The sequence below is a fragment of the Pteronotus mesoamericanus genome, unplaced genomic scaffold (genome assembly GCF_021234165.1).
Source record: "Pteronotus mesoamericanus isolate MK-2021 breed Mesoamerican mustached bat unplaced genomic scaffold, CSHL_Meso_final contig_1018, whole genome shotgun sequence".
Taxonomy (NCBI): Eukaryota; Metazoa; Chordata; class Mammalia; order Chiroptera; family Mormoopidae; genus Pteronotus; species Pteronotus mesoamericanus.
Genome location: NW_026555002.1, coordinates 2573120 through 2716014, shown reverse-complemented (window position 1 = coordinate 2716014; position 142895 = coordinate 2573120).

The window sequence follows — 142895 nt, the reverse complement described above, 5'->3', positions numbered from 1 at the left end:
GTGGTTATCTCTGGACAATGGAACTGAGTATGCAGGATGGAGAAGAGACCTGTTTCATTGTAAACCCCCTGTACTGTTTGAATTTGCTTTTCCTGTGCATGAAAATATCATTTTCATAATAACAAAGAAAGCCCCAAAACCCCGCTTAGCTAATGAATGCATGCAAGGAAAGAAAAAATGCCTCCATACATATGCAGATTGAATAAGCCCGACATTCTGCGCTGAGTTCTCAAAAGCATTGAAATGAGTATCACAAATGTCCAGAGAGTAAATTACCACACGGCAAATGTCAGACATCCATAAATAAGAGACTCCTGTCCAGACGTGCTCAGGCAGCCTTCACGCGTGACTGGCGCTGGCGGGGAAGCGCTTCCCCGGCCCAGCAGATGGATGGACAGACGGACGGACGTGAGCGCCGTTTTCCTCCGGCCGCCCTTCGGCTCTCTCAAGGTCAGGCTGCGAGGTCAGCCGGATGGGGAACACGCAGAAGCGCTTTCCTGCGGAGGGGGTGGTGGGGAGAGGCACAGCCCTGCGGAGACCTTTCACCTTTGCGGAAGGGAAGGCGGTGCAACAATGTCCCCAGTTCTTCGCGGGTTGGCAAGCAATGCTCTCCAGGTCGCCCCTGCAGGTGAAACAGGGGACCGGCATGTGCCCCTGACACGGAAGACATTGTGTGCTGTCACTTAAAAATTTTAAATTCTTCTGCTGGGAGTGCATGCAAATTGTCTCTCATAATGACATTTCGTCTACATACCATTAACACCTTATCACAGGAAAGTGGTGGGAAACTAGCTTTCTGGCGGAATTTGAATTTGCGTAGGTCTGAAGAATCTGACATTGCTCCAGGCTTCTTCGCCCTGTCCCTGTTTGCTGGGGCAAGAGGAAGCCCAGCAAGGCTAGAAGAGGGGCCAGCCTGGGGAGAGAGGCGGGTCTTTCCTGGTTGGTGCCTGGCTCGTGGATGTCCAGGCAGTTTCCTGGGGGGGGGAAAAGGACTCCTTTCGTTTTTAAAGGATGTATGTTACTTGTTTATCAGTGCTTATTGCCTAAGTCATAGGTGTCCTCCATGTTGCTAAATGTGTGTAGTACCAACGATGCTCTTCTCCCCTTCAAACCTCAATGCCTCTGGTTGAAGTAACATTTTCCTGAAAAAAAAAAAATCATCCTTCCAGACTATTTTTAATTTTGACATCTTAACAGAATTGTATGAGGAACTGGAACATGTAGAATAAAACATTGTCCTTCAGGGAGCAATTGAGTCTGGCCAGGGTCATCCACCATGTCACTGCGCCTGGTATTGATCATGTGTGCTCATGTCAGTTTGCCCTTTGCCCTCGCCACAATAATTTACTTTTAAATTATTTACTTTTAAAAAGTAAACTTATTACTTTTTATTCCTTTTCAGGGCACTGTAAAGACTCAACCTGAAGAACTTAGCCAGCAAGTCTGATTTATCCAGGATCTGAATATAGTTCTTTGCCTCCATTCCCCATTCTAGAAACTTCTCTCATAGCCAACAATACATAGAGTTGGAAATGATGTGAACAAAGTCAGGGGAATCTCTAAGCCCCCTGCATCTCATGTGATCTTGTAATCAAATTGCTGAACTCATCATTGCCTTTTTATTTTTAGGTTTTTTCCCCCTTTTTCGTTGAAGCCACTCTCTTGATACACACCCTCTGCAACAAAGAATTCATCTTCTAAGGCCCTGTGTTCAGAGTGCTGGAAACAGACCTGGGCGTCCGTGTGAGCGCTGTGAAGTCAGCGTGGAGGCAAACGCCTGTCAGGCATCAACATAGCAGCACAAGGAGCCAAACAGTATTATTTTCATAGTTAGTGCTGTTGCTTTAAAAGCTCTGCACCTTTATCTTTTTACTCTTCGAGTCATTTCTAGTGAAGAAAGCTCCCTGCCTTGTTACGTGACTTACTGAGCATAAACTGTTTTCCTCATACAGGGCATGGGAGAAGGCGGTCCCACATGTTAATCTGCAGTGGGTGAACCATCATTCGCTTGTTCATTGTAGCCATTGAGACTTTAATATGCCCGAACCATCTGAGCATGTGGGTATGGGTGACAAAGAGGGGAAGTGTATTTACAGCGTGTCCAAGACATGACCCCCCGACTCAGGAAGCTGCCTCCATGGTCCAGGAGTTCAAGGGTCACCCATTTTCAGGGGACGGAGCTTTCATGTCTCTTCTTATTGTTTTCCTTTCTTCTCATTTCTTCACTCCACTCTCAGGCTCCCCCATTTCCAGATTTCCAATGTCCTCTTCCTCTTCCTGCCCTGTCCTTTCTGTTGCCCCACCCTGTCGCGGAGCCAAGGCCCCGGTTCCCAGCCCGGACCCACCTCCACGCCCAAGTCAACGAGCACGAGAAAGGCCTTCAGACAGGTGAGCGGGAAAACTGCCTGCACCACAGGCCAGGGTCATGAGCCGCTGGGCCCTGGGTCCTGGCCGCTGTGTGGGCTGTAAGGTCACCGACGGACACACAGGAGGACCATCCGCTCAAGTTGCCAAGGACTAGCATGTTTTTGCAACGTGGGACGGGGTCCAAGTGAAATACAGGAAGTGAACAGACCCTCATTTAAAACAGAAATACATTCTTTGAGGAAATAATTCAATATTCATTCACCTAAGACAGTTTGTGAATATACATTTTGTGTCCAGCGATGAAATCATGGGCCATCATGCTGATTCCCAGAGCTCACAGACCAGGGACAAATGCAGGCAAGCCATCAAGCAAGGGTGGCAGCGGAGCCATGACCCGTGTGCCTCCCTGGGCTGGGCATCGCCCTGCAAAGTGGAAGGTCGCAGTTCAGTGCCCGGTCAGGGCACGCAGCTCGGTTGCAGGTTTGGTCCCCAGGGTTGGGGCAACCGATCAATGTTTCTCTCTCTCTCCCTTCCTTCTCCTCTCTAAAAACAAAACAAAACAAAACAAAATGCCTTAAAAAAAATAGGTCTAAGGGCAAGGTGAGGCCAGAGGCGAGCGCTCAGTGGGGTGGGGTGGACTGGGGGAAGGGAAGGAGGGGGTGGGGAGGAAAAGCGAGGAGAACACCGCCTGGGGAAGCTCCCAAGCAGGCGACATCTAGGCAAGGAGCATGATCGAGAGATACCGTGTGCCGTCAGCTCCGGTGTCTGTGATTCTGTCCCCACATGCTCCTGAAAGCACTGCGGGCCCCGATGGCCTTGGGGCGACATGGTCACGGGCCAACAAAGAAGACAAAGGAGTGTGTTACGAAGGGCCCTGCACAGCGTCCCGGGGACAGCAGGCCACCGGGTAACAGCACGGATGTGACCTGAGAGCAGAGCGGAGGACAACACTCCTGACTCTGCGGCCTAGGTGACAACCACATCAGGAGTTTCCTCGCGGAACCCCAAGGGCCTCCGCCCCCTGAGGTCACGTGGGTAACAGGAGATTGCATGGGCAGTCACACGAGCAGTCCTGCGCGCATGCCGCCCAGGGACAGGCCAGCCGCGGAGACCCGCCGCCGAGCGGGGAGCCAGGACGACGGCAGCGACAGAAGCAGCTTCCGGGAACTGCGGGAAGGGGCTGTGCCGGCTCCTCGGCGCCGCCTCTCCCTGTGCTGTGACCTCAAGGGTGTGGTGCTTTCTGTTTCAAGGATTTATTTCAATAACACCATTTTCCTGTTAAGGAGGCTTCGTTTAAAAGGGAGGTGAATTTTAAAAGGCGAGTCAGGAGAATTTTGAGAAGGAAACTCGCTCGAGTCTCGTTGTCCCAAGAGGGGCTGCGTGGGACCCAGAGGCTGTGGCGGTCGCTCCGTGCCCACCCCCGGGCCGACGGAGGGACGGGCCGGGAAATGCCCGGCCTCATCCCCTCCCCACCGCATCCTAGGCGCGCACCGTCTCCGCCTTCTCCTCAGCCGCGCGTCGCGCTTCCTCTGTGCGTCCAGGACTCCCTTGGCCATGTGAGCCCAAAGGCGCACAAATCCCCCCTTCCTTCTCTCTCTCGGTCTCGGTCTCGCTCTCTCCGCCCCTCTTCCTCTGCCCGCCCCGCCGCGCCCTGCAGCCGTGCCTGGGCAGCTCCCGGCCTCCCGAGTCCTCGCTGTGCCCGCTGGGCGGCCCTCCGCCTGCTAGACTCCGCTGTGCCCTCTCCGCGCCCTCAGAACCTCTCCTGCAAAGGTCGCCTCCTGACTGCTGCACCGGCTGGATAGCTTTCAGTCCTTATCTTTCTCGTCCCTGCGGCATCTGGCACTTCTGACCACATTCCTCTTTTTTCTTTTTTTTAATTTTTTTTTGCTGAAACCCTCAGCTGTGGCTTGCACCGTGCGCAATCCCCCTGCAGCCCCTGCCCAGCTCTTCTCTGCCCACAGGGTTCCCCGACAGATGCTTTCTTCCGTCTGCCCCTCAACGGGGAGTATTTCCTGGGGCCTCTGCTCGCCCCTCTCCGCGCACCACGCGCACCTTCAAAGGACAGTTTCGCTGCGCCGGCGAATCCTTCCGCCCCAGGGCCCGGGGCCGCTGCCCCACAGCCGCCCGCAGCCCCACTCCGCGTCTCCTGCGCCCCACACCGTGCTCACGCCCCTCTCCGCCGGGCACCTCCCCTGGGAGGTCCCGCGGACACCGCTCCGGGTCCCCACGGACCGCCCCGTCACCCCGCCCATGCTCCTCGTCCTCTGTGACTGCAGTCGGCTTGTCTCATAGTCAGCAGACTGGGGGACGCCGGCAAAGCTGTCACGCAGCTTTGGGCGGACCATCCAAGGACGAGCCGTGCTGCGTCAGGAGGAGATGAGCCTGTGGTCTCTCCCGTCGGGTTGGGAGCGAGCCTGAGGGCACCGGCCCAGCCCACGGGTGGGGGCGCGCGGCCCTCGGCCAAGGAGGTAACTTCCGGCCTGCCCTCTGTCCTCTCCCTGCGGCAGCTGGGATGGCGGCGGGCTGAGGGGGGGGCGGGCAGCCCGGTGTGCGGGTCGCCCTCGGACCCGGGGCCTGCAGGCATGAGGAGCCCAGCAGAGGCCCCGCTTGGGGCCCACGAGACCCCACAGTGACACCCCGGCTTAGAAGAGCTGCGCATGGCCGATTTGAAGATCGCTGAGAGAGCACGAAATTGGAAATTATTTGTTATTTAGTAGACCCTTGCAAGGTAACAAAAGCAGTTGAAGAGAAAGCCCAGGCTGGGGATGAAGACAGAACCCTCAGAAAATGATCTGAAATAGTCCATGAGAATTGTCTCGTGAAGCAAAAGAAAAAAATCAGGGTCTGGGCAGATAAGGTGCAATAAAAAGATTTCCTCCGTTCTACTTTACCCTTACGACTATGTCGTCCTAGCTCTCAGGAAAATTTGGTTGGTTTTTATGTAGAAAGTATTTTCCCTGAGGGGGAACATGGAGCGATCAGGAGAGAAAGTGGGGTGAAGGCAGACGGGCCGCGAAGCCGCCGGGGGCCGCGAGCACCCAGCGGACCCATTTGTCTACCAGTTTAATATAGAACAAATACTACTGTTTATGTTGAGATCTAAAACCCCCCAAACATTCTTATGATAACAGCTTATGACATTTATAACAAAAACACGCAAAGGTGGAAAGTTGAAGCCATCAATGTGGCAGCCTCATTGTTCGAGGCTGTGCGGTTGGAAATAGCATAAAACCGCTCCCCACCAGCCCAGCACTATCGTCGAGACACAGCAGCAATCGGAACACTGGAAGAAAAGGCGCGGGCTGGCTGTCTTTTTTCTCTCTTGGGGATTAAACCTGGCAGGCGAGCGGTGCGGACGGATGGTCGAACGCAGGGAGCGCTGCTGCTGCGATCAGCAAGGTGGGGGGGAGCCCCGTGTGTCCCCAGATGCACACCGTGCGGGCCCCAGGTCGTTGGCGGGTGGACGCGGCACGGGCTCGTAGCACAGTCCTATCGTAACAGACGTGCCCGTGCCCGTGTGAGCGCGTGCCCGCGCAGACGCGCAGACGCGCCGACGCGCCGACGCGCCGACGGGCTCCGGAGGCACACACGTTCCCGAGTTGAAATCCTGGGTTTTCCTCCTACCTGTTGCTCTGTGATGAGGGTGGAGGTTCTGCGGCTGCAGGGGCGGGGCAGGCTGCCGAGCGGCCTGGCGGGGGCCAGCAAGGGCTCCGCTGGGACACCGTCGCCCCCCACCTCGGCCCTGGATGGTACGAGCGCCTTACCTGCTTTCTCAGCTGCAGCACCGGCACGGCCCTCAAGCCCACCTCCCGTGGCCTCCGGGAGCCCCGTGATGAACCCGTGCGCGGCGCCTGGAATAGCGTCTGGCCGAGCTCGGGGCTCGGTGAATGCGCCGCCCTCAGCACCGAACCCAGAATCGCCCAGCGCTCCACTCCCCCAGCGTCCTGCTTTCGACGGTTCCTTGCAGCCAACCTGTTTCCCTCCTACCAAACAGATGGCAGTTTTTTTTTTCCCGAAAAATAATAACAAGAGACGATAGTAGTGCAGAGAAGAAGGGAGAGAAGGTGAGTTCTAGCTGACGCAGAGAAGTTTGGAGCAGCGCGGTGAGAGGACGCAGGTCGGGGAGAAGAGAGTGCGGCGGGCGGGGAGAGAAACATCGCGGTGGGCGGAGAAGTCTCATCCCTAACACGCCCACCGGCAGACGGAGGACAGAGCGCTTCTGCTGTGCTCTGCACAAGCTGCTGTCCTAAAATCATCCTGTGGTCTTTGTTAAAGGGGGCACCCCTACGAGGTAGGGATCCTGTATCATCTTCCTTTAGAATCCTCCCCACCCCCAGAGTGCCTGTCCAGTGAGTGACTGCAAATTGCTCATCCAGTATCAAAAAGAACCTACAGGTGAATGGTATCGCTGTTTTCCTTCATGGCAGCCAGCAGTGCCCCAGACAAAAGGCCTCAGGAATCCACCCAACTGGAAACATCATTTGTGAATGGATCACCCCGGCGTTTAGCATCAACAGCGCCCTGGTGTGTAAAAAGAGGTCACCTTCCGTGGAAATCGATCACATCCGTGAAGAGCACAGTCTCTCAGTGACAGCACTGCTAATGGGTTCCGCAGCTGAGCCTCTCCAGCGGTCACCGTGAGAGGGAGCGGGAGAAGGTGGCTGTTCGCGCCGTGGATGGAACGCAGTGGACCCGGAGCCAGGAAGAGCCGGGGCCTCCCTGAGCAAGGCCGTCGTTGACGCGGCGTCTAGAGTCTCTTCAAACGAAGGCTCTTGAGCCAGGCTGGGTTTGAGGGTGCCTGTGAGTCAGCACCCAAAGGGTTTGAAAGTGAATTGGCAATTCGTGTGTTTGCTTTGTTATCCACCCAACAGGACGTACCGGGCGCTGACCACGTGCTGGGCTCTGGTCTCAGAGCCGGGGCTGCCCGGAGAACAGAGGTCGCGAGTCCTGCCTGCTTGGGCGTGCTCTGCCGAGACCATGGCGAATAGGGGCTGCTGTGTCGGGCTGTTGCTCCGGCCGGAATTTGGCTGGAAGTTAAATACAACAGTGAATGGGTATGGAGGATGGGTAGAGAGAAAATGTATTTTAAAATGTACATCAATATAATGGATTCAAGGGCTGAATTCTTAAATTGGAACCTGAGCAGTGTGCTTAGAAGTGGGTCAAGTCTGAGTAAATGGGGAACAGCTTCATGGAGCATCGACTGTGCTTGGGAATGTGAGGGGGAAACCCACGAATTCCGAATATACGCGGACTGGCACAAATAACGCCCCTTTTTATTCCATAAAAATCTTTTATTATAAAACCATAAGTATGTAATTCTGTGACATAACAACATCACATGCAAGCACGCCCTAGGACATTTTAGGTGAAATGCGCAAATTGCTGTCCATCTCATGAGAGACATTGACGTCCTCTGCCAACTACTCTCAAAGGCATTACTTCTGCCGGGCCCTGTAGATAAGTTACAATGAAGAATGCAAAATTTTCAGTAGTTTTTATGGTGAAACACAAAACTTGAAAGTCATTCTCCACTCGTAGCAGCACCTTCGGATTCCAGTCGTCGGTGTGTGTGCGGCTTGTCCCTGCTGCCAGGTGGTCCCCTGGGAAAGTTCCAAGGGTCCTGTTCCAGTACTTTCTCTTTTCCTAGGTATTCTGGTTAAATATTCTATATCAAGTGAGCTCCAAATGCTACCCGTTACAACAGGACAAGTGTGGTTTAGAAGGTGACAGCATTTGGTGCTGATGAAACGGTAGCTCCCCGCGCACAGATGGGAGCTTAATTTCCCTTTTTTTTTATTTTAATATGAAAGCTGCTCCCAGGAAAACTGTGCAAATGGCATGTTTCAAGAGCAAAACCTCATCAGTAAGAGATGACATTAACGTAGATCAACGTAACTGACTTGGAGAATAATGAAGACAAAATGTCGGGGGGTCCAGCTTCTCTATCTGGAGATGAGGTCATGAGTGTATGGCCTGAGAAGACGCGGTCGGGCTTGTAGAGTTCGGCTGAGAGGGTTTTGAATACTTTTGGAAATAATCAGATTCGTTCAGGGGTTGGGAGTAGAGGGCTTGCTAGAAAGCTTCTTAAAGCTCGTTGTGAATAGAGATCAGCCAGAAGCTCGGGGAAACAGCCGGGTTCTGGCATCCGCCCCAAAGACCCTCATTCCACCAGCCCCTCAGGGGATGCGGATCAAGTCACTACCTTGGCACAGACGTGGGTGGTCCACGGAAGGCTTCCTCCTCGTTCCATGAGCCCCTGGGATGGAATGGCAAGTCAGTTCTGTGAGTTCACGTTCCTGGAGAGGGGACCCAGTCCTACCTTCAGACCCCCAAAGAGGCTCCGACACGAGAGCGTTTTGGGGATGTAGGACGGAGACCCTCAGGCTGGACGCTGCCATTAGCAGGGTACGGAAGGGAGGTAGAAAAAAAGCTATAGAAATTGGTGTGACTGTTTAACTCATGGGTATAAAGAAGTGTTTGCCTTTAAAAATAAAGTCAAACATGAGATTTAAAAAAGGAGAGGAGAAGATATTTTGTAGACAGCTCAGGGTGCGGGCAATCTATGTCTTCGGGACCCTCTCTCGGTCTCCTTGTCAACAGATGTACCGTTGTTATGAAGGCAGAGGAGGGAGGGGGTGGCAGCTGCTGGAACGGTTACAGACAAGTAAAATGTGCCTGAGACTTGCACATTGTCTTTCACCTTCCTGGAAGCCCGACCAAGAGGTCCGGAGCGCCGGGCCGGTTCTAACGACGGGAAAAGAGATCTGGGCGTCTGAGTTCCAGGTGTTTCTTCCAGCCATCAGCACTCTCGGGGGCTTCACAAATAGATGTCAAAGAGAGGTCAGAGGATTGAAGGTGACAAAATTTAATCAGAATGAAAAAGCAAATCGAGAAACGAAAGGAGGAGAAAGGGGAGGGGAAGCACATGCGCTCCCACAAAGTGGGTTTCTCATACAAAGAAATTGTTTTATCTACGAGATCAGACGCTGGGAACTGAGCTTCCCGTCAATGTTGCTATGAGGTTGCTAAGCGCAGAGAAGAATCCTGGGGACAATCCCTAGACGAGGAGTCCAGACGTGCTCCCTCCCGCCCTGCAAGGGCTCTGAGTTTTGTGTTAAAGGGGCCTCCTCTGTCCCCCAGCCCCTGGCCCGAGCCCTGCACCTGGGACCGCCCCTTTGCTGGGCTCCCTGCCTGTGGGCGGCTCAGGCCAGGCTGCCCGCTTGGCGCGGGCATTTCTGTTCTCTTGGTACCTCCCCACAGAGAGGGACCACAGAGCTCCCTCCCACCACGGCCCGGCTCCTGAAGAGGAGCCTCGGACCCTCAGCGACTTGAGATGTGGATCCGATGGGAGGGCTTTGACGTCCCCTCCCCGTGGCCGTCCTGGTGCCTGAGCCCTGAGGGGGACTCTGCGTGTGCTCCGCAGGGAGCAGGTGCAGGCTGCAGGCCTGGGGACGGGGGCGGGGCATGAAACTCTGACATCGCCTTGCCCAGCGCCGGGCGCCCGCCGCTGACCAGCTACAGCTTCCAGCCGCCGGGCCCCAAGAGGGAGGGCAAGGAGCAGAGGAGCCCCCAGAGGCGCAGCCCCTCCGAAGGCGAGCGCCCTCCAAGGACCTCGCCGGCGGCTCGGAGCCTCTCTCTCAGGCCCTCTGACCTGGGGCCTGTGTTTGAAACAGCGTTAACATTCATGGTGGCTTGGTAATAATGGCAGGTTTCTTCTGACCCACAGTCACCGGGATGTCTTGTTTTTACCTCTGTTTCAGTTACTCTGGAGAGAACAGCTATTTTCTTTTTTTTTTTCCCAATATTAAAATTATGTGTGACATACAACATTGCCTTAGTTGCAGGTGTACGACATAGTGATTAGATATTTATACACTCAGAAGCGGCCCCCCCGGTGAGCCCAGTGCCCGCCTGGCGCCGTACGTGTTCCTTGCAGTATTCCCGCCCAGATTCCCTGAGCTGGACTTTACAGCTCCTGACCGTTCCCATGACTGGCAATTTCTGCTTCTTACTCCCTTCACCTTTCTCCCCCGCAGCCCAGAACTGTCTTTTCTTGAAACGTCGCCAGGTAACCCAGAGTTAATCAAGCCTGTGCCCCGTGACCAGGTATTCCAATACGGCCTCTGAATTTAAGGAAAAAGAAAAAAAAGACAACTCTTGCCTCATGATGCATTAACAAAGGGGGCTACTAACTGTACTCATATAAATTCCGTGTGGTGACTTCCCCATGGTAAATTCTGTCGGGTTTGGATGTGCTGTTGTTTTTAATACACCACTTAATTCTTTTTGCTGCGTTTTATTTAGGGCTTTTGTTTCTATATTTGTGAACATGATGAATGCAGTGTTCTCCCTTCCTGCATCGTCTTAGTAAGCAGTTTGTAGTAGAATTATGCTGGCTTTGTGCAATGCGGCGACCTCCGTGAGGAACGCTGTGAGGCCTTACGGAGACGTGAAAGGAAAGTTTTTAAAAATAGACAAGAGATCCTATACTGGATGGGAGGGAAAAAATCGTTGATGCCAATTGTGTCCTGATTAATTTTTAGATTTCACACTGTCTTCACCACCTCATTGGAATTATGTATTTGAGTTTGAAAAAATAACTGTAAAGCTCATCTGGAAGACGGAATATAGATAATAATTTTGTTATCTAAGGCTTTAAAGTGTATTTTCTCAATAGTGCAGGGTATGGATTTAATTTTTATTTTTTTTAGTAAATGATCTTTCTGTTTAACCATTGTTACTGATCTCAACTTATATTTAACAAACTGTCCCTGTGGCCGGGAAACGTGGCCTAGGAGGTTTCCGAGTCGGGGAATTCAGTAGTGTTCTCTTTGTAGCCAGCACATGGGCTCGTTGTATACAGGCTCCTTCGTACATTCTTGGTAGGGAAAGAGTTTGAGAGGCAGCCACACAGGTAGTCCACTTTATCATTTAAAATTTTAAACCGACCATATTCCGATACATGCTTTTTTCTACCTGTGGCACCACAAAACCACAGCGGTGTGTGTAAAGCTTCCCCACATGCGTGGCTTCCATCAAATTTCCCGTTTCGTTTTAAAACCTTCGCCGCAGGATTCATGGCTCACTCCGGAGGAAAGATCCGTTGTCCACCACCACAGCAGAGGCTCCAGAAGTGGGCCGGGATCGCTCCGGACGGCAGCGCCCGGGAGGCGGCCCTGCCAGCCAGGTAGTCAGCGGGGCGGGGCGCGGCCGGCTGCCCTGTGGCCCGGGAAAGGGGTGTCTTCACTCTTCACACCGAAACGAATCCCAGATGCATCAAAGATGCAAGTGTAGGATATTACAGCCCAGAATTATTGGAAGAAAGCAAGGTTTTTACAAGGGGAGGGCCCAAACACCCTGGAATTTATTTATAAAAATTGTGTATGTTTTCCTTCCTTGTTTAAACTTCAGTCGCCTTCAAGGTACCTGCCATTTAATGCAATACACGTATCAAGATGGTTTTCCCACTGCTCAAAACAGTTTTTAATGGTCGATTTTGATGCCTTCTAGTGCTTCTGCTGTTTTTTGTTTCACTTCTCCCATGTCAGCAAACAGTTTCCCTCAGAGGCCTTTTTTATCTGGGTAAACAAAAAAGTTGCTTGGGGCCAGATTGGGTGAACAGGGAGGGTGGGGTAGGGGGTCCAGCTGTTTTTGGCCAAAAACCGCCGAACACTCAGTGCGGTGCGGGCAGGTGCGCTTGTAAATCACCCGTCATGAAATGGGCAAATGCACTGGAAGAGTCTTGGGAAAAAAAAAAAAAATCACTGAAGCCAAATGCAACCTCTCACAACAACGCCAGCTGGTGCACTGATGCAGGTGGGTTCCCAGAACACTCGCCTAGTGGGGGAAGCCTGTGCTACAAGGGGCCCGCCCTCCAGAGGATAATCCGGGCCATTTTGGGGCACCCCCTCTTATCTTGGTAATCCCCTAACCACTGGACAAGAAGAGTTCGGCAGGGGGCACAAAAGTCCCCTGCAGCTCAGGGACAGTGCAGAGGGAGGGGCGACAGCTTGATCGCAGACCAGAGTCCCCGCCCCAAGAGAGACGCACGGGGCCCTTTAGTCACCCCAGGGGGATGGCGTTTGCCAACTGGACGAAGACACTGTGTCCTCAGCAGTTCTCTGCTCTCCTGACGTGTCGCCCGACGTGACAAATGGTCCGGGGCGAGCTGTTGGAGGCTCGTCCAACAGACACGACTCCTCGGGGGCTGTCTGTTCAGGAGCTGACCCTGTGTGGCCTCTCAGTCCTGGGCGGGAGCCTGGGGCGTGGAGTGGACAGCCAGCTGCTGAGTGGGAGGGCCGCGCGGGCTGTGTGGCGCGGACGGAGTGCCGTGTGGGGCGGGGCACGTCGCGAGCACGTCTATGCCCCCGGGTGCTGAACTTGCGTTTATAAACTCTGTCCCCTTGTGTTCCTACAGGCAGCCTGCAGGGGCCCCGCCCACCACAGCTGGGGTGTGACCGTGCATGAGGTCACCCTGAAGGTCCCCTCCGCCCAGAGGCTGGCCTGCTGGCCGTGCGCAGGGCCATTATGGGGTGCAGGCAGGCAGCAGGGCCACGGGCCCCCTCACAGGCATAAAGGGCTTCACCCTCAGACTCTTGTCCCTCCTGCCGGTTATAATCCAGCCAAGGAGGGGACGACGTTGGGCATCGTGCCACCTGAGGCCGGCAGCCTGTCCCCGGCTCGCGCTGCCTTGTGAGCAGGGTGCTTCGCATTTTTAAATAATTCGGAATTTACGGTGAGAATGATGTAATTGATTTTTGTTGTTGTTAAAAGCATTGATTGGCCCAACGTAAGCTTTCGAAATACACCGCACGTGTGGCGGCCCTCCTTGGGCATTTCCACCCGCCCTCGCCTCGCCAGGGCCCGGACGCGGGAAGGGCCTGGACCTGGGCCTCTGGCCTCCGCAGGCCCCAGCTCGGCGGGAAGGACGGCTGCGGGAGCGCTTAGCCTTCCCTGCCGTTGGCCAGGTCAACACATCCCTGGCAACTGGGGACACTTAGGCCCCCAGGGTTCCTGGGAATTTCAAGGGCGAGGCTGGTGGGTCTCAGATGCTGTGGCCGCTCAGGAGGAAACTGCCTTAGATTCTGAGTGTATTTGATGGGGTCTTTGAAAAGAGCAGGTTGGCATCGCGGAGGTGGGGGAGGAACGGCAGTGGGGACACGCGGAGCCGGCCGGGAGCAGACGCCCCCACGGCACAGGCCTCCGACCTCCCGACACGTCCGTCGCGCTCCTGCACCTTCCTGGGAGGAGGGGCTCTGCGTGACCCGGCGTCTCCCGATGGCGCCTGTCCAGTGGGACGTGCGTCCAGCCCTGCTCGTCTGGACTCCAACTGCTGAGCCTGGGCTGGGGGCGACAGGTCGCCTGGATCGGGGACACACAGGGGACGGGCTGTGTGTTTGAGGAGTTCGCGGCACAGCGAGCAGCCCCGGGGGTGCGCCACGCCCAGACGCCAGCTCTACTGTGTTAGGGCTTGTGGCTTCGGGGCTGGGGAAGAGCAGGCTCAGTCATGAAGACACCTGGGTTCCGTGAAGGGCCGCAGGGGAGGTGAGCCAGGCTTTTCTCCTCTGAAAGACAGGAGAGAGAGAGGGAGAGAGAAAGAGAGGGAGGGAGAGAGAGGGAGGGAGAGAGAGGGAGGGAGAGGGGCAGAGAGAGAGAGAAGGGAGAAGGAAGGGAGGGAAGGAAGGGAGGGAAGGAAGGAAGGATGGAAGGAAGGGAGGGAGGAAGCCACTAACACAAGACAAAGGCAGGTGCAAAATGAACCCACAGCCTCAGAAGCGTGTGGATGAAGCGGAAAAGCACGATTTAGTGTGTTGTAGGGCTTGGTTCAGCCCCGGGAGAAGTCTGTGTCTGGGTGGTGAAGGAAGGGGCGCAGGAGCATCTTCATGGCTCAGCCACCTAACCTCCCGGGCGCTCTCATGGAGACGGCTCACCCCGTTCCCAGCCCAGCGTTGCCATGACAACGGAGCAGGCAGGCTTGGAGGGCGAGGAAGGAAAGATGGTCCCTGCTGCCACAGGGCGCTCTGGTGAGATTCGTCCCGGGGCCAGGCTTAGGCGGGCGGGAGCGTGGCTGGCACGTCCCCCTGCTGAGGGCAGCCGGGCCGGCCAGTGGGGGGTGCGGGCCAGTGCAGCCTCAGGGCGGGGTTTGGAAGGAAGTCTCCCGAAGGGAACATCCCCACGGCACCCTTCACCGAAGGGCCGGCTTTCTCCATATGTCAGACTGTCATGTGTCTGCTTCCTACATGTGTAGCCAGGTAACAAATGCTCATGGAGAGGAAATGGCTCTAAACACACTAACACATGCTAGTTGTGGAAAAGAACCAAAAGACCATGAGCCCATCGGCTATAAACATAAAAGCTTCCCCAGGTGCCCTCTGCCAGCCGCCCAATGACACTGTGGCCCCTCTGTCTCCGGCCCCTTTCCCACGCTCCCACGCACGTCACATGCGTGTGTGGCTCCAGCTCTGCCCCTGCACCCCCCCCCCCCGCCCCCAGCCCTGTACCTGCTCTGCAGAGCTGAGCTTGGAGCTCGGACACTGTCCCTCGGGGGTCCTCGTGGGAGACGGGACAGGGCTGCCGTCACCCCGTTGACTTTCTGCGGCGGGCACGGCCCCTCCCCTGAGCAGCTGCTGGCCTCCATTTTCGGCCTTGCCTGCACCACCAGAGACACCTGCGCCAGCCAGCCAGAGTCCCTGGCCCGCAGGGGCCGCGTCGCAGCTCCAGGAGACCCCCCCTGAGCCCCTGGGTCTGACTGCAGCCTGGTGCCTGCGTGCTCAAGGCTGGGGCCCTAGTGGGGGCTGGGGGCTCCCCCAAACATCTGGCTTCTTCTGCTAACCCCTCTTCTCCCTTCGTTTCTGCAGCCCGAGGGGCAGGCGCTATCTTCCCTGTCGCCTGTTTTCCCTTTTGTCACCTTAGTTCTCCAGTGACTTTTAAACTAGTTCCCTTTATTAAATTCTCTCCATGCAGCTTCTGTGTGAGCGAAGATCCCCGCGATTCCCTGATTCTCTGTGTGCCCCTGGCCATGCGCAGGGCACTGCTCCGTGTCAATGCACATGCCCCTCCTCGCTCACACGCACACCTGCCTGCCCCTCCGCGACCAAGATCCTCTCCTTCCCCATCGGGCGTCGGGGAGCCCGCAGGCTTGCGCCCCCACAGCCAGGACGGCGGGGAGCCGCCTGAGCAAGGACTTCGGTGGAGGCGGGTTTCTGCAGGAGGAAGCGGCTCCATCCATCACCTCTGCCCTGTGCACAGGGGCCTGTAGGAACAGCACGGTCCTCGGTGTCCGAGCCCACGGGTCCCCTCTCCCCTGGCCACACTCAGCTAGACTACCCTCACCTCCTGCTCTCTGCTGAGTTTGGTCTGTTTGTCTCTATTCCTATTGCCAGCTTCTAGATCAGGGGTCCCCAAGCACTGGGCCATGGACTGGTCCCGGCCCGTGGCCTGTTGGGAACCGGGCCACCAGCAGGAGGTGAGCGACGGGCGAGGGAGCAAAGCTTCCTCTGCAATGGCAGCCGCTCCCCTTGCTGCATCACCGCCCGAGCTCCGCCTCCCGTCTGATCAGCTGCAGCTGGGGAGTCTCACTGGAGCGCGGACCCTGCTGTGAGCTGTGAGTGCGAGGGACCCGGGTCGCTGCTCCTTACGGAAGCTGCTGCCTGAGGACCGGAGGCGGAGCCGAGGTGGGGATGTGGGCGCTGGGAGTGGCGGCAGATACAGACTCTCATCAGCAGGGAGGCTGGGCTGCGCAGAGGCCATGGTGAACCTCTGCAGACTCATATCAAAACCCTATCCGTGAGCGGCCGGTGACAGTTAAGCTGCACCTGGTGGCCGGCTTTAAGTCAGAATCTGACGCTTATTTTAGTCAGCGCGGGGCCTGCCCATCATTTTATTTACCAGTTCCGTCCGCACCTCTTTCCCGCACGGTGCACTTGTCTCAGTTACAGTTTTGGTAGACCCGTAGCTAACCCTGCCCAACATGAGTAAACAGACAGACGTCGTCGGAGGGCTTCTTTGAAAAGGGGGAAAGACTCAACGATGAGCCAGCAGAAGACGCTAAGGCTGCCAGCAGAGAGAAAGCTGCATTTAATAGGAAATACCAAGCGTCCTTCTTCACTCGCAGGCTCACTGCAGCAGGTGGCTCGCACTCTCCAAGCCCGCTTTGGGTAATGTGTGGCGACGGGCTCTCCAACGAAGCCACAGCGCCTTGAAAACTGCCTCGCCACATGGACACCAAGCACCCTGCATTCCAAGACAAGCCTTTGGAGTTTTTCAAAAGAAAATAACACGAACACAAAGAACAGAAGCAATTATTGAAGGCCACCTCCTCATCATATGTGTCTGCACTGAGAGCATCATTCTTAGCGGCTCGCCACTTTGCTAAAGCTAAGAAGCTCTTTCCTGTTGATGAAGAGTTGATCCTGCCTGCTGCTAAGGACATTGGTCATGAACTTCTAGGAGAGGCTGCAGTTCAAAAGGTGGCATGTGTTCCTCTTTTGGTTGGCACCGTCACAAGATGAACCGATAAAACAGCAGCAGGTCCTGAGGCACAACTGTTAGAGAAGGTTAATGAGTCACTGTGGTACGCAATCCAGGCTGCCGAGCCCACCGATGTTGACAATGAGGCACCAATGCTAGTTTTTGTGCAATGTGTTTTTCAGGAGGAGGTACACGAGGTGAATGTGGGTCTGCGCACTGTGTCATCCATAGAGAAATGCTGGCTAGCTGAAAAACGTCACCCGAGCTTAACAACGTTTTGCAGGATGTGATTAAAATTATCAACCGCATTAAAGTGCATGTCCTTAATGCACGTCCGTTCGTGCAGCTCTGTGAGGAGAGGGATGCAGCGCACACACGCCTTCTCTCGTACGAGAGAACTGGGTAAGAACAGAGGTAGGAACTCAGTTTGGGCACTGGAAGGAAGTAGCCGGGGTTCCAGGAAACTCTCCGAGCTTCTGACTGCCATTAGATACCCTATGGCAAACACGACTTAACCCCGGGGCCCCGAGCCTGGGGCAAACAGCCGGCTGCGGCCAGGCCTGGGTCCGGGGCCAGCTTGCACCCAGCCGCGCCGGAGCTGAGAGAGACTCTGGAAAGTTCTGTCCTGCCCCCTCCCCACCAGCCCTCCCTCTCCACCTGCCTCTCAGGCCTCCCTCCCTGCAGCCGTCTTCCTCTATTTGGGCAGTTCTTACAGAACCAGGTCCTAGCTTCTGTTTCTCAATGGTAAACTCCTTCACCCAAGAACAAGGCCCTCCCTCCTTCGCCCTTGGCTCTACAAACATGTACAGGCCTGCTGGGGATAAGAACATGAAGTCGTGGGCCCTGCTGGGCCCGGGGTCATCCGCTGACGGTAGCTCGCACGGCCGCAGGACTAAGGGGCTTTCGCTGACTGACCTCTAAAGGGTAACATTCTGAGGGCACCTCCAAAAGATCCCTCCCTGTTGGAAATGGTCACAGATCTCTTCTGGCTTCAGCCACCTTCCCTCATCCAGACAACAGAGGCCCCATCAGGGTGGGGTCTGCTGGGACGTGACCCGCCTCTGCCCTGGGGACCTGTGCCTCGCACCCTCTCGCATTCGGAGCCCCAAGCAGAGACGCCCTGCAGGTTTATCAGATGTCTGGGCCCTGGTGGTGTCCCTGGGTCCCCCCATTCCCCACCTATCGTCCTGCATCAGCAGAGGAAACAAGCATTCAAATTACGTGAGCTCGCCGGAACCGCTAGGGGGACGTGCGGGCTCAGCTTACCAGGACAGGGAGGATTCCAGGCCCGTGCGGAGTGGTTCCACAGAGCAGATAACAAAATAGAGGGTGACAGAGCCCGTCACTCCCGTGACATGGGGTGGCAGACAACAGGGACGCTGCTTAACCCACAAAGAGCTCTGACTGGAGGCGGCTGCCCGGGAGGCCCATCCCGCAGTGGATGGGAGCCAACCGCAACGCGGTGTCTTATCCATTTTGTTCTCCACCCAGGAAGCCTCCGCGACCTTCAGGTTAGAGTGACTGTGCTGTCCCCAGTCCATCGATCACTTTTAACCCCCACACACTGTCAGGCCTCCCAGCACGGGGACAGCCAGGGATGGTCGCCACAGCGGAGGGTTTTCAGGGCTGTGAGTCGGGTCCGCAGATAATTGGCAAGAAATGCAAACGAGGCGCCAATTCATAACTGTTTAGAAAATTTCCATTTAAATTGCTAATCAAGCTGAATCCCCTTGCAAATGGAGAAATCAACATGTACATAAATCATTAGGAAAGCTGCAAAGCTCCGTAGATGACACAGCATCTAGTAGTTGGTGTTCCCAGGACAAAGAAGCAGCAATGTCTTGATACAGATGACCTCCGCCGAGTCACCCACGCCTGTCACCGCGGAGCTCTTTAAACAGCCTCTGGGCCGGGGCTTCCATACATGTTTCTCAGAACAAAAATGTTCCCTGAGATGGGTTTTGATACGTGCTACACAAAGGGAAACAGACGTGGCAGAAATAGCATCTTGTACCTCTTCTAGGAAAATCAAAATACGCATGGGCACACGCCAGTTGCAGAGAAGTCAGGGAGCAGGAGCGTGCCTGCCGCCGTCGATTCCGCCGCCGATGAGAGGCGGCTCCCGCTCGCCAGCGGCCCCTGTGCGGCCTGGGGGGCGCATCGTCCGGAAGCGCTGCCTCGCCAGCTGTGCGCTCGCTGCGCCCCATCTAATTGCTTACTTTTTCATGGGGAGAGACTCCCACACCCCCGCAAGTGAGGAAACAAATCCCAGCTGCTTCTCTCTCAGCCGACACCTCGCTCCAAATAAGCAACTGCGTGACGAGCTTCCCATCTGTTCTGTCTGTTTATGTCTAATCAAACCACCCCCCGCCCCGCCCCACAGATAAATGGAAAAACTGAGGATCAGTGTTAAACGCTTCGAATACTTGCAAGGAGTTGAGAGCAAACCTCATCTCCTCCCTGCCCCACAGCCTGCAATGGCTCCCCATTGCCTCACGTTCTGGACCTCAAAGCTTCCTCGGCCTTGAGCCCACCGGGCCTGTCCTGTCCCTTCTCCTGTCCCTTCTCCTGTCCCACCCTGGCCCCTGTCCATGTTCAGGGTGACTGCCCTTCTTAGTGTCACCTCAACGCTGTGTCCTCCCGCCCGGCAGCACGCTCCCCTCCTCCTCTCACCTGGAACAGGTGTTGGCAGACTCTCTCCAGAAAGACCGGATGGTAACTATTGGAGGCTGTGAGAGCCATACAGCCTCTGTCACAACTCAGCTCTGCCACCGTAGCACAGCAGCGGCCAGTGACCAAGGTGTGCGCTTGGCTGAGTTCCAATAAAACTTTATTTACAAAAGCAGACAGTGGGCCGGATTTGGTCCGTGGGCTGCAGTTTGCCAAGCCTGAGCTGTGTGACTGTCCATTTCTTAAGGAAAATCTCGTCTCTTATTCCCTGCATCTTTCATCCATCACTTTGGCAAACACCCTTCATTTCAGTCCCTCACTGGTTTTGAGGAAGCGCCAGGCACTTCACGTGAAGCCCCTGCTTGTGTCCTAGGTTTTACATATAATATTTCATTGATTCAACAGTTACTACTTCTGCTAAGTGCGTCTTGCACCTACAGTGAGGCAGCGAGTGGGGACCAGACTGGGGCTCCACAGATTCTGCATAATTCCACGCCCCAGAGGGGTCCCCTCCCCGTCCTGAGTGCCGTACACGGTGCAGGGCCCACGCGCATTCCCAGGCACCGGCTTGTCTGAGCCGCACAGCCGCCCCGGGGTGTAGAGAGCGCCTCCATCCCCATCTGCAGGTGTGTAAACTGGGGCTTGGACAATCCTCAGCAGTGTACGCCGGCCACACAGCTGGTCGCCCACGAGGCCGAGACCCAGGCTCCCGTCTTCAGTCTCCAAAGCCTGCTTTCTACTCCGCGAGCTGTCATTGAGTCGATGACGTCCCTCCCAGTGGAGCGCAGAGGACGGCGGAGCTTCCTGAAGCGGCTCCGGACGTTCCGGCCCGTGGACTCACAGCTTCGCTCGGATGCGAAGGGAGGTCGTATCAGTATATGCAAATAAAATCTAGATAAAATTATATAAGTAAAACTCAGAAGAAGTTTATTGGCATTTTGACCCCTCACTCAGGAAGACCACAAAGAGCACTTTTGAAAAAATTAAACCTGGGCTTTTGTGCTTCAGGAAACTGTGGGAGGAGGCTGATTTCTTGACAAACATCCTTCTCTCCAGCTTTGGGACCGGTGGAGAACAGACACAAGGAAGCCGGCTATTGTGTTGATGTTATTGGTACAGCTGCATCCGAGGATTCCAGTAGCACGTGTTCAATTTGGAGCTCGAGACCGCCTTATCCAGGCCAAGCCCAGGCACAAAAGCTGGACTGAGGACAGAGGGGACCAGACGGAGCTGGACAGAGAAAGGACCTGGCTGGTCTGCTAACCGGGGCGCCCTTGGTCCTATGTGGCGTCTCGGTGCCACGGCCAACACTCCTGAGGGGTGTTGGCTTCCCCTGGCTCATCCCCAGACTTGTCACAGGGGAAGATGCAAAGTGTGTGTGTGTGTGTGAGAGAGAGAGAGAGAGCGCACCAGTGTGTGCACCCTCTGTGAACCAGCAGAGGGATGTTCCCTCGCAGACATAGAGCGCTAGGAGCATAAGCGTTTCCCTTGTATTAGTTAGCTCTTCCTTTGTAACCAACAACCCCTCTTGCTGTAAGACTTCTAACTCCAAGGGTTTGTTTCTCATGTGGTTACGTGTTGGTTATATTTGGTTACATGTCTTGGCAGAAGGACAAGAGTCAAGAGGTCTGGCAGAAAGCAAGCATATGTCATGTCGCACATGCCCTTGATCAAAGCAAGTCCCGCGGCCAAGCCCAGCATCCGTGGGGGCGGGGGACTTCTCCCGGGAAGCTACCCACTGGGGCACTTAGTGTTCACCCCGCTGCCTCGAGGGGCAAGCCCACACCGGCAGGCGGAGAGAGCGCCCTTCCTCTGCGGAGAGGCAGACAGAGCTGCGCGGCTTTCACTTACCCGAGTGGATGAATCAGTGACCCTCTTCCGACATTTCAGAAACAGATGATGTAAGCTGTGTATGTTATAAATTCAAGATGACTTCTAAAGTGCTCTGAGGACTGTCTACCTCCATTTATTTTAATGTCCCCATCTTGGCCCATGTCAGCCTGGGAACCGAAAGGTCATTGGTTCGATTCCTGGCCAGGGCCCATGCCTGGGTTGCCGGCCAAGTCCCCAGTTGGGGGCATGTGGGAGACAACGAATCAATGTTTCTCTCCCATAGTCATGTCTCTCTCCCTCTCTCCTTCCCTTCCCCATCCTCTAAAAGTAAATAAAATCTTTAAAAAAAATGTAAAATTTTAAACAGAATGGCCAAGGAAAGCCTCACAGAGAAAGCGGAGTTTGGTGGAAGGTCTGGAGCTGGAGAGGAGGTGGTCCCCAGGCTGTCTGGGGAAGAGCATCCCAGGAGGGGGCAGCAGCAGGTGCAGCGGCTCCGAGGCCCGCGGGCACCGGGCGTGTCCAGGGGCACCAGGAAGGCCAGGCGGCCGGACGAGGGGGTGCAGGGATGTGCAGGAGGAGGCGGACCCGGAAGGGGCCAGAGCCAGCAGCGGCCTTAGGAGTGGCTGCCTGAGTGAGGAGGGAAGCATCTGTGGGGCTTCCATCAGAGCAGCAACACCATTGGACTCACGTTTAGTACCTCCCTACATCCCTCACGGTAATTGGATGGAAGTAAGTAATCCCGGCTGATGCTGGTTAACGATGGTCACGTGCCTGGCATTTTGGGACGCACTTCACCTGCGCTCAGGGTGTCCCCAGGCATCCACGAACACGCCCACGTCACAGGTGGGAAGGCTGCGCCTTGGGGAGGGGGCGCGCCCCGGCGCGGTCACACAGCGCCCGAGCGCTGCCGCTGGCGTCTGAACCCGGCGGCTGGCCGTCGTGACTGAGCGGTCATTGTCACCGTGACTAGAAGTCACGCGGGGGCGGGTGGTCAGTGGAGCTGAAGAACCCCGCTTCAAGATACTCCTCAGTGCGGCTGGGCCGACGCCCGCCGTGCGTTTCCTGCGCGGTCTTCCTGCCTTGTCCCAGGAGGGGCTGGTGGCCTGGGTCAGTGGTGGGAGCGCAGGATACTCGTGTGGGTGGCCTGGAATGGCCCTTTAGGGGCCTCTCACCGGGCTCAGTGCCACCCTGGACCTCTGTCCCACCTCGCCCGCCCTCCCCTCCTGTTCCCAGGGGTCATCCACAACGTCTGCCCTTTCTAGGATGTTCTGTGCCTCTCTGCCTTCAGTGGTTCAACCATCTTCTGGCCTGTGTGACAATCTTACTCCATAGCTACTTATGCAGCACGTACCACAGGCCAGGGGATGGTCTGGATTCTGGACACATGGCCCCGTTTGTGTGACCACCGTGGCGGGCACGCCCAGCAGGCGGGCCCCTGGTCCCGGGGGCCCCCCGGCTCCTTGACCCCTGTAGTGAACGAACGGGAGAATGGAGGACGCGTCTCCACGCCTCCTGACTAGTCAGAACTCGGGCCTCTGGATAGTTTTGAGCTGTAGTGCTGTGCCGTTAGCCAAAAAAACAGAAACTTCCTATTCCTCAAGGATTCCTTTTGTCAGCAGGTTGTCACGAGGCACGGGACCACGCAGAAGTCTCTTATGTGGGGTGGCCTGCCCCCTGGTGGGGGGGAGGGGAAAGGCACCGCACCTGCCAGAGGGGCCCTGCCTCATCGATGGGGCTGATTGTACACTCCCTTTAGCAGACGGGTAATCAAAACTCCATCTGAGAATATAAGTGAGCGTGGGTGCGTAGGGTCTTAAAGCTGAACTGGTCGACCTTGGGTGAGTGCCGTGCCATGCCGCACGCTGCCCACCACACGCACACAGCAAGAGCTCTGTGGCCGGGGCGGCGAGGGTCGGGATGGCGCTGCTGACCCACGGGGCGGGTCTGGCTTTGCTCACAGGGAGGCCGAGGCCGCGTCCTGTCACCCGGAAAGCCGTGCTGCCCTCCGAAGGCCCGGGGACATCGGGGCGTTTGCACGGGGGGGTGCAGAAAACACTCGGAAGGGCGATGATAAAATGCGTTTCAGGCACAATATTTAAGTAATTCTTTATTTTTTGTTTATTGATGTTTTCCAGCTCCTCAAGTGTATTTCTGCATTTCTCACCTGCTTTTTTTAGGAGAGCACTGATGTAAACTTCTGTGAATTTCTAAATATGGCACGTTAAAAAAAAACACTTTTTTAAAACCAGAACAGGGGGTAACTCCTCACATTTTCATTCTGTTTTCAGAGGCTCTTTCTCTCTCCTGTCCCTCCCTCCTCGCAGAGGGGCTGTCAGCATCTTTGAGACCCTAAGCGCAGGGGCGGCTCCTCCATCAAAGGGACGGCGGGGGGGCCGTGGGAGGGCCCCCTTGCGTCCCCTGGGGCAGGTTGTATCGGCTGCAGCCCCCAGGATGGATGGAGGGTTTTTTTTCTCTCTCTCTTGTGAAATAAGTGAGATATGAAAAGTAAGGAAGAACAGAGCACTGACGAGTCTGCCCGAGACGCCCCCTCGTTGCAGGCGGTAGAAACAGTCCTGCCCGTTAGATCAGGTACCGGGCGTGTGTGCGGGCGTGATGTGTGCACATTCCTCTGTGTGTGTGTGTGGGGGGGTGCGGTTATAGGATGTTTTAAATCACATTCTTCGCCCCTGTAAAACGGCTGTATCCTTGACTCGAGCCCCCACGCTTGTTCTGGGCGGTCCAGCTGGCCCACGTCCGAGCGCCCCAAGTCGCGGGTTGAAAGCCCTCCATGAGGCGTCTCTGAGGTTCCTGCGGGACCGGTTTCAGCAGCTTGCCCCCCAGCTCCGGGCGGCCACAGGGCAGGTCTGCAGGGTAGGAGAACTGATCAGCCCACAATCACTTCAGTGGTGACAAATTTCCTTCTCCCTCTCTGGCTGCCCTAACTGATGAAAGGCAGTGAGCAGCAGCATTTGGAGATGCCCCTCTGTGTGTGCAACGGGAGGTGCGGCCGCGCCAGTGAGCTCGCTTTCAGCCAGCAGCGCCCGGCGTGCACCCCCGCCTCCCCTGCCCGCGTGCCCCGGGCAGGGAGTGGGTGCTTTTGCCGCGTTTGTCAGGACACACCTAGTGTATTAGGCCGCCTGGTTCCTTCTTCTCAAATACCAGTGGCGATGTTCCACATGCCAGACGGTTCTCTGAGTAGCTGGGGACACTGGGGAAGGAGACAGGGCTCCTGCCGCGGAGGAGCTAGCCCTCTGGGGAGAGGCCGACACCCAGGTGCTGGCTGACCCTCGGTCTGGGGGTGTGGAGAAGGAGGGGGCAGCTGGGGGAGCCCCTTACTCCTTGTGAGGGCCCCAGGGCAGGCTGGCCTGGGTTCCCAGCAAAGGAACAGCCGTCTGCTTAACTGGCTTGTCTGCCCGTCCCCACGTGCACACCCATATAGAAATGAGACGGTCAAGAGGTCCCCTTCCCGGTAGGTCACGCAGTTTGGTTTTGCTTCTCGCTAACCCGGCTGGTCTGGGTGAGGGTTAGCGGCCGCCTGTCGGGGACCTGCCATGGGGTCTCTTCCACAGGTGGCTCTGGACACCTTTGTTTCGGTTCTAAGATTCGGCTATTTTCTTAGTATCATTCAACATAATATAGTTTTTTTTTTTCCCAAAAAGCAAGTGTGAGGTGTCTTTAAAGATACAGCCTCATTATTTTTTTCATCACAAACTTGTTGGAGACAAGAAGCGACCAAGCATTTTAACATAAACTTCAGCCACCTCCTTCCTCTGGGAGGGCTGCCACCTGGGCGTGGGGGGCGTGGGCGGGACACTCCTTCCCGCCTGCCCCAGGGAGCGGACTTCTCCGTCCACTCCCGCCTCCGCTTCTGGGGGCAAGTTCAAGCTAATGTCTTGGGCATTTCTATGGTGGTAAAAAGAAATTATTCTCATGTCCCTGGGTTAAAATGCAGGAATGAATCAGGGAAAATCTAATACAGTACTCGACTTTTCTATGGTTGAGCAAATACCACCAATTATGGTTATTTTCAACAAGATTATGAAGATTAACTAGGTCACGGAGGGTGTAAGATGTCCAAGTTCAAAGGCAAGTGTAATATTCTTTCAAATGTACCCATAATTGGTGTGGAACAGGGCAATGGAAAATTCGCAGAGATTTACAGTCAAAGACACAATCCACAAATCCTTTCTCATCAGGCTCTTCCTAACAGATTCTTTGATGTTGCCCTTCTGCTCATTCTGCAAGATCTCCGAGAGCTGGGGATGCAGGCCAGGGCCCCAGATCGCGAGGAAATGCATGAAGACCAGGATTACCGCCCCCCGCAAGACACGGTTCCAACGGTGACGGTGCTCAGATGCACCACTAGAGGGCGCTGGCTGCACACAACAGAATCGTAGTCAGGGCAGGAAGATAGGGCGGGGGGACCCACAGAGACACACAGAGAGACAGAGACAGAGAGACAGTGACAAGAGAGACAGAGAGACAGACACACGGAGAGAAACAAGGAGAGAGAAATTCACCCCAGCGGGGCAGCTAAACTGACAGAAGACCCCGGAGGCAGGGAGGAAGCCCCCCTGTGCTGCTAATGGACTGGGACCCGGGCACAGTGATTGTTACAAACCTGCTGCCGGTCTGAACCCCGAGGCCCCGATCGTCTTCTGCAAAGGATTTTGGCGGCAAATAAGCCAAAGTGGCATGAGGAGAACACTGTGTCCATGACCTCAGGTGACGTGGCCAAGATCGGGGTCTGGAGAGGGCGGCCGTGCTACCCGTGGCCGCATCGAAGTCGCAAGTTGTCAGATTTTGTTGACTTTGATCATCGGAAGAAGGTGGGTGTGAACACACGTTTACAAGCCTAGACGTAAAGGCTGACTTAAGAACAGAATGTCTCTTGCCGAGGCCCCCAGAGGGTGCCCCACACCACCCCCCACCTGTGCTAGCGCCGCTGGAGGGTGGACGCGAAGGAAGACCCTTCCCCGCTCTTGCAGAAGCTCCCCGCGCTGTCAGGAGGGGGTCTCCAACCTCCAACTGGGAGTCTCCTTCCAAAGCCATCCCGCAGGCAGAGCCTGCCCCTCCCTCCCCCCAGCTCCAGGCTCTGGTCCCGGAGGCAGCCAGGCCTGCTGTACCCTCCGGTCCTCGGCCACGCGCCGGGTCCTCTGCTGCACGGCCGGCCGCTCTCCCCTCCTGCTGAGACACACGCGCACACTCACACACACCCGCTTCCTTGTCCCCACCACTCAGCTTACGCATCCTGCTCCAGGGAAGCCTTCTCCGAGCCCCTTCCCCACAATTTAGACCAGACCCCCTACCATGTGCTTTTACGGTGTCCTAGGCTTTCCCTACCCAGGAGTTACTGTAGCTCATGGCTGTGCGTGTGCGAGCATGTGCGTGTCTGTCCAGTGCCTGTCCTTGCGGAAGTGGCCGCCGTGGGAGACGGGCGTGCGTGTGCTGTGCTGGCCGCCAGGCCCCTGGTGCCGAGCGGGGTGCGGGGGGCAGAGCTGGCGCTCGATGTCTGCAGGTCAAATGGGTGGAATAAGCAGCTGAACGCTGACTGCCGTCCAAACGCCCCGGAACGAGGAAGGGAGGTGAACCGCGGTACAACCGGTGGTGAAATAAAAACAGGACCATTAACTATCTCCTGTGAAGGCTTTCCCTGACGCAGGAGAATGCTAAAAATAAAATGCTAGGTAAAAACAGAATACAATGGGAACATGTGTCTGTCCATAGCTGAAGGTATGTATTTACCCAGAAACTCAATATTGACAGAGAAAGTAATGTTACCTGATAGGTGATATAAAGACAACTTTACCACAAATAAATTATTTTATAAGCCTTCCTGCGGCACTTACTGTGTGTCTCAGTGTTAGGTGGGAAGATGTGGGGAAGGGGCCCACAGTCAGCTTACGCTGAGGGGACACTCTCGCGGCCTCTGCCGTCAGGGGTCGTCACCTTAGCAGCAGGGAAGGTGGCCTCGGACCCCAGCTCCCAGCCCGGCCAGACCCCGAGCAGGCACCTGTCACCCCAAATGCCGCCCTACCTCCCTGTCCACCTAAATTCACGAATACGAGAGGGAGGCCCGGGGACGATTATTCAGAGCTGTCCCGGGCATGTGCGCTGTCACGTGTGTTAGCGGAGCTGCTTTGACGCGGTTTGGGCTGGAAAAGAACGGCATGGTGTCTCAGTTGCAACACTCTCGCATCCGCTGGCCCTGGGGTGGCCTCTGTCAGCAAGGAAAGTGACTGGAAATGTCGGGGACTGACCATCGGCCTGAGTCAAAATGCATACCCTGCCCCCCACAGTGGGTGGGCGCAGAGGCAGCTGGGGGGGACCCCTGCCTGGCCCCAGCGAGGAAGCTGGACAGAAGGAGCGGCGAAGGGGCCAGTCTGTGGCGGCTTGTCGGCTGAGGGCGTGGGGGTTGGTCGGGGCAGGAGGTGGATTCCGCCCAACAGTCTCAGTGAACCTTCTAGGGGTCTCGGGACCCTGCTCCCCGTTGCTGAGACTCTCTCCGTCTGAACACAGACCCCCCGACCAGCTTTTCAAGAGCAGGTGGGAATTCTCCTCACATTCTCTGTGGAGAATTCCCAGTGCCCTGGGGTACGGTCAACCCTTCTAGAAGATTTCTGGAAGCTTCTGAGCCAGGCTGCATGCTCCACTGAAAGCCTCTGGGCGATGCAGCTCTCTCCCAAACCGGAGAAACACCTGTTCGCTGACATGAAGTCGTGCTCAGGGCTACCAAGAATGTCCAAACCCCTTTTCCCAAGAAAACCATCCTCATACATGAGCCTCCCCAGGGTCCGCAGGTGTTAGTTATGGTGCACGGCTCTGTCGGCCCTGGGGGCCCGGGTTCCATGGTGACAAGAGGGTCTCCGTTGAACCCTGAATTCACCCAGCTGCCACCTTGGGCCCTTCCCCACCACCTCCAAGGTTTAAGGGTCTCCCCCCCCTTTAAAATTGGAATAAGAGTTCCTGCCTCCTAGGGCTGGTTTAAAGATTAAACACAGTGGAAATAGACGGTCAGAGCAGCACCTGGCGAGCTCCCCGTGTGTGTTTGCCAAGGAGGCTCGCCCGCTGGCGCGCACCTGTGCGCGCAGTGCACACCGCACCCTGGGCTGACTCATGGGGCGAGGTCGGAGGCCGCCCCTTGCCCTGAGCCTGTTTTCCAGGGAAGGGAGCCTCAGGCTGGATGGGACCTTCTGGGGCCCGGGTCACGTGGGCAGCCACACTGAGCCTTCACAGGACCTCGGGAAGCATTGCTGAGACATAGGAAGGGAGACCCCACAGCTCCAGTCAACACGGGGGGATCAAGGGAGAAGGAAGATGTGTGAACTGTAAATGAGCGGAGCTCCGGGAAGCGAGCAGGACAGGGGCAGTAGCCCCACAGGACCAAGGAGGAAGCACAGGGCGGAGCGGGGGTCCCGGCTGCCGAGCTGAGGGGGTGGGGTCTAATGACCCTGCGTGAGCCTGGGGACGAGAGCGAGGCATCTGTCCTGAGATCGAGGGCTACATCTGCTCCCCCACAGAAGGAAGGAGCACTGAGTGCCTCTGCCTTCCCCGAGGGAAGGGGCAGAGCCGGCCGCCAGGGCTGCGCACGCCTGCCACTTGCAGCTCCGGGTTCCCAGGTACGGTCTCCTCGTGGGTGAGAACCCGCAGCCCCCTACGAAACGTGGTCTTCGGGGAGTCCTGCCTGGAAGCACCAGGGGCCGGAAAGACACAGAAAGGGGGTTCCATTCTCTGGAATAGAGAATGAACGTATAACCCCTCTGCCAGGGGGCAGGCAAACATCACACATGGGAATCAAGGGCTGAAGGAGGAAGAGAAGGTTAACCAACTGGAGAATATACACCTGAAAAAGAAAAATAGAGAAAGTTTATTAATGATAGTTAAGAACCAACATCAATAGGGAGGAACAACCAATCTCAAATTTGGGAAAAAAATATAGTTATTGAAATAAAAGCCTAATTCAATGGGATACACAGTAAGTTGAAAAAAATCAATGAGAGAGTTAAAGATTTGTGAAATAGAATTGAGATAATCGATCATAACGTAGCACAGAGTGATAAAGAGATAGAAATATGAAAGAGATGGAGAGAAGATATTTAAAAGCTCCACGTATACCAAATAGAATTGGGGAGGAAGCAAAGTTAAATAAAATCACAGCTAATTATTTCCAGTAGGGGAAGAAATTATAAGCTCTTTAGACTGAAAGGGCCCATTGAGGACCAAATTGGAGAAACACACAAACAAAATTCCCTATTTAGATGCGTCGCAGTGAAACCACAGATTAGAGAGGATGGTGTTTTCAAACTACTGGAAAGAAAAGGCATTTCATGTTAAGGAATCAGAGGCAGCTGACGGACTCTCCAACAGCAAATAAGGTGCCAGCGTGGAGGGGGAATTACTAGCGCCGCCGTATCCCATGCCCCGCTGATACGTCTTCCAAGAGTTACGGCTCCAGATAGATGTTTCTAGATACACAAATGGTACAATCTGACTATCTGGTCAAGACGGCAGAATGAGCGGGTATCGCATAACAGTGACGTGGCAATCAGGGAGGAGACCTCAAAGGGAAGCGAGGAAGTTCTCGAGACGGGCCTGCGTGGTGAACTGAACATTACTCACATTTATATAAGTAATTATACGCCTATGATTTTTACGGCTCACAATATAGATGTTTATTTTTTAAACCTGTAACGCTCCGTTCTTGTCTTGTTCAGGAGAACCTGATCAAATTCAGATGTTGACTTTTGAGAAGCAGATGGCACTGGAGCATATAATTCCCCTTGTGACTGACCCGTCGAATGACGTGAATCTCTCAAGGGCGAAACAAAGCCGTTTCTCTGTGTTGCCTTCCTTCTTGAAATGCTTTGACGTGGGCATGGACTCTTTTCCCTTTGGCGATGCCAAGATCTAGCCTGTAATCTCTTTCATTCTGCACGTGGCAATAAACCCTCCACTGAGCGCACCAGCTCACGAGATCCGACCTCAGCAGCCAACTGGCAGAGCTGCCCCGGGAACCGGGCGGAAGGACCGCAAACGAGCGCGTGACAGTTGTTCAGCTGCCCACAGGAGGGCTCTCCTGACGTTCCAAACACGAGGAGACAAGCCTGGGTGGAAGTATAAGGGAATCGTGGGGGAAAACGGACCCAACCTCCTCAGTTTAAACGATGTTTCAGTAAATTACGATATAGTCGAGGGTTACATGGGATACAAATTCAGCCTCAGTGTTGCGGCGATGCCCTATCTGTGCGAGCCTGTGGAAGGCACGTTGGCACACAAGAACAGGTGTTTTCCAATAAACCAAGGGTCTGAAAGCGAATGTAATAATTTAGATACAAAGGACCAACAACCTGATTTTCTGAATATTTCATTGTCCAGTCCTGCTTTGGCTTAAAGTTCCAGGGGTGTCCAACCCGCAGCCCAAGGGCCTCATGGGGCTCAACACAAAATAGTAAATTTACTTCAAACATTATGAGACACTAGGTCTCTTACTTGGTGACCTAGTTTTTTTTTTTTGTTAGTGTTTGTGTATTTAACGTGTGGCCCAAGACAACTTTTCTTCTTCCAGGGTGGCCCAGAGATGCCAAAAGTTTGGACACCTCTGTGAACAGTCTGTTAATTGAACAACAAGCACCCAGGAAGGTAAGAATGGGGGGGGAGGGAGCCTTTGATCTCTCTCTCTCTCTCTCTGTTTCTATCTTCCTCTCTCTATCTTTCGCTCTCTCTTCCTCGCTCTCTCTACCCCCATCTTCTCATTTGCTCACAGAGCTACTAATAACAGAACAGCAATTGATTTCCAAGGGCTCCACCAAACACAGCCTCATCTGTCTTGAGTTCTGAAGCGCTAGAAAAATAAGCACCAGAAAGGGAAGAATTCAATGCAATATCCCATCTACTGCAGGGAAGCTGGGTTGAAGAATGCAATCTGGATTCAGTGTAAGATCACAGTCGTCTATCCCTCTAACCCCAGATGAGCCCTTCTGCGCCTCAAGGGCCGAGCAGTGGGGCTTTGCAGGCTTCTACCCACGTTTGCGATGGAGAACCTTGGGCTTCGCAGAACAGGTTGCTCCAGTGAGGGCTCCCACTGGCGCCTGGGGCAGGCAAGGACGGATCCCCTTTGCTCCCCCACAACAGAGGGTCCCTCCAGCAGGCTGGCGAGGAGCGAGGAAGCCGCCTGTCCGGCGCCCCCTCAGCTGAGCAGAAGTGGTATTAAAAGCGCCCATTTCAGGGGTCAGAGTGTTCCTTTTTCACGTCTGTCAATGGGCCAGACCCCTTGACCTCCATGATCTTGATGCTTTAGGTGTGGCAAATAATTGCTGCTTTGGATCAACTTATTTTTCTTAGTCCTAGCTTATTCCACTCCTGCTCGGTGGCTGACACAGCCAACGGCAGTACGTTCGTCCCCACCTTCCACAATGACCTAGTGTGGCACACTAGTATGTTGTTTTTCCCTTCCATTTTTTTATTTCCTCACATTTCCGTTCCATTATTAATAGTGAAAGGGGTCAAGAAAGGAGCGCCGAGAAGTTGAAAGAAATGGTCAGCCTTCCCTTTGGTTGTACTCATCCAGGGAATAGGACGTGACAGGGCTGGAGGGACAGGCAACCTAAATAATGTTGACAGCTGGTGAGAATGTAGAGGAGGCGGAATCCCCGAGGTGGGCGGGGGGGGGGGGTAGGGTTCAAGTGGGGTGCGCGCCGGGCCCCTCTGTGCCAGCAGCGCCCCCGCGATCCTGCACGACGAGCAGGAAGCCCTCAGACAGCGCCGTCCGGGGGGCTTCTGAAAGCCTTGCTGCGTGTTCTTTGTAAATACAAAGTATCTTCATTTAAAGAACTTTTTATGTAGGAACAATGATAGATTCGGGAAAAGTTTTTAAAAGTCGTCCAGAGAGGTGCAATGTGCCTGTCCCCTCGCTGTCCCCAGCACTCACGTGAATCCGTGCACCGAGCTATGGTCCCATTTCAAAACCAGGAAATCGATGTGGTAGGATCCGCAGACCTCATCCCGGTGTTTCCAGGTTTATACGCAGCTGTGTGTGTGTCTGGTTCACGGTTTTATCACATGTGTTTCTTCGTGTAACCATGACCACAGTGAACCTGCAGAGCTAGTGCATCAACACAGAGATTTCCCTCCTGCTGCCGAGTCCTCAGCGTTTTCATGCCCCCTAGTTTACTGATGAGATTGGGTCTCACGGAAGTGATATGCCGAGCCTAGAACGCATCGATCTTACACTGATCCCAGACAAAATCATTTGCCCGAGGACCAATATGCCTTTTCTTAGCTGGAAGCTCTGCACTCTAATTCTAGACAAACATTATAAAAAGGGAACAATCCACTTTGGGCTTTTTGTTTTGATACATGAAAAATGTACAAGGTAAGTTCGTCTGACGTATCCTTTTCACCTGAAGCAGTGCTGCTTGGTTAATGGTCATTGGAAGTCAGGGGCTTCAATGTGTTGTTCCACTTACTGGTGCGTTCATTGGCTGAGTCTTGCATGTGCCCTGACCGGGGACTGAACCCGCAGCCTTGGTGTATCAGGGTGACGCTCTCACCAACGGAGCACCCGGCCAGGGCAAGGCTGAGGTCCCGGAAGCGTCTTTGTTTCTGCTCTTCCAATGCCTGGCTGGTGGGCCCTACAGCACTCCGCAAGATGCCGAGCTCCCTTCCGACGCGTCCGCCTCCTCGTTTCTGTCTTCCGAGTCTCCTGCAGCCCGGGAGCTGCGGCAGCAGCACTTTTCCCCTGAGGTGGTTCCATGCTCCTATTTGCTGCTCCATCCGCCGGGATTCACTCAGCAGCTGGTCACAGAAACCAACTCAAACCAGCCCTGGCACAAGAAGGCAATCACTGGGTCACATAATTAAAAAGTCCACTCATATCCCCCAAATAAATCACCACATTTCTGCATCTCATTCCGTCGCTCTGCCTTCTGTCTTCACGTGAAGGGGCTAACGCTGCTGGAAGTCCCGGGCTCAGTTCCTGTTGGTTTAGTGGCTTCTCCTTGACCTGATAAACGGAGAGCATTCGTCACTACAGAAGTGGCAGAGAGGGCTCAGGGAAGAACCTTAGTCAGGGGTGGGGGGCACGCCTGTCCCCAAGCCAGTCACTGTCACCAGAGCCATGGGGTATTCTGGGGGTCAGGCCTGGCTTTGTCCCTGCCCTGTCACTGGGTGGGTGATATGCAGCTCGTTCCACCCAAGGAAAGGTTTTCCCACAGGGAGGAGTTTTCTTTACCAGAGAAAATGGAAGGGGATGCTGGGGAGGCACAACCGTCCGTCGCACAAACACGGATGACGGCCAATACTGTGGAGACCCAGAGGGTGCCCGGTAATGGGCAATTCTCCAGCTTCGGAAGCCGGTGCGGCGGGCGGGGGCAGCCGATCAGGACTGCTTGGGCGGGAAGTTCATTCTCCCAGAGAAAGTTTCATATAGTTCATGACAAGGTTCATAATTTTTCAGAGAAAACATCTTGCACGACGGCCAAATGGTTTCCCCCAAGTCAAGAGGAGTCACCCTCAGAGGCGGGAGGTAGGCGGTTCTCGGGGTTGGGGGCGGGGACTCACGATCTAAGGAAGGACAGAAGACAGGTGAGCACGGAGCACTTGGATAAGGGCGGTGGGTGGGGACCAGAGGCCTATGGAGGAGCACCCTGCCAAGCTGGGAAGTCCAGGGAGGCTTCGGTGAGCAGGTGAGCCTGGCGTCCAGGGAGAGGACACGCTGCCCAGGCTGTCCTGCCTCCCCGTGGGCATCGCCCTCGGAGACAGGCAGGTATGTCACGGAGGGTTCCAACGAGGACCTTCCAAGGGGCGAAGGACCTCTGTCTGTGCCCTGCGGGGAGGGCAGTGGGGAGCAGGAATGGTCTGGAAGGTTTACTTGACCGGCTGCCTTGGGGGAAGGGTCTGACTTGCTTCTAATCTCAAGAGGTAACACAATGAATGGGCCAGTGCCTGGGAAGCCCACAGGGAATCCGAAGTTACTTGTAGAAAAGGAAGTACCTTCTAACCAAAGGCCATCCTGGAAAGGAATGAGGTATTCAGGGAAAAATGAGTTCGCCATTGCTGACTGTGTGTACGGACAGGCTGGGTGGCTGCTTGTCAGAGGAGAAACACTGCAACACGCGGTCGGCAGAACGTGGGAAGGGTGCTGCCTCTCAGAGCGTTGAGACAGCAAGAAAGTCCCGAGGAACCTACAGAAGTTTGTAGAACCGAAAAGTGAGTTCAACAAGGTCCCAGGACACAAAATCAACGCATGTAACACGATCACATTTCTACATACTAGCAGTGAACACAAGGGAAAAGAAATTAAAAACACAATACCATTTAGAATAATTTCAAGGAAAATAAGATACTTAGGCATACACTTAGCAAAACATGTGCAGAATCTGTATGCTGAGAATTACAAAACGTTGATGGGAAAAAAATCAGAGAACACCTGAGTAAATGGAGACTCATGTTTATGGGTTGGAAGATTCAATATAATAAACATGTCAGTTCCTTCTAAATTGATGTATAGATTCAATACATCAATACATCTTATCAAAACTCAGCAAAGATTTTGTGGGCAGACAAGATTATTTTAAAATTTACATGGAAAGTTACAGGCCCTGGAAGAGCTAAAACCATTTTAACAAGGAAATCCAAGGCATTACTCTACCGAACATTGCGTCACAGTTATCAGGACATTCACAGTGTGGTGTGAATGTAGGAACAAGGACATAGGTCAGTGGAAGAGAACAGAGGACCCAGAAATACACCAGCACCAATATGCTCAACTGGCTTCTGAGAAGTTGCAAAAGCAAATCGTTTGGAAATGATAGTGTTTTCAGCGAACAGCGTTGGAGCAATTAGATATCTATCAGCCAAAAAACTAAATTTTCCATCAACTCAATTCTCCATCTTATTGGAAAATGAACTCAAAATGGACCTTGGGCTTAAAGTGAAAAGGTAAAACTGCAAAACTTTTAGAAAAATCATAGAAAAAAATCTTCAAGGCTAGGCACAGATTTCTTTTGACACCAAAAGGGCAAAGCTTAAGAGAAAAAAATGGACAAATTGGACATCTTCAAAATCAAAAACGTTTCCTCTTCTAAATCCCATGCAAAGGAGATGAAAAGACAAGCTACAGACTGGGAGAAAATATTTGCAAACCTCATGTCCAACAAGGGACGAGTTTCTAGAATATCCGAAGAACTCTCAGCACGCACCTACATAAAATTTAACAGTCCAATTAGAAAATGGGGAAAAGACACGAACAGATATTTTACTGAAGAGGAGACACAGATGGCAAATAAACCCCAGAAAATATGTTCAATATCATTAGCCATCTGGAAAATGCAAATGAAAACCACAATGAGGTATCACTTCACAGCTATTAGAATGGCTAAAATAAAATAAATAAATAAACAGCACCAAATGCTGGTGAGGATGCAGAGAAAATCACTCTTGATTTGCTAGTGGGAATGCAAAATGGGGCCGTCACTCTGGGAAATGGTTTGACAGTTAAAAAAAAACAGCTCTAAACATTCTCTTACATACTGCCCAGCAACAGCGCTCTTGGGCATTTATCCTGGCGAAATAAAAACTTGTGTTTACATGAAAACCTTTACATGGAGGTTCATAGCTACTTTATTTGTAATGGCCAAAAGCTGGAAACATCCCAGCTACCCAGTCACCCAGGTGGCTACTTAATGTCCACACCAGGGGACACTACCCAGCAGTGAAGGGTACAAACGAGAGACACACACGACAATGTGGACGAACCGCCGGGGAGTGAGGCTGCGTGAAGAAACCCATCTCCAAAAGCCGCCTCCTACACATTTCCATTTACGTGACACGTTTGAAATGACAGAGTTTCAGGAATGGAGGGCGGATGTGCGGTTGCCGGGAGCAACAGACAGGCGAGGTGCGGGGTGGGCGTGGGGGTGAAGTGCCCAGTGCCCCGGCCGTGGGACGGCGGCTGCCCCGGACCCAGGGTGACGTGTGGAACGGGACACACACACAGGCAGCAGAAGGCCCGCTGGGGGTCTCAAGCAGACGGGCGGATTGTGTTCACACCGACATCCTGCTTGGAAGTGGCCCGCTGGAAAAGCTTCTGATGGGTTATCCTGAGCGAGCGTCACTGCAGGTATTGTCACCAGCTCCCTCCCGGCGCTTGTCCTGCGGTGTCGTCCACCCCTGCTGCTGGGCACAGGCACTCCTGGCGCCAGACACACCGCCGGGGGGAAACCCGGGGAGGAATTCAGGGAGAAAGGAAGGACCCAGGAGGGCCGGGTAGTAAGCTGTTGCTTTTGCTACAATTGAAGGCAACCGTTAGAGTGACACCCCACGGCGTCCAGCCCACAACAGCAGGCACCCACAGGTACCGACTAACACACGCACAGAAGAAACAAGGGCGCCCCAGGACGGCTTGGACCCCGGGTCCCTGTCACACACACTGGAGCCGTCCCTCTCACACCAGCAAAGCCCTCCTACCGGGCTCCTGCAGGCTGCTCGCGGCAGCACCGCCTCCGCTGGGCGCCAGTCCGAAGTGTGCGCAGTCACCGGCCTCGCCTAGATCTGCAGAGAGAGGGCCTGCCCGCCCGCCCACCCCGGGGGAGCCCGCCCCAGCCCTGGGAGGCCCCGGTCCCCGGCAGGTTAGGATGCTCTGTAACGTACAACACAGGAGTGGATTATATCTAAAACAATCTGGCAGTGGTCCTTAAAGACCACCAAGGATCCCGCATTAGCAAAAACATCTGTAAATTTTCATTTTAATGAATGGCCCCTCCTGGCTCTTTAGGACGCGTGGGGAGTGGGAGAGCGCCCTGGCCTCCGGGCCTCCTCCCTTGGCCCCTGCCAAGGCCACTGGCCCGGCCTGCCCCTCGCCATCTCCTCCCGGGGCCTTTGAAGAGTCCTGAGTTCAGCCGGAGGGGGCGGTCCTTCCTGCAGGGAGGCTGGGCCTTGGGACTAGGGTATTAAGTTACAATTATTCCCAAGCCTCATCCGCCAAATCCATGTCGTGACTCTGCCTAATTTCTAGACCCTTCTAATGCTCTCTAATTTCCTGATCCTGCTATAATTACCACATGCCCTTGTTTATCCATCCTCCCCAAGTCTCATCGGAAGGATCCATCCTGATCTTTCTCATTAAATCTCTAGAGTGAGAGGGGCATCAAGTTCTTTTTAAAAGGTATTGCGGGTAATGTTCTTAAAATTTCCAGTTTCTTAATCTGACTCCTACCATCCCGCTTTAAAATCAAGCTCTCGTGTTCAGAGATTTAATACTGAAGAAAAATAAGGAGCAGGCGCTTTATCCCCAACAAGACGCTTATGTCTCAAAAAGAGAATGCAGCAGCTGGTGGTGAGAAATCCTCCTGGCTACAGAGTTCCATAGCTTCGCATTATCACCTCTCCTGTAGCTCAGAGAGGAGCTGGAAGGGTTACCCACCAGCGGGAAGGGCGGGGATCGGCCCAGTGGGACTACACACACGGCAGGCCTGGTGTCCTGTCCACGTGCCCTTCTGGTGGGCACAGGGACCACAGGAAGAGGGGCGCAGGTCGCGGGAGGCGCGGGGGTCCAGGAATCGCTGCTCGCGATCCAGACCAGCCGCTGCCCACGGTCGTGGGTGCCTCTCAGGGCGAAGAAGTCCGCCCGGGCAGCCGGCCCCAGAGCCCCCCTCCCCAAGCGCCTTGATCTCGCCACCCTGAGCAAGAACAACGCTGAGAACTGATGTTCCTCAGACTTCAGACCCAGGCAGGCTGCCGGCCCTCGGGTCACGTGATGGGTTCGAGCCTGACAGGAGCTTGGGGACCCGCGCAGCTGATACTTGTAACTTCTGGGCAGTGGAAGACCTCCCGTCAAGTACGGAGATTATGCAGATGTTCAGGGCTTGAAGCTCTTCACCTGCTTCCGACAGAAACACGCCCCTTCTGTCATCAAGGGGCGCCGGGCTGCGCGCGCCCCCATTAGCTGGAAATCATGTACTTCGTTGCCGAGTCCGCAGGGCCAAACCCGTCCGCACAGGCTTTATCCATATGGTCTCTATGTGCGAGGGCCGCTCTGTCCCGCATGTCGCACGTGTCCATGGTTTGACCACAAACTCAGCGCCTTTTGCTCATCGTCACTGCAGCCACGCTGCCCCTGGAAAGCACTGGGGTTCAGAACCTACAAGGCCTCCTGCCTGCAGAAGGAGCTCCGATGTCGTCCCCTGTGGATGAGGGACGCAGGGCCCAGGCTTCCCTGTGTGTCCCCCTGGGTGTTGCAGGCGCGGTGGGCGCAGCCTAGAAACTCATCTTCGCTTCTCCAGCTCACAGAGCCGGGACCCAGAGTGTAGCCTGCCCTTTCAGGAATTTGCTAAAACCAAGTTCGGAGCAGACTCATCAGAAGGTAATAAAAAGGGCTTTCTCTTTCCCCCTTGGAAGGAAAAGCCAGGAAATCCAGGCTAAGCCTGCTTGCTGCTAAGGACTGGTCTAAACGCGTCTCTGGCTGCCCCGGGGAGAAGCTGGCTGACCCGTCTGTCCACTCATGTCGCCGGGCCTTGGGGGCCGGCCTGCCCGGGCCCTTGGAGCCAGGAACGCGTTTCTCTTCCTAAAAGACATAGTTTATCCCTTTGTGTTATTCAGTAGCTTTCAAAATCCTACTTAACCTTCCCTTTTCTTTACAAATATCCTCTTTAGAGACTAAGAAATTGAAGCTCATTATCTTGCCTAATTAGCATGCCTCCCGATTATTTATATACCTAGCAATACAAAAGCCAAGCGTACGGTCGTTCAGCAGCAAACAGCGATTTGTCTGGAGTAAACAACTCCCTTTATTTTCATCGCCATCATCATTCCCAAGGTGGTTGCCAAACACCAGCAGGGGAGAAATTCCATTTTGGACAACGGAGCTATAGGTCTCTGGGGGGGGGGGTTCTTTCATCCCTCAGACTTTGCACTAGAGAGAAGGCAGTTAGACAAAGACCAAAGCCACGTAATAAAAATACCTTCCGGCTGTTCCTTGGACATCCAGGTCCCTCTGTGGCAGGAAAGCTTTTTGGCTGACAGCCCCCTGTTCCCAGCCTTCCAGCCCTGAAAATTCTGAAGTTTGAGGGTGAGGAGATGTTTTGCTGCTTTGGCGGGGGCGGGGGAGGGGGAGCATGAGGTGGAGAAGCAAACTGGTCAGAAGGTTGATGTCCCCGAGCGGCCAAACGAGGGAAAACGCCTGCGCTGCGTTCCCGCCGCCCCGACCGGCCGCCGTGACCCCCGGGCGCCTCCTCGGCGCCATCCTCCTCGCCGCCGTGGCACAGAAGGCGTCACCGCTCCCCCTGGGCCCCAGGGCCCAGCCCTGGCCTCACGTCCACACGGCCAACGCTCTCATGTCTCTTTTCCTTCTCCCCCATCTGGCCCACCAGCCTCCGGCTCCAGAACATTCCAAACGTCCGTGCTCTCCTCACCTACTTCGGAACCGTTGGAAATGGAACAACCCATCACAGGGCCGCTGCTGCCCAAAAGCAACGCCTCGCTCCCTGCCCCTGCTGGGTCCTCGGGTTCTCGTTTGTCCTCTTTCTCCATCACGTTTTTCTCTCTGCACCGCAGACATTCTAGAGAGCCATCGTATGAGGCGCTAAACGGGTACCTTCGCTTCCTAGGGCTCTGGGAGCACACTGCCCCCCTCCCCACACGGCTTACGACAATGAGAATCAGTTCTCGCTCAGCTCTGGAGCCCAGAGGTCCAAAATCAAGGTGTCAGCAGGGTCGGATGCTCCCGGAGGCTCTGGGGTGGGGGGCTTGTCCCTGTCGCCCTCCCTGCTTCTGCGGGCTGCCGGCCACCCTTGCCGGGTCCGGGTTTGTGGGTGCGTCACTCCAATCCCTGCCTCTGTGCCCACATGGACTCCTTCCTTTATCTCCTCTGTGTATGAGCCCAAATGTCCCTCTTCTTACAAGAATACACTTACTGGGTTTAGGGCCCATCCTAAATCAGTGTAACTTCATCTTCACCAGGTTGCATCTGCAAAGACTTCATTTTCAATCAAGGCGACAGTCTCTGGGACCAGGAGTTAGGACCTGAACACATCTTTTTCTTTTGAGGCGGGGGCACATTCTATCCACTATAAAAAGATGTCTAATATTTAGAAGGACTTTATAACTTTAGCTTTCTTTTTAAGAAATTCTTATCTAGCCCCCGGATCATTTGCATTTTCTTCCCTAAAGGAAAAACCATTAAATGTGTTATTCTCAACCGCCTCGACCCCACCCACACCCCCATGCACCCCATGCCTGTCACAGGGACGTCCCTTGCGTGTCCAAGGTTGGCGGTCTCTTCGACTCTTCTCCAGGGACGTTCCCTGATGCTGCTGATGTACACGCACGTCCTTCTCTGCAAGCCAGCCTCCTCCCCCAGAGGGATGCCTCCCTCGGCTTTCCCAGGCATTCGAAGTCCACAGCCCGCGGCGCCACGAAGGTAAACTGCTGTGAGGGTCTGCGGCCGTCTTCCCGGGGCGCGGAAACGGTCCTGGGGGAGCCGCTTCTCGGGAAGCCCCGTCCCGGCTGCGTTTCAGGGCCGGTGCCAGCACGCTGCCTTTTGGCTATTTCTCTGGGAAACATTCACTAACACGCTCTTGAATGTGACGTCTTCCCGAGCTTCTGACTGGTCTAGCCCACATTTCCCAGCATTGAGGCCACAGTGAATGGAGACGTGTGTCCAATGGCCACGGAGCTTTTGGGTCCCAAAGGCTGTGAAAGCGCCCCGTGAAAATGGTCTGCACAGGCAGCCGGTGGCCGGTTTCAGGCGGACCGCAGAGCAAGATGGGTCTTTGAGGCATCGCAGAGACCAGAGGCCGAAGGGTCTGCTAAGGAGCACCTGTCACTTTTGTGTCCCCCAACAGGGGAAATAGAATGGCTTCTTGCAAACTGTAGCTCAATGATCTTGACATTGATCCCAGAAACAATTCTAGAAGGTATTACGGAAGGCATAGTTAACGAATCCCAAATAAGGAATCCAGGAGAGGTGCACTAAACCGCTCTCATTTCCTTCTGTGATGAGGTTAGCAGGGTTTTAAAATGGGGCGACGAAGCGGCCCTTGGCCGTCTGATGTTCATGTGGGGGTGTCCCCTGATGTCATCCTTCCAAGCGCACCATGGCCTCCAACTGTGCACCTTCAGCGACAGAAAACTCATTACCTCCTGAGGCGGATCAGTCCACTTTATAGCCACTCAGATTGCAAGGAAATTTCTTTTTTCCTTCTCTTGAGCTAAAATCGGACACCCTGAGGCTTCTATTTATTGCCATTAATTATTCACAAGTTTGTCCTGTAGCTGCATCACCACCTGCATTCCGACCCTGCGTTTCTCTCCCTTTGGCCCGACATCAGATCGGCTGCATAAGGGCCCCCTCTCTCCGCGGCCCCCTCCCGAGCGCCCGCTCAGCTGGAACTCCGGCGGCCCTTCTGTGTGGCTGCTGTGGCTGAGTCACGGCCGCCATATCTTCAGTGCGCTGCTGGATCTCTTTCTCAGTGCTGGATCTCCTGTGATCTGTGCTGGATTTTCTCATCGTCTGCTAAGTGTCAAGCTCCAGCTCTGTAGTTCTGACCTAAAAATGGGGCCAGCATCATTTGCAGAGCTTTCTTGAACTACAGATGTATAGTCTTATCTTCAGACTGAGTTCACAGGATACAATATATGTCCATGGGGGAAATGGGTAATTTTCTCCATTTGGGGGACCCGGGATCCCCAAATCATATACAGCAGCCTAAGCAGAAAGAAGGCTGTGCCCCAAACACACATGGCCCTGGGACAGAGGACAGGGTGGGACTGGGAATTCCAGTTTTATTTCTGCAATTACAATGCAATCGTCAACCTCAAGCCATGCATTCCAGAAAAGCGTGTGTCCTTAGAATTAAACAACAGAGAACAAGGAGCAAGATTTGAAACAGCTGTAAATGACAAAGAGCTAATATTTTAATACACTCTGAGTTCATAAATGTCAACAAGAAGAAACCCCAGAGGTAAACATGCTAATGATATTAATAGAGAACTTACAAAAAGGAGAGAGAAACAATGAATTAGTGATGAAACGAGGTCACCGCGTGCGTGGTGATCAAAGGATGCACATTTCAACAACATGGGGGGGCGTTGTCAGAGCTGCCGCTTGTTGTCCGATGCTCCCCAAAGCATGGGGGGGTGGGCAGCGCTCGCTGAAAGTGGACCAGCAGCAGCCTCCCCATGGGGGAACCCATCATTGACAAGAAAACCCATGTTCCAAAAATCGCAATGCCCCACATATACCAATTGTAATATCACTGAATAGCCTTTTTAACGATGGGAAACGGAACTGGTCTGGGTGTCCGCCACGAGACGAACGGCGACGTGAACACAGCGAACGCGGGGAAGCTGTTTGCATTCCCACCTCCCCTGAGAGCACTCAGGGCTTCCTACCCGCTGGAGGGTGGGAGTCTGTCTCAGAACCCGCTCAAAGGGTCCCGCAGCTGAGGTATTAGGAAGGCCCCGTCCACCCGCCGGGGCTGGGCTGCCCGGCAGGGAGCTCGCCCGTGCCCGAGCGCAGGACTCTGGCAGCAGGATCGAGAGAAAATTCTAGCTCGAGTAAGTCAGAAACTCTAGAAGGGAGCTATTTAAATGTCAGAACATGTGGGAGGGTTGCTGCATCGTTGGTCTTGTCTTTACTTTCATGACATCGGGTAAGGGGGGCTCTCGGTACCTTTATGTGGCCAGGTAAGGGGTGAGCGTTCTGCGGGTGAGGTCACAGAAGGGGCTGGGGGCAGCTGAGAGCCCCCATATTTCCAAGGTGTTTTAGCTGAGACAAGGACAGTGTCCCAGGCCACAGAGGGAACTGAATTGTAGCAGGTTTCCTGCCAAGGGTCCAAGCTGCCCAGGGCACGGTCTCCTTGGACTCTTCTCTGGGGCCGTGACCTGGGGACGCAGAGACCTGCCGTTTGAATTGCATTCCCCCGGAGCCAACCTCAAGGTCAGGCCAACAGGACCCAGCTGCACAGGCTCGGGGTGGCCAAGCAGCTAGTGAACGTGACGTAAGTAGTCCTGCTGGTATTTCGTTGTAACGTACCATTAATTTCAAGCTGAAGCCAAGGGAACAGGACATGGTGGCAGGCTAATGGCTCCCTACCCCACACCGGGGGCCGTGGAGATGCTTGTTTTCCCAGCTGGAGACGCGGATCGCAGAGCCAGGTGTCCGTCACACAGATTACCAGTGAATTAGGGCTCATTTTAAAATATTTTGCAAAAACCAGCTGAGTTGTAAAAAAAAGGTGATAAATGTCCATTGAGTCGTTTTTAAACACTGAGTATTCTCAGTAGAACAGCAAGAATAAATACTGTTTGTTTCAGGCAAATAGAAACGAGTGGTTTTCTAAGAGCGTATCACGCGCTCTCATGAGGCACTGGGGCCTGGCAGGGTGAAGACGTATCTTCCCGCATTTCGTGACTGTGGACTACCGACGTCCAGAGGGGGAATCAGGATTAAAGTGGGGCCGGGAGAAGGCCCGGCTCTCAAGCATCTAGGACTTCTCTCATGAAATCCTCAACCAGCAGTAGACGCGAGAGAAGACAAGTTTCAACCCCCGTTGGTCTTCTTCCTGGCTCATCAAAACTCCGTGTATAAATAAACTTGTCGCTCCCCTTCCTCACTCAGACGGCTGCTTGAAACCTCTTCCGGCCACTTCTCCCATTTCCCCAACCACGACATACCCACACTCTCCGCCCTGTCCCCTCCCACGCCCCATGCCGCTGCCCCAAATCATGGGACGTCCCTATCTGCTGAACACCAGGAATGCTGGGGGGTGGGGAGGCGAAACACCGTTCACAGCTCCGGGAACTGGAGGGAGAGAGTGGCCGCTGCGTGGCCACATCACAGGACCTCCGGCGGCGGGCCGCCTGGGCCTTCCCAGGCACGTGACTCCAGCACACTGACCCATCGCGCTTAGAATGAGGTCACAGGCCCTTACCCGCCCGGAGCCCGTTTCCTCTAATCAGATCGTCCACCCCACCAGAAGGTTTTTAAAAGAAAAGTTAAAAGTTATTGCCAAAAAAATAAAAAAAAGTGATTTTCCTTTTCTTTGGACAGGCGTGGCCAGAATATTCACATGACCCATAGCCTGTGATTTTTGGGCATCGTTTGTAGTCCACAGAGATCAACTTGCATCTTTGAGGGTTAAAAATGAGTCTTTCTCAAGATTATATAGATCCTGAGTGTTTGTGATTATTGTTTTTATTTTAACATTTATAAGTCCTGAACAATAAAGATTCTGATTAAAATAAAATTACAGGTAGGCACTTTTTGTTTATCTTTTATCTGAGTATTTCCCACTTCCCTCTCCATTGCTACCCCCTGTTGAGCTGCTCTGTAGCCTCGAATTAGAGAGGAGGAATGTAATAGGGCAAAAATTAAAAAAAATAAACAGAACAAATAAACACGAACAAAGCGTCTCCTTAGAAGCCCGAGCCCTTCGGAGGTTAAGAAGGGGCTCAGACTATGGACCGAGTGTCTGAGAAACATGAGCAGGGTTTCCTCGGGGCTGGGAAGGCTCCCTCCAGGCTGGGAGCAAACAGGTGGAAAAGGTGCGCCTCTCAGGAGGCGTGGCCAGGCGCCTGGCTCACGGGGGGTCCCGGGAGCGGGCTGTGCGGCAGGTGCTCCGGGGGGGGGGGGCCAGCACCGGCAGGGTGGCCACGGAGGTCCTTGTGCCCCAGGGAGCTCTGGGACGGAAGCGCGGCTCGTCCCCTACAGTGATGCTGAGGGCTGCTGTCGAAGGGGCCAGGTGGAGAGCCAGGCAGGTCTCGGCGGCAGTGCCCATGTCCCCGGCCACCCCCTGCCCCAGGACGCCTGTCGCTACAGGCGATTGTGTTTAAGGATGTATTTCCACAGACAGGGAGCCGTGGGGCGCCGTGGGGAGAGGCGTCGGCAAGGACGCATTTCAGAGCCTGGGCCTGGGTTGGGTGACGGGGGGAGGGCTCCATGCAGTGGGACTCGGGTCTGGACTGGAGACACCAGCAAAAGGGTGGAAGGCCGCCAACGGGGGTCTCTGTGCCGGGGAAGGAGTGGAGGACACGGGGGCCCAGCGGCGGCTGGTCAGGAGCGGCGGTCAGGCGTGTCAGCCGCCGCAGAGAAGGTCCGGTCATTCCTGGGGCTTAGACAATATCCCTGGTCTTTCTCAGACATGATGATGGCGTGAGCATGTCTGACCGTCATCGGTGACCCCGTGTGCCAGGGATGCTCAGCTCCCCACACCAGGCCGAGTGCCCGCACCAGGCCAGCGCCCTTCCTCAGCCTGATTCTGCAGGCATCAGCACCCCCCCCAGCTGCACAGGCAGACGGCCAAAGTCAAGAGAGCCCTGCCCTCCCCCCCAGCAGGATGCCTGGTCGTGTGGACTTCCCAGGGAGAGGGGAGGCCAGCCCGAGTTGACCGAGGTGGTTTTCTTCACGCTGGTGGCACTGAGAGTCCAACAGACGTGAGCATGAAGCTGGAGAAGCAAGTCGGTCCTGTTTCCTGCCCACCTGAGTCGGGGCCGGGGGCTGCTCACAGCCGGGCAGCGGGCGTCCACGCTCGGGGGCCGCCACCGGCCCTCAGGGCGGCGCTGTGCCGTTTGGACACAGTGGCTCTGGACTTGCAGGGTGACCGCCAGCCCCAGAAACAGCAGAGTTCCGTTTCAGTGCCTCCCGCAGGCTGCTCTCCGTCCCCGACCGGCTCAGACGCTGGGCAGGAGGGAGGAAGAGCGGGCAGTGGCGAGTAGGGCTTTACGTGACGTTTGTTGATGACTTTAATTCTTCGATTTCCAGGAAGATCCCTAGAAAGAATTAAAAGCATAGAAAGTTATCTGTTAAGGCCCTTAACACAAAGTCAGAACTCTTTTTTAAAAAACAAAAAGCTGGAACCTTTGTTCTTAGAGCAGGAAGGGCAATTCCTGGCTCTAGGGATCCAGACAAGGGCACCTGGGCACCCCATGCACAGACAGTCCCTTTAAATGTCCCCAAGCACATCTGCTCAGGACAGATGTCATCAGAGGTCTGGAGGCAGAGCAAGTCCAAAGAGCACCTGCTGCACAGAAGCCCTCCAAAGCCACTGCTGTGCGTCCAGACAGGAGAAGCTGTCACCTGTTCGCGTGGCGTGCCCTGATCTCCTGCGAACGGTGCCCAGAGCCAGTGCCGACGGCGAGCCCTGCCGCAGCTGAGAGGGGCCCCGGCGGATTGCGGAGGAGGCCGTTACCCGAACCCTCGTCACCTCCAGCAAGGCACGGTTAAACACCGAGTGGGACACAGAGGCTGCTGCTGGGCGCCGGGCGGGGAGCCTGTCACGGCTGAGGACAGCTGACGCCCCGGACTGGCCGTCTCCACGGCTCTGGCCCACGTGGACCAAGGACACGGAGCCCAGGCCGCTGGCTGAGCTGCCTGGGAAAGTGGGGTTGTGGAGAAGGCAGGACCGCCGTCTCGGTGCTTCTTGGATGGCTTCACTTGCTGCACACACATCCACACACCCAACCTTTACACCCACGCCCACCGCACGCAGACCATATGCATGCAGCACACACACAAACACACATGCACCCTGCACACCTTCACATACCAAAACATACCCGTGCACATACCCCCCACACCATATACACACATTGCATTCCATGCACACACCACACATGCCGCACATACCATATGCACATGCCACACCCACAACACACACACACAGCGCACGTTCACGCCCTTGTGCCCCTCATTGTTTTCCGGATTTCTCTGAATTTTCTGGCCTACGTCCAGCCTCTGTGTCCTCAGGAGCCCCTGGAGCAGGAAAGCCGAGGAGGAAAACAGGCGGACGTTTTGCATTTTGTACATTGATTCACCTTCCCTGTTTCATGTGTCCTTTATCGCAAAAGTTTGCAGAACACTGTCCTCCTGAGAAAAAAGTAACCGCTGTATGTGTGGGAGGCGAAGGCGGAGGCAGAGGCGAAGATGAAGGAGGCCACGTCCACGCAGGCGGCGATGTGTGATTCAGGGGGTGCTGTGTGTCCTCCCCTTTAGATCAGCCGGCCACCGCGCGCCCGACTTCCTAAGCCCCGGGTGCCCCTCCCTCGCCCCCAGGTCCTGTGCCTGGTATTCGCAGCTGAGCAGCTGGGCTCTGCCGGTGACATCGGTCAAGCCCCGCTCCTGCTTGGCTGTGCCGCGGCCTGGCCGGCCCTGGTGCTGGTCCACAGACAGGGTCCCTTTCCTGGCGGCCGACCGACAGCTCTCGTCTGCCTACATTCTGGGCAGCGGCCTCTGTCCAGAGAAACATGCACATCAGCTCTTTTCTCCAAAGAAGCCACCCTGTGAAAGGTCAAGCCCAGGAAGCAGCACCTAGGGTTTCCTCCCTCGTGGAAGCCAAGGTACTGCCCGCTCTCCAGGCCAGGCACCCCCACGTCCTTAAGAGTTAGAATGGAATGCCCCCTCCTGGGGTTACTGCTAAGAGAGGCTTTTCCTGGGTCTCCAATGTCCACATGTCTCCAAGTGTCCATCGGCGCTTCTTTGGAACAACGCCATTGGTCCGTGCAAGGCCGCGGGGCGGGGTGGCCCTTCTCTGAGCTTCCCCAAACCTTTTCCCCGGAACAGGCCCGCACACAGACCCCGTTTCATGGTGTGGCCCGAGCTCCTCGAGGTCACGTGCAGGGACACGGGAGAGACACCAGGTCCACCTGCTAGAGCAAGCCTGGGCTGAGGGGGTTCCGGAGGTCAGCGCAGGCCCAATTCAGAGTTCAGTGAAGGCTCAGAAGAGAAACAAGCAAAGGCGTCAGCTCGATGGGCCTCGGTCTAAGAGCATCTCTTAGTGGGATCTTCCATTTCATGATAAAGTAATGAGGAAATGGCCATTTCTAAAGAGATCAAGGCCTAGATTTTTTTTAAAGATGTATTTCATTGATTATGCCATTATTGTCCCAATTTTCCCCCCACGGCCCCCTCCCACCTGGTACCTTCATCCCTCCAGCAGCCTCCCCTCAGTACATGTCCATGGGTCATGCATGTAAGTTCTTTGGCTTCTCCATTTCCTATACTGTGCTTAACCTCCCCCGGACTATGCTGAACCTAACAATTTGTGCTTCCTAAATCCTGTTCCTTTCCCCCCATTCTCCCTCCTTCCCCTCCAAATGATCTACATCACTATGATTCTGTTCCTGTTCTGCTTCTTTGCTTAGTTTGCTTTTCAGATTCAGTTGTTGATAGCTGTGAATTTGTTGCCATTTTAGTGTTCCTAGCTCTCATTGTTTTTTTTTTCTTATATAGTTCCCTTTAACATTTCATATAATAATGGCGTGGTGGTGCCGAACTCCTTTAGCTTTCCCTTGTCTGGGAAGCACTTCATCTGCCCTTCCATTCTAAATGGTCGCTTCACTGGATAGCGTGATCTGGGTTGTAGGGCCTTGCTTTTCATCCCTTTGAGTACTTCTTGCCAGTCCCTTCTAGCCTGCAAGGTTTCTTTTGAGAAATCAGCCGACAGTCTTATGGGAACTCCTTTGTAGGTGACTAACTTCTTTCCTCTTACTGCTTTTAAGATTCTCTCTTTATCTTCAACCTTTGCATTGTAATGATGATGTGCCTTGGTGTGGTCCTCTTTGGGTCCAGCTTGTTTGGAATTCTCTGTGCTTCCTGGACTTGTATGTCTATTTCCTTCACCAAATTAGGGAAGTTTTCCTTCGCTTTTTTTTTCAGATAAGCCTTCACTTTCTTGCTCTTCCTCCTCTCCCGGCCCCGCTGTGATTCAGATGTTGGTGCAGATGTCCCAGAGGCTCATTATTCCATCCTTGTTTTTGAAAAAATTCTTGTTCTTTCTGCTGTTCTGATTGAATGTTTTTTTCTTCCTTATGTTCCAAATTGTCGATTTGATTCTTGGCTTCATCCCCCCTGCTGTTGGTTCCCTGTAGATTTTTCCTTATTTCACTTAATGCCGCCTTCATTTCTGCCTGAATCATCCTTGTGCTGGTGAAGTACCCAGGGAGCGCTTCGAGCCTCCTGATCACCAGCGTTTTGAACTCTGCACCTGATTGGTTGTTTATCTCCATTTCATTTAGTTCTTTTTCTGGAGTTTTGTTCTGCTCTTCCATTTGGGTCATATATCTTTGTCTCCTCAATTTGGAATCCTCCCCTAGTTTGTTTCTGTGTATTAGGTAGAGCTGCTTTGACTCTTTGTCTTACTGTAGAAAAGACACCTGTAAATTGCGGGAGGTGGAGCCGTAGGTAATCAGCAGGGTGGGGCAACCTGTTTCGCTTCTTCGTGCCTCTGTGTGGGGAAGGCTCAGAGAAGGGACACTGCCGCTGCCGGGCCTCTGGAGATTTGTCCGGGAGGACGCTGCCTCCCTGCACTCACCCCCTTGCCAGTCGCTGCGCTTTCTCCCCGTGCGCTGCTGGTGCCCCTCCCGCTGTTGCCCTGGTGCTGAATCCCAGAGCGGCTGGGTCTCTGTAAGTCCTGAGACCTTTGCAGGTCCTTTCAACGGGCCCTCCTGAGAACCCCACAGTTTCTTCCGCCGCCTCCCCTACTGACTTTTACAACCCGAAGTTATGAGGCCTTAGCGTCCTGGAGCTGGAGCCCTGGGCTGGGTGGTCTGGTGTGGGGCTGGAACTGCTCCCTCCTTCGCAAGCGTTAGCCATCACAGGGCGGGGGGCGGGACCACCTGTTCTGCCGCCTCTCCACACCACTCCGCCTCTCCACGCCTCTCCGTACCTCTCTGCCCCTCCTACCCGTCTGGACGAATGTGGCTTCTTTAAATGCTTGCTCGTCGAGGTTTCATACAGCCTGATTTTCTGACAAATCTGAGTGATATTTGTTTTGTGGTCTAGTTGTAATGTTTGCTGTAGTTGTGCGAGGAGTCCCTCTTGACCAGACGAAGGCCTAGAATTTAGATGACGAATATTTCACATAGGCCTAAACTATTTTATTGTTTTTAGAAATGTCTTGGGGTATACTATAGTTTTACATAACACAGGTCTGATAAGTTCACACCCTGTTCAGCAGACTTTTGCACTGAGCCAGGGTCACAGTCTTGTCCCCTCCCTCGGTGCCTGGGTCGCACAACATAGAAGGGAAGTCAGTCTGCAGAGGAGGCCGGACCCCCCCGGAGCGGGTGCAGGGAACGGCGGCACGCAGCTCCACCCCCAGCTCCCTTTCAAGCCCAGAAGATCCATGTTCTTCACTTTGTATGTGGCTTCTCCAGAAGCCTCTTCATGAAGACAAGATTCCGAGTCAGCCTCCCTCTTGTCCCCTTAAAGTAGCCACCTCCCTAGATCCCTCAGGGTTTCGTTCATGGTGGGGACAGGAACGAGCCATGAGCTCGTGCCTCGGTTTGCGGTTCCCCCAGGGCCAACTGGCTGCAAGGACCTGAGTCCAGGAAGGTTGCTCGGGGGGAGGGGTCGTCCTGGGACGCATGAGGGAGGTAGCGGAGCAGGAGAGCCGCAGAAGCCGAAGGCTGCGCTGACGCAGGCGTGACCGCTGTGAGAAGCTGCAGGGACCCCCGTGTCATCGGGGACAACATCCTTCCGGTTGTCCCTCCCATGGAAGGGAAAGCTGGTTATCTCCCCACAGCTCCCACCTGCACTGTGGCAGCTCCATCCCAGGGCTTCCGTTCAGGTTCCCCGCACCTGGCAACGCGAGTGGGATGGTGCGTGGGCAGGGAAGCACAGACACAGGTGGGAAGCTGTCCATCCGTGGACAGGGACAGGTCTCCTGAAGCTCAGGGACGCTCCAATGTGTATGTGGGGTGGGGGGAGAGGAGGTCGGTGAACCGAGGGCAGCCCCCGCACAGCTACCTGCCGTAGGTTCATGTAGGTCCTCGGTTACCCATTTATGCAGAACTCCCATGTCAGCCGTAGTAAGAGCCACAGAGAAGAGGTCTCTTGGGTAGATCAGGAAAATAAAACTTCCCAAGTTGAAAAAACAAAAAAAGAAACAGGGCCCTTTTCGCTCACCGTCTTCCCTTAAACTTGAACTCAGTGATTCGCTGCCACTTGGGATATTGTGGGGGGAAGACTGGCAGCCTTGGTCCAGCCCCTGGACCCCCCTCAGGAGGGGGCACAAGGGAGGGGGCAGGCAGGGTTGGAATGAACATGAAAACAGAGGGGATCTAAGGAAAAGAGCAATTTCAGCTTATGAAATTCAAAACAGGACCAGCGCGTTCGCATTTGGCTGCCAGGCATGACTGAGGAAGGATTAGCGGAACTCTCTGAATCCCGGAGCCTGGAGCCCGGCTGGGCAGCAGACTGTCTCCTACCTCCTACAGAGCACCCTCCCCACCCCTGCCCCCTGCCGGGGGACCGGAGAAGGCACAGGTGGCAGCAGGCCTGACTGTGGGGGGCAGGTGTGCTAGAAGTTCCGGCAATGTCAGGGGTGGAGGGGTCCCAGCCCTGAGCCCTCTCGGGGGACTCTGGGAAGCAGGCGACAACAGGGGTGGCCCCGCACGGCTCAGAGGCGGAGGGACGTGGCCGGAGAGAGTGCCCCGGCCCTGAACGTTTGAGCTTCTCTGTTCCTGGGGACAAGGGGCCAAGGCCAGCAGGTCCCTGGAGGACCCACCATGGTGTCCTGAGCAAGATTCCACCTGAGTTGGCTGGGGAACAAGGCAGAGAGAGACTCAGAGGTGCCGGCAGCTCTTCAAGAGCCAAGGGGAGGCCAGGTGGACAAAACAGGGCCGGACAAGCAGTCAGAACACAGCACATGCGCCCCTCAGCCCCAGGAGTCAGCAGAACACCCAGGGACGGGACAAAGACAACCGTATCCAAGGGGACTCCAGACCGCCCCCCTTCCCCCGAACACCTCAGGAGTGATCTGAATGCCTTCCCTGCACCACCAGGGGGCGCCCTGAGGTCTTAGAGAATCTGAAAAACCCGAGACCGAGCACCTCCTAAAGTGATTCCTTAAGAGCTTGACCCACATTAAGTCTAAAGCTGTATTAGACACTTAGTTCTGTTCAGTCTAATGCTTTTCCCAGCTAAGTGCCCCGAATTGAGTGTTGTCAGAAAGTGTGGGCGTGAGGACATTCCTCCACCTGAAGGCGGTAAGACATCGTCTCGGGACAGAGGACGGACTCCAGCGAGGCTAAAGCAGCGGGCGGTAGAGAGGTGGTACTCAGCCCCCTCAGCCAGGGCGGGGAGTGTTGGTGATCTTTGAGGTCTGGACAATGTGCCTGTCCTCTGTCTGTCCGGATGTGAGTATGGCGGTTCTCGGTCTTGCTCCACCTCCGCCCCAGAGTGGCTGCATCCGCCTTGGAGCGCCCCAAGGCCTGGCTCGGCCAGGCCCCCATCTCAGGGGCTGCGTCCTCTTTCCAGTTAAAGCCCGCGGCGAAGGCACAGCCATAGAATTAGCTTGGCAGGGACAGGCGTATCAGCGTCGTAGGCGTCCTCATCGGCGTCAAGGCAGCGCATAGCAAGCCAGCTCGACTTCGCGAGGCAAGGTAGCCTCTCGGGGAGATGGAATCGTGAACCAGGTAGAAACGGAATCCTCCATGTCCAATGACTCATAACGATTTCTTAGAAGAGCAACTCAGATCCAGATTTTAACAACACGTTGCACCATAAATTCCAGTAGGTTAGGGAAATAGGTGTTTAAAACGTGGCAGTGCTAACAATTTAGAATGGACACCAACTATATTTCTCAAGTCCATGATTGTCACAGGATTTTCCAAGTTTAAATATTAATGTTTATTTAAAGACAGTGATTAATATGGTAAATCCATCAAGTTTTCAGAGTCTGTATCAAACCAACCATAAATAAAACTAAAAGTCATACATCCAATTTTAAAAAGTGTTTCAAGCAAATATGAAAAATGGAAATGTCATTCATATTTAAATAGCTCATACGCATCAATAAATAGACACCAGTACTTCAGTAAAATGGACAAATGTGTGATCAAATATACACACAAGTGACTATTAAGTACCTGAAGAACCATTTGAACTAGCATTGCTAATAACCAAAAAAGAAGGAGGTTATATAATCACAATGCACTACTGTAAACAACTGTATAAATAACAATAAAGTACAATTCTATGTGTTAAATCATGAACAATCTTTAAAAAAATGAAAATGCAAAAAAAATGTGCATCTGTTCAAATGGACAGCCTCTGATACTGGTGCTTGGGTTATAAATTGTCCCAACAGCCTTGGAACCATTTTGGCAGTAGATATGTCCAGGCCTTTTGAACTGCTAATTCTTTTTCTCCAAGTCTAACCTGAGAAAGGGTTTCAAAACACAAAGATTTCTGCACAAAATGGTCATGGCCTCAATATTTATAATGGAAGAAAAATTGGAAATAACTCCAATAGTTAAGGTGAGACAGGTTCTGCCTTTCTATAAAAAATCATGTAATGAACCATATTTTACAGACAGTTTAGAATGCCTTGGGAAAAGCTTTCTCTTTAATATTTCTGCGCAAAAAAAATACAGCATTGCATCGTTAGGGCTGACCTTCAAGATATTAAAGGCTTTTAGAGAATAATTGTTACTTTTTATCATGAGAGTGAGGAGTAAATTTTCCTCTCTTATCTAACATGGCGAACAAATCGCTGACTTAAAGAACAGTAAGGTTTTGTTTTTGAAGATTTTCCCCCCAGAATTTGAGCCAAGTCCTGCCCATCTTAAGCAGCTCGGCTCCACCCCCAGATCAAACACGTATTCAGAACGGTTTAAGATAATTACAAATTATTCACTGTGTGAGGCAGCTTGTATTTCTTTCATCTGACATATGTGGAAATCCTCTTGTTTCTGGGGAAAAATAACTTGGTCTTTATTATCCAGCCTAGAGTGGGTGTCTGTAACGGGTGAAAATGTCAGTGTATTTTAATAACAGACTATCCCTTTTGGTATTGGCAAAGAAATTAATTATTCATGGCGCCCAGCCGCAGGGAGCGGCTCCCAACCCGTGTGAGGCGGGGCCTCCGCGCTGCATGATTAATGCCCCTGATTCACAGGCAGGCACGCTTTTCGGGAAGCCATCGCCCATAAAATTGCTCTGTGTTTTGTCTTGTTCATTTGGAATCAACTGGATTATTATTATGGTAATGTTACAACTTTTTGGGTGGTATTTTAGAAATAATCATGTAAAATTTGGGGACACAGTGAATCACGAAAACGGGTGTTTAAAAATTGCCCCCAGCTCCTGTGAGCCCAAGACAGAGAGGCGGGTTCCGTAGGCCACGTGCGGCCGCTGGGAAATCCCCCCGGGGCCAGCGATGTCTCTGGTCCCTTCTTCGTTTGCTCCCTACAGCAGCTCTCCACTGAGCCGCCGGGGCAGCCCCACGCGCCCGCGCCTCCGTCACCCCTCCGCTGGGACCCCCACATGGCAGTGAACCCCCGCCGGGCCAATCGGATCCTCCGTCCGAGGAGCTTGGGAGTTGAGACTTGGAGACACTCCGGCTCACCGCGTGGAACCCCGGAGGTGTGAACGCGTTCTGATCCTCAACAACTTCCATATAGGACGACCACGTGACCCTGCAGTTCTGCTCAAAAGAACTCACACACATGCTCACACACGTGCCTGTTCCTGAGGGCATGATCCACCACGATGGCTGAAAAGTGGAAACAGCCCACATTTCCATCATTAGAGCCATACAATGGAATACTATTCAGCCACGAAAAGGAATCAGCTACTGATATGTGCTACAACGTGGCTAAACCTCGGAGCTTTACACTGAGTGAAAGACGCCAGCCACAGAAGACTGCACATCACATGATTCCATGCACATGGACTATGCAGAATAGGCAAGTCCACAGAGGCAGGAAACAGGCTGGTGACGGTCGGGGGCTGGGGGATGGGACATGGGAGAGTGACTGCTGAATGGGTGTTTCGTCCATTTGAGCAGCTATAACAAACTACCTTTCACAGGTGGCTTGCAGACAACAGGCATTTATTTCTCACAGTTCTGGAGCCTGGGGGGTCCACGATCAAGGTGATGATGGATTCAGTGCCCAGCGAGGGCCCGCTTCCTCCTAGAAAACTCTTGTTGCTGTGTCCTCACGCAGAGGAAGACTCAGGCAGCCCTGGGGGGTCTCCTTCACCAGGGCTCTACTGCCGGGCACCAGGGCTCCGCCCACAGGACCTAATCCCCTCATGAAGGCCCCGCCTCCGAATGCACCGCGATAGGTATTATGTTTCACCCTACGAATTTGCGGGGGACTCAGTCTATAGCAAGAAAGATGAGGTTTTCTTTTGAGATGATGAAAGCATTTTGGGATTAGAAAGAGGTGGTGGTCACGCAACATTGTGAGTACACTAAACACGAGAGAATTGTACACTTCAAAGGGGTCAAAATGATGTTTGCACTTCACTTCAATAGCAAGAAATTCACATGGAGTTTGGGTCACGAACAGTCACCTTGGCTTTGGGAAGACAGATGTCAGAGGCAGCCGCATGGGAACACAGATCCGGAGCCCGCAGAGGGCGTTGGCTTTGGAGAGGAGAGTGGAACAGGCTGGCGGGGACAGGGAGAGTCCAGCAGGCAGGCCAGGGCCAGCAGCCTCTGGTGACACATCTCAGTCCCTATGAGCACGTCCCCAAAGAGTCATCTGGCTCCCCATGAATGCCCCTTTCTCTCAGCTGCAACGGATTTCTGCCTCTTACCACCCAGCAGTCTCAGTCTAAGGCAGCTTCTTTTCAGCAAAATCGGGCAGATAAATGTGTCCCGTCAATATGTCCCAGGATCAGAAGCGGGACTCAGAGATCCGGCCGCCGACCGGCTCCTCTGGCTGGATCTGGGGACTAACAGGCTGCTTCCATCAGGAGGGAGGCGGCAGGCAGGTGAGCCAGTCTGTTGCCCGAAGCATCTCCGTGGGTTCCTGCTGTTGCATGTGACTGGGCCATGGCTACCCAGTGCGTCCTGGGTCAAGACCGAAGGTCGCCTGGAGCGGGGACAGGAGGGTCTCGATGATGGAGGAGCTCGGCAGGGCCTCCGTGGAGAGCCCACCTGGCCCAGTGCAGACCAGCCCCGAGGCAGACCCTGTGCGCAGGCACCCACCGGCCGAGGCACTGCAGCCCTCTCTCCGCCTCTGCCTGGGAACCTGCATTTGCAGGAAGGCCCATTCGGCTCAAAGGTCCTGTATTTTTTTCTCACGAACCTAAAGCTTTCACATCGATTGACTCCATGCATGAGCACCACCTTAGTTTTCCGGCTTGCAGTGTTTACACTTGAACAGTAATTGTTTCTTAATGAACAGTAATTGTTTCTTGAACGCGTCTGGTGCCTTGGCATGCTCCCGGTGCGTTCCCAGTCAGGGCGCTCACTGTATGCACACGTGGTATTCAGTGAGGGGGTTCGGCCGTGCTTGTCGGACCTGGTGCCTGCACAGATCACTGAGAACCATCTTCGTGATTTGGGGTTTACTGAGCACCCAACACAGGGTGTCCCAGTTCGTGTTCCCTGAGCACCTTGGACCTCAATGGCCCGTTGATGTGGCTCTGTGCTTTGCTCTCCGAGACCCCGGCAAGGGGAGCCCATTGCTTTGTTTGTTACAGATTCTGTTCCAAGTGCCCCAGCGGGCCGTGGCCCTGCAGGAAGGCCGTAGAAGTGAGTCTACGGCTGCCTCCCCGTCATGCACAGACCAGCCCCCTTGGTTGATGTTCAGATCTGTTCTTCGAAGGTCAAAATGAGAATGATCGTTAACTCCTCGCCTTGAATCACCATCTCTTGGTGATGGTAATTAATCACCACCCTGGCCCAGGATGTGAACCTGAGCCCGTCCTTCCTCCCTCCCTTCCTTCCTCCCTCCCTTCCTTCCTCCCTCCCTTCCTTCCTCCCTCCCTTCCTTTCTCCCTTCCTCCCTTCCTCCCTTCCTCCCTTCCTTCTTTCCTTCCTTCTTTCCAAGGAAAATGTAGAAACCCAAGAAATATTTCTTTATGTGACCTCGCTACCAACATGACCTTGGTACCATCATGATTAGGTAGAAAATCTATTCAAACAGAACAGGAAGATTCCCAAGTGGCACGTGACCGGAAGACAGCAGAGCGCGCCTTGGTGAGGTGCGGCCAGGGAGTTTCCCAGCCCCCCGGACGACGAGCAGGCTGACCCACTCCAATCTGGTCGTTGTGCTGCTCACCCGCCTGAATTTCTGAGCTTGACGACCAAGTCCAGGGATGCAGACAGAACACCACGCCCGTGACACGGGGCTCGCTGCTCATGCAGCGGTCCTTGAGTAGACTGGACCATGAGCTTCTTGAGGACAGAGACTCTGCCTTGATACCTGTATGCCTTTGGCACTTCACCTACTGCCCCACTCAGAAGATAGTCCCAGAGGTGCAGTAGGGCACATGGTTCGGTCTCGAGTGTGGCTCTCCGTGTGCCCTCCAGCAAACCACCCAACCTACGCTACAGGTGCCATGTCTGTGCCATGAACGGAGGCAGCCAAGGAGCAAATCTGTCGCCTCCAAGGTTGCTCACCCTGGACAGCGCTACCAATAAGGTCGGAATGATGAACATCTTTAATTTGCTCACTTCTGCCTGAGGTGCAGAAGACGTGGCTGAAAACACATGAGTCAGTAGGATATTAAAGTTTTGTTAACGTAACAATGAGAATGATCCCTGGTAACTCTTTTGCCCTGACTACGTAGGGCTAATCACAACCGCTCGACCAGTGCAAATGGGAAGCCTCTATAAAAAGTAAAACAAAAGATCTCATCGAATATATCATCCAACAGTGCAGGGCAGGTATATGTCTTAATCTCTAAGAATGTCCCTCAAAAGCCTCTTCTGGCGAGTCCAATTAATAATAAAGCAGCCTCCTTTATAGCCCGAAAGGTGCCCAGACCTAGCTATGCTACAAAATTAGCTCGGGAGGTTTTCCTTATACTTTTTTTTTTCTTTTTAAATACAATCCTGTGCCAGCCAATACACACAGAACCTTTGTGTGTGTTACAAATCCCACGACATGCCCCGTTCTCTGGCTGACTCAGCCCCGAGCCAGGGCGCGTGGGGGTGAGCGGACCGTGGCCTGGGTTCCAGCCCCCGTTGCTCTCACGGGCCGGGCCTCGGTGCGGTGCGCAAACCTCACAGAGGCACGTGGCGCCCTGCTCTTGATTCCCCAGCAGATCCTGATTTAGCGGGTTTGGGTCAAGCTTCGGGTGGATAATTTTCTCAAGTTCCCCAGGTGAGTGGGACGCGCAGGCCACCGCTTCGACATACATGCACTCCACACTCCCGGCGACGCTGCATCGGCACGTTCATTCACGGGCCTTTGCTTGGCTCCCTGTAGCAGTTCTGATGTGTGGGAAAGCGTGTGTGTGTCTTTGGTTAGACGTACGATCTGAAAATTCCCGTCTGCGTTGTACAAAATACCTCTGGAGTCACTGCTGTGGCTGAGCAACTCCAACGTGGATGTCGCTGGACCCGGCTCTGATAGGAACTTACCAGGCTCAGGGAAGGAGCTGGAGTCGGCCTGCCCGCCAAGCCCAGGGCACATGGCCCCCGCCAGCCAGGACCTCTCCCGGCCCCGGCCAGCACGGCTCCGACAACGGCCAGCTTCACAGCGGTCACCTGGAGAACGGTGAAGAGCCATCTCCTGAGCAGGAACGCTCTGTGAGCTTGAGAACACAGTATGGGCCTCTCTGCCTTCATACGTGTTGCCCTTAAAAGACAATTCCATGACACCCTGTGGCCCTCCCTGACGGCAGAAATGCCAGCCGCCAAGCCCTGCCCCCGAGCCCCCAGCGGCTGTGTGAGCAGCAGCTGCCACGCAGGCGGGGACCCGGCCCCCCCGGCGGTAGTCAGCAGGGGCGTGGGCCTCGGGGGCCTCCGTCGGCGGCCAGCGAGGCCGCAGTCAGGACTGCGGGCTGAGGCCTGCGCGTGTTTTGTTGACCGTGTGTATCTGAAGTTCACCCGGCAAGGTTGCCGGGATAAACGTTTTCAATTGCTCTGTTTTAAGGGTCTTGTATCGCTTTCGTACAAAAGGTGCTCCAAATGCTTTTCGGGCAGGAATTTTTGCTTTACTTGGTGAATAGTTTTTTTATGCCAATTTAAATCTCATTGGCTTCAAAATGTGAAGTGTCATTCATTAAAATCAAAGTTGAAGATACTAAACACACGTGGACCATGTTACCCAGGTGGACACAGATCGGCCACGTGCAGCCCGCTGCTGTGCCACGAGGCTGGGAGCAGCGGGAGGGCGCTTGGCCCGTCTTCCTGTTTCAGGGGTGGGCCCTCAGGGACGGCGGGGGGAGGGGCAGAGCCCCCAGACCCTTCGCCTTACCGATCAGGCTCCCGTACCCAGACTAAACCCCAAGTCTACTTTTAAAAATAAACTTTCCTCAATAAGTTAAACATAAAATTACCATATGACTCAGTATTTCCCATTCTAGGTATATTGTAGATCCAAGAAAAATGAAAACCCATGTCCACTAGAAACTTGTACACAGCGTTCGCAGCAGCATTATTTGCAGTAGCCAAAAGGTGGAGACCAGTGTCCATCCGCGAGTAAATGCGCGACAGAACGTGGTCTGTCTATACCATGGAATATTACTCAGCCGTGAAAAGGAAGGAAGAACTGACACACGCTACAACGTGGATGAGCCTTGGAAACGTGCTCAGAGAAAGGAAGAGGCCAGTCACAAGAGACCATATGTTCTGTGGTTCCACCAATACGAAGTGTGCAGAGACGGAGGGAGGCTGGTGGTGCTGGGGGTCGGGGGTCGGGGGGCGGGGAGCGTGGGGAGTGACTGATGGGCGTATGGGGTTTGGGGGCGAGGAAGATGTTCTGGAGCCAGTAGTGGGGGTAGCCGTGCAGCATTATGAGTGTACAAAACGCCACTTATTTGTATACTTTACATTGGTTAAAATGGTGAATTTTATGTCAAGTGAATTTTACTGTGAATAAAGACAACACGTGTGATGCTCGGGCGCAGGGAGAGTGGAGCCTTGTGCGCGGCGGCCGAGGGCCCGATGGACACGGGGCTGAAAGCGATTCTGCGCCGGCTTCCAGGTCAGCCTCGATTCTCCCCCGCGTCCAAGTCTGGTTCTCTCCAGCCTTCTTCTGATTCTTTAGGCCTTTTACTGCCTTGCAGTAAATACCTTTCCTGTCCAATATACTTGGGGATTATTTTTGGTATGTGCAACCAAAAACCCTGAATGACACACCCTTGGGCACAGCACCATAATCTGATATTTTAAAAATAGTTATGAAGCCCTGACCGGTGTGGCTCAGTGGATTGGGTGCCGGACTGCGAAGCAAAGGGTCACCGGTTCGATTCCCAGTCAGGGCCCACATAGGGGTCACACGAGAGGCAATCATACACTGATGTTTCCCTCCTTCTTTCTCCCTCTCTTCCCCTCTCTCTAAAAATAAATAAAATCTTTAAGAAATAAAAATATGAAGACTCTTATTAGTCTGGCCAACAATCTGTCTGTAAGTCTGCCCTTTCCCTTCCCTTCCCTTCCCCTCCCTCCTTCCTTCCTTCCTTCCTTCCACACCGCTGTCTGTCCATCGCCCACTCATCCACCCACCCTTCCGTTGACCTGCCATCTGTCATCTCATCCGTCTCGGTTCTCCTCTCTAACGAAGCGGCCACGGCCCCAACCCGCTGGGACAGAATGTGCTCCCACACCTTCTGCCACCCCCACAGCCAGAATGTCACATCACGGTAGTCACTTGTTCGATCACCTGTCTTTCCTGATAGGCTGCGGCTGTCATTCGAGCAGAGACCAAGTCCATCTTCGTCCTCACCTAAACCCGGCAGCCAACAGAGTGTCCAGTGCAGGCTGATGCCTACTCCATCCTTGCTGCACGAATCGATCCCTGGGTGGCTGCGTGATGGCCGGCCGCCGGCCGGCGGGCACCCCGGTGCCCTCCCTCCCTCGCACGACGGGGCACTCCCGGCCCGCCTCTGTGCTCCCCACGCTGCCTCGGCAGCCTTCCCCCCGACGGGCACAGCTGGATCCCAGGGACCGAGTCACAGTCTCATCCCCGGAATCTATGTTCAGGTCAGGGTTGCCTCGATTGGAATTTTGGATGTTAGCAGACACGCTCCACACACATTTAACACAATGCTCCTTATTCTTCTGTATTGAGTCCAGCAGAAAAGACAGAAAAGGTAAAAAGTGCAATCCTGCTTTTCTGTGTGGGAAGAAGCCCTCGCCTTCCACGCGTCAGTTCCCCGTGCGCGGTCGCCAGGTGAGCAGCAGCGGCAGCAGCAGCAGCAGCAGCGCCTGGGAAATCGCTGGGGGCGCAGGGTCCCAGGCCCCGCCCTGGGCCCACTGAGTCAGGAAAGCAGGGGCTATGGCCCCACATCCTGTGCTTTAAGAAGCCCTCTGATCTAGTCTGATGCCTGCGTTGGAGAGCTGCCACTTTAAGGCCATGAGTCCTCATTCTAGAGGCGTGGGGGAGTCACAGGAAGAACTCTGGAAGTGCCAGCCGCGGGGCCTCGGGCGATGCCGGGGTGACGCAGGACCCAGGCTCTCTGCTTCGTTTTACGGACCTCGGCTCAGGGTCTGCATCTGTGGAGGGAAAGCGCCAACGCACAGCTGGGCCCCTGAGTCAAAATGGAAGTCACTGAATCAGCAGAGAACCTAAATACTATCCCCGACTCCGTGTGCCGATGAGGGAACGGAGGCCCAGGTAGGTCAGTGTAACCGTCTAAAGTCACATCGCTGGCTTGCGAGAGACCTGGGCCAGCGCGCCAGGACCGTGCGCCCCGCCCCCAAGGCCAGCTGATACCTTTCCCCGCTGAGCCGCTCTGAATCTCGTCTTTTGCCCTTCACCTTGAGGACAGACGACGTTTGGGACTGGCTGCCACGCAGCCCCCCAGCCGGGTGGATGCAGGTCCAGGGGCGTCCACCGGGCGCCTGAGCGGACCGCGCTGCACCCTGGGCCCGCACGTGAGACTCCGGGTCCCCCGCTCGCCTCCCCGGCTCGCGCCTGCGCAGGCCCGCGCCACCAGGAGCTCTCGGCAGGCGCCCTCCTGCTCTGACTCACCGTTCGCCCTTTCCTTTTGTCATCTGTCACCTTGTCATGACACGTCCCAGCTGGTCCTTTCTGCTGCCAAGCTACCTCCTGGGAGCAGCTCTCTGTGTGCTGCTTTTTCTCCAGAGTCAAAGCAAAGGCACTGGTCTCGGGCAGGCGGACGCCCCAGAAACTGGGCCCTGGAGGCGACCTGCCCATCGCCCGCGTGCCCTTGGAGACGGCCTGGGCCTCCCGGATGCCGCCTGCGCAGGGCGGGGCTTGGGGCAGCTGCCTCAGGCTGGCAGCGTGTTCCTGTGCCTGCGTTTACTTCACCAAATGTCCTTGTCCCCCTCCCGCCTGCCGGGGCTGCCCCGGGCCTCCCTCTGCACCTGCTGGGCCCTTGCCTTGCCCCTAAACTGCCACCTCCTCCCACCTCCCCCAGCCACGTCTTCCGACTGTACCATGCTCCCCTCCAGGCTGTCGCAGGAAGGGTCGCTCTGGACGAGCCGCTGAATGAGAGGAGCCTTAGGAGACCCTCCCTCAGGTTCCCTTTATGCCCGGCTTGAGGTCACTGCTCTTGCAGCAAACAACGTCCTTTACCTCTCAGAACAGAGGCGACGAGAAGGTGGGGCTGCTGTTAACTGTTGTCGAGCAGCTCTCGCCAGAACTGCGTCTTTCCCATGTAAATAAACTGGGCGTTATGGCAACAAAAAGAACATGGAATAGCTCCCAAGTCCCAGCGGGAGACCCTCGAAGGGCCCCAACGGTGGCCGCTTGCGGCTTAAGGTTGCACTAAACCTTAATGCCACTAAAGGAGAAAGAAGCACCGGCCTTTTGGGCCCTGACAGCCAATGCAGAGGTGCGGCCGGAGGTCCTGACTGTCCATCGCGTCGTCCCAGGGCAGGTTATGAAAACGGCAGGACAGCACACGGCGCCCCGAGATCCCAGTCTCCGGTGCCATCCCTCACTACCGGCAGGAGGGACCAGGGCTCCTTGGAAAACGGCCGGTCTGAAGACGGGGGCGGGGAAGAGACAAGGGGACCCTGGAGCGTTCCGTAGGTCTGGACAGTGAGGATGTGCTAAAAGAAAAAAACAAGCCCTCCGTTCGTGTCACGGGGCACAGAGCCCATTGAAAGCACCCTGCACCCAGAGCCGGGATACTCCAGACAGCAGCATCCATGAGCGGTTTGGGGTGCTAAACAAGAGACGCGGCCCCGATGCCATCTGGGGCATCTGGGAATCTCTCCAGTCGCCTCCCAGAGCAACCCAGCCCGTGGCTTCATGCACGGATGGCATTGGTAAGAACAAGGAACACGATGGTTTACCGAGAGCTGACTGCGCCCCGCACGCCTCGCTGAGCCTCCTCCACACACCCACGGCCTCTGCCGTTTCACAGGCAGCACCTCACCAAACAAACGTGAGCGCCCTTCACTTCCAGGCAGGTGCACGGGGAGCGGGGACGACCCGCGCATCCTGCCCCCCTTCCTGGGGGCTGGGAGAGCTTTCTTGGTGCCAGGGTGAATCTGCGGGGACCACGTGGAACCTCGTGGAAAGTTATGCCCCATGGGAGATGGTTTTTCCACTGAAAACTGGAGCCCTGTCAGACATTGGCCAGGAAGGACCTGTGTGTGGCTCTCACTGGGTTGGCCTCGCTTTCGAAAGTCAAGGCATTTCACCTGGCGATGGGGATCTTCAGCTGCTGTTGACACGTCGGAGGAGCAGCTGTGAGCGGCTCCACACACTTCTTGTCTGCCCCGTCCCAACGGCGTTCAGGTCCTGACCCTGAGCCCTGCTCCCCGCCCTCAGGAGAAAACATGAAGCAGAGGGGACTTTTCTAGAACACCTGCTCAGGGTGCGCTGTGTGACTCGAGAAGCCACGGCTCTTGTGTAATTCTCCATGGTACTGTGATGCGAGAGGAGTGTTGTCCTAGAAACCAGCTTCTAGACATCAAAAAGGGAGGCAGGTATTAAAGTCACACTGGGAGGGAAAAAAAAATCAAGTTCATTATTGCAGGAAATCAAATCAGTAAAGCTAAAGATGAACTTGAACAACCTTATAAGATCACAGAGGAAATGAATAGAGATTTAAAAGATGAGAAAAGTAAGATAAGAGAGGCAGAGACCTAATAAAGGGCATCCAGCCCACGAATAAAATCCGCTCCCGACACACAATGCCCTGGAAATGAGCAAGATGCAACTGTTACAGAAAGTGTCAGAGAAAATGTCCCTGACCTGCAAGCGGACTTGTCCGCTGGAGCAGGGAGGACGCGGGGTTTCCAGGTGACATGGAGGAAAAGAGATGGGCACCAAGACAAAGCTGGCAATTTTTTAAAAAAATGTCCGAAGCCATAAAAGAACTGTTTTGAGCTTGCCTGCAAAGAAGTGAACGTTAGGTAGGCTGCCCCCCAATTTTTCCCTGGCTCTGTTGAACACCAAGAGGCAGCAGAGACGCGTGGGCAGGGCCGAAGCAAGCAGAGCCGGGGCCAGGAACCGCGGGCCAGGGACAGACGTGGCCCGCAGCTTGTCGATCCGCTTCCCGGGGGTGGGGGCAGGGGGGCAGTTCATCAACATGCCACTAAATTCGGCCACCGATCCAGGAAACACGTCCTCTTGTCCCATGCCCGGGATGCAGTGCCACGGGCAAGACGCAGGAGCCGTGAGAGAGGCCAGGCGTCCCCATCGGCAGCCTGGCCTCCGCCTCTGACTGACGTTGGAGTCTGATGGCCCCTGCCCACCTGCTCAGCCGGGACCTTGGGATTAGAAACACGCCCTGTCCACGCTGTGTCCCTGGGAGCAGAGGTGAGTCCCCACGAACACCATGGGCGTGAGCGTGCTGGTCTGTCGCGATGAACCAGACCCCGGGCGGGGGCAGACTCCCTACCAACCACGCGGGCACAGGCCCCTGCAAACCCAACATGCTCTGCCCGCCTGAGCCTCTTTCCGGGGCCTAGCCACTGCCTTTGAACCCCAGCTCCCTCCCGGGCCCCGGTATCCTTGGGTCTTTGTTCTGCAGGAGCTAGGGGTGGGCAGGAGCCTGCGGAGGACCTGCTGGGCTCCCCACACCTGCGCCCATTGCACGCATAGCCCGCCTTCTACGGGCCCTTCCAGGGCCCAGGAGCAGGCCCTCCGCTGGGCGCGTGGCCGGGGAGACCTGAGCCCGTCGGACTTGTCCACACGGCAAAATGTAACTGTTGGGCCCTGGAATTGGGGCCGCCACCCAGACCTCGGCCGATGGACTGTGGCTCCGAAGCCCACCCTACGGGGCCCGGCCTGTTGGTGACACCAGGGCCTCCGGGCTTCCGCGTGTCACAGCATCGTCTAGCCGTGGGCAGTCATTCTGTGTGCACGTCACTTCCTTTCAACTGCGTTCCGTGTGGTCATTTTTCTGTAGTGAGATCTTTAACTCCTCAGCTTTATTTTGGTGGAGGAGAAAGGAATTTGACACTTGATATCATCAAGCCACGGCTCGTCGATTGACGCACCCGTATAAGGTAGGTCCCCTCTTCTCACTCACCGTCTTAGTTCCTGTTAGCTTTCCCTTACACAGGTATTCGCTGACTTCTCAACAGCAACCACTCCAAAGAACCGGGGGCCCATCAAATGTGAGCCAAACTGAGCTAAGTTATTCAAAACTTCTTAAAAGATTGTACTTATTTTTACAGAGACGGGAAGGGAGAGAGAAAGAGAGGGAGAGAAACACGGACATGAGAGAAAAACATTGATGAGTTCCCTCTCGTATGTGCCCCGACCAGGGACTGAACCTGCATCCTTGGCATGTGCCCCTATCTGGAATCGAAGCCATGACCTTTCCTTTGTGGGACGATGCCCAACCAACCAAGCCACACAGGTCAGGGCAAGTTATTCATAATTCGATGTCTCCGGGATGTCGTGTTTCCTGCTATCTATAGGAAAAGAATTGGAATTTGAGAAAGCAATCAGATTCTGGCTTTCGGTATGTTTGCTAGATGCAGTGCCTGTCACAAGAGCAGGTCTATTCTGACAGTTAACACTCGAGGCTGACACACGGCGTGTCTTTTAATGAGTAAACTTCTGCTCTTTAATGAAGCCGTAAGATGACATCTGCCATCCGAAGCACAGTTCTGTCCCCAGGATGAGGGTGGGAAATGCTAATTGCAAAACAGTCCCCATGGCAACTGCTTGGTAAACGCAGCTGAGAAAATTCGAGCCTTGCGCCTCTGGCTCATTCCTTGTCTCTGTTAAAGAGATTTGAAAAGGCACCTTGGCATCTCCGTGTGGGCGTCAGGTGGCTCTTTGTAAGTTTCTGTGTAGAATGGCAGCGGTGCGGGGCGTGGGGTCCCACAGAGTGAACCCAGGCCATGAGAGAGGACGCGGAACGGAGGACAGAACCTGGTCCCTCCCTGCCTGCTTCTTCCTCCAACTGCACAGAGCCGGGCTGCCAGCCTGCGGCCGGGACGCCACGTCAGGAGCGCTCCCTCCCTGGAGAGACCCAACGCGGGAGGGCTGGGGCCGCAGGCAGGCCTGGCGGCCCCGCGTCAGGAGGCGGGGCATCGGTCTGCCCTGGGGTCAGGGCGTGGTGGTGGGGTGCAGCGGGCTTGTCCCCTCCCCCCTGGCCTGACACTGCTCTTACTGGTATTCCTGGAACTTTCCAGAATGCTCTGCTCCCCTCGCTGTGTATGCTCTGAGAGCGTGTCCGGCTGCCACGTGCCCTTCTACGGAGAGTTCGTCTGTCGTTTCCTATGAAGAGCTACGTCTCCATCGGAAGCTGGCATCCGCTTCCCCTTCTCAGGCCACGAGTCTCAGATGAGACTGTGTCCAGGCTCTGGGCCTGGAGCGTGGGACCTAGAGCAAGTCACAGCTGCCTTCACCCCTGGGTGTCAGTGAAGTTGTTACACCACCTCCTGAGAACAAACCTCATAAAAGGTAGACCTCAGGGAAACGAGGACTTTCTTTCTTTCCTCCCCCCTTGCCTGAAACAATAGCACAATTAATCTGTCGTTGGTGTGGAGAATTCCCTATTTCTTTATTGGCTCATAAAGAGACACCGCCTCGTGTGCTAATGGCCTGGGAAATCTCCACAAGGCACCTGAGCTAAGTGTATTGCTGGCGAGAAGCAGCCCCTGAGCATAATTCTGCCCCCCACCCCGAAACCAAAACAACCTGCTGTTCTGTTTGCGCTGCTGAGAGGCCTCTCACGCGGTTCCACGTCCTGAGCCGTGCGCCAGGTGCCTCCCCAGCGCCACGCCCTCTTCCCCGTCGCCGGCTGCGCTGTGGCTGTTACCCGAAGCGCCTTCATTGGGTTTTGAGTTTTGTGATGTTTTCCCGTTGTTGTGGAGAAGGAGTCCAGCGACTGCGTGGCGCCAACGTCCCCACTTCGCCAAAATTGCAGACACTGTCTGATCGATCACCTTACATCCCAGAATGTGTACGAGGATCAATTGAATGGATTCCCCATAGATTTTAGTCAGGACAGCGTTTCTTTTAAAAAACCACTTTGGCTGTGCCTTACCACGTAATGAGAAACATAAAACTTGTCATCGTTTTCTTATTTCCTCAGCTGTCATGGGACTAAATTTAGCTTGCAGTTGCATTAGCTAACTGGTTATATGTTTCCCTGATATTTATTTCTCTTCTTCCATACGATTTGTGAAGTTAAATTTTATTTTCCCGAAAAAGAGAGTTGTAAAACAAAAATGTATCTAGTATGATATCAACCATTTGTCCTTTAAATATATACAATGTAAATTATTTTAAAATTATGCGAAATATAAAATAAAATTATATAAAACTATTGTTGTCCATCGACATTAGGCTCTTCCATGGGGTTGTGAGGAAAACACCCCAAGGACCCGTCCACGGAGACTGCGGGGTGGCAGGTGGTTTGTTCAAGTGGACACAGAAGCCGCCGCCTGGGAGTCCGTTCCCACCTCCCTCCATCCCACCAGGGAAAAAGTCCGGCTGTGTCCTCAGCCAGGCCGAGACAGAGCCAGTGTCCAGAGTCTCGGCTTCATATTAAAGCCGAGACCTTTCGGAGCCCGCGCCCTCTGCCGCAGGCTCTGGTGGCTGCTAGGCCCACGTGGCCGCGTGCTCCCGGGTGAGAGAGCGCACCAACTCACGCGCGTGCGCGGCACCGGAGGGAAGGAGAGCTGGGGAGAGAGCGCACGCTCCTTTGTTCCTGAGGGTATAACTGGGAGCTTGTGTTTGGGATGTACCAGGTGCTTTTCCAGAATCACCAATCAACGTCCCAAGCTTTCACGGGCTTCGGATGGGTCCGCAACCCCTAGTTTGACTGACAGGGCTGTATGGTCAAGCTCCTCCCCCTGTGTCCCCCAACAATCTGGTACTGGGTGGGGGAGGGGAGAGTGTGAACCCCCTGGGCGGAGCGATGCTGTGGTCCCCGGGGTGTGAGGCTGGAGCTTCCTGGTGAAGCAAACAGGCTCCTGCCCCCCAATTGATTAAGCTCAATGTCAAATTCCGTTTGCTTCCCTTTCCTTATTAATAATTAGTTAAATACCAACAGTAACACTGCCATGGACATATTTCACATCAGTACGTATAGAACTAACTTCTCTGTAAATTTTCTCAAGAAGCCCATGATAGATTACAATAAAGCCAATTAAATGTGTAATACGGCCATTAAAATATACATTGGTTGTGAAAATGACCCGTAAGGATGTACGACAATGGTACAAGGTCATTCTCATGATTACTCTTTAAACCTCTCTACTGTTCAAATGTGTGAGCATGTTTTAATTTTGTTATAATCAAAGGAAGAATGAATAAGAAAAGGAAAAAATCAAAGAAAACACATATATAAATAAGAATAATTTAAACGATAGCTAGCTCGACGGGCTCAGAAACACAATACTGAGATTAAACAGCAGCCCCCGAACCCCTCACCCTTCGTTCTTGCAGAATTCTTTTTCTCTGAGTGGGGCCTGTCCTTTCCCTAAACGCATCCCGGAGTGACCAAATAACCCGGTCTGTCAGGTGCCCAGGCTGGGGTCCGCGGTGTGTAAGGGGGCAGGAGACCGCGATAGAGGAGCTTCAAGGCGCTTGCCAAGTCTAAGATTCTAGATCCAATTTCTACTCCGCTGGCAGTGTCAGACTTGTCCCCTGGACCCCAGGCACAACACATTGATGTCAAGACAAATTAATCACACCAGGTCTCTTACAAACAATGTCTCTGCACAAGAAGGGCCTGGGTTTTAATTCTATTACATAAACTCCATTACGGAAATCCTTTAAGGAAAGAAGTTAAGGCAGGGATGGTTAAAGATGAACGGTATTTTTAAAGGCAGGTCAAAGAGATACAAATTCTTTTTTGAAAGGTAAAATTGCAGACATCTTAACTTTGCCTATATTTATAAGCACTCACCGTAAGTCTTCCTTTGAGTTGTTTCTCTTAGTTTCCAGGGTCTCTGGAGCCCCTTTTAACAAATTCCTTTCTGCAAAATGCTTCAGATCCATGGGGTGGGTGTGTTTCAACAGTTGGCAAACGTTATTGCCACTTTTCACTCTGGAGCATTCTGTCATTGTCCAAAGGCACCGCTCAACCTTGTGCTATGGAAAGAGGTATTTTGGGTTCGAATCATTGTTTGTGTTCATGTATAATTCAGGGCTGCCTGACTGCCAGCTTTTCTAGCGTCTCAGGCGGTGCACGGTGGGGACACAGGCTTTGAAAGTCAATCTACATATTTTAAAGTGAAGTGTGTAAGGGAGGGCGGGGGGGGGGGCTCACCAAAATAAAATTTTCACGAGCACCCGGGGCAAGCTCTCTTCATGAAATTCAAAGGGCCCTCGCAGGGGTGTGGTTAAGGGAAACCTGGGCACACCTGCCACCCTCTATGTGGGTGACAAAGGCACGGCTACCCTCCGGCAGCGCGACTGGCCTGCAACAGGTGTTTCCATGTTATTGAAGAACCTCTGGGACCACGATGCTCAGCCTGGTGGGCGTCTGTGATGCAGCCACCCTAAGGCAATAGATGTACTCGACCGTTTTCACGAAACCACAGCTCACAAATAAACAACGGAACTAATGCAAACCCCTCGGGCTCGAGAGCCAACGGGAGCCAGCCGCTCCTCCACCCTCCCGGAGGCAGATTGGAAACAGGATCCCTTCAACATGCAGCCTTTCAGCCGGGAGCTTGAAACGCTTATTGTGAGGTTTTCAGAAGCAAGTCAACTATAAAAACCCCAAGAAGAGTGAAACCAAGGTCCTTCAGACTTTATTAAATTTAGCTTTAAAATCCTAGCTCTAGAAATTATGTCTCTCTTCTCTCTCTATATATATATATCCCCTCAGAGACCTAGCCCCCCCTCCCCAATCATCAGCAGCCCCCGAGACCCCTGAGGCCGCCGAAGACAGTAGCCCGCACCTGACCTACGGTCACAGGTCAGGACCTCTCTGTGCTAAAGGTCACGTCTTGACCTAATTCGGTCTCAGCCCCTGAGCCCTGAGGTGGAGCGACCCGCTGGCTACTTTCCCACGAGGGCAGACAGAGAGACAGGGGGACAGACCTCAGAGCCGCCCTCCACACCTGGAGGGACGGTCCGACGCCCTGACCTCGCCTCCGGCCAATCAGCTCCCAGCTCAACCCCGAACCCCTAACCCCGTGTCCTGTGACTCTGTCCTGTGGAATCTGTCCCCTACTTGCCACTCGGGAGTTTGGGCTTTTGACCATTAGCTCCCGTTCTCCTGGGTGGTGCCCCGCACGACAAGGGGCCAACACTTCCCCCACCGCGGTTCTCGGCGTCCAGCGTTTGGCTCCGTGAATGGCCCTGTCTATCCTATAACAAGGGAAGGAAAGCAACTAGCGGGTGCTAACATACCAAATGAGACAAAATAACACTAAATAGGACTTTCCAGGCTCTCCTTTCATGCCCATTGCTGCTCAAATCCCTGGGCCGGCAGCCAGCTGGCTCCAAGTGTCTGCATTCTACCTGGGCTCCAGGCTCCCCCTCCCACGTCAGCCGAGAAGAACGTCTGCTCTGGAGCCTTTACGAACCCTGGGCCAGGACCCCATGGGGAGCGGCCCTGGAACCGCACCGTGGGCCTGCCGTGACATCGGCTGTGCCAGTGGGCCGCTGTCCCTACGCACCTGCCCCCGGAGAAGCAGAGGCACGGAAGGTCTCCCCAGGGACCCCTGGAGTCTCCATATTTATTATTATTTTACTTTGAATGAAAATTATCCATTTCACAATTTGAGATGAAGTTCCCAAGAGGGTCCCCAGCAGAGGTGTCCTGGGGCCCGCGCTGACCGGCACCCAGCTCACGCGAGCAGACTGGGACGCTCCCTAGGATCTGGCGAGCTTGTTGTTAAATACAGCCATTATTATAAGTGAAATAATATCAACATATGGTTTGATAAATTATATTAAGGGCAAAGGTAACAAATGTTCAAAACCGACCCCTGCCTACATATGTTGCGGTAGGTCCGCGGCCTCTGCTGGGAGGTCCGATAAGACGGAAATGCGCTGCAGGACAGCGTGCCACCAACCAGGCGCGCCCTGTGCCAGCCCTGCATTCCATGACGCCGGGCTGGGAGGCTTAAATCGGCCTCATTGGGAATATTCATGCCACGGCCATCAGCAAATGCTGCAAACCAGAGTTTTCTTTTTTCTCTCGGAAGAGCCAGTGTTTAAACATTTACTAGCACACCGCTGGCCCCTAACCAGAGCGTAAGAGCTATAATTTAATAATGGATCAGTAAGTGTTCTGAGGCCCAGATTTCCAGGGGGCACGTGCTGACCGCTCTGCCAACGCAAGCTTCAGCGTGGAGCTCTTAGTGTCTCGAGGGTGACTAACAAGCGTGCAGCCTGACAACTGTGAGGACAGCTGCGATTGCCGCTCCGCCACAATCGGATGTCCAAGTCTGACCATCCGAATGGCCAGAGCGGCCAGGGATTAAGCCACCTGTAGAACCGGGCCCTGGGCGACACAGCGGTCTGTTTTTGCACCGTTGCTTACTCAATGCCAAGGTTGGACAATACCTTCCAGTCTCTGAAACTTAAAAAAAAAGTGGTGTTTTGTTTGTTTGTTTGTTTGTTTGTTTTTGCAGAAGTCCAATGTATACAGCAGAGGTCTGCAAAGAGCCCACCACCACGCCTCAGGTGTCCCCTCTCGCCCCCGGCAGGACTGGAAGGGGCACACCTCGGCTTCAGGGCACAGAGCTGGGGAACCTTCGTCCCCGAGAGTGGCAGCCAAACAGATGCTCGCTGACGTGAAGCGCGCACGGCAGCCTTGCCACCCGCCCCCCGCCCCCAGCGGCTCCCGCAGGTACTGCTGACAGAGGCAGCTGGTTTCACCTGATAACCCGAGGCTCCCCACAATGAGGATCTGTTTCGAGCACAAAGAGCGATTTTGTTCCATGACTCCCAGGCCCAGGCGAGCAGCCCCGTTCCCACACTGGCGGCGGGGAAGGGGCTGACCGAGGTCCACCGTGACCCTGGGCATAACTTCTTCTGGGGCAAGTCGGTGAGTGGGCACAAGAACCCAGGAGAGACCTGGGGGGCCGTTGAAGGTCTTGGAAACCTCTTGGTCAGTGTGGAGGCAGCACCTTGTGAGGAAATCGCCAGCCTCGCCCATCATCCCAGAGAGGTGAGAAAGATCCCAGGAGGCCCTTGCTTTGGGACTTCTCGAAAATGACCCAGGCCTCTCGGATGAGCCAGCAGGCGTGCGGTGGGAGTGAGGGGGACCCCAGATCCGTCTGCAGAGGGGAAATCACCACATACAGGGGTGGACTACCTGCGAGCACTGGCGTGTCCGTACCCCTGACGGTCCTCGTGAAAGCCACATGCTTGGCTGATTTGTGTGCTTGCTGGGTTTTTTTGGTGCTGTAAGCGTCTCTAATTCTGTACCTTTAGAGCTATAAATAGAGTCACAGCCGTTACCCGTCTTCATAGTTAACATGTATATGTAAATCTTGACATGGTTTCCCCGCAATTCTAACGCATTCCAGCACATGGAAGTGACCGCGGTCGAACATTCCGCGGATGCATTTATTTCCTTAGAATCACCTTAGCGTCCTTGCGCCACGTTGCATGTGTTTCTCAGCGAGAAGTTTCTGTTCTGCAGCCGCTTGAAACCCCGATCCGCCTCCTCACGCACACGGCACCGTGGTGGAGGCCGAGACCCTCCCCCACCAGCAGCCGATCGCCCCGAATCCCCATGCTCCCGACTGGCTGCCGCTGCAGCTGGTGCCAGCTCCTGCCGGGGCTGAGGCTGGGCGTGGCTGGGGTGAGAAGAGGCTGTGAAGGATCGCTCACTCTCCACCCAACCTTCCCATTATGGATTGAGAAAGGATCCCTCTGGTTTTATACATCAGTCTCTTGTGAGTTGGGTTAGTAAGTGTCACTTTACCCTGTCTGCTCACTTTAGATAAAAAAAATCATCTTTTCCAGGGAAACTGAATTCAGGGCTACTGTGTTGAAGCAAACTCCACATTTATTTCATTCTCTCTTTACAGGCATGGAGTGCTTATCTGAAAATGTAGATTCTGGGGGAGTGGAAAACGCCGCTTTGGCCTACACTCCCAAGCTGAATTCTCCGTTCCGGCAATACCCAGAGAGCCTGAGTTGAGCCACTGGACCAGGTACTGGCCTGGCCACCAGCAGCTTGGGCTTGTATATCCAGTGTCCCTCCCTCCAGGTGGATGGGGAAGTGATCCAGCTTGAACCCTAAGCCCCTAGCTCCCTTCACAGAGGTATCTAATCCCAGTTTAAACAGATACTGAACCTTGAAAAACATTTTACCCCTCAGGATAGGAACATACAAACAAGGTGAATTAAAACAAAGAAAACCTGTTTGCCTTGTCTTTAACACCCAGGACTCTTTATTTACCTTTCTCATCATTAGTGACATCTCTGGGTAAGTATTTCCCCAGGAGGCTGCTTCTGGTGACTCTCAAACCTCCCTCCACCCAGAGAGGACAGGCGCTACCTTTGTTCCACCGAGTTCTGCCTCTCACGGGAGACCGCGGCCTGTGAGGTTACCCGTGGCCCACAGGGGAGCCTGGGACCCAGGACCTGACTGGCTTCCCCTCAGAAAGAAAAACTGATTTCATGAGAAGTTGACCCAAAGCAGTGCATCCCCACGTCTGGACATTTTTTTCATTGCAACCCAAGTTCGCGGTGTCGCGGTCAAGGGAAACCTTGCTCCGCATGAACAAGTGTCTTAGGAGATGATCGTTCCCCTCCAGGTTCTGTGTCTTGATGGCTGGAACATGCAAGGTCCTCGATAAATTTAAGAAAATATGGAAGTGACTTTAAATCCTCTCAAAATTACAAGCCAGTTGAACTCATTTTTACTGATTCAAAACAACAACGACAGCTGATGGTTCGGAAATGCCAGATTTTGTAACACGGTCCTTGACGGAACAGAAGGAGGTGGGACAGCGTGGGGGTGGGTAGAATTATTGACTGAAGAAAGAAAACGGGTGGAAAATTAAGTATTGGTGACGGGGTGGAGGGGGTAGATTTGTCACTGAACACCACGTAAACCGTCTCGTTGCGAGGGCTGCTTATTCTGCCCCACCTCTCCTGCCACTGTTTCTGCGAAAGCTTATTACAGTTACGTTCTCGTGTATTCAGCGCAATCAAATTTAGGAGAAAGGAAAACCATGGTTATTATTTATTGAGTGTGCAGGCAACCGCACCTCTATGACTTCATTATTTCCTCAACCAGCTCCGCCAGGGAGGGGTGTGAGAACGAGGTCACACGGTAGGGCGACTGCCTGCTGGTGGGGGCCGGAGCCCAGCACCCTGTCCACCGCCACCCGAGGACGCTCGTCCCACACGGCTCCGCCCGGACCGCTTCGGTGCGGTGTTGTGGGGAAAGGCTTAGGAGTCTCACTTTTTGCTGGACATCTTGTCTTTGGCTAAGAAAAAAAGGGAGGTTCCACTTAGCTGAGGATGAAGGGAGGCGCAACACTGCGCTCATGTCCGGTTTAGCTTGAATTCAATGACTTCCGATACTGGGAAGACCCGAGACCTTGGTTCCAGGCTAGGAATTACCGAGGACGCTGAAGAAAACATGCTGCTTCCTAGAGAAGCAGACGGGATCCAGGTGCTGGGTTAGGCTGAGTCAGTGGCCAGAAAACAACGCGCGGCAGCGGCGGCAGGGCGGTTAGATACCAGCTTTACTCGTCTGTACAGCGGACAGGGGATCAGACGCCCGCTCCTCAAGCCGGGGGCCTTCTGAGCGCCTTGGCTGCCATGGAAGGGTGCCATGCTCTGCTAGCCTTTTCCTTGTAACACTCTCGGATTTCATTATATTCACTGCAGACGCCCTAGAGCCGGGCATCGTGGGTGTCATGACTTTGCTCGAATGGCCTCCTAACAGAGGACTTCAGTGAGCCAGAAACCTGGAGAAACACCATTCATTTAGACGATTTGGGCAATTATCTGTCGGCAACTTACCCACGTGATAGTTTAAATGTAATGTATGTATGCATGCACGTGTGTATTTAAAAATAGGTCTGTGTACCTACTGTGTGTCAGGCATCATGTGAGGCATTAGCAGATAAATCTACATGGGTTCCTTTTCCATGGACCTTACAGGCACTTGTCTGTAACGTCGAACTCACGTTACCTCTGGAAGTGAGCCTCCCTCTGCCCCAAGCTCAGAGCAAACAGGGAGGGCAACTGAAGTCCAACAATTCATACAACAGCACATGAGGAAGAGTTTATAGGACATAGAATGCTTTTGGAGGCTGATACTGCGCGTCACCTCAAAAGATGGGCCGTCCCTTGTTGGGGGAGGAGGGGGCCGGTGACCACAGACAGGACGGGGTCACCTTGCAGCCATGTTTCCTGAGCTGGGTGGCAGTGGGTCTGAGGGAGCTCGATGCCTGTGTTTGCCGGGGAGCAGCTCGTCCGATGCTGTGAGTGAGGGCGTGGGTTCCGCCCCCCACCTCTGGTTAATGAGGGCGGCCGGCTCTGTTGCTGGCGCCTGGGGAATGTTTGCACCTGTCCGAGCCTGGCTCACCAAAGGGATCAGACCAGGGGAGGGTGTGTGTGTGTGTGTGTGTGTGTGTGTGTGTGTGTGTGTGGTTTGGAGGGGGCATTGTCTACAGATGCAGAGTTCTGTGAGTGGAAGCCAAAAAGGCCTTGTAGGCCAGCACCCTGTGCGGCTCAACCACATTTATATTAAATTTCTTTTGGCGCTGTTCTTTTTAGTATTTCTTCCTTATAGTTGTCTTGTCCCCTGCCTTTTCCGTGTGACCTCCGTCTCATTTATTTTATCTTTGCTGCTCTACATGACAAGCTTTATATGAATCTGGTAATTAAGACAATGGAAATATCTTTAAGTCATTGGAATAAAAGTGATAGATGAACTTAGGGGGATATGTGATTTTTTGAGAACGTAAAAGAGGAAAAATAAAAGCAGAGGTCGTGGGCCCATCCTTGGATCGTTGGGGACCGTGTCTACTAGACAGAGGGACGGAGCTGTGACAGAGGTGCTGGGGGAGCCCACAGGACGCAACCCTTAAATGCACAGGGGGAGAGGGCTTCCAGAAGGCAAGTCTGCTGACTGTCTCCAAGGCTCCAGGGAGGCCACGGGATTTGATTAAGAGACATCATTGGGTTCAGTAAGAAAGACATCATTAGGGAGCCTTGAAAAGTAGCTTTAGCTAAGTGGGAGAAGCAAAGGCCAAGGTTAATTGAGTGCTGAAAAGTCATTATAGCTGAACTAGACGTTGAGCAGGAGAGGAGAGAAGAAGGCTTTCCGCTCCAGGGGACAGCTGGCACTGGGCCGTGGAGGAGACCAGGGCATGAGCATTAACACGGGAGACAAGGCTGAAAAGGCAAAGTGGAGAAGGTGTCCTTGATGGAGCCATCTCCGAAGACGGATGGCAATGGCTTTGGAACCGCACTGAAGAGCGAGCGCCGTTCTCCCTCCATCCCTGAGGGTGAGCGCTAAGCATGGAACACGTAACAGGCCAGGCTCCGCTAGGTGGCCCCTGCCGGTGGCGAGGGCTCATAGCAGGGCGGCCGGAGCCACCGCAGCCAAGTCAATTACCCGCACGGGGGGACAGGGGGTCATCTTCCAGGCAATGGCCGCCATACCTAGATCCATTAATTCAGTGAGTGCTCCGTAAGAGTCTGCAGGTGAATGCAGGCAGCATTTGGAGGTGATATTCTCCATGGTCCTCCCTCAGTGCTGCCTCACAACCGCTCTGTGAGACCTTTGATTTAACCGTCGTTAAAGAGGAGGTCAGAAGGTAAGCAGCCCGCCCCGCAGGGCAGTGTTGTGAGGTGGCGGGAGCAACACCCCGCGCCCCTCCTCGACGCTGAGTCCAGTGACTTGAACTTGGCCCTGAGTTCGACATGACGCTCTCCTTTTCAGCGCTCCTCTCAACAACAGCCACACCACATAAAAGTGACAGAACAAGAGCGTCAACACGGCAGACCATGGAAGTGACATAGTGTGGGAGTTTTTCACTCGGGTGCTCCATCCCCCCAAATGCACCACATTTATCCCTGGAGACAGGGCTCTTCCTGCCTGAATGTGGCCTCCTTTTCTGCAAGCAGAGAACCCTGTGAGATGACCTATGAAAACCCTAATGTCCAGTTGCCCCTTTCCTGGAGGTTAGAGGCAGCCCTGTGATCCCACCCCTGGCTCGCTTCCCTCGTCTCCCCACCCCCCAGACTCCTCCACTGGAAGCTTTCCAGCAGAAGCCCCCTGAGGGCCGAGGAAGGGGGCGTAGGGCAAGGACAATGGGGCGGCAGGGCGACCTGAAGTGCTAGAGCCACAACGCCAGCAGAGCCATGTGGGACTCAACGTTAGCCGGTAGCTTTCAAACATTCGCAAGGATCGCACCATTCTAAGAAACATTTTAAAATGCGAGAGCATGTCAAATTCAAGTGTTTTTAAAGTCAAATAGAAAACATAAACCCAAGGTAGAATCCTACTAAGTTCGGCTTGGTTGAAAATGCATCTCAATATCTTAATAACTAAAAAGTAATACGGAAGCCACGCAAGTCATTGTCTTGGATGAGAGCTGCTGACGCCTGGCCTTTGAGTGAGAAAGGAGCAACGCGCGCGCCTTCAGCCCTGGCTCACAGCTGCGTGGGCTCCGCCTGCGCACGTCTGCCGCTCACGGCCAGGGCTCTAGATGGGGGCTCTTTTGGCTCCATGAGTGTGTGTCCGAAGCAGTAAACTTCTTACGCAAATAAAACCTCTGGCTCTAACTGGTCTCCGTTTACTGGGATGCTTAGTGGACCAAGGATTCTTTCATGTTTTTCATTATCAGCTCCGGAAATAGCCAGAATTAAGCACCCTCAGTTAACGTGGATCTTAACTGTCTTCTGAAGATGGACATCTTTCAACACCAGAAAGATTTAGGATCAAAAATAAAAAGGCCGAAGAAAGTCAGAATCAAACCTGTACGCTATGTGTGGCTTCACGCACCCTCGTGACCCCTGAGAGAAAGTGGTCTATTGCGTGGTTGCCCCCTTTCTCTCTTTTACACTATGTGCTTGATGTATTAGTGCAGACCCTTCGTTTTAGTTCGAAACCTTAACACAGGTGTCCACCGATTTTGAACGCTTGACAGAACAGAATGGCACGCAATTTCAGGCACCAGCTGGGTGCCCTACAATTCAACTCAGTTTTGACACAACCCCACATAGCATCAGGTTCCGCAGATCAGAGGCTCAGTCCCAGAAGACCGTCCCTCCTCCCCCCACTTCAGAAGCCAATGTCAAGCCCAGGTTGCCACCTGTGCTTCTGACCTACCGGCTATGGATTGGAAGGTCCCATGACCCCCTCCAGCGTTTGCACTAAGAGCCACAAGAGCGGTGGCTGGAGCTCAGAGGCACATTTTGCTGACTAGGTCACTGTTTTACTGCAGAAGAGAAAGGGCCGGGGGAGGGGTGAGGAGCGCCCGTGCGCTCCCCGGGCATGCCGCCTTCCCGCATCTTCACACATGGGCGGGCGCCGACCTGAAAGCTCTCTGACCCATCCTCAGGTTTTTGTGGAGGCCTGGTTACACAGAGAGGATTGATTAGATCCCTGGCCCTTGGCGACTGATCCAACCTCTGGGCCTTTCCCCTCAGCGGCTAGAGGGGGTGGGACTGAAACTTCCAACCCTCTGATCACATGGTTGGTTCTCCTGGCAACCAGCCCCGGCCTTAGGTGCTTCCACAATTCACCTCGTTAACAACGAAAGACATCTTTGCGGATCCCATCACTTAGGAAGTACCGAGGGCTTTAGGAGCTCCGAGCCAAAACGGAACAAAGACTTAACACGTATTCCTTCTTACAAATCACAGTATCACAGCTTTAAAAGTTAGGTTATGCCTAAAAGCATCTTTATATAAAAGCCCCATTAATAAGACTTTTAGCTCTAGCAAAGCGCAGGGGACGGAAAGGAAGTGCTTTTGTGGACCTTCTCAGAAGGCCAGCACGCGTCCCTCTTGGCTTCCCTGTTCCGTGCCCAGTCGCTTCCTGTCTCAGCCGTCTCTAGAGCCACACGAAAAATGCCAGCCTGAAGGAGCTGCTTGGATGTCTTGAAACTGGCATTTCCAGTTCAATTCCAAATTCTCCTAATGGATCTCAAGCTGTCCCCATGGCACGTTTGAGCACAATCTGTCACTGCACTGTCTATCAAGTCAGGGACACTGGCTGCGATAATTCTTGTCCCGAAAGCGGGAAAGAGAGTGGCCCCAGAATGGAAATGAGCAGCCCTTCCGTCAAGGGCCTCACTGCCAGCAAGAGGTCACGTGACCTGGCCCCTCAGGGGGTCTCGATTTCCTCAAATGTCACCATAGGCACGAGTTCCTCCCCCCTCTGACAGACCTTGGATTCTGTGGCATGGAATGAAGGAGCCCCAAGGCGCCTGTGTGATACAGGAACCATAAAAATGTCAAAGAGCTTGAAGCCAGTTGTGAGCTGGGTGTGATTTATGTGCTGGTTTCCACGGGTCAACCAATTTCCAGCGGGGTCAGTGGGCGGAGCTTATATTCCCAGGAGCCAGGGATGATGTAAGACCTGCGCTTGGGAGAGCCGGCGAGTCACATCCATTTGTACTTCTCAGCACCAGCACTTGGAGACGTCTCTCTTTAAAGAGGGTGGTCACACTCGTCTGCCTTCTCTTGGTAAAGGAGCCCTGTTGTGGGCAACCCACGCCGCACGGATTGTGAGGCCGATCCCACTCTCGTTGGTCATAAAAGTAACACGAGCCTGACCTCACCAGGCAAAATGGCTCATTTCCTGGCCACAGTGGTCAAGAAAGGGAATGTGACCACAGCTGGGACAACCAAAGTCTTTTCTAGGTCCTGCTGTGAGGACCTAAGAGAAAGACGGAGTGCCTGAAGCTGCTGATGCCCTCCTCTCCCCCGTAAACAGCGCCCACCTGAGGATGGGTCCCTGCAGAGGAAAAGGCTGCGTGAGGGACTGGCGGCTTCCTGTGGACACTATGGCTACGTGAGTCCCTGGAGAGATCTCTTACATCTCTTCCAAGGCAGAGACGTCCTGTTCATGGGGAACTTAAAAGGAGCAGTCTGTTAATGGAGAGCTTGCTAGAAACAGCCAACCGAAGTCTCCGTTTCAAAGTTACTCCGGGCAACTGTCAAGAAAAGACCTATTCCCGGAGGCCAAGGCTTAAACATGTGTCCCTGAAAGCCCTTCATCGTGTGGGTCTGAAAGAGCAGGTAGAATGTGCAGCTCTTTCCACACATCACCTTGCCACAGGCCCTGGCATTCAGTCCAGGAAGTGCCAACTCAACTTCAAGGGGGAAAGAGCTTCCAGAATCTGTGAGAGTCACATCCAAATTCTATCCAGATTAACCCCTTCAATCCCTTACTCCCAAGACATACAAGGTTCTATCTATTTATTTACAAGGCAAATTCTTTCAAGGAAGGTGCCCCTCTGGAGTCAAGGGGAATTTTATAGAGAGCAATTCTCATGAAAGACAGAGACAGGTACTACAATTTCATGTCCTGGAGGCGAACTGGTCACTCTCAGTAATTCCTTGGTCACACTCAACGTGTAGGCAAGGGTTAGCGGATTCAATCCCTGGCCCGGGAGAGAGGGCTGGCTGTGAGGGGCGTGAGATCTCCAAGCACGTCTTCTGTGAAATGAGCTGAGCGAACCACGTGCGGCTGGCCAAGAGGCTTCAATTCTTGCGTCACCTCTGGACAGCTGGGGGGGCTGCTTGATGAGGAAAGAAGGAGCGGCAAGTCATGCTCAGTATCTGCAAGTTCAGACACAGATGTGTAGTAAGAACGGGAGGGAAATGAGAGCTACGTTGGGATTTACAGTGTCAGCCTTGGACAGCAGCGTGGAATCACCCTTTCTGTGCTCGTCACAAGGAGCAGCTGGACAAATGAGAGGGAATGATGGTTCTTGGGGCCAGAAGGGAAGTGAGGGTGCAGGGCAAACTGCCACCCCAAGGCCTAGACAGACAGGAGACCCCGGAGGGACAAAGCTGAGCTCCGCTTCCCCCGGGATGGGAGGCCGCCCCCTGACGGGACACCCGAACGGGAGTGCGGATGAGCAGCTGGAGTCTGAGCGTGTCCAGCGGGGACGGCGAGGAGCTTGGGGGGGCTGCTGTCTGAGGGCTCTCGTGCTTCTGCCTTGTTACCTGCAGGAGCCCCACCAGGTTCTCCTGGGGGTGACCTGAGAAAGGTTCGCCTCTTGGCTCTGACAAGGAGTGGGAAGCGTCACCGCAGCAAAATACACGGAGACACTTCCCAGCAAAGGCGGGCTCCCCTACTCCACCAAAGGCCGTAAAGTTTCTGAAACATCCTCCCAGTTGGGGGAAAGGGATTCCTCCCACAGAAGTCCCCTCAGCTCGGTGGTCTTATACCCAAGGGGGAAAAGAAAACACAGGCAACCGGGTCCGGGCTTCCAGCGTGTAGACTGAGAAGGCACCAGCTGGGGATGGGAGCGGGGGCGGGAGAAGCCAGACCATGCGAATGACGCCTGTGAATGTCACAGGCCCGCTAAGAGTTTGAGAGGGAACCCTAAAGTTACAGAGCGCTCCTCCCCGAACGCCGACCGGCCTCCAGTGTAAGACAGTGGGTTATAGAGGAAAGGGCTACAAGACACATGCTGTCTCGGAGGAGGAGTGCTTGGCGAGGCCCAAGGTCAAGAAAAAGACAGAGAGAGGACAGCTATAGCGTGGTAGACATTGTCGAACTGTATCAGTAATCCTTTACAACGTCAATGGTCTAAATACAGCGATTAGAAGACAGAGTGTCTGAACGGGTACTAAAACAAGGATCAACTAAATGGTGCCTGTAAGAAACCCACTTTAAGTATCATAAACAGTAAGGTTAAAAGGAAAGCAAAAGGGAAGGATGTGCTAGGCCAATGGTAATTACAGGAATCTGGAGTCGCTGTGTCAGTCCTAGAGCAAGCTGACTTCAGGCCCAGGAACTTACGTATCATGGATTGAGCAGGACATGGCATACTGCAAAGGGGTGAATTCTCCAGGGGGACAGACGCCTAAAAATGTCAGCCCCCAACCACAGAGTGTCAGAATACGTGAGCCTTCTCTGGTTTCTGTGATTCTGGGTCATCCTATATATTCTTTTGTGGCTATTCTCCAGTAAACGTGTGTTAGTGTTTACAAAAGCAAACTGCTTCCCCTGTCGCCTGCCTGTCCCTTCCTGCGATAGGACGTGGAGGACGGCCGGAAGAGCCTTGGCCACCAAGCCCCGGAGGGCGCACGTCCACCCAAAGGTATTTGAATAGCTAGCCTTTGCTCTCGAGAGTTCACCTGAGCTGGGGAAAAAGCGCCAAGGATCAGCCTGGACAGGTGGCCTCCCAGAGAGCGCTCATCACCGCAGAGACCTTGGAATAGCGCCGTTTAAAACCAGTCCACATCCCAGGCCTCCTTGGCAGTTTACGACCGAAGGCCTTTGGGCACAGAGGCCACTGAAGGTCCTGAAAAGTGTCAACCTGCCCACGTCTGACCATCGGAAAGATTTCAGGGACCAACACAGGGATGGCGTTCCGCCTTCAGGCATGGGAGGGCGTCTCCGGGCCAATGGCTCGGACAGTGACGTCCCGCACCGCCCCCACCTGGGGGTTGGCTGACACTAATCACACGGCCAAAGCTGTTACGGGGTGTTTGCAATTCCCGCGCAGTCTTAGTCCTGGCTCAGGTGAAAAACTGCAAAGGCTTAGCCTCCAAAAAATGCTCTAGGATGCCCTGTTTTACTATATCCAAAAGCTGGACTTTTTATTTGGGGACATAGATCTCATCTACTAAAATCTGGGTTAATAAGAAAACTTGGGAAATAAACTCATGAGGTGAAGGGATGTTTCCAGCCAACTGAGAGTTGATCGAAGAGATTCTGCTGGTTAGGAAATCGCTCCTGCCTCTTTCCCAGCGTTGCTCACCACCAGCCTTCCACTGTCGTTCTTGGGGACTGACGTTCTTGCCGTGACTTGTCCCTGTGATTGCCACACTGAATGCATATTTTTCATCAAACGTCTCAGCCAACAAGATTGAGGGAGAGGTAAATGGGTTATACTAATCCCAGGGTTTACCACGAATTTAAAAAATCCCTTACGTCATGTATTCAGTTATAATTCCTCTTTATCCCACAAGCAGATTACAAATCTTCCATGGCTGATGGAGCCTTTTCATCGAAATGTGTCCAACAGCCTTCGGCTTGGAGCTGACATCACATCTTCACGCTCTGCCCCTGGTTCAGCCACTGCAGCAACAGAGAGCCCAGACCCCAGGCAAACCCGGAAGGTTTAGGGACCGGAAGCCGGAAGTATCTGCCCCGCCCTCCACTCCCACAGGTGCGCGCACCCCTGGAGCGTCTCTCTGTGTCCATCCCCGAAGGGCAGCCTCTGTGGGCCAGGCAAGGTTCAGGGACCTGAAGATGTATGGATAGGACTGTGCAGGTCTCTGCTTTGTGGCACCTCCATTCTGGCCAGAGAAAGCAGGTGATAGTGGACTAAATGAAAGACCACCGGTACAATGGTGAGCACTATAAAGGAAATGATAAAGAGTTGGGGCAGGGTGACCAGGGGTGGGACAGGTGACGCCGTCTCAGATAAGATGCTCGTGGAGGAGGGACAGACGCAGCAACAGGAGAATGACGAGAAGCAGCCAGGGATGGAAGGACCGTGTGTGCTGGGGAGCTGCCCACACAAACGAGCTTAGCTGGGGGCAGGACGCGGCCTTGGCCGTGCATGAGGGAACGAGTCCTGAGAGGCCACAGACAGGGGTGGGTGGAGCTTGCCTGTCTGTGTCCCCGGCACACAGCCGTGGGGCCATCCAGCAGTGCTGAGCGGCAGACGCACACGGGGGTATGAGCGTTACTAGGAGATGACAACAGATGGCCAACCAAAAGGCCTCACGGGGTGACGTGACCTTGGTGACGGTGCAGGGAGGGGCCGGCCCCTCTCCTCTCTGCCTGTGCCACTCGTCACCCCTTCACGGGCACAACCTAGGAGTGTGGTGTGCGGATGAGGGAGGCAGAGGCCTCAACCAATGTGGGGTGGGAGGGAGATACATTCTTCGGCCTCTCCACCACCGAGCGCCCCCAACTTTCATCTAAGACAGAGTGCAGAGGGCCAGCTAGGTGGCTCTCCAGGCACCTTTAGTCCCTCTGGGGAAGGCAGGGAATCCCACGGGAACTCTGTGATCTCTGGGAGTGAGGTCCTGGCGTCTGTCCTCTGACTCTTTGTCCCCCAAACCGCCACACTGTCATCAGAGGGCAGCCACGACGAGGGACAGCAGTTCTGGGCATTTGACCCCAAGTTTGGCGGCATCCATGAATGTCCACAGCGGGGCCAGCCTCACATCTGAAGATTCCTGAAGGTGAAAGACTCCCACCCATCTGGGCATGAGTGGAATGCAGTGAACATGCCTGTCAAGAGGAAGTTAAGGGCCTTGGTATCTTTGCGCCTTAGGGAACACCAAAAGGGACCCAGCAGAGGCTTCAGAAACGGGTAGAAGTCACAGCTGTGCAGGAAGTTATTCAGCCAGGCCATGGGAGCCCACCGGGAGCAGAGCTCAGAGCCCTGGTCTGCCATGGTGGTCCTCAGAGGAGGGGGCCCTGAAGCCAGCGTGGGGCTCATACCAAACCCGCCCAAGGCCACCTCACGTACCACTAAGGCCAAGGGCAGGCTATGAGGGCTTCCCCGGCTTTCTCACGGTCACAGGGCAGGAGTGACGTGAGCAGAGTTAGGCCCAGGTGCCTGGGAAGCTCGGAGTCAAGGGAGAGGGCATGGGGGTCAGTTAGAGAGGAGCTTGGCCCTGCCAACTGTGACCAGCAGGGCTGATGGCGCATGAAAGGTGAGCGGCTCGCGTGAGCCGCCCTGCGGGCGGGCGTCCAAGAGAAATGTCACCGTATTGACAGGGACAAGGACCATCGCTTCTGACATCCGCCCCAGGAAGTGGCCTTCCGGTCAGGGAGTCCCACTGTCTCGGTGGCTACAGGCGGCCCTGCCTCCTCACTGCCGGGCTCGGCTTTAGACCGGCTGACGCCGCGGGTCTGGGCACATCTTTGCACAACCCTCTGATACTCCTCCTCCTGGACGGACTGTTTCTTTTCACCTGAGCTCCGGGAATTGTCTGTTTGGAGAGTAGGGCCACATGTCTGGACAATTCCATTATTTTTTTCAAAAAGCAGGCTGCCCCCACGTCCAGCCGACCGTGCTGGTACCGGGGCACTGGCTGGGGGCGGGCAGGGCTTTTCGCCGAGTTTGGAGCAGCCCCCAGACACAGGTGACGCCCTTGGGAAGGGACGCGGCCCAGGTGGATCAGCTCTGCTTCTTCTTGGGTCAGGTTTTAATTCACTTGGTTTACTTTACCTGGTCTGCTCGTTAAGCTTCTGGTTTTAACATGTTATTTTGTTTATATTGTTTGAAGCAGTTTTTTGGTTTCCCAATTAGTTCATGGCTTTTTAATTTTCTCGTTCGCTTACTGTTCTGATATTTCACTATAACCCTCTCATCTTCGAAATGAGCTAGTCTGATCCTTTGCCTGTGGTTTCAGGTTTCTGGCCCCTCTTCTCCCGGGAGCGACTCTTGTTTTCCCTGTGGTTTCCCATCAGGCTCCGGTCATTTTACTTGTCTGTTTACCACTTAGTTCATCTTGTTATTGTTTAATTATTAGATAGAGGTTTTGTTCTTGATTTTAGAAATTCTAGTCATGGAAGGCTGGTGACAGATGTGGGAAACTGTCACCTGGCCCTGAACAATGACCTGCCTGTGGTGTTTTTTGGATTTGTTCTTTTTTTTTTTTTTTTCAGGAAACCAAACAAAAATTAAAAGCACAGACACTAGTCACATTCTCGCAGGGTCTCAGAAATGAGTCCCCTGAATGCAACTGAGCAACATTTACTCCTGGGAGGACCAGAAAGGAAAAAGGAGAATCTAAAGAATTTGTTTTTATTTATTTTTTTACGTTTTTTTTTTTCATTTTTTTAGATTTTATTTCTTTATTTCTAGAAAGAGGAGAAGAGAGGGAGAAGGAGGGAGAGAAACATCAGAATGAGGTTGCCTCTCGCGCACCCCCTACTGGGGATATGGCCTGCAACCCAGGCCTGTGCCCTGATTGGGAATCGAACCGGTGACCCTTTTGTTTGCAGTCCTGCGCTCAATCCGCTGACCCACACCAGCCACGTAAAGAATTTGTTTTCAGAATTGTGGTATTTCCCAAATGCATAATATTAAGACTCAGGAGGAAAATACAGGCGCATTAATATCTGACATCATCATGTGTCTTGGGTTGTCATGAAGAAGACGCCAGTAACTAAATTGTCCCTTTTTTGTCTACTCATTTGAGGACTTAGGTTGTTATCTGAACAGAGGCGCAGACACAGGAGGCTGCAGGAGCTGTTCTCATGAGTGGGCACTAGCGCGCTTATAAAGTCAGGGCCACGGGCAGCTCCACGTCAGACTTGGAGAGGGACAGCGTACTTTCCTGCTGTTGAAGCCACCACAGGTCCATGACACACTACTTGTGACTCGGCAGACAGAGCCAGACGCGCCTCTCTGATTAAGCCAGAGAGAGAGGCTCTGACTTCCTCAGGAATCGGACTGTTGCTGTCACTTGGACAACAATCCTTAGGCCGGGTGCAACAATACCACTCCGTGATGCGGCATTTTAATGTCTAAGAGAGGAAAAAAGCCTTCAGAAATCTTGCAAGAGAGCCACCATGTTGAAAAGTCGGCATTTTCTGATCTGCGTCCATGCGTATTTGCAGTCGCCGAATGTCTCGCCGAGTCTCGACAGAGTGCGGTGGCGATTAAGGCAGAAGGAAAATTGATCAGAGCCGTAAAGGTGGAGGAAATTGAAGGGCGGTGCACTCGGCCGACAGAAAATGGAAAAATAAATGGGTCTGATTCACACTCTGGCCTTTCGAAGGGAAGTTCTTTGAAATAATGAAGGGAACTAAAATTAGGTAGGATGAGAAATTGGCTCGTGAATTGGAAAGCATCAGTCTGTGTCCTAAGTAATAGGAAATTCCAGACGTCAGTTAGACAATTCCCATCTCAACAGAGTCTTCACATGTTTATTACAGAAAGGTTTTATAGGCCACACATATTAGCCAAAAAAGAGCATAGTGTTATAACAAAATAAAATTGCTCCTGTTAAGAGTATACGGCGTGTCCAGCGCTACCCTAAACATCTGACGTTGACTATGTCATTTAATTCCCTCCACGGCTCTGTTGTTACAAACGAGGAATATGACATAACTAGTAATCGGCAAAACTGGGTTCTGAAGCCAAGATCTCCAAAATCGGTGCTCTTCCACGTGGCCCTACCTCCCCAAACACCCTCAGCTAGTTTCGCCCCCTCCAGCTATGTGACCCTCCATTCCAGTCGCAGTTTTCTGGGCGCCGGTATGACCTGGTCACAGCTGGAAGAGGAATGAGGCCTGGACAGGCAGCCTCTCTCTAATGAAGGGATTCGGAGCTGACGATCTGCAACCAAACCACCTATGACACCGTTAAGAATGGAGTCACCAGGGGCCGACTCCAAGCCGAAGGAATCGGTCGGATTTGGGTGGGAGTCTGAGAGCTGTCCTTTGAAAATTCTTCCTCAGACATTCTGAATTCAAACCTGCATTTTAAAAACCACTAGAAATGCTGACTTCAAATTCCTTTCCAGCGCTCGCATTCTAGTTTTATCTTTAGAAGCTCCTTAAATAGCCCTCTGCTATCCGGCACCGGCCCTGACCCGCTGGTAGAAATGCCCGCCGCCTTGCCCTAGCAGGCCCTGGCCTACTCCCGCCACGGGCGGTGGCCGTCCCCTGGGTAGGGTAGGCATGTTGACCCTCACGGCTGAGCAGGAACGTGGCTAACGAGGGCCTTCCAGGGTCGGCAAGGCCGCGCAGGCATCAGTCACCCAGCCTTGTTGTCGAGGCTTCTTCCCCCAGCACCCTCTCAGGTGCCTGATCCAGCGCGCAACCCGGCGAGTCCCCGGTGCAAGGTGTCTCAACGCAAGAAACTCCAGTTTCAAAGGCACTGCTGGGGGAAGGGATTCTTCCCAGCAAGAAGAGGGAGCCTTGGCCCAGAAGGATGGGGGAAACACGATGAGGAGTTTAAAGAAATCGCCGGACGAGAAGCGAGCTCCTGCAGACCATGCCATTAAGGGCATGTGTCAAGCTGTACTGGTTCTCGGAGAGATGGAGAAGCTGCCAATATCACCCAGATTAAGAGTGTGTAAAACACGTCATTTTAGAAAATGTTTGCAAAGGGAGGTAACTTCAAACCAAAGCCACTACCCTTGAGTGCTTTACAAGTATCCGTGGAATTTGTAATAAAGAAGGAAACCAAATCCAATGAACACAAACTCTCATCTACGCACAAACATTTGTTGAAAATAGCCCTGGCTCAGCGGCCTGCAAACCAAAGGGTCCTTGGTTCGATTCCCAGTCAGGGCACAGGCCTGGGTTGCGGGCCCGGTCCCCAGTGCGGGGCGTGAGAGAGGCTGTTTCTCTCCCTCTCTTTCTCCCTCCTTCCCCATCTCTTTAAAAGTAAATAAATAAAATCTTTATTTAAAAAATCTGTAGGCAATAGACCTCAAAATAAGAGAAAATACAATAGCATGTTACAATTCAAATGAGCACTAGACCGATTTTGTTTTCCTATTATTTTTATCCCCTTCTCTGCTTCCATAAACTGAGCCTGCAAGAATAGGGACTACTTTCCTTTGGCACCTGTGTCCAACTGGCACATGGGACAGCCCCAAGGTCCCCGGCACATGCTCATTTATAGAAATCCGTTCACCATTTTCATCCTCGCCTGTGTCCTCACGGCTGCCTGCAGCATCCGTGAACCGGAACGGCTGGCGACAGCTCAGGGAGTCTTGCTTTATGCAAATGAGACACACCACTCTCACAGGGCTTGGCTGACCAGCAGCCCCCAGAGAAACCCCCCAGAGGAGAGTAAATCTGCAAGTTCCCGTGAAAGCCTGCCTTGCGCACGCCGGCTTGCTCACAGGAGGCCATCAGGATAAATGACGCTGTTGATGGTGTTATCGGTGGGAATCAGGCTCCTCCGCTGGATGGAAAAGGAAAGTGTCCCAGGGGTCCACCCCTGGGAGACAGCGGTGCGGCAAGATGGTTTATTCAGGTAGAAATCTGTCCCCTGGGTGCCCCACACCCCGTCTTCCTCCGTCCCGCCATGGGAAAAGTCCACCAACGTCCTGAGCAAGGCCGAGACAGAGGCCAGCATCCAGAGTTCCTGCTTCGTATTGAATCTTGGTCCTTTGGAGTCCACGCAGTCGGCCGCGGGCCCCAGTAGCTGCTAGACACACACGGTCGCTTGCTTCTGGGTGACAGAGTGCACAAATGGGCGAGTGTATGTTCCCGAGTGAGAGAGACGGGAGCGGGGGGTGGGGGGCTTCTTTGTTCTTCTGGGATTATATTAGCTTGAACTTGGGGTGGACCAGGTACTTTTTCAAAAGAACCGTCAACGCCCCAAGCTTTCATGGGCATTTGATGGGTCCACCCCACTAGTTAGACTGGTGGGCCTCCATGGTCCAGCACCTCCCCTGTGCCCCCCAACAACGGGTACCATTGAGGGAAGGGAGGCGTGTGAACCCCCTGGGCGGAGCGATGCTCTGGTCCCCTGGGGTGTGAGCCTGGAGCTTCCTGGTGAGGCAAACAGGCTCATGCTCCCCAGTTTATTGAGCTCAGTATCGAATTCCTTTGGCTGCCCTTTCTTATTAATAATTAGCTACCTGCCTACGGTAGCAATGGCAGGGCCATCTCCATCAGGACCTAGAGCAGGCTGCTGCCAGCCGGGCCCGCCCCTGCCCCCAAGTCTTGTGTTCTGTAATCAAAGGGAGTCTCTCCCCTTGGTATCTTGTGCTTGATTTTTGCAGGGAACTGATTCTCTCATACTTTGTCACAACTTGCAAAGCAAGCACCTTCTAAGAAGGTGAGGTAAGCAACAGCGCTGCCAAGGGAACCAGCTGATGCCCATGTCTCTAAATAGCATCCGTCTCTGCTCCGGGTCCCGGGGTAGGACAGATGTCATGTGTATTTGCGTGTTTGCGTGTTTGCGTGTGTGTGCTGTGTTGGAAGAAGCTGTGACATCCCCGCTCTAAGGAGTGACAAGCAAAGGCAGGAGTAAGAAGCCTGGGGACCTCAGCCAGTCAGTACCTTTTTAATTAAGAGCCTTCCAAATGAAGAACCTCTTCCAGTTGCCTTTAGCTACGATGATGCAATTGCTTTTTGAACGTAAATCAAGTTTTGTTTGGAGCGTGCATTACATAAGACAGGCATGTGTTTTAACCTCTGCTTGTTTTTATTTTTTATTTTTTGGCACCATGTATTTTTATGGGCATCAGAGCATTTAAAACTCTGCCCTCTGAGCCCCCCTAGGCCTGCTCTTGGGAAAGGAGCCCCCGCCGGGGAGGTCCCAGCAGCCACATGCTCAGCCCCGGGCCTCTCTTCTGCACGGAGCCTCTAACCGTGACTTTTCGCCTAAGATGCCCTTTGAATGCAGGCTGTCCCACTGAAACGCGGAAGGCCCCGGCTGACATCGCAAAGCCCCTGTAGGTGATCAATACACAGGCTGGAGCCCTTGTCCCTGCAGTGACACAGCCACTCACCCCAGCCTGGCTCTCCGGCCACACAGCCTTGTCTCTGTCAGTCATCACGGGGGCGCCTGAGAAACTGCAGGGTCTGACAGTCACGTGAGAACTGAGCAGAGGCCGGTGCTCCTGATGGTTTTCCGGAAGGTTAAGCGTGACTCAGAGGCTGGTTCCCATGCGCCCTTCTCTCAGAGCGCGGACAGCCCAGCCCTCATGACGGCGGCGCAGGGTGCCCAGCGTGCGCAGGCTGCTTATCGGCGCCACCCTGGGGCTCGTGCACGAGCAAAGAAGCGTCTGCGGATGGCAAGTGACATCACTGTCACCAAAACTTCAAGGCTGAAGACCTGGGGAACCGGATAGCTTTCGCCTCGGTTGGGGTCCTCTGCTGGGCATGTCTCCTCCACCGCCCCCCACCCCCGCAAAAAATAAAAGGACTGCAACAGCGAGCGGGGGCCCCTCACCTGGGCCTTCAGGTTCCCCGACACCCGACAGTCAGTGAACGTGGGACAAGGCCTGGAGGTTCTCCATCGATCCCCGTATGTTACAGATGACAAACCCAGAACCCTGGGAGGGATCCAGGAAGCCCGGCTTCCCTCTCGGGACTCAGGGGATTAAGTGGCTGAACAAGGAGGCCTACGGTTAGGGGCAAACATATGACAGAGCACCGAAAATGCCACTCTTAAAATCCAGGGCCGACGAGTCTTTCTTGCTCCAGACCAGCGCGACCTCCGAGGAATCTCCCACCCGTAGCCCCGCCCAGGACAGCGGAGCAGGGAGGGCGTGCCCCCGGCTGGGAGGGTGGCTGCTGCCCCGGTGAGTTCTGTTCACTTCCGTCCTGTCAGGGCTGAGCGGCTCAAGGCAGACAGAGGCTCGGGCGCTGGGTGGTCACCAAGGTCCGGTTTGTGCCCATCGCTGGCATGGTCCTGTCAGTGGGCACTGCTGTCCTCTCTGACCGGGGAGGTGTGGCCTGGTCGTCGGCGCAGAGAAGGGACTGAGCACCAAGCATGGGCCCAGGGGCCAAGGAGAAGCTTCCGTTCTGGTTTTCAGGGATAACTGGGCCCTACAAATATGACCTGCGGCGTCCTTGAAGGTCTTGGTTACAACTTACAGAAGTTCCGTTCATACTAGTTACAGCCAAAAGGAGGCTCATGAGAAGGAATTGACCTGTCTCATATAAGGACATCGCCTTTGGGTGGCCTGGGATGGGTGTCCAGATCAGCTACCACCGGGCGGTGGGCGGCCCACAGGACTCCGGTCCCCCTCTCCTGCCTCCGAGGGCTCTGGGGGCACCCCTGGCTCCCCTCAGCCCACACACGCTCTCCCTGCGTGGCTGCGACCGTGGCTGCCATCGGGGACTCCGATTCGCGCCTCGCGGCTGCCCCCGCCTCTTTAGCCCATCCCTGGAGGCCCCCCGTTGGCCAGGTCTGGGCCAGCCTCACCTCTGGCCCAAAAGCAAGGCCCAGTGTGAGGGTTCGGTTCCGGAGGGCGGGCGCCCGCTGGAGAAGGGCGGTGGTCCGGGCAAGCCCTCCGGCTCACGCGTGCACCGGGACCGGCCCCGCGCGGCCCCACACCTGGCCGACCGCCTGCTTCTGCAAATGACGTCTGATGGGAGTGACGCCACGCGTCACTGCTCTCGTGGCAGAGCTGAGCAGACATTCCGGTCCTTGTGCCAAAGGTTAAGGCATCGCCGGCGGGAGCGCGGTGATATTTCCCCAGGGCTGGAACGGCCGTCAAGACGATAAAGTTCAAGCGGAAGGCATGGATTTTCACTCTGGGAGGCTTTCATGCTAGCGGCTGGGCCCCATGCCCAGACCACCTCCCCTTGTCACTCCTAATCTCCCTTCGTCTTCCTCTCCTCGCGTAGCTGAGGTCGCACGTTCACATGGGAGTGCCCTCACCTTTGCGTGGCCCTGGAGGGATACCCAGGGCCGACTGCGCCTCAGCCTGAGGCTGAGGCAGTCCCTGGCCTGACCTTTTGGGCCAAGGTGGGCTCACCACGTGGTCTCCCCGTCTCAGTTCTGAAGACCACGCCGGAGCTCCAGCAACGGCCACACTGAGCTGCCGAAATGTCCCCCGAGCTCACGGCTGCCTCGGAGACCTCGCGGGGCGGGGAGACGAGCCGAGGTGGAACGGGGAGCGCTTCTGGGCCCGTCGGCCCCATATTTCTTTATAATCTCACATCCTTCCCCACCAGCACCGACTCTGATCCCTCACGGCGGGGAGAGGGCGCCATTCTCAGCCTGGAGCAGAGGCATCCACGGACCCCGACTGGAGGTCCACTTCTTCCTAAGCGCTGGGACGAGGGTGGCACCAGGCAGGTCCTGTTCTGAAGCCGTGAGGGCGTCCTCTCCTGGCAACTCACAGGTTCCACCCTAAAAAGAGATGCAGAATTGAGATGTCATCAGGGCGAAGCCAAGGTACGTTTCAAGCTTGCTTCCTGAGACGGTAAGACCTTTTTGAGAAGGGTCCCCTGTGATCGAGCTCACCCAGCCCAGACTACTGACTGTTTTCTGCGCACTCATCCTCATTCTCCGCGATACTCACAAGGACAAAAAAAAACCAAATCGAATAAACACTGCGAGGAAGCAAATCCAACATGCTGCATGCGCAAGGCAGCCTTCATCCCCGACACCGACACCCCGTGGCTCCCCGGGACATGCGGCAACCTCGGAAGGACGCCTCCAGGTGTCAGGATAACAGCAGGGCCCCTGCCCAGGTCTCCGTGGGACCCTGGTGGGAGAGCTAGATGTGCTCAGGGAGCCCCGGGTCCTCCTGGAGGGGAGGCGCCCACGTCTGAGCACCCCGAAGGGCGGGAGCTGCCCCAGCTCTCCCAAGCCTCCCTGCACGGGCCGGCCCTTTGCTGTTTCATCCTGGGGTTGGGTGGCAGGTGCACCCTTCTATTGTTTCCCTTCCCTCCATGAGGAAAGGGGCCGGGACTGAAGTTTCTTTCGCTAATGGAAGTGGGTAAAAAGCCAGTATGCCTTCAGTGAGAACTAGCTTCAGGACAATGAAGCCACTTCAATCCCCAGGGCGGGGGACGTCACGGAGCCTCCTCCATCCGGCCTCAAAACAAGGACGAGGGACGCTTGTTACTTTCCTGACAGTTTTGTTTGTGTCCTCCTGGGTGGAAACCAGGGAAACAACTAGGAACGCTGCCTTCCAGCCCCCCAATAAAATAAGACAATGACAGCAAGCTTCCCCTCCTTCAGGTAGGGGGCCAAAAAGCAGAGCCGTCCGAGGGAGGATGGCCACAGTCATTCGTTTGCAAATCCGTCTCCTTCCTGCACGGGCCCAATTTTAGTGGGACTTGGGTTTGCTCTTCCCTGAGGATGAGGCTGGGGGAGGGGATGCCAGCGCCTCACCTGAGAGCTTCCTGTTTCCCATGGCCCTGTGCTGCGTTTTCTTCCCAGGCCAAATACCGAGACGCGTGTGCCTGAAAGAAAAGGCAGAGGCTGTTTACCCCGCAGAATAGGCAGGGTATCCTCCTGCTGCTCTGAGTGGACGGCTTGTTCCTGCACGCAGAGGCATGCCGCTCCAGCTTGCCTGCTGAACCGATGCCGCCCACCGGTTCCTGCCTCTGACCACCCCGGGAAACACGGGGTTGGGGAGGCTTGAGAGACACACAGAGTCCCAGGCTCCGCCCCGGGGCACTCCGGTCCAGTGTGTCTGCTGGGGCCGGGAATCTGAACGCTGAATTGGCCCGTCTGGTGACAGGCGGCACTGGTCCAGGTACAGCGCGGTCACGCTGCCGTCGCAGATCCCGAGTTGGCCATCCAGAGCAGAAAGCTGGAGCCCGGAGGTCGTCACATTCAGAGCCTTCGTTGCAGAGAACTAAGGCCGAATCTGCGAGATGAAGCCCTGTCTGGTCGAGCAGGACGGGTACACTGCAAGCACTCGGTGTCTCTGCAGAGAATCTGTCGCCTCTCAGCTGAATGCAGAATGAACCCTGCCGGTTAAGAATGTGTTTCTGTAAAGGGTCAGAAACAAACGGCCGGCCATCCAGGGCGAAGGGGGTTATTGGGAGCCATCCGCATAGAAAGAAGCCTTTGTTTGGGGAAGGCGGCTTGGGGAAAGCAAACATTAGTGAAAGATGCGCTGTCAGAGGGGGGCCCGGTGGAATCCGGCGCGGGGCACAAGGACCCGCCTTTGTCCAGCCATCTGCAGCCTGTGCCTGGATGTCCCTTGAAGAAGCAGGAGCTCTGATGGCGAATGGTTTTTGGACGCCCAACACAAGAGAAACAAAGCCGTTCTTCACCAAAAGGGCTGCAGTCTGAAAGCAAGACTTGAGGAGAAAGAGCTCTATTGATGCGTATCCCTCCCCAAGGGACCTCCGTTAGGCCCCGCACACAACGCACTTCGAGAGAGAGCCCCCCGCTCCAGGGGCTGTTTTCGTTTCTAGACCGAGGAGGGAGCGTGGGGAGTGAGAGGCTGCCTCAGTAGCTCCACGTGGAAAATACTCTGGCACCCCTGCAGTTACCCATGATGACAAGCAAACCCAAAACCGCACAACGCTGGGTGACTGTGCTCCTTCACCCCGACCGCTACGGAAACGCAGTCTCCAGGAGCGGCCCAGGCCTTTCTGGACGCCTCCTTCGTGGGACATCCAGCAGTGACGCGCACCTGGTGGGCGCAGCAGGAGCCGGCGGAGACCTGGCTGATGGTGAATAGATGTATATCCATAAACCTGGGCCTCCCCGTTTCCATCCCACTGAGTCACACCCACGCAACAGGTTCTCAGTAGAAGTGCAATAGGACAGAGCGGGGCCTCGCCGGGCACTTGCCCCACAGTATCAATGGTTTGTAGGTGACTGAGATCCTTGGAGTCACTATTTTAGTCACTTGAAAACATCTGCAATGCCCTTCTTCACGGATTGCAAACCACGTGGCTCCCCGCAGTGTTGAGAACATTGAGGCTCAGCGGTTTGCCGCAGGTGATTAGCGACAGAGCGGGACAGGACCCAGGTGTCCCGATACACACTCCTCCCCATCGATGTCCAGTCTTGATAGCACACCTTCTATCGATGTGCATTCCAGAATGGTTAGAGCTTTCCTGAGTAAACGGTGACACCTCATCTTCCAGGTCTGAATGGAATCTTCTGGAAGACTTGGGACATCTTTATAGCAAACGCATCTTCCTGAGACCCTTAGTGAGCCATGCCCTCATGTAGTCTCCTCCCCCTGAGTGTGGATGGAACCTCCGTCTCTCTGACGTGCTTCTAACCAACAGGATGTGTCACGGGCGATACGGCTGTCCCTCCCTTGAGCAGGTATGTGACTTGGGATGGGCGCTCCATGACTAGGTTAGGCTACAAGACTCAATCACAGACAGCTGGTGTAAAAGATTCCCTGCTGGTCTGAGGAAGGGGGCGGCCATACTGTCTGACGGCCAAGTGGCCAAAACTTGTCAGTGGCCTCTTGAAGCTGACAATAGCCCCCACTAACAGCCAGCCGGAGAGAGCATGACTTCAGTCCCGTAGCCACAAGGAGCCCAACTCTGATGACAGCCACCTGTCCCACGTGAGCGTGGAGAGGCCTCCAGGCTCCCGAGACAAAGGCAGGTGGCTAACCGCCGAGCAGAGGGCCCAGGTGAGCCTTGCCCAGGCTCCTGACCTGCAGAAACTGCCGATGTTCATTATTCACGTAGTTACGTCCCATGAAGTCCCTGTGATAAAGGAATTTGTGCCCTTGCTCCAAGGGAAACACAAGGTTAGGGCCTTGGGGGCATCTGGTCACAACACTTCCGTTACAGTACCTTGTTTTTGTGTCTCTGTTTAAAGGCACCATATGTAATGTGTTGTTGATCTGCTCACGTTGGCCCCATGGCCCGTGGGCCTCCAACTCACCTGCAGACATGGCCCGCTGTGGCCGTGGTCAGGGGCTGCAGAGGACGCCGCAGGCACCGCCACGACTGTGTTTGGGGGTCACCCGTGAACTTCAGCGGGTACAGAATCTGCCAGGAAGAGTGTAGACGGCAGGCAGGCTTCCAGCTGCTGCCTGCGGCCATCTGTGGGGCGGCGGCAGAGAGGAACACACGCTGTCTCTCACTCAGTCATGCCGGGAAGACGCTCTCCCCGGGGCCTACTGCCTGGGCCGCTCACCTTACGGTGAACGTGACTCTTGTTCTGTGCGTATGGGGACATTAATGCAGTCTGTTCTTCCAACATAACCTTTCAGTTACCTGTGCGTGTTATGGAACATTCTAGAACTTCTTAGCATTAGAAAAGTACGAGGTGTTCAAAGGCTTTGCCGTACTCAATGAAGACAGGGTGTCTGTGGCAGATTCGGTTCGTTCCCCCAACCCAGCTTGACCACTAGGCCAAATCGCCCTTATTCTTAAAAAATCAAACGGTCCGTGCCTTCTTCTTACCCTGGAGACCATCTTTTTCTTTTTCTTTTCCAGGATCTCTATCCCGGTTCCCGGAGGGGGTCAACGAACCCACGAGCTTAGTCACCGTGACTCATCCACGCACCCGTCAGGGACACCAGGGCAGAGAGCAGACCAGGGCAGCTGCCCTGTTCTCGGGCCAGCCCGGCCCTCTGTCCTTGTTGCTGTGGTCATTGCCCTGTGGTGTGGCAATGAGCCTGAAGCAGGAATTCCCCTCTCTGCACCTGGCCCCTCAACGACGCACACCTGGTGCTGGGCACAGCCTGGGATACGTGGCGGGCCAGACGTCCCCCTGCCTTGTTGTGCAGGCTTCAGCTCAGGGACCCAGGTGCCATGTCCCTGCAACCGAGCCTCAGCCCCCGCCAGGGCCACGGCCGGTGGGCTGGGTCAAGTCTAGGGACAAAGCCAGTGCTTCTCCGTGGCTCACGCAGAGGACGGGAGGGGGCTGGGTCTGAAAGGCCTCCGACTAACTCTCCACCTGTCCACGTCAGTGCCACCTCTGCCCCTCACCTGTCCTTTCTCAGTCATCCTCTAACCTGGCCTGCCCTCAAACCCCCTGCCCCGCTGCCTGTCTTCCAAATATCACGAGAAGGGAGCCCGGGTGGAACACAGGCATTCCTGCGTCTCAGTGTACCACTGCGGCAAGGGACTTCGATACATGAGGGGAGCAAGGTTGTCTTTATAAAAAAGGAAGACAGGTTGGATTGTCCTCGACAATGAGCCGGGTCTTCTCCCCATCCCCGGGGCTGATCTGACATGACTTCGCTGTTTGCCCGAGTTTCTAGGTTAACCACCGTCTGGTCCAATGCAGCAAAATTGGAGGGCGGTGAGTGACCCACGCCACGCAGCGCTCCCTGCCTCTCAGCGCTGGCTTGCAGAAGAGCCTCAAAAAAAATTCCACGGATTTGCTGCGTGCCTGCGGAAGGCAGGGGAAGGCCAATGAAACCATGGTTTCCCCTGCTTTTAAGCCTCTGCATAAAGTATATAGTTTTCCTCTTCAGTTGATTTCCTGAGGGCTGCGTAGCGGCGGTGACTGATTTTCTTCTTTTATCATTATCAGTTGACACTGTTCTCAGATCACTGAGCATCAGCCAGTGTAAATGTTCCAAACCGATTTACAGAGAGCTGTGTGAAATTAAATTTGGAAAATGAGGGACGGCACATGGGAAGCATTGTAGAGCATGTTAGTGCTTTTGCCTGAAATGATGATAATCGTAATAATTTATCACGTAATTCTGCTTAAGATTTTATTATACTATGGCTTTGAGATTTCCTTTTTCAGAATTTATATCTGAAATGAATCTTAAGACAATAAAAGGCATCAGAAAATAAAAGCAGAAGACCATCCTGGCTGTGGATATAGACATAGATCCATGGAACCTTTCAGGGGAAAAGAGGATGGATGAATCCACGCCCCAGTTATTACTGTCAACCGTGCCATTAACTAATTTGCATGGCTTTCCGATGCCTCACTGCTTGCAATATGCCGCCTGGCTTCCTGCTCCACAGTTCCTCCTCTCTCTGCAGCTGAACTGTTTGACTTTATTCTCATTTGACGTCTTCATCCTAGACTTCTTCATGGCCACGTTCCAAACTATTATAAATAACGGTGTCACACGATGTCATTCTAAAAACCGTCTGAACCACTGTAGAAGTCAAAAGGGACAAAGTAGCCTTCTCCAAGACAGTTCATTGCTATTCTTATTTATACTTCACTCCCTTCCCCCTAGAAGTGTTTGAGACACCTCGCTAGTAGACATATAATGAAATCCAATGTTTTTTTTTAAGACGTTATTTATTTATTTTTAGTCAGAGGGGAAGAGAGGGAGACGAACACCCCTGTGTGGTTGCGTCTCGTGCTCACCCCACCGGGAATCTGCCCCCCAACCCAGGCCTGGGCCCTGCCTGGGAATCGAACCAGGACCCTTTGCTTTGCAGACCGGCGCTCAGTCCACTGAGCCACACCAGCCAGGGCCAATTCTTCTAAAGTAAGGAAAGAAAACAGGGAGAATAGGAAAAAAGGATAGAAAAGACAAAGACTGCGTGCCTGCGTTCATCCCCCAGGATCACGGCAGTGCCGGGTGACGAGCAATGAGGGCCCCTGCGTGGCGTCCAGGCTGACGTGCCTCGCGCCTCTCATTCCCTTCCAGGGCCAGGGCCACTTGGGGCCCATTGTTCTCCTGGTGATGACAGAAGCGGAGGAAGGCAAATGAAACTGCGGGACCCCTTGTGAGGCCTCGGAGCTGGCAGCTATCACGTCTACTTTCTAAATCTTGCACGGGCTCTTCTCACGGACAAGCTCTAAACCAAAACTGCGTAAGGAGAGGGATTCTGGGAAATGTAGTTCCCAGCCCTGGGCACATGTGGTGGTGGCGGCGGAGGTGGAGGAGGTGGGAAGGTTGGTGAGGGCGGTGGTGACGAGGTGCTCAGCTGGACGGTAGATGCTCTGGCATGAAATGCAAAACATTTAAATCCTGGCTACTTTTGTAAAAATAAGATGGAAACGTATCTTTGCAATTCTTAGAAATCAATGCAAAGGGAAAACTTCAATCGCATGGCCAGAGAGGCCTCTGGGGTCCCCTTGGGGTGAAGTTGTTTATGCCTCATTACGGAGCGAGTCCTTTCGCCTGGTGCCTCATAGCCTTCAATTTGGAACGACTCCTGTATTTTACCCTCTAATTCCACTGCTTTGTTTCCTGTTCTTTCTTTCTATGACCCTCATGTCTCATCATTTCACTTATACTTTTCATCTTTTTATCTTTGGGGGAGATTTCCTGACTTGACCTTTACTTTTTTAATATCTACAAGGTGTTCTTGTTTTGTAATTCTTCCTTTTTTATATCACCTTGTCCTTCGTTTATGAACTCAAAACCTTCCGTCTCTGTGTTCTCTGGGGTGTCGCCCTCAGTTTCCCTGTGTCTGCTGGCTTCAGGAGGCCGGCAGCGAGCTGCGACGCCTCCGCCCTCCCTTTGGCAGCCGCGGGCCCCCCACACAGCCTCGCGTCCTGCCGACGGCGGCGCAAGCTCAGGCAGGCGTCTCAGCCTGGCCCAGTTTCTGCTTCTGGAAGGGCAAGATAATTGGGCCTCTGTCACGGGATTACCGGAGGATTAAACAGATAGTGAACAGAAGGCGCCTGTCGCAGAGCGTGTTCCGGAAAGGGGGATGGCTCCCGTCCCTCTTGGATAGAGCCCCTTGTCCCCTCACTCAAGGTCACAGCAAAGGCCAGCTGACCTTCGGTCGATCAAATAGGTGAGCGGCAGCCTAACTTCGCCACTCTAAGCCTTTTGAACAGGAAACCTGAGATGAGAGAGTGTTTGAATTGGCTCATGCAAAAAACAATATTTGCTCGAGGTTGGCTCCTGCTTTATGAATTTTTAACCTCACATAAATCAAACTGTAAAAATGGACAAAGGCTGAATTTCCTGTGCTGGGACCAAAATAGAAGCTGCCTGTGTCTCTTAAACAATTCCGATTATGTTTCCATAACCAAGTAATGCTGAGATGAGAGAAATATTTCTCTTTGGACTCTAAAGGATAATGTAAAACAAATGGGAACAGTCTGTCTTCTTGGCACTGACCTTGTGCCTCTCTCCCCCATTTGCCAAGGCGACTTAAAGACCAGGCTGTGCGAAGGCCACCGAGGCCTGGGGCAGAATCTTGCTTTTCCCCTCAGCTGTCCTCACCAGGTCTCCACCAGCAAACGATGAGCAGAGCCCAGGGGAAGCAGTCTCTCGAGTCAGAGCGAGTCCCTCTGCGGAAGCTTTATATGGAAAATAAACCCCCTTTAAAAGTTCCATGAGATGGAGTCCTGTAACACAGAGGACAATAATTAAATGGTGCTTTTATTAACTCAACAAGTGCACCTTTAGCACCATTTATGAGCTACAAACTTTAAAGAATATAAAAACAGCTAAGAGATTTTCTTCTTTTGGTCTAGTGGGAAGGGAAGATAGGAAAGGAGCAGGAGCTCGTTGCAAGCAAACGCCAGGGACTTCTAGAAGCAGGAAAGATGTCGCCACGGAAGGTGGAATTGGAGCTGAACTTTAAAAATGATAAAGGTTTTAATCGGAGAAGTAGCGCTGCAGAGGCTGGCAAATTGTGGCTGGGCTGAGCGAAACTTGGCAATGAGGCGGGAGCGGGGTGGGGGGTGGGGGGTGGGGGGGGCCTGTGATATGAGACTGGAAAAATCTGCATGAAAGCAGCTTGGACTCCAGACTCAAGTCAAAGTCTTATGGGAAACGGAAGGCTTTTAAAGGCCTTAAACGAGAGGGTTGATATGATGTCAGTAGAGCGAAGATCCATCCCTTCGTTCATTCGCTTAGATATTTACTGAGATCCCCCACGAGGGCTGAGGTGGCGGGTCACAAAACAGACAGAACCCTGGGACAGTGGAGGGCACCGAGGGAGTGGGGGAACAGTTGTCATCCGAAGATCTGGCAGGACCGACAGGCCCTTCATTCAGGATTTCGCGGTGGGTGGGATCCCCTGAGGCCTGCCTGTGGGTGGGCACCCTGCTCCAGGGGTGGGAAAGTGGCCCCATCTGGGAAGGAGGGAAGCAGGAGGAGGAAGGGAAGTGAGGGGCTGGGGCCAGGCAAGGACAGAGGTGTCCCGGGGACTTCAGAGCACATACCTCACCTGTACGGCCAGTCTGCGCCAGCGCCCAGCTGACCCCGTCTTTTCCGGGGAGGGGGCAACAAGCGGCAAGATAAAGAAGGGACTGGGTTTCACACATTTGCATTTCTGCACAAAGGCCCCATGGCCAGAATGACCTTCACCTTAGATGAGCAAGAAAAAATAGTTCGTAGAATCTCATGGAAATCCGTGGTAGTGTCTCCCTGGCACGTTTGGCAAACGAGTCCCCAAAATAAATTCAGCACAAGGGAAGGTAGGCAGTAGAATGCAAATTATTTCTTACTTTCTTATTATTGCACAATGCTTCTTCCTCGTACCCAAGATTCTCCAGTGTGCGCTTGTTTTGATTTTCCAAATGACCGAGGACAATTGGCCGCCATCATCAAGCTGAAAAACTGCATCTTCCCCTTCGTGACTCCCCGACTCCTCCCCGTGCATCTGAAGCCTGGGGCAAGTTTTCAAAGTGCCGCAGGAGCCCAGCCTTCGTCCCAGGAGACCCACGGTCAGCTCGTGGGGCCGGAGGGGCTGCGCTTTTGAGAAGCCCCCGGATGCTCCGAACGTGCTGGGCTGTGAGAACCGTGGCTGCTAGGTGTTCAGGCGGATGCCGATTCCCTCAGAGCCTCGCTGCTGCTTAAGTGCCAAACATTTCTTCTTCTTCTTTTTTTTTTAAAGATTTTATTTATTTATTTTTAGAGAAGGGAAGTGGGAGAGAAAGAGAGGGAGAGAAACATCAATGTGTGGTACCTGGCCCACAACCCAGGCCTATGCCCGCACTGGGAATCGAACTAGCGACCCTTTGGTTCGCAGGCCAGTGCTCAATCCACTGAGCCACAGCAGCCAGAGCCAAGCGCTTCTGCGGAGAACCAGCGTCCAGCAAACACACACACAAGGGCGGACCGAATGGTTTGAGTCCATCAGCATTTCAACACAACTATGCTGGAGATGTTTCTGTTTATGACTCCATGTAACAGTCTCTAAGGTAGACGCTGTGGTGACGGGGCGGGGGGGTGGGCAGTGCCTGGTGTTCAGTTCAATAGCAGCATAGAAATGAGGACAGAAACTGATTAGGCGTGTGTCCGTGATTACGGTAATTGTTTGTAAGTGTGTCTATATAAACTTGAGCAGCTCAAATTGGTTTGCTCGTTCAACTCCAATGAGATAAAAGCTGTGAATCCTTTGAAATAGGGAGGGATGTTCTTTACCTTCTAAAGCATTATGCCCCCTATTTGAATATAAGCTGTATGCCCAGGATTCATAAATAGAATCACATAACATTTATTTATATTAAAAAATATTGAGCTTCCTTATGAGAGACCATGTCATGAAGAATTCAGTTTCTGCAGGCAAAAAAAAAAAAAAAAGAAAGAAAGAAAGAAAAGAAAAAAATCGTTTTCTGCTTAGTCTCAAATTGCTTTGGCCACGATTAGATTTCCGTGTGAAAAATTGGGGCAGCATGTTCAGGCGAGATAGGCCCAGGAAGACGCAGAGCCACTGGGAACCAAGGATCAGGGAGGCCCTCATCAAACGCCCCCAAACCCAGAGGCCCCAGGTCTAACAAGGGGTGGGGGGCGGAGCAGGGGACTCCCGGGCGCTGACCAGAACTTACCCCTGCCTCTCTCCACGGCCTCAACACACAGGGGACCTGGACACCAGAGGGTGTGCCCAGGGGCAGGGCCTGCCCCTCGTCTCGTCCATGTGGCCATCTTCGCTTGTCCCTAGAAGAATGGCAAGTGACGCCGCCTTGGGGAAATGAAATGTGCATCGCGTCTACCATCACCAGTCACCTCCCTTCTTGCCCTTTCTTTAGGACTCCATGAGCGCAAATTAACACACGTGGTAATTCAACATTCACGTGCGCATTGTTTACGGCCTGTCCCCCCTAGAGCGCGCACCCTGCCGAGGAGGCGCGCGGACAGTCCTGTTCGTGTGTCTGTCTCCCAAACCCAACACAGTGCTGGACGAACCCATCTGCACACAAACCCCTGTGTCTGCCCGTAACCCGTGCAGGCCTTTGAGGCGTGGCTGGCTGGACTCCCAGCGGCCCGCCCTCTCTCACTCCCTTCCTGGGCTCCACGTATAAGAGGGACCTTCAGGATTCTCTCCACTCCCCACTTTGCTGGCTCTGACTTAAGATAAACAAGATCTCAAGAACAAAAGCGGCCTAAGTGAGAACTAATTGTTTTCTTTTCTCCCCTCTGGGTCTTCCCACTCCCCCCCCAACAAAGCCTCTCAGGAAATTCAATCTTCTAGTGGAATTAATTACCGTATTTTGCCATGTATAATGTGCACTGACGTTTTTGGCCCAAACATTCAGGAAAACAAAAATCTGTCATTTTAATGTTTTAATTCAATTATTTATTTATTTATATTTAGAAACAAAAAATGATGATCGTATCCCAGAATGTTGTTTTGCAGACAGGTATTATGACTGCTTTCTAGACGTACGCTTGTAACACATAAGCCTAAATAAAAGAATTAAAAAATTTATACAGACACAGAATTAGTACTACCCGTGTATAATGCGCATCCTCATTTTTCCCTCACCGTTCGGGCAAAAGTGAGCATTAGACACGGCAAAATGCGGTGCTCTGTTCCCTGTGTTCGCGCCGGGGGGTTTCCCTCGCTTTCCCCGCAGACCTCTCTCCGCGGGCGCTGACTCGCCACCCAGGATGGTGAGCAGAGCCTCTTTCCACAGCTGATGAGACAACGCTGTCCGCTGCCTGTCCCATCTGTGTCATCTTCTCCAGCCGAGCACAGTGCGCTGCAGGCAACGCGACGTCAGTGTCCAAACCCCCCGCACCTGCCCGCGTGCCACCGTATCTGGCCAAGGGACTTGGCAGATGTGCCGAAGTTAAGGCCTGTGAGAAGGAGAGAGCATGCTGGGCGAAAGTCTGGGAATGGGGCGCCAGCACGGCTGGGCCCCCCTCCGGATCCGCCCTCGCGCGGCCTTCCCTGGCGGGGTGCTCTCAAAGACAGAGGGAGATCCGGTGTCTCTTCCTACGGGGCACAGACCCCTCCGCGCGGCCCCACCCTCGGAGCCTCATCTAAACCTCATTACCCTAAAGGCCCCACCACCAAATGTCCTGCCACAGGCGTTAGTGCTGCCGCACACAGATTTGGGGAGGACCCACACACCCTGCCCGTAGCCCCTCCCCCACTAATCCTGCATCCACGGGTGCTCTCATGTCTGGAAAGAACCCTGCTGTCTCACTCTGGCCACCTGCTGACATGAAGGGCGTCGAGGACACCCCTCAGCTCTGCAGCCACGGCCGCCCAGGAGGACACCACTGGCCACCACCCCTACCCCAGGGAGCCCCTAATAGATCCCCAATGCTCCAAGGGCCAAATGGAACTGTGCTCTCCCCAGGCCACACACAGCGACAAACCTAGTCCATACTCCTTGCACGAAGAGAGAAATGTCCTTTGTCCCAATTTCTTTTGCACTTTGCCATCTGTCTTCGGGAAAAACAGCCCCATTCTTTTTAGCCTGCACTCCCCCCTCCCAAACTCCCTCCGCTTGGGCCTTGCCAAGCACTCAGACAAGCAGACACAATAGGGTTTGGGGCAGGTCATCTCTAGCCCCAAGGTCAACCTCAATGGAGCTTCGAATCAAGCTCGTGTGTGTGTGGGTGGGGGGGGGGGGGTGTACATGTTACATAATTGTAATTGTGCAGTAAGCACACCTTTGTTATTTGCTGCTTTATGTTATTTGATCACAGCATGGAGTTTCCTACACATTACAATTCTGAAATATTTTTACTTGTGCATTTTTGCCAGGGCATGGACCTGTCATGCCCGGTTTCTCTGTACTGAGCATTTGGGTACTTTGCATATTTTCCCATTTCAGATAGCCCTCCGAGCACTGTCCTTCCATATCAGCTGCTGGTATTTGCCTCAGTGGAACAGGACTGGGTCAGAGGGCATTTACATTTAAACCGTAACTCTGATCATAAAGCAACACGCTTAAGCACTGTGGGGCACAAACACCAGGAAGTCCAGGGAGGAAGGCCGGGGGCGGGGCCTTTAGAGGAAAGGGGGTGTGGTTGCTGCTTGAATAAAATGGGCGTGAACGGTGCTCCTGCACCTGGTACCCTCCACATTCACTAGAAAACACCTCCCCCACCTCCCCGCATGTCACCTGAGACCGAAGGTTTGACATGTGCACATAATCACTACAAGCAGTGAACCCAGGGCCCTGCCGTGGGCAGGCACAGCCCCTCGGGTTAGCACAGAGTTCAAGAGAAGGGCGCGATGCTGATGAATTACCATAAAGCTTCTAAAAATGGATTTGCTACAAGCAGCAGAAAAGAATGATCTCCCAAGTGCTTTTTTTATAAATGCACAATTTTACTCTCGACATGACTGGAGCGTCAAGGCAGCTCCAGAAAGAGACCATCATCCACAGGTCGGGGAAAATTGTGGTGGACGAGCTATTATCTAATTTAAAAACACAATAAAAGAGTTTAATAAGGTGCCCAGTGTACAAAATAAATCTATGAAAATCAATAGCTTTGTTTTATACCATAAAACTATAACCTGGCAGGAAAAGTAATGGGAGGAAAAAATTCCACACACAATCATAGCAATAAACGTGAAATGCCCAGGACCAATTCTTAGGAGGCACGGCAGAAGCCCGGGCGAAGGCACTTGCAGAGGAAAACAGATCGCGTTGCTTCAAGGGAACGGTGGATGTTGTGGTTTGAATTTTCCCTGCGGGAACTCCTGCCATCCTGCAGAGTCTGCCCCGGGGCTGGTATTCTCCTCTGTGCTGGGAGGCCGGTGATGGCAGAGACTCCCTGCCCCAGCCCTGCTGGTTCGGCGTCTGTCCAAGTTCCTGGTTCGAAGTGGGTGCTTGGGAAATGTCGGCCGCATGAGTCGGCAAAGACGGAGGTGACCACACGTCCAAGTTGTTCTAAGGAACCGGCAGAGAGTCCAAGATTGAGCCTTAGGATCCAAAAGAGTGATTTCAAACCACAACGGTTCCAGGACAATTGGGAATTTTATCTTCCCAAAATAGGGCTCCTGAAGCCTGGGAATGCGGGTGAAAATGAACTCAAGCACCATTCCTGGCCTTGGATGAGAGTGTCAAGGGGTGCTCCCCAGAAAAACGGCCGTTCTGGAAAAGGGCGGCAGCCAGAAGACCCCTTCTGACTTTTCAGCAGCGCAGGGCTTGAAACTCCTCGGAATGTCCCCAAGGCACCCTTAGAGAACAGAAAAGGCCACAGGCCCCCAGGGCTGATTACCATGACCACAGTCGTAGAGGAATGGCTGGTTGGAAACCAGCCGTCACCTGAAGACGCAGCCCTTTCTGCTGCGCAGAGGGTGGAGACTAAAGCGCAGTCCCCTTAGAGGTGGACTAAGTCTGCCACTGCGCCTTCTGCCTGCGGACCGCGGTGCGGAAGGGAGCAGCCGCCACCCCGAAGTGGATGTCCCGTGCTGCAGAAAGGGCGCGCGCGCGTCCCTGGCCCAGAGCCTCATTTCGGGGTGAAAAGCAGAGCATAGCCCTTCTGCTCCTGAAAAGGGAGAGCGCTTGTTGGGTTGGCTGGGAGGAGGGAGAGGAGGGAGAGGAGGGGGCGGGGAGGAAGGGAGAGAGATAACGGGTGGGAGGACCCCGGGCTCATTGGCGGGAAGGGGCACCGACTGGAGGGAGCAGAAGCCCCGGCGGGGTGGGCGCTAGGGGAAGCCAGGCCCCTGCCCAGGGAGCCGCAGAGCCAGGGAAGGGAGCTGAGCTCCTGCTACCTCTGCACAGGGCACCCTGGCCAGCTGCACCGGGTAGAGCTCGCCCAAAGTCTCTCTCGCACGCGTGCACACACACACACAGGCACACACACACACACGCAGAAGCCACAGAGAGACCCGGGGCCAAGGGCTTGCTGTGACAATTGGGTTACTTGGGGAGAACGGCAAGGAAGCTCATCGGACCCAAAGCCGCCCGGACACAGGCCTGATGCCTGTCCAGAAGGCGACAGACATCCTTGTCCCACTCTGGGGGGGACAGGCTGCCCTCAGGGCTTAAGCGTGGCAGGGCCTTCGCCAGAGCCCCATGAACCTGAAGCCTGGAGCTCACCCGTAAGTCACGGAGACACAAGCAGGCGCGGCGCGCGTCTGCCAAGGACTGGCTGGAAGGGTGTGGGGTGTTTGGGCTAAAAAGAGAGGGTCTGGGGGACCGAGAGGGTTGTCTCCAAAGTGGGGGTGGGAATGTGCCTATTGTTGGTTATGACTCTGGGGGCGAACTTGGAGACAGAACTTAGAAGAGGCAGGAGGAAGTCACTTGGCCCAAGGTAAACGGAGGTGTTCTTGGCGATGAGAGAAGCTTGACCGTGAACGTGACTTTCTGTGAACGATGCAGGCTCCTCTCTCACCATGGGAGGAGGGCAGGGGAGTGGGGAGCCCAACTTCTAGGCTTCGTGGACGGGGTGGGGCGCAGCACCCATGATGAGGGGCTCCCACGCGATTCCACATTCCAAGTCCCCAGGGTCCCAGTAGGAACCCCGTCCCGCGCCGCGCCTGGGAAGCAGAGCTCCTAGCCCCAGGAATGACCCAACACTTTGGGGACCATTTCTAGACTAAGAACAGATGCCCTTGAATGAACGTGAGGTCAGGCAGACCAAGCCTCTTACAAGGTCTCACAAAGACTCTTATCAAGTGGGCTCTTCCAGCGGGGAGAGGCTCCAGATCATCTTTCCCGAGTCACTGATGCGATAATATCAGAGCACTGGGAACACAGTCCCCGCTCCCTCACCCTGCCCTACCGGTGCCAAGCACCTCCTGGCGTTCTCGGCGGAGCCTGAAGACGTTTGTGCTGAGAGCCAGGGGGTGGGGGAAGGGCTGCAGAACAGGAAGCCCAGGGAGGGGCGGGGGCAGGGGTGTCTTCACAACCCGGCCACGGGCAAGGTCCTTCCTAGCTGATTCCGGGGCAAACAAGGGGCCATGGGAAGTGGCGTCAGAACCAGTGACCTCAGGCTGCGTCCACAGCGGTCACGTGAGAGCATTGGCGCCTGCCACCATGCTGGGAGGTGTGGCAGGGCTAGGTCCCATCACCTGGAGGGACCATCCAGGGGCCGTGGGGTCAGGAGCAGGAAACCTGGAGCCTCAGATTTCAGACAGCAGTTTTCAAGGTCATGGTCAGCACCAGAGCAGCCTCAGCCTGGACCTAAAGACAACACGGACTCCGCTGCAGAGATTCCAACATGTCGTGAAGACTCCCGTTAAAAACTATCACCTTGACCTTTTCTTGCGGCCAAGGCCCTTGGCTTTATCTTACCCAACCTCCACCGACCCCTGCCTCACCCACAGGGTTATGTAACGTTCGATCTTCATGACTTGTCTAAGCTCCACGTTCGGGGTGAAACCAGGCTCTCAGATAGCCGAGGCGAGGACGAATCGAACAGCTGACGGGGATTTGGGCGTTCCGGAGAGGGGACTGAGTAGCAGTGTTTAGGACGCTGCCACATACGATTTCTGCATCTGCAGAGGCAAAGCACAGGAAAATGGGGTGCATGTCACGAAGCCCCACTTAGATGGGTGTGTGAAGAGGACTGACTTAGAATTCTCTGACTGAGCTCAATATGGTTGAGTGGAAAGAGTCCAAAGGGCAGGACGTAATTAATGTAATTCGCTCCTATTGCCCTGACTATTATACGTAGTGTGACATGTTTATGTCTATTTTAATAAAAGTTAGAAGCTAAAATTCTCTCCAGCACAAAACAACTGAGTTGAGAGAAGGGTTGAGTGACTGAGCGGGTAGACATGTCACAGAACACTCCACAGCGTGGCTGAGAGAGAACCGCTGCGCAGGGGCGCGCTAGAACCACGGTCGGGGAAAAACGCCATTTCCCCGAAAACAGAGGCGCTAGAGCAAGAAGGATCGGCGCCCGTGACCGTAGCCTGTCATGTTAAAACCGGTATTAACTGAGTACCAGAGAGCACAAACATCGCATTTTCCAATCTACTTTCAAAATCATCGTTGTTTCTCCAAACCTTGCAGCTTCAGGAAGAAGGTAGGTTTTTCTGGGGAGCAGCACCATGCTCCCCAACGTGTAGAACCCTGAGAAACTGATACACAACCAGCCTCACCTCATGGAACTTTTTAAAAGTAAGTAAATGCAAGCCAAGATCTTGCAAGGAATGGCCACCAACTCTAATTTAAGTGGAAAAGGGAGATTAGCACCTCACGAACCCATAGGCCAGCGAGGCCAGCAACAGATCCACTGCCTTCAGGTTCTCTCCCTTTCCCTGTCTCCCTGTCTCTCTTGTGCGCACACACACACAGACAGTTTCTCCTTCCACGGTCGGCCGGCCCGGGAGGTCCACCACCCCGCTCTGAGCACTCTGCCTGACGCTCACGCTGCCGCCGTCCCACCTCCTGGCCAGACGCGGCGGTTTCTCTCCAGTTCCAGCTTTCAGAGTCACAGGAAAGGACTCTAACTGGGCTGTGGAGGTCACAAGCTCGCCACCGGACCCGTCACCAAGGCTGGGCGCGTGGGGACTCTATGTGGCTGCCTCCCCAGCAGCACGCGACTGGAGCGGGGTCAGAGAAGACCCCTAAAGGAGGGGAGTGACCTTCTGAGGAGATGAAACACAGCCACCTCATGCTGGCAAGTTCTCCCTCACGCTTCCTTCTAGGAGCTCAGACACGCAGGGCCTAGAGCCAAGACAGTTCAGTCCCATGTGGCAGCCGCCAGCCCCACGTGGCTACTGACCCTTGAAATGTGCACAGGACGTGCTGTGAGCATAAAATGCACTCTGGATCTTGAAACCATCCTAGAAAATAAGTAAAAATATCTCATGAATAACAGTGGTTTCCGTTGACCACATATGGAAATGGTCTTTTGCATGTATTAGGTTAAATAAAATATACTATTAACATTCATTTTAACTGTTTTGTTTTTGTTAACCTTTGAGTGTGGCTATTAGAAAATTTAAAATGTCATTAGTGGCTTGTATGTCATTTCATTTGGGGGTGGATCCTCTAAGATTGAGGGTCGTGAAGGCCTTTGTAGCTAACAAACGCTAGAAAAACAGGAGGGAGAGCAGGACAGATCGGACCCTCTTTTGTACGTGAGCGTCTGTACTCTCAGAGCCTCAGTGTGTTTGGTCCGATGATGTGTACTTTTTCCTGCCCTCGTGTGAGTCCTTGCTGTAGGGTCTCCAGGCTGTGTCCTTACAAGGGTGACATCAAGGACGAGCATCCATTTCTTAATCAAACAGGAGTTTGTCCTGGGAAGTCCTAATCTAATCCAGTAAAATCCCTCATAAGAGCCTCTTCTTTAGGTTAGAGATTCTCTTTTCTACTGGGTTTGAAAAAGCAAACTGCCACGATTTCATAGCTGCAAGGAGACGAAGTAGACCAAAAGTCCTGGGCGCTTGGAGGCAGGGCTCGCCCCGTCGCACTTCCGACGAGAACGCAGCCCAGCTAACACACCGGTGCCACTTTGTGGGAGCCTGCTTAGGGAGCCCACGGAGCCGAGCCGCACCCAGACTCCGGACCCACAGATCATATACATTTATATACGTGTAATTTGTTATGCAACCTAGAAAACTAATATGCCTATTGTATAAAGTCTGCTATCACGTATGTATCAAAGGGAGACTGTAAAAATAACATACACGCTTAAGTTTTCATAAAGAGACAGTGGGAAAATAAAAAGGGAACTGATAGAAATATCCACAAGGTGAGGGAGAAATGGATGGGTCCAGAGGAAGACCAATGCTTTTCAAGCCATCACTGTTTGCATTGTTTGAATGACTTAAACCCCTAAAAAAAATACCCATTTGAAAAATTAAATTAAATTTTTAAAAATGTTCTGCTCTTCCAAGTCTATTTTTCAGATTTGTAACTTTCATATTTCACAGTTACTGTTTATGTTCATAGTACTTTTTACCCTGACTCTTTCCTGTATCGACATCACTGATATAGCCTGTTCTGTTTCCTTCAGAACGTCTTCCTTGAACCTCAAATTGCCATCCTCAAAAGAATTCTGGGACGGGCAAGATGGTGGAAGAGTAAATGGAAGTCACACTGACCTCCTCCCAGGTTCAATCTGGAATTACAACTAAACTGTGGAAAAATCACCTGGAACAAACAGCTGAACAAGAGCGAGAGGGGAGCCTTATAATCTCGGACAGACCGAAGAATTAGCTTTAGCACAACCTAACTGGTCAAAAGTGCAGTAGAGACTCGAGACGACTGGCTGGGTACCCATGGGCAGCAGCACCAGAGGGATATTTAAGCGGCCAGTTGGATCCCCCTGAGAAGAGCGGGCTCTAAACCATAAGTGGGGATCCTCAGCCGCAGTACCAGAGCCCAAAAAGCACACAGAAAACAGCCAGCTGCGAAAAGTGGCAGTGTGCTATCTGCCAGAGACGGGCAGCTGGAGACACCAAGAGCCATTTAAAGGGCTAATGCATAAATTTTTATTTTCAGCCACTTACTCTGGGCTCCAGAAAAGGCTGGGGCAGAGTGGGCTAGAGATGCCTGAGGAGAGACTGGGGACAAAGGCTTTAGGGAGAGAACTGAGAGAGTAGCTGGCAGGATCCTGGTGCTGAGTCATCCCCGACACAGCAGCAGCCATCTTGCTCAGGCAGGTCATGCCCCTGAGTGGCAGCTGCGCTAGAAGACCCAATAGCCCCACCCCCAGGAGGGACTCGGCCCCGCCCTGTGGTGCTTAAGCCTGAGTGCTGAGTACAGAGTGACTAGATTAACAACTGAAGGAGACAGTCAGATAATAGATTCCTGGAAGTCTCAAACAGACTGTCTAAGGTCAGACAGTGTCAACACCTGACATCACCAAAGGCAGATACAGAAAGAAAAAACAGCAGTAAATACTAGAGGCTACCAAGATGAAATCCAATGTGGCCTTCATGATTTGTGATATTTTCTTTACTGTGTAGCTTTTTAACATTCATTTTGGGTCCATCAAGTTTGTGCATATTAAGTCATTAGATTTTATACTAATAGTTTATTTCTCTCCTTTCTTATAATAGTCTTAATCTCTTTATAGCCTTATTAATACTGGTTCATTTGCTGTTGATAGCGGGATTGCAGGGGGGAGTTATTTTCATGGATGTGGGCTTGTTTCCTGGGTTTTGTGGTTGTGTTCTGGCAGTACCTGCACAAAAACACAAAGGACATGGTGGGCAGAGTGACCCTCCATCAACCAGCTGGAGGAAGGACCCACCAAGGAATGGCCAAACAACAACCAAAACCCAATTACTTCCAGAGAGCCAACATAAATGGCATAAAAGGCACCCAAAGAGCAGAAAGTTCAGGAGATCAAGGAGACTGCACCGCTGAATCTCACAGGTCTCCTACCATTGAGGTCCACACCACAAAGTCAGGAAGTCAAAACGGATCAATTTAAGAAGCAGAAGCAAAAAAGAAGAGTCTCACAAATAATAGGAAGACAAAGAAACAACCCCCACTCAAAAGGAAAGGAGGAACCCTCAGAAAGAGAACTAAATGAAATAGAGGCAAGTAAACTGTCAGATATTAAGTTCAAAACATGGTTAGAAGGCAGCTCAGTGAGAATTACCAAAAACTACAGGGAAACTATGAGGAACTTGCTGCAAACTATATCAGCATTAAAAAGGACCTAGAAACTATCAACAAGAGGCAAGAGGAAATGAAGAATACAATTTCTCATTTGAAGAACACAATAGAAGGAACCAAAAGCAGGATAGATGAAGCTGAGGATCGAATCAGTGAGCTGGAGGACAAGGCAGAAAAAAGCTCCCAGAAAGAGCAAGAAAATGAAAAAAAACTCAAAAAAAATGAGGAGGTGTTAAGGGAAATGCCAGACAACGTGAAATGTAGTAATATCCATATAATAGGAGTAACAGAAGGAGAAGAAGAAGAGCAAGGGATAGAAAGCCTGTTTGAAAAAGTGATGATGGAAAACTTCTCTAATTTGAGGTGAGAAAAAGTCACACAAGTCCAGGAAGCACAGAGGGTCCCATTTGAGAGGAACCCAAAGAGGCCCATTCCAAGACACATCATAATTAAAACGGCAAATATCAAAGATGAAGAGAGAATCTTAAAGGCAGCAAGGGAGAAACAGGAAGTAATATACACGGGAGCCCTGATAAGGCTAGTAGCTGACTTCTCCCCAGAAACACTACAAGCCAGAAGGGAATGGCAAGAAATATTCCAAGTAATGAAAAACAAAGGCCTGCAACCAACACTGCTCTACCCAGCAAGGCTCTCAATTAAAATGGAAGGTGAAACGAGGAGTTTCCCAGACAAAAGAAGGCTAAAAGAATACACCTCTACTAAACCAGCATTGCAAAATATGCCAAAGGGACTGCTTTCAGAAGATGAAGAAAAAGAGGGAGAAAGAGAGGAACACAGGTACAAAGGGAAAAAATGAATAAGCCCCTATCAATAATAACTTTAAGTGTAAATGGATTAAATGTTCCAATCAAAAGACATAGGGTAGCCAAATGGATAAGAAAACACAACCCACACATATGTTGCCTACAAGAAACCCACCTCAGAACAAAGGACCTACACAGACTTAAAGTGAAGGGATGGAAAAAAAATATTCCAAGCAAATGGACAGGGAAAAAAGGCCAGGGTAACAATACAAAGCAAAAGCCATAAAAAGAGACACAGAAGGACACTTCATAATACTCAAAGGAAGAATCCATTCAAGAAGACATAAACATTTTAAACCTATATGCGCCCAACATGGGAGCACCCAAATATACAAGAAAAATCTTGGAGGACTTCAAGAAAGATATACACTGCAACATACTAATAGTAGGGGATTTTAACACCCCACTGTCAACAATGCGTACATCTTCCAAACAAAACATCAACAATGATATTGTGGAACTGATTGTCACATTAGATCAATGGACTTAACTGACATAAAAAGAACCTTTCATCCCAAAGAAGCAAAATACACATTCTTTTCAAATGCATATGGAATATTTTCAAAGATAGGCCACATGATAGGACACAAAACAAGCTTCAACAAATTCAAGAAAATTGAAATCATAACAAGAATTTTCTTGGACCACGAGGGCTTGAAACTGTAAACCAACATCAAGGAAAAAACTCAAAAACATTCAAACTCATGGAGACTGAATAGCATCTTATTAAACAATGAGTAGGTCAATAATGATATCAAAGAAGAAATCAATAAGTTTCTGGAAACAAATGAAAATGAACACACAAAGTCCAAAACCTATGGGGCACAGCGAAGGCAGTCTTGAGAAGGAAGTTCATATCAATACAGGCCTACCTAAAAAAGATAGAAACATTTCAAATAAACAGCCTAATCTTACAGCTTCAGGAACTGGAGAAACAACAACAAACAAAGCCCAGAGTGAGTAGAAGGAAGGAAATTTTCAAGATCAGAGCAGAACTAAATGACATAGAGACTAAAAGAACAATTCAAAAGGTCAATAACTCCAGGAGCTGGTTCTTTGAAAATATAAACAAAATCAATAAACCTTTAAGCAGACTGATCAAGAAAAAAAAGGGAGAGGACCCAAATAAATAATATCAGAAATGAAAGAGGAGAAATCACAACTGATATCACAGACATACAAAGGATTGTAAGAAATCACTACGAACAACTATATGCCAAGGAATTTGAAAACCTGGGTGAAATTGACAAATTTCTAGAAAAATACAACCTTCCATCACTGAATGAAGAAGAAGCGGAAAGCCTGAACAGACTGGTAACAGCTGGGGAAATTGAAGCCGTAATCGAAAACCTCCCGGCACCCCAAAGCCCTTGACCTGATAGTTTCACAAGAGAATTTTACAAAACATTTAAGGAAGAGCTAACCCTTGTCCTTCTCGGGCTATTCCAAAAAATCCAAGAAAAGGGAAGGCTCCCAAACTCTTTCTATGAGGCCAGCATCATCCTACTCCCAAAACCAGATTAAGGCACAAAAAAGAAAGAAAAATACAGGCCAATATCGCTGATGAACATAGACGCTAAAATCCTCAACAAAATACTGGCAAACCACACCCGGCAATACATTAAAAAGATCATACACCATAATCAAGTGGGATTCATCCTAGGGATGCATGGATGGCACATTATATGCAAATCAATAAACAACACATCACATAAACAAAACGAAAGGCAAAAATCACATGATCATATCAATAGAAGCAGAAAAAGCATTCGATAAAGTACAGCACCCATTTATAATAGAAACACTCAGAAAAATGGGAATAAAGGGGACATACTTCAACATAATAAAGGCCATATATGAAAAACCTACAGCCAACATCATACTCAAGGGGCAAAAACTGAAAGCTTTCCCACTAAGATCAGGAACAAGGATGTCCGCTTTCACCACTTCCATTCAACAAAGTATTGGAAGTCCTAGCCACATTAATCGGACCAAAAAAAAGAAATAAAAGACAACCGAATTGGAAAGGAGGAAGTAAAACTGTCATTGTTTGCAGATAACATGATAGTGTACATAGAAAACCCCATGAACTCCACAAAAAGCTATTTAGTCTAATAAGTGAATTTGGCAAAACAGCGGGATACAAAGTCAATATTCAGGAATTTAAGGCATTTTTGTACACCAACAATGAAATAGCAGAATCAGAAATCAGGAAAAAAAATCCCATTTGCTATAGCAACAAGAAAAATAAAGTACCTAGGAATAAACTTAACCAAGGAGGTAAAAGACCTGTACGCAGAAAACTACACAACACTGAAGAAAGAAATTAAGGAAGGCACAAATAAATGGAAGCATATACCGTGTTCTTGGATTGGAAGAATTAACATCATGAAAATGTCCATACTACCCAAAGCAATTTATAGATTTAACATAATCCTTATTAAAATACCAATGACGTATTTCACAGATGTAGAACAAACATTTCAAAAATTTAAATGGAACCATAAACAACCCTGAATAGCTGCAGAAATTTTGAGAAAGAAGAACAAAGTAGGAGGGATCACAATACCTGACATCAAATGATATTACAAGGCCACTGTAATCAAAACAGTATGGTATTGGCATAAGAACAGACACATAGATCAATGGAACAGAATTGAGAGCCCAGAAGTGAACCCATGTCTCTATGGTCAACTAATATTCGACAAAGGGGGCAGAAGCATAAAATGGAATAAAAATAGCCTCTTTGACAAATGTTGATGGGAGATCTGGACAGCTACAAGCCAAAAAAGGAAATTCAACCACCAACTTACACCATACACAAAAATAAACTCAAGGTGGATAAAAGACTTAAATATAAATCATGACATCATAAAAGTCCTAGAGGAGAACATAGGTAGGAAACTCTCAGCTATTCCACACAGCAATATTTTCACCAATATGTCTCCTATAGCAAGGGACATAAAGGAAAGAATAAACAAATGGATCTTCATTAAAATAAGAAACTTCTGCATGGCTAAAGAAAATATCAGCAAAATGAAAAGAGAACCAACCATGTGGGAAAATGTACTTGCCAATGATACCTCAGATAAGGGTTTGATCTCCAAAATATATAAAGGACTCACATGACTCCACTCCAGGAAGACAAACTGTCCAATTAAAAAATGGGCAAAGGACCTGAACAGACACCTCTCCAAGGAGGACATACAGAGGGCCCAGAGACATATGAAAGGATGCTCAGCATCACTAGCCATCAGAGAAATGCAAAGTAAAGCCACAATGAGATGCCACTTCACACTGGCCAGAATGGCCGTCATGGACACATCAACAAACAACAGGTGCTGGCGAGGCTGTGGAGAAAAGGGAATGCTACCGCGCTGCTGGTGGGAATGCAGCCCGGTGCAGCCACTGTGGAAAGTAGTATGGAATTTCCTTAAAAAGCTAAAAATGGAACTGCCTTTTGACCCAGCAATTCCACTGCTGGGATTATACCCCAAGAACCCCGAAACACCAATTCAGGAGAGCCTACACACCCCTATGCTCAGAGCTGCACAATTTACAATAGCCAAGTGCTGGAAGCAACCTGAGTGCCCACCAGTAAATGAGTGGATCAGAAAACTGGTACATTGACACAAGGGAATGCTACGCAACAGAAAGAAGAAGCTTCTACCCTTTGTGACAGCATGGATGGAACTGGAGAGCATTATGCTAAGCAAAATAAACCAGGCGGTGAAAGACAAATAGCACTTGATCTCACGTATAAGTGGAACCCAATCAACAAAACAAACAAGCAAACAAAATATAACCAGCAAAGTTGAAATAAAAAACAAACCGACAGTAACCAGAGGGGAGGCAGGAGGGGGGTTTGGGGTAAAAGAAGGGGAAGGGTCAAATCCAGGAACATGTATAATGGGCCCATGGACAAAGCCAAAACGGGGAAGGATTGAGGGGGGCCCGTGGGGGTGGGTGGGGTGGGGGAAAGTAATGGCCAAAAAAATGGAGACAACTGTACTTGAACCAGAATAAAAAAATAAATTAAAATTAAAAAGAAAAAAGAATTCTAGACCTTCCTCACTGTTGTTTGCTCAGCACCCAACACGGGGACCGGCCTGAGGGACGCCCCACGAGCCCTGGCTGGAGGAGCAGATGAACCAGGCGCCCCTCGCCCTGGGGCTTCGGTCCTGCCCCCTGCGTTTGAACAACACGTTGCCAACCCCCGTCTGGCATCCAGGTTCCGCCCGCACTGGAAATAGCGCTTCTCCATGGGACAAGCTGCCTTGCTGCCTCCTCCCCGCCTACCTGCTGTCAGGACATGTTGAGGAAAGGCGATTCCAAATCCTTTTAAACATCTTTTAGGGGGTATGTTAATGAAGAGAAGACACAGCGATGGCAACAGCAAAACTCGGGCATCTGTTCCTCTCTGGCGCCTTTTCTGAAAACAACTTTGTTTTTCTAGCAGGGTCGCTCTCAGCTGGGCCATCTTGTGGTCGCCACAGCCGCAGGGACAGAGCTGGGGGGCTGTGGCCCAGCCCCCTGCCTGCGCCCTGCGGCTGCACCGATCTGCACTCGCTCACCTAGTCGGGGCAGGTCTCTCTCCTCCAGTCGCTTGGCTCTTCGTTGCCGAGGCTGCTGTCCCGGGTCCCCGTTGCACATGCTTTTCTACAGCCGAGAATCTCTGTTTTCCTTTTATTCTCTTCCAAGAGGAGGGGGGTGGGGGTTGAAGGGAGAGATGGAGGAAGGCACAGGGCAGGGGGAGCCAAACCACCAGGAACCCTGAGAGGCACCCTTGAGTGTTGCCTTGAGTTGAGGGGTCAGGCCCGGAAGAGAGGGGCAGGGGACGGCTGCTAAGCTTCTCAGGACCTACCGTGAAACCAGGCACACACGTATGTACGCCTATTTCTTTGATAAAAACGTAAATACAAAGTAACAATGAAAATCACTGTGCTACGCCACACATCAAGAACAACTTCAATTTTATAAACGTAAAGAACAAAACATGAGGTTAAACTCAACAAGAAGAACGAGGAAATTCACATACCACAGAATTGTTTACTGTGTTCTAACTTATTTTCTCCTCAGTGAATAGGTTTTGTTGCCAAGGATTAGTTTTGCTTCTTTTATGTAAATCCTTAGACAACACAACGCCAATCTGAAGTCTTTGCCTAAATCCAGCATCTCTACTACTCAGGGCTTGTCTGTGGCCTGGCTCAGAGCTGGCCCCTAGGGTCTTCTCCAGGGACGTTTGTGGGTCTGAGTTAAAGTAACCTCATCCTCTCCCTCAGATTTCCTCAGGGGTTCCTTCAAGGACCATCTCCATGAAAAATGTTTCTCGATTTTTCTGCAGAACTTTACAAACACATTAGTTATCAACTTGCTTAATGTTCCTTTCCGAAGGATCCACAAGATAAATTTTCCTCTAAATGTAAAATCCCCAAAGAGTCGTTCTCCTGATGAAGGGGCAGGTCGCCATGAAAACCCGCCACCGCACGTTCGCCTGAGCTGCAGGGGCCACGAGCCTCGGTCTCGCCAGGCGGGTGACTAATTCGGGGCACCTTCCAGCTGATGGAGACCCTGGAAGTTTCTGTTCATGCCTATTCTCAGATTTTCTTCCTTTCCTAAGGTGCTGATTGTACCTGGATAATAAAACATTCACCATCATAGCACAAGACTTTAACACACTTCTCTCATAATTAACTGACCAAACATTAAAAATGGCTGACTCCAGGGTGGTGGCAGGAGAAATTTAAACATCTGCAATATCTCATTGTGTTAAAAAAAAAAAATGGACGTGCTCATCATTCATCCCCCAGTGATGGGGTTAAAATGGCTTTAGGTTGCGAACCCCCTTAAACACATGCAGAAGCACGTGCAAGCCTGCTCTCTTGGGTACCCGCCGCCAGCCGGGTCTCAGCTCCTAAAGATACATCAAGCTCAAGGACGGAGCTCGCCGTCGCCTATCGCAAAGCACAGGTGGGAGCAAGGTGGTATGACCCAGAGAAAGCAGAAACCTCTACGAGCTGAGACAGACCCGCCAAGGCTTCAGCCCCTGAATTGTCCGACGCAGGGGCTCAAGTTAGCAGTTTAACAATTTCAAGGAGATAAAAGGAAACGAAAGCTTTGCATTAGGTGCAAAAGGCTCTACGTGGGGAAAATAATATTTAAAAAGCAAAATTAAACTTGTATAAAAAAACACAATAATTCAAATTAAAAACTCAGTTAGACACAGCTGAAGAGAGAATCTGTGAGCTAAAAGACAGAGATGCTAAGAATTAAAGACGAGAAGTTAGGGAGCGTGGACATGTAGTGAGAAGATTAAACACTCCAGTCATCACAGTGGCGTACAGAGAAATGTTTGAAAAGGTCATAGCTGAATTAATTCTGATCCAGGTTGGATAAAAGAAATCCACCACTAACAAATGACAGTGCAATCCTCAGCTCACTGCAGACAAAGAAAGAAAAGCCAGTTGCCTTCCGAAGGGCGACAGATTAGAGTGATGGCTGATTTCTCAACAGCAATAAAAAAGTAGAAGGCAGGGGAAAGGCGTCTTCCATCAATTGGGAGAAAATAACAGTTGAATAAAATTTTATATCCCGTGGGAGGAAAAACAATAGCTTTCAAGAATGAGGACAAAATAAGGTCATTTTCAGAAGATGAAAAACTGAGAAAGTTTACTACCGACAGATGTTCCCTGAAGGCAAAGGTAGCGAACATGTTTCAGGCAGAAGGGAAGCAGCGGCACGTGGACGGGGTGAGATTTTAAAAGGCACAGGCTGACACATGGACAAGGCCAACAAAACCAACCAGGGAAAGGGATATTAATAATTTCCTGGGCGATTAATTTTTTTAAAAGACAGAACGGATAGGCATAATGTCATGTGGGAAGAAAATAGAGTTGAACTAGTCTAGTGCCCTTACAGTGTTTTAGGTTTTGAAACAGTAGCTACTTATATTAAAATCGATTTGCAGAGTAAAAACAACGGAAGAAAATTAAGTGTATAACTAACAAACCAGAAGAGGGAGAGAAATGAAGAAAGAGAAATTACTCAATGGTAATTTCAAGGAAAGCAGCTAAGAAGGGTAAAAACAGAAAAATCAGAATCAAAAGAAAGTACACATGAAGATGTTAGAAATAAGTCCAAATATATCAAAGACTACAATTTAAAAAGAGAATTGGATATGTTGGGTTTAAAGAAGATACCAAATTATATTTTTAAAACAGACTAAATTTTTAAAAAATCCAGCTACCTTTTTTTATAAGAGACACACTAGATGATATGGCTACAAAATAAAGTAAAAATTTGAATATAAAAGGTTGAAGAAAAGCTTCCAGAAAAATATTAACAAAGAAACTGTGATATGTAATTGATAGCAGATAAACTAAATCTTAAGGCAAAAAAAAAAGTTAATTTTTTAACTTTTTAAAAGGTAATTAGGTTACTATTTAATTCTACAAGTACTACTCACAAAGCGGACGGACCTATTTACAGAGCTTAAAAATATAGAGAACAAAACCTACAGACCTACAAAAAGAAATGAAAGTATTCACCATCGTAGTCGGCGATTTTCACATCGCTCTCCCATTAACCACAGCTGACTTGAGGACTGCGGCAGGAGACATAGAAGGTACATGTGGATGTCTTGGTGTGCCCAAATATATGGGTGTCCTGAAGGAATGATGGGCCACGTCAAAAGAACAAGAGTCACTTTGAAGGGTCTCCCATTGGTCGAGTCTGGGCCAATTTGAGCATCACAAAATGATTGTTAACGGAGTGCAGCCTGCCTCGGTACTCGTCGGCTTCAGAACTGGTCAACTCCTGTACTCATCACATTTTGATGACAAAAAAATGTTTCGGCTCTCAGCGCTTGCTCCGGACGCATCACACCACTAGAACTTGTGTGAGTCACCGCGCTGCCCCGCAAGAGAAAAGTCTTCAGTGTTCTGTACTTGCCAGTTTTGAGCTCCGGAATGAATTAATGACAAGAACCAAGGTACCACTGTAGAACTCGTTGAGGGAAATGGGAATCCATGATATAGATTAGCTAGTAATTAATCAATTAATTAATTAGTAAGGGAGGAGGCACAATTCCCTTACAGGGGAATGTTAACTGACAAACCCAAAAGAAATAACAAAATGGGAAAAATCTCTGCATGGCAACCAAGGCAGTGAAATATCACGGGCAGAGTGCCCAGCACGTTGAGCACCCAGTAAATTACACCTGTTTTCATTCTCATTCCGTTATTTGGCTCTATTGTTGTTTTTCCCAAATTATTTGCTGGGCTGGGAAGGAAGAGGTCTAACGTGCTAAGGGTTTTTTTTTTCAACCAGTTATACTGTTTTGTGAACTATCACTAAGATTAAACTGAAAACAGAAATGGTGTTCTGGATAAAATCAATGCCATTTGGTCATGCTGCTCCCGGAACCGGCCTGTGTCTTCTGGTTTGTTTTTATTCTTTATTTTATAAATCATGTGTTCCCTGGACATCAAATAAATGCTTGGCAACACGGCCGCTCCCCGCTGGGGCAGACCCCCCAAGACTCACGGAGCCCGGCTCTCACTGAGAAGAAGCCCACCTGCCTTGGGGTCACCCAGGAACCAGAGGGCACTGTCGCCTCTGGGAGAAGGCTCTGGCTGAGGACAGGCTGGGAAGGAGGCTCCCTCTCAGCCTCTCCCCGCTCACGGCTTTGGAAGTTTATACCCAATGAAACTCAACCCTTACTTTAAATAAGTAAAATTAATTTTTAAAGACCTTAGATCTTCATGGAACTAAACCCGAATCCCAACAAGGCTGAGAACCCCTTTGCCACCTGCTAACTTGAGTCATAAGTTGAGATATTAGAGTTCATCTTCATCCCAACTTGTGTAAAGGCAGGTTCTTTTTTTAATTTTACATTTCTGAGCTGGCAGGCAATAAAAGTAAAAAAGCAAAATGTAAACACCACATGTTAAGGCGCATCTCAAAAAAAAAAATAATACTGATGACATTCTTTTGAGATTGAGTGGGGATGTGGAACCGTGTGTGAGGAACACCAGGCGAATGAAGATGCTTAGGTCAAAGTCCAAGGGCCAATTTTGATACTGACGGGGCCAATTTTGATATTTCAATTGGATATTTGCTATAAACATGTACAGCAAATCCACAGATACTAGATTTTTTAGAATGGCTTATGTCTGGAGATGGATCACACACAATCATACTACGTGTAGCTGTAATTAAGGTTTTCTCTAATAAGCTCATGATCTTGTCAGGACTGGTAACAATGACAGGTACAAGATGCACCAGGAGCAGATGGTTCACAGGGTGCACACGTGTATATGAAGGCCTTCAAACATCACCAGCACCATCTTGTCTTTCCGACTACAGAGCGAAGTCCAGAAAGACAGAAAGAAGTGAACCACCATAGGAAGGACAGTGTTTGTCACTTATATCTTGAATTATTTTCTTAACATCTTTGAGCTCATTTTGAAGAGTTATGTTATGGCTTTGATCTGTCTACTTCTAGCATATTTTTCTCGTATACGGGGATGCTATTCAGTTTCTCATTCTTTTTTTCTTACGGTAAGTTTGTATGGAACCTGACTTTGATGCTTTTCTGCTGCTCATCTCTGTGAATTTGGTTGTGCTGAATTTTCAGAACTGTTACCATATAAGTTAAATACCGGGGTGGGTGACAGCAGGTTGATAGTTGTGAGCACACAGAACAAAGAACTAATAAGGTCATTGTCATAATCATAACCTGCAGGTCTTTTTCCATACAAATAGCTGTACACCTAAGTTTGCCCACTGCTGCATATATATCGTGACTCGCTCTCGGAGATTTCCCGGCTTTGTTTCCTTCCCCTATTTTTATCTAAACGATCTTTCCCTTTCATCCCTGTGTCTTTATCCTGCCCAGTTTTGATTCTGCTCCAGCAATGTCTGCTCCTCGGGGGACCCCGCCCTGAGAGGGAGCCCTGGGGGCTCCGGTCCACGCCCTCGCCGGGGCTGCACCCCTCCGGTGAGTGCCTGCAGGCTGCCTTGTGGGTTTGCCTCGCCTGAGGCCACCGGACCCCTGTTCCTCCACTCGGCTTCATACTGCTGGTGACCCCTTGGTCTTGTGGCTGCTGGTCCTATGTCCCCGTCAACTGAATTTCAGGCATGAGAGGAATACCCTGTCACCTAGCTATGTGGTAAACGTTGTCCAGCCTCTTTGGTTTTGCTATTCCAATGCTCTGTCTGTGTGTAGGTGGGACCCAAGAGGATGAAAAACTACGCTGCCCCCCATTGGGAATCACTTATTTGCTTTTAAAAAGATGAGTGGTTCACCAAATTAGAAGTTGATAGAATGCAGTACACTATCTCATGTTAGGTTGTCTTCTACTCCGTATACATACACATTTACTGTGTTCTCAGGGACACTTGAATGTTTCTCCTTGGCCTCTCCCCTCCGCAATAGTCCAAGACAGAAGTTCTTGGTTTTAATGTGCACATGGTTCACCTGGAAACCTAGTTAGAGCCCAGGCCCTGGTCCAGGGCGTCTGGCGGGACCAGGGGCTCTGCGTGTCTTCCTGCTCCAGGGTCGCGTCCGAGCTCACGGTCTGCAGTCCACACCGGAGGCACCCGCAGTCAGGTGTCGGCACATTGTCAACACCTATCGTATGTCATTCTAATAAAGGATTACTCTCGGGAATTTCCAAAAACCTGTACTATCCTTATTCTTTTTAACACTAGTAGAAACTGAAAATCGGTGCAGAACGCCCCGAGACCGGCATTGTACTGCACAGGACCGCATTCACCCACTGCCCTCTCCCTGCTCTCACCTTTCTGAGTGGTAAAATGACCACAGGTCAACCTGCACTGTGGCTGGAACTGGGATGCAAACCTGAATTTTTTATTCCAAACTCCTGTCTGTTTCTGCTACATCACACTGCACCTTACTTACCCAGGAATGCGCACTTTCCGCTTCCGGTCATCCTTTCCCCATCTTTTCTTTATTTTGATGCAAAGTGTTCATTGTTGAATTTGAAACAATTTCTCTCCACTTGTTGCAACATGCGTCTCAGGTTTGGACGGCCGCCTCCCACCCTCAGCTTCCCCTTGCCCAGAGCAGCGCAGCCGCAGCTACCATGGCTTCCGCTTGGAAAGGGGGGGGACCCAGTGCGTCCCACGAAAACGCCGTTCCTTGGTCGAATGACTGTTCCCCAGGGATCATAGCGTTGCTTCTCATTACGTGACGCAGACGTAGGGGTGATGTAAAACCGCGTGTGGACAGGTTGATTGATCCTGTTGCCATCTAGATTCACATTCAATAAATCACGTTTGTTGGCCCTGCAAAGAGTTAGGAAGGCCCAAAGCGAGACGGTGGTTGATAATTGGAGAGAAAAGGGGCCGTGCCGGTTTTACAAAATACCAAACGGAGGCCGTCGTCCCTCGGACCTCGCTCCTTGCTTGCGGCAGCGCCTCTGGCAGAGCCAGGCCGAGCTGCTCCCGGGAGAGCGAGGACCCTGTTCGAGCCCGCCTCAGCCAGCACCTGGGACAGCGCCTGTTCGCAGGCTCCTTCCCTCTCTGGGGTCCGGTTGCCTCCTGCTGCTGGGACGCACTTGGGACAAGCACCCAGTGATTCCAATGCTCAGCCTGAGCGGGAAGCGGCTGAGCGGGCTCCCCACGCAGCGCTCCCCTAGGACGCCAGGCGCTGGGCAGCCAGCCGCCGGCTCGGGGGCTCGGGGGCCCAAGGCGCACCCTCACCCGCACCCCTACCTGCCCGCCCGGCTTTGCTCAGCGGGGGCAAGTCTGTTGCCCCAAGGTGAACTCCCTTTCATTCTTACATAACCGATAGCTCCGTCCTGCGGCCATTGCGGTTTTCCAGCCCCGGTGCGGGGCGGATGGATTCCGGGCGTTAAATCTCGAGATCACCCGTGGACGAGTACGAGTTCGCCGCGCTGCCGCAACAAAGCGCCACAGACTGGGCGGCCTCATCGACAGACATCCATCGTCCCACCGGTCTGGAAGGCAGAGCCGGAGGCCCAGGCGGTGGCAGGCTGGCTCCCTCTGAGGGCTGCGTGGGGAGAAGCTGCACCTGGCCTCCCTCTGTGGCCGGCAGACATCGGCCTCCCCTCCCCCGGCCGTGGTCCTCCCTCTGCGCTTGTCCGTCTCTGTGTCCGCGCTTCCCCTCTTTCTAAGGACACCAGCGGGCATATTGAATTAGGGCCCCTCCTCATGACCTCGTCTTACTTTGATCACCTGCAAAGACGTTGTTTCCCCATAAGGTCACATTGGCAGGTACTGGGGGTTAGCCCATGAACAACTTTTGGGGAGACCCTATCAACCCAGGACAACCCACTTGGTGGCTGCGATCGAAAAGCTCACTGCGATTCTAGGAGTAAACCGCAAACTTTAGAAAATGGGGCCAGGTGCCGTGTAAATGAGTCGGACGGAACTGGAGGTATTTACAGTTCAGGAGTCATTGCGCTCCCTGGCCCTGGGGCCCTGCTCGGAGGCCCCGGTTGATAAGTTTATGGCTGCCCTCCTTGTTCACTAAGTGATGAGGTTGGGAATAGCTCTTACCCAGAACAAGGAAACGTTCTTTCCCCAGTCACACTAGCTTGCAAGCACCCCGGGGCACACTGTTACTGGGAAAGCTAATTAACGTGGAGCTTGTATATTGGCGGAAAGTCAGCATTTGGCAGGTGAATCGGGCACACTCCCAACCTTGGGAGGGTCCATCTGGGTGACGCTCTTGGCCTGGGGCGTGGCTCCTGGAGAAGCTGAGAGGAGCAGTCCCTCCCCCGGCCCTCCTGCGGTGCCCTATGCCCTCTCACCCCTGCCCCTGTCCCTGCCTCCTGCTTGGTGCCCCAAGGAGGTGCTTGCTCTCCCACCGTGTAACCCGTACGCTGGCCCTTCTGGCCCAGACTTCGTTGTGCTGGACTCCCAGCTCCTGTGAAGTCTGCAGGGAACCCGAAGGGCACTCACAGGCCCCCGGGGCGGCTGAGAAGGGGAGCGAGGGAAGCCCCAGGATCCCAGCTTGCGTGCAGCTGCAGAGGGACAGAGCAGGAGCACGTCTCTGAGATGTCACAGCACACAGCCACCGTGGGTGTTTCAGCCGCGGCAGGCTGACCTTACCAGCCGCACTTGCCAGCTTCCCCGCTCGGGCCTCCTCCGCATCCCCCGCGTCTCCCCATTGACTCAGCAACAGCACCTCCACCAGCTGCGCAGCCACGCTGGCCACACTCAGCTCTTCCTCCTCGCGCCCGCGGCCAGGCGCCCTTCTAGTCTGAGGCGTTTGCCCCCTGACATCTCCCCTCTTTTGCGCACCCCCCACCTTCATTCACCCCCTTCTTTGCTTCCCCCTGAGCTCCTGCCGTGCACCCCTGGGTAAGCACACGAGCCTGGTCCCTGTTCCCTGGCTGGGGCGAGTCCTGGACAGTTTGCAGGACTGGAGGGGCAAACTCCAGCACTTACTAGATCTTGGGCGGGATGTCCCAACCCCCTGTGCCCGCTGTTTCCCCTGCAAGAGGAAGAAGATGATCATGACACTGCACCTACGTCCCAGGCTGCTGTGAGGGTTAAATGAGGTAACCTGCAAACCACTTAACCAAGAAGGGCTCAGTTAGAGGGGCTTCTAGCAGATGCTCCCAGGGCCTCGCGTCCATGTCTCTACCACAGCACGTCCCACACATGGGACAACTATTTCATACCCTTTCATTGCCTGTCCAAGTATCAACCTCTCGACGGCAGCGCCAGTCTCTTACTCGCATTGCGCAGCCGGTGGTCGGCAGAGCGCCTGGAATGTCCCAGGCCCTCGAGTGTCTGAGGGAGGAGCGTGTGGAGCGACGAACTCGTGGAAGAGGGAAGGAAGGGAGGCCGCTACCTGGTATGCTAACATGGGAACCATCGGGCCCTTTGGTCCTATTTGTTTAGTTGTAAAAGGTCAAATTTAGTGTGTAAAAGCTTGAAATTAATCACCTAGAAATGTTAAAAGACTGAAGGAGAAGGGTTTCAAAAGTTAATATGTAAGCGCGGCAGTGGATGTTGACCCCGCAGAAGGGTTTCTCTCCTGACCCCAGAGGTTGCCGCCTCTCCTGCTCTAGGAGCAGCCTGCTGCTTAAGGAAGGCCCCTTAAGAAATTTCTAGATTAAGGCACATGGTGAAAACAAACTTGCACTCCCTGTTACAAATCACCATGTCTTCCTCCTGGTGTTTTTTAATAAAAGGCCTAAGGCTCATGTGTAGAAGACAAGAACCACAGTTATCAGGTAAAGGAAAAATTTTCCCAATTACTTTCACACTAATTCAAACAAAGAAAGACATCTTTGACGATGAAAACAGGGTAAACTCATAGAGGCGTCCAACCTGTGGCTCGTGGGCTGAATGCGGCCCAGGATGGCTGTGAGCGTGGCTCAACGCAGAATCATAAATTTACTTAAAACACTACGAGATGTTTTTGTTGGTTTGTTTTTGTTAGTGTTTGTGTATTTAACGTGTATTTCCAGTGAGGCCCAGAGACGCCAAAAGGTTGGATACCCCTGAAAATGTTTCATTTCTACTGATGGTTCACTTGCTGTGTAAACTTGCGTGGCCATGGTCCCGTTTTGGGGCAAACGGAGCCTAGGCTTTGGCCCAAAGCTATTTTTTAGGCGCGCTTAACATTGAGATCAGCAGTCTCTGAGCAAGCGCCCGACCCTCGGCAGCGTGGGTGGGGCTTAGCAGTCAGCTGAAGGTCTCAAGAGGAAAGACTGAGGTCCCGTGGAGAGGAGGGACTTCCGGGGCCTTTGCACTTGAGCTGCAACATCTTCCCTGCCCCCACCGAGCCCGGCCCCCGGGTGTTCAGTCATCCGTCTCCACTTTAGAATCTGGACTTGGCGGCCCCCACAGCCACGTGAGCCAACTCCTTAAAGTAAATTAATCTCTCTCTCCCGCCCCCACACACATGGACACACACACATCCACCTGGGCATCTACCAGTCTGTTGCTCTGACTAATACATTAGCTTCCGTACAATTTTAACAAGAGCCTTTTCCTTTTCCAATGCATAAATACTGAAATTTAATTTGAGGACATTCTTAACGAACGTGTAAAAATAGAGGAGAGCCACAGGGCGCGGCGGGGCCCCGACCCGGCAGGGGACCGCCCGGGAGCGCCCCAACCCCCATCCGTAGAGAGCCCCCCGCAGGCACGGCGCTGCCCTCGGGGCTGTCTGCTGGCAAATGCCACCAAATCCCCGAAATGACCGCTAGTCGGGGACCAGAGTCGTGTCTGAGGAGGACGCTGAGAGCGTGGGAGTGAATAACGACAGGCCGCGCACACAGCCGTGTGCCCGCGCAGGGAGGCGAGGCCTGAGCTCCGCCGCCGAGGCTCCCGGCTGGAGGCTGCCCTCGCTGGTCTGCCCCTGAGAACACGCCCCGGCCACATGGCTCTCACGGAGGCCACGGGTCCTCTTCCCGCAGGGCTGGTCTGGGGCTCGGTGGCCCTGTTTGGCTGGCCGCAGAGCTCCAGTTTCTGGTCCTAGCTGACTGGTGCGGGACTGGGGATGCGGTTCCGTTTTTCTCTGGGACTGTCTAGGAATCGAGGGAAGAGGGTCAGTGTCTCCCAGGTGGCCAGGTGGGAGGGGGTGAGCAGCCAGGTCACCTGAGGGAGTGGGGGAGAGAGGGGTCCACTCAGAGACATGAACAAGCAGGGGCTGCTGCGTCGGAGCCCGAGCCCCGCCCTCCCCAAGGCCCGTGCAGCTTCCCCGCCTGTGGTGGGCCCTCGGGTGGCTGCCTCCTGGGCGGGTCGGAGTTGCTTCCATGGCTGCAGTCGGCGAAGCGGCAGTGGAAGCGCAGCAGCCTCCCCCGCACCTCTGCGTGAGCTGGGACCCCCGTCCCCCTCCACGTCTCAGTCCCCGCGGCGCGGACCCGTGAGCTGCGGGCAGGTGACTGTGCTCGAAGCCACCTGGGCCCGGGGTTTGCCTCGGGGCAGGTATTTCCACAAACAGAAGAAACAGAAAATAGAGTCCAGGTATTTGCTTTACAATCAAAGTATTCCACAAATAGGAAGTATTTCTCCCATCAAAATTCTGAAAGATGCGGTTGTTTAGGGCCCCGGAAGACTCGGATGAGGGGGCGTAGTTGGATGGGCCACAACGCGTGACAGTTCGCACATGGACCCAGTGAAGGGGGCCGCTTTCTCGGACGGCACGCCCAGCCGGGGCGCCGTGGCGAGGCACAAAACCGGGGGGCTTAGAGCCGCAGAGATGGGCTCCCTCGCAGCCTGAAGCCACAGCCTGGAGGGCTCTGCTCCCTCTGCAGTTTGTACGGGAGAGTGTTCCTAACCTCTTTTAGCTTCTGGTGGCCCTAGGCCTTCCTTGACGGGTGACGGCGCCACTTCCGCCTCGGCCTCCGTCTTCACGTGGCCATCTCCCTTGTGTGTCTCTCTTCCCACGGTTTTTCCTGTGTGTGTGTCCGTGTGTCCTCTCCTGTCTTTTTATCAGGACACCAGTCACATTGGATCACCCCACTCCAGTGGGACCTCACCTTAACCAATTATATTTGCAGCGACCCTACTTCCAAATAAGGTCACCATCTGAGGTCCTGGGGGTTAGGACTTGGATGTCTCTCTTTAAAGGATACAGCACAGCCTTGGCTGGTGTGGCTCAGTGGATTGAGTGCCAGCTTGTGAACCAAAGGGTCACTGGTTCAGTTCCCAGTCAGGGCACATGCCTGGGTTGCAGGCCAGGCCCCCAGTTGGGGACGTACAAGAGACAACTGCACATGGATGTTTCTCTCTCTCTTCCTACCTCCCTTCCCCTCTCTCTAAAAATAAATAAATAAAATATTTTTAAAAAAATTTCCTCCTCTTAAAAAAAAAAAAAGGATACAGTTCAATCCATAATAGATGGTACGTTCATTTTCAAACTTTTAGGTGATGCTAGGAAAGTCCATATGAGAGCCTACGTCACCCCGGGCAGATGCGGGAACCCCTCATCGGAACACCTGCGGAGTCTCACAGGGAAGCCGGGAGAACAAAGGCTCTTCCCTGGAAATCCTTGGATGAGGTTCCTGGAAGTACCGTGGGGGCCATCAGAGAAGGGCCGCGTCCGCCTTTTGCCTCTGGTCCGCGAGAACAGGTCGGTCTCAGTCCGTGCCGCACAAACGGGTCTCCCGCAGCATCCGCGCGATGCTCGTTTTCTCCCAGATTCACACAAATCCAGTACAGTGTCTGCTGCATTCTTGCCTCTCCGCAGGGACTGAATCGTGCGGCTCACCCACCTGCAAGGTTGGCATGAAGTCGTGCTGGGCGGTGGTAGCGGCTGCATTTGTCAACACATTTCTGCCCATCACTCCCCCCACCCCGCCCCGCCCCGCCCCGTAACAACTAGCCTTAGGATCACAGCAGCCACCACAGGTTGGCGGTCCGGCGCCCGGCCTGGGACCCCTGCAGTCTGTTGGCGCTTCCCCAGGGCGGACGGAGGGCGTCAGGACCTGCGGGCCCTGTCTCCTGAGGAAGCGAGGCGGGGAGACTATGAAGTTGGGGCTCACCCTCTTCCCCCCTGAAGGAGAAGGTGCTCAGCTCCAAGGGCAGGTGAAGCCGGGCAGGGCCACGCGTGGCTCAGAGGACGCAGGGCCTGTGGCGAGCCCTGCTTGGCCCGAGCCCCTGCCCTGGGCCGGCGCCTCGGCCCCGCCAGCTCCCCGGAAGCCCTTGTGTTTATTCCTGAGACCCTAACCCTGAGGTACTTCAGTCCTGATGGAGCCCCTGGCTCGTCCCCTTGAACTTCGCTGCTGCTGAGGAGATGATCCCAGTCGGGCTGGCCCTGCACGGGGACACCCCACCCCACGCCGGGCCTGGACGCCATGCGCCTGGGACGGTCCCTGCTCCAGCCACGCTCCACCTCCCTCCTTCACCTGCCCCCACGGGACGGGGCACAGGTGCTGCAAATGCTTCAGGCAGGATACATTTACATTCATTTAAATTAATTAACAATAATTTTGCTCATCTCCTTAGAATTCAGTTAATTAATTAAGTAGGCCATGACTTTTTTTTTTCCCTAAGCCAAGAGAAGACAGAACAAGGCTCCCTTTCTTTCTCCCACTTGCAAGTCTCCCCAAGTCCCCATCCTCACAGCTGCCCTCCAACCAGGGCAGATGTCCCCGAGGGCCCTTTGCTGGAGGCAGGCTCGGGCCTCGCAGGGGACTTCCGGGGAGCTGTCTGAAAGGGGCTTTGCAGAGAGTCAGCTGCTCCTTCTTACATTTTGCTTTTCCTCCCCCTTCCTCCCCACTAACTTCTGCGCTGGGCTCCCACCAAGAACAGTCTGGAAGGAGAATGAAGTCATAAAAGGAGAATGCGCAGGGTGGGGAGGGGCACCTGCACCCCGCCCCCGCCAGCCCCCCTCTGCCCTGCTGCTGTGCCGGCCACAGGGCTGAGCCCAGGAGAGAGGGAGGTGCGCGCGGCCCCCGTGCTCCCAGGCCAGCGGGACCGCGACCCTTCCCACAGCCCGGAGGCCCGGCCAGCTGCGGCCGCGGGAGCTCCGCCAGCCTTTGTGGAACCCAGCAGACGCGTGAGTCACCGGAGCAGCGGTTAGAGCCCACCCATGTCTTGGCCGATGTGTGTGGGGGCCTCGTGGAAAATGCATGCGGCCAGCTGGGTTGCATCCTGGGACCGGAGGTCACAGAACGGCAGGGCTGGGGAGGTGGACTTCGGGGCTTCCCAGGAGTTACTTCAATGGGTCCTTCTCCCCGTTTGGTTTTTGTCCCTGAGGGGGTGTGACTGCTGCCTGGAAGCAGGCCCGGTGAAGTCCCAGAAAGCCGTGACTGCCGCTGACTTTTTTCTAAATATAGCAGGTGACCTCTTGGCCTTCCCTCCCCTTGACTAGACTATACAAACTGCCCTCTAGTAACGCTGGGCTCTGGTGCCCAGTAGTGAACAGGACAGCAGGAATACGGGCGCGGGGCTGGATGGGGGCAGGGTCGCGGGGAGGAAGGACGAGAGCGAAGGCCATTCGATGCTGGGACCTCCGCCCACGCACTCGGACATTCGAAGGACTTCCCTCAGAGAAGGGCGGCCAGTCCTGCAGGGCCCTTGGGTGGGCAGGCCACACGGTGACTCGCAGTTCCTGGAGCTCGGCCAGTGGCCCTGGGATTACAGAAATGTACCTGGTCAGCCTCAAGGCAGTAGCTCCCTTGACCTCATAACAAAGCCTGACAATGACCGTGGCTGGGTCTCTGAGGCGCCACTGTGGCCTGTGCCACATGGATGGCCCCCAGGCGTCTGCCAAACCCGCTGTCCTCTTACGGCACAGGAAAGGTCGTGACGGCTCTGTCACTACCAGGGCCTCATTTCTTAGTTAATGAGCTATTGAAAGAGAAACAGCTCAAGCTTGTCGCTCTAATACTACGTTTCCTGAATTCTTTGGTGAGGCAGCTGTTTTTTATTTCTTCCAGGACAGGCAGCCGAGGGCAGAAATGGAAGTGGGGAAGGACGGACACAAACATTCTGGCTGCCCCGCGCATGTGGAGGGACTAGACGCGCTCCCTCGTTGAAGGAGCTCCTTCGTGTAGCCCTTCCAGGTGGGCGTTACCTGAGCCATTGAAAATGAGATTCAAGGAAGTTGTATCAGTTGTTCAACTTACTTGAAATAATAGGGGGAAAAATTCTCAACCTTGGAGTCTTCCAAACAGGGGGCCACTCGACGACCGCCCCGACTGCTGTCACATTGGCCTTGACCATGTGACAAAGTCCCATTTGGGGATCTGTGACCGAAGAGCTACTGGTCTCTGGTAAAATTTCTGGTGACTTATCGCAGCCACTTTTGAGCACAATTCAGTAGCCCTGAGAGAGTCACGCACGTTCGTCTCAGTGGCCGCCACGCTGTTGCAGGGTCAATTGTGGTGACAGAGTTAGCGTTGGGGGTGCCACGTCCTTGCCACGCGCGCCACACCAACCGGCCAGCTCTGCTCAGCCTGCCTGCCCTGCCGCTTGTCTCGCTTTGACAATGTCTGGATTGCAAGACCCAGAAAGACTCACGTAGCCGAACTAGCTCTGCTGTTTGCCTTTGGGTTGGGGGCGGGGGGAGGTTGTGTTTTAGCAAAGCAGACGGTGACCAGCAACAGAGGTTGTGTAAACTGGCCACCTTTTCGCAACCCAGGGAAAGTGGAATGGAAGTAAACTCACTCTTGCTGACAAGGTAGAGAAAACCGTCCACAATGTTTAACTGAAATGAAGACCACAAATCAACTATCCTCCAGGTAAAGTCCAAAAGTGCAACGGTCACTCTCGGTTCTGAACCAATGCAAGGTTTTCTCTGTTGTATTTACAATGTGGTTTTTTTTTTTTTTTTCAGTGAATATCATTGTCAGATGAGTTTTTAAATTTTATTAAACAAACACATCCACACCAGATACTGTCGTAAGTGACTTACAAATATGAACCCAAGAATCCTCTTAATGAAACTGTAAGATAGGCACTTCTGCTGTTTACATATTGCAGGTAAGGAGAGATGGGCAGAGAACCATCCACATTCACCGGCGACTGGGTAGTGTTGCCAAGATCCGACTTCAGGGTCCAAGCAGCTATGCCTAAAATACAAATGTTTTAAAAGGAAAAGAAACCCCAAATGAGTCCCTATTTCTTCAGTAGCTCGCATGGCACCGGTCTCTGGCAGCCTTTCCCGCTCTCCCCAGCCCCTCCGAGCTTCTTGCCCTCACCCGCAGCCCACGCCCCTTACGCCCGGGACTCTGCCCTCAGGGCTGACAGCACCCAAGTCCTCTCGTCTTCAGTTCTGAAAAATGTTCCTTGGCCTCTTAATAAACATGCCTCCTTTTTAGATTAAATTATTACTCATAGCACACAGAAAAAAATGGACCTGTTTGATCTTCAGTGAATAGTATCTCTCTTAAGATATTACAGCAACAAGATCATTTCTGATGGATGAAAGCAACTCAAGGCTGTAATAGATTAGAAGGCGGGCTCCTTTTTCATTCCGAGGCCTCTGATCAGCACTAAGAGTAGATGAACGCATTCCTTCCGGGAAGATATATGATATCAAAAAACTCTGCTTTCACGTGATGAATTGGCATTTATCAGGATGCAAGTGAAAAAGATTCCCCACGTTAGGAGAGTTCTCCTGAGTTATTAGTATCCATGCGTTACACCATATTTCATACCTGAAGGCTTAGATAAGCATTCTGTTACCGCTCGGCACATTTATTGCCTCCCCGCTCTAAGCACTCTCCCTCCCCTGCTTTACCCAGCCCGAATCCCACTGTTCAGCAAAACACAAACAAAAAGTGACCCTTTGTGAAAGCTCCTCCCTGGATCCCTGTTCTTCTGCTCTGCTCCCAGCAAAACGCTGCACCCTGGTCTCGATCCACAGTCTGCCCATTTAGTTCCTTTATTTCAGTTCTTGAAGGTGCCGGGTTCCGGCCACAGCCAGGTCGTGGTCTCCAGCCAAGCAGAGTCGGAGTGTTCTTCTTGTCTTCGACTCATTCTTGGTCATCCACTGTGGGACAAGGTCAGAGCCCCCAAACGCGTCCATGTTTTAATCTGCAAAACCTGGAATACTGTACTTTACATGACAAGAGGGACTTGGCAGATGTGACTGAGCTAAGGAACCAGGCATGGGGAGATCATCCTGAGTTAGCCTGTGGGCCAATGTAATCACAAGGGTCCTTGTAAATGGGAGGCAAGAGGGTGGGGGTGGGGGACAGGGATGGAGAAAAGAAGAGAGAGGGGGAGAGAGAGAGCTTTGAAGATGCTACACTGCTGGCTGGGACCATGAGCCATGGAATGTGGGTGCTTCTAGAAGCTAGAAAAGTCTAGAAAACAGGTTCTTCCTAGAGCCTCCAGAAAGAACCCAGCCCTGCTGACACCTTGATTCTAGCTCAGTAGAACACACTGAAGATTGTTTAAATCTCTAGAACTGTAAGGGAATAATTTGGGTAGTTGAACTCACTAGATTAATGGTGATTTGTTGTGGCAGCAACAGGAAACTAATACTCTTCTCACTCCCCCAGGACGTGCATCATGACTTCACCTCTCTCCTCACCACTTCGAGAGCCTCGCACGTCTCTCAGCAGACAACTTCACCTACGGTTTCACAGGAAAGAATAATAAGCCATGTATTTCTTTATTAGTTAGTCAACTGTCCTCCTAACCCCCACCACATATACACACAAACACACCTGCTTGTTAAGAACCGCTATTTGGTTTCATCGGTCACTCTCTGCAGTTTCTCTGTTTTCAATTTATCAGTTCAGCTCTTATCTTCAGTAATTCTATTCTCCTGTTTGCTGTGAGATAGGTTTGGTCATTTTCCCCAATTATGTACATTTGTTCAAGTAAAAACATAGAGTATTGGTTTGAGACTTTTCTTATTTTCTAATATAAGCACTTTAAAGCTATTAATTTTCCTCTAAGCACTGCTTTAGCTGCATCCCACAAATCCTGATATGTCATATTTTCGTTTTCATTCCATTGAAAATATCTCCTAACACTCCTTGCGACTTCCTTTTTGACTCATGGTTATTAAGATGGCTTTTGTTTAATTTGCAAATGTTTGAGATTTTCCAAATATTTTCTCTTATTAACTTCTAGTTTATTTCCACTACTATCAAAGAAATAAACTCTTCCTTTTCAGGTTTTTTTTTTTCCTTCTGTCAGTAAATATGCTCATGCCTTACCCATTCTCAAAAAAAGACCCATCCTTTGATCCTACTTTGCCATAGCTACTATTCTCCAACTTCCTTTTGTACTTACTATGCCCACTTCTTTCCTCCCATTCACTTCACTTCTGAGCCACCAGTGCTCTCTTGATTTGTTTCCACTTTCTCAAGCCAGTGCCTTTGAATTCTGATGGGTTTCATAAGCACTTTTAGCCTTTTAACTATCATTCGTTTTGTCTCAAATAGCCAAGAATCCTGCTTCTAACCAAGAAACCTGACTGATGTAACTTAAAAGCACCAGCAATATGCCCCTCAGCCACATGTCATAAATCCTCTCCCAGTTCCAGCATCTCATCACCATAGCAACCACATCCTGTGATACATAGCTGCAGACAGAGAGGCGTGGTATTAACTGTAGCCAAGCGAGGAGAGCATCTCAAGAAGGAGGAGGTAATGACTTGTTACAGCAGCCCCAGGAAACTAACGCAGAATCGGAGCAGGTTTGATGCAGGTGGGCGGGTAGGCTAGTATTGAGAAGATGAGGTTGCGTTCTTGTGATGAAATAAGATCAAATACTCTGAAGGCTAAACGCCCTAAGACAGAGAAAGGAGAAGGTTAACACCCTGTTAAGTAGATAAAGGAAGGCAAAATGATAAAGGATGATAAAAGTGCCTCCTATGGGCAAAACAGAAAGTCACAGGCCAACCAGGCCTGACCAACGTGCTCCTGCCTCCCAGGTGGATGCCGGCCCGGAGCGATGCCACGGTTATGCCCACAGTTGCCGTCAATCCTGACAACTTGCCTGCCCGGGAGATTCTCCCCTGCCTGACTCCTTAAAGTCGGCCTCACCAACTTTCTCGCCTCCCTTCTGACCCTCTCATCTTTGTCTCTGCCCCCCAACAGCCTTGCCCCCAAGCTCTGACTTTGTACTCAGTGCTCACCAACTGCGGGAGGGAAACTGAGTCCCCTGCCTCCACTCTCTACCAGTAAGGGGGGTGGGGAACACTAAAAAAGGAGCTAATTGCATTGATCGAAGTCAACACTAATCGTTCCACAGAGTGAGGTTTTCCCGGGGGCCCCAAGTCAAATGCACAGGGTGTGTCTCTCCTTCCTTCCCCCAAAGGGCTAAAGGGGGGGCAGCAAAGCCAGGACAGCCTTGTGCACCCCTGCGTCCCACCTGCCTCTGACAGGTGCCTTTGAGCTTCCATGAGGCTCGGGCACACATGACTCAGAGCATCTCTTCCCTGGGACCCTTTCTGAGTAAAGTTCTTGCTGATGTTCTGCAGCAGAGCAAGCGAGAAGGCTGGGAAAAGAAGAGGGCCTTTGCCCGCAGTGCGGAAAAAGAAGGGCCAAGCGACAGAGGAAGAGGGGCCGCTTGGGGTGGGAGGCGAGCGGCTTCCGGGAGCCGGGGCCGAGGGCAGGGCTGCCTTCAGGGGGCCGACGGCAGCCCCGGGGGCGGCCCCCACACAGCCCCCTCCGTGGGCCTGCATGTCTTTTTATTTAAAACAATTTTTGCATTACTTAGATTTGGACACTATTAGATTTGACCCAGCCATTTGAGGGGTTTGTTTCTTGAATTACTGAAATATCTGGCAAAATAGGGCCACAATCCCCCAGGGCATTGATGGGCTGGAGCTCAGGAGCCGCAACGCCCCTGAGCCAGGGCACGCCCTCGCCCCCCTCCACACACGGCCCGTCCCCTCTGTCCTCCTGAGGCTGCTGTTTGTCCTCACACTGACCTGTTAGTTTCCTTGGATGCCCCCCGACATTCCTGCAGGTGTCTGAGTTAGCACCCCCGTCACAGCCTCCCCCCAGTGACTGCTGAGCAGCTGACCAGCCCTGGGACACAGCCAGCATCAGCGAGAGAAAGTCCCCTCCCGCTTTGTACCACTCGCAGCTGACTCCCTGGACCATTTTGTCTTCGCTGACAACCAACACCCCTGACCCTACCTGCCCTGGTCTCCGTGCCCCCTGTCCTGCGTCACCTCCTGCGGAGGCCGGACCCCGTCTCCGGTACCACCCCCGGGCCTGGCCGGCTCCCTTCCCGGGCGCAGTCCCGCTGACCGCACACCGCCCCAGCCCCCTGCGCCCGGCCTGCAGGACCCTCCCAGGGCAGCCCCTGTGCCCAGCCCCCGGAGCAGCCTGGGACTGTGGCGGGCCCACGCCCGGCAGGCCTGCGGCGGACTGACCCGGCCCCACTCATTCCCTCACAGCTCGGGCCCTCCAGGCGGTTTAAAATCTCGTAACGCGTGTCCTGCTCCCAAGGTGGCCTCAGAGCCAGCAGAGCCAGACGTGAGGGGAGGCCATTCCTCCCGAGCCTCCGGCTTTGGAAGTGGCCTGATTCAAGCTGTCAGCCTGTCACACTCTTTCCCACTCTTGGGCATTTGTGCCTGATCTAATCATTTCATTATGTCACTCAGCTACGGGCAAGCCAGCTTTCCAATTACCTGTTGCTTCTAAAGCGCCTCGTTGTCTACCACTGCGCCTCAGGTATCCGGTCCCCGCAGGCCCTCTCTGTGTGTATGAGTGACATGCCCGGAGCCCTGGGGGCTCTGCAGGGCCAGCCCTGCTCCAGCCTCACCCCCTGGGGTGCGGGGAGGCAGGTGCAACGCCCAGGAGCGCCGTGGATGACGCTCTGCGCCGTGGACGATGCTCTGCGCCTGTGCCTTAGCCGCCGTCGCTGCTCCAGCGTCAGAGGACAGTTTGCCGGATGCTGTGGGCGACATACTCCAAAAGGCAACGTCACACCTCCGGGCTGATGGCAGGTATGTCTGGTGTGTAAGGCTGTGCCTGGGGGTCTGAGTTTGAAGAGAGAGTATCCATCTTGTCAGTCCCAGCACAGAGCCCCTGGCCCAGGGATGGAGTTGCGTGCCCGTGTGAGGGCGCGGGCGCAGGTGTGAGGGCGCCTAAGGAGAGCGAGTGGAGGAGGGGCCAGGAGGCAAGAAGAGGGCAGAAGGGGGAGAGGAGGAAGGAAGGGAACAGAAAAGGAAGTCCAGCATGTCCTTTTGCCTACTTCACAAAAATAAACCCCTGTAGAAGCGTGTCGTGTCGGCGCACCTCCGGGCCCCCGCCCACCGCCTGCCCTCCCTCATCCAGCCGGGGCTGGGTTTCAATGAACGCCCTGGGAAGCTTGCTATGTGGTCCTGCCCAGCCTTCACGCGACTGCGAATAAGCCGCCTGAGGTGCGAAAAGATTAAATGAAGACACAGAACAGAAAGCTGGGCTCATAAGAAGGAAGGACCTGCCAGACGTCAAATGCTAAGGGCAGGCGCGGTGACCCACGGGCGGGGACCAGAGTCGCCGCCCCCTGTGAGGACACGCCCCCGGACCCCCGCCTTCTGTTGGTCCACATGTTATCCAGAACAGAGCAGAGGCCAAACCGTGAAAGCAGGGCCCCCAGGGCAGCCGAAATCCCCCAGGAGCTGGGCTGAGGGTCCCGAGTAGCAAAAGAGATATAGAAAGGAGGGGAGAGCTCCCTTCCTCCTCCGCCCCAACCAGTGGGCGCGCTCCGGGCGGGGGCGGGGTGCGCCTCCCCGAGAAGCCCGGCCGCCCCTCTCCCCCAGCCAGCGTCTCCCTCCCTTTTTGCCAAGACGATGTTCAGATGCTCTTGGTTAATGACAGTGCGCGGTGTCCCTCTTCTCAGAGTCCCTCTCCTGCCGGGAGCGTAGAGCTTCCCACTGTCCCTGAAGCCGCCTGGGGCGGCAGCAGAAATCCAATCCAACTAAAGGCAAAAGGCTGCCGGCAAACACCTCCTGTGTCTCCTGAAAGCCCTCTGCCCGGGACCCGAGGCCTTCCGAACTCCCCCACTGAGTTCTGGGGGCCCCAGGCGTCCCTCGGGTGTGCAGGAGGCTGTACCCATTCCGGGGGTCCTCCTGCAGGCATCTGGGGACAGGCAGGTGTCCTGCGGGAGAACATTGGCCATTGCCACGGCCGTGGGTCTCCGGTACGGGCCCTGGTGGGCAGGGGCCCTGCGCTGGGTCTGGAAGGCCCCCCTGCCTAACCCCCTGATCTTTTTACAGTTGTTGCCCCTCCCCAGAGCCTTCCGTGCTCCTCACTCTGTCTGATGACACCAGACCGCACACAGACTGGCTGCCCTGATGTGTCGTCTGCTGCTAAAAATGAGACACGGGACCGAAACGGAGTCCCTTACGCTAAGCCTCACGTCACCAAAAGGAGACTTAGTTTGATTTTAGCTTCTGCTCTCCCAGAAATGGACTCTTAAACCAGCCAGCCAGGGGCCCCCGGATCAGCCTGGTGAGGCCACCTGTCTGGGGGACCCCGGCCTCCCCGGAAAGGAATGCGGCCCTGCGACCGCCACGCTGTTTTTTGCCAGTTTGACATCCTTGTCCCCGCTCCCTTCTGCTCCAAAGCCTTTCACTGAGCCCAGCGCCTTGGAGCCCCGTTCTGTCTGCTGGATGGCACGCTGCCCGGCTCAAAGCCATTTTTGCTCAAATAAACTCACATTGTTAAACATGCCTCAGAGGATCTTCCACGGGTGAACAGGCAAACGGCGCATGCAGCTCCTCCACCTGCACCAGCTTCCCCGACGCCTCGCTCTCCTTGGGGCTCTGGGCCGGCGTGGGTGGGCGGGCTGTCAGGCGTGCACCGTGCGTGGCCCCCCCTCTAAAAATACCACAAACTGGTCACATTGACGGCCTTACCCCCGTGGGGTACGCAGGGACTTTTTCCGCAGGGACGGATTGCCCAGTGGTCACAGTGGCTGTGGCGGGAGGCTCGGGGGCGGAGGGCGGTCGGGGAGGCACCTGTCAGCTGCACTGGGGTCAGCGTGGGGCCTCAAGCCGTCCCCGCCCAGCACAGCCCCTCCCCAGGCCCCGCCCGGGGGACGGGCCTGAGCAGTGCGCTCATGCGACAGGTGCTCTTGGGCGGAGGACCTTTGTTGTCCTTTTTCTTAAAGGCCCCCGGACCCAATAAACTGGCGGTCCCATAACACGTAAGCCACCCCAGCTTCTCACTCATACCCGCTGGTCCGTTTTAAAATTTGACCCCGTGCACTTCGGCGTGTTCTTTTGTGTCCATTGCTGTGTCACAGCCCAGCGTGACCAGGAAGAGAGAAGGAGAGGTAAGGGAGGTCCCGGGCGCCGGGGAAGGGTCGTAGGGAGAATGAGGGGACGTGCTGGCGAAAGAAGAGGGAAGTCTGTACGGACCAAAAACTAAAATGAAGTGGTCCATCGAACTAGAGGTGTCTGCTATAGGGAGAAACGGGGTCCGCTTTCCTGGGTGACGTCGCCTAGAGTTCCCCAGGAAGTGGCCGTGAAACCAGCCGTCCCGGGCAGCTCCCCGGACCCCGCTGAGCGCACGTTCCGTTTCTAAAGGGGAACCGCGCTCACAGGCGTGGAACAGCAGGAGGCCGACACGCTGAACAGCCGCGCTGCCCCCAGGACGGCAGGCCAGACTCCGGCCCGGAAACGGCGCAGACCCTCTCCCTGCGGCCGAGCAGCGCCCGCAGACACAGCCGCACACTCTGCCCGCTGGGGCCCCAGGCTGTCCCCGGGCCCAGCCTACATCCGGACCAATGAAAGGAAGATAATTGCCCATCAATTTGCCTTTACCAAGTCCGTCTAAAGTGGTTTTGCCAGAAAGCGTGTTAGAGCCTTTCCATGAAAATGCTGTCTTGTAATTTTCATGCAAGTCAGGGTGGGGAGGCAGACCCCTCGGGAGGTCTGGTTTTCTCTGGT